The following is a 144179-nucleotide window of genomic DNA, read 5'->3' as shown; positions in this document are numbered from 1 at the left end:
GTGGAATTCAGGAACAAGAATTCCAGAACCAAGGTGGGATGATATGTCTTGAACTGTTAAACCTCTACTTCTTCGGTATTCCGCCCCCTTTAGATGCCATGGCGATCGTATAGATGGATTCAGATGGATCCAGTGCAGCAACACAATTTCATGCTTTCGTTACAAGACTTGTTGGGGTGTTGCAGTGAGAACGATATTATTCACTATATGGTGGATAGGACCATGCCAGGAGGGATCCTCAAGAACTAGAAAGAGAGTTCCAACGTAAGAAGAGAACACTTATAGGTTTAAATAGCATTCACACGGATGCAGTCATAGATACCGTAAACAACTATCCCCAACTATCGCATCTGAGAAGCGTTAACTGCCACAACAAACCCGAGTTGTTTTGGTTCAAGTACGCTCTGAATGGTAAAGGATCGATGCAAGGATCGAGTACACCAAACAAGGATCGATGGCACCATGAAAAACACCTGACCAGCATGCGGAACCGGTCCGCAACACACTCTGTCCCTTTTCAATTTCCCAGCAAAACCTACTCAACTAACTGCAGTAGCTTTGTGGTTACATCCCATCGAAACAGTCACATTCCTAGAACTGGAGATAGGCCCCGAGCCAGATTAGGCAGGAAAAGAACATACGAAAATATAAAATACTGTTACTACAACAACATCAAGGATCATTTAAGTATATTCTGAGTTCAGTTGCAACAATATATGGACCGTGTTAAAGAAAGCCCAATGATGAGAATATTTTAACCACTTTCACACAAACTATGGCAATACTCTTTTTCTCTACTACCCTACAACACTCTCCCACAAAAACTAATCAAATTGTGTGTTTGTTTATTTGGACAATCAGTCGGTAAAGTCAGAGTTTAGTTTCAATTTGTGTATATCCCTTGCTGTTATAGTTGTTGTTGTAGTCGGTGTCGCGCTTGTTTTTTTTGGTTTTCGGAAACTATTCAACTTAACCGATGCGCAATAATGTCGCATTGTCGACATCACTGTTGTTGCTGTCTTCACTTGAGTATGGCAACGTTTGGCTTGGTTTATGGCCTGCCCAGTTTGACTTAAGATTATTTCAATTTTAGCGATGGGTTCACTTAATTTAAACAACATGCAAAATATGTTCGAATGTCCATTTTCATTGTGTGCGCTCCACGATCAAGTGTAGAGTGTGTACGATTGTTTGTTGCTAACACTGCTGCTGTTGTTGTTGTTGATGATGTTGCTCTTGCTGTTTGTGCTATAGCAATTGCTGGCTAGATGTCATTGCGAAGCAAACACACATATTTTGTGTCGTCTACTAAGTGTTCATATAGCACTTGCTTTACAACCATATTTGGTTAAAATTCAAATGGCATTAACACGTTTCCGTATTGCCATGTAATGACGTTACAACTTGTAGGGAAGATGTTTTATTTGTGAAATAACGAGGTGAGATATGAGTGGATTGGAAAAAAAAGAAAAATTAAAAAAGTTTAACAGTTCGGTAATAGATTTCCCTCAGATGGAAGAACTCCACAAAATCTGCTATATATGCGTGTGTCTTCATGTATGAAGGTTACGTTGTCTATCGACTAAGACACCTTCCGGTCCATTATGATCATCCAAAAGAGCATAGGAAGTATAGGGTTATAGCACCTTTATGATAAAAAGGTGGAGAAAACAATGGAAGAAAAAGAGAGGGTATAAAGTATTTATATAAATATGTGTATAGTCGAAAGTTACGAGGGTTAATAAGTTTGTGATGGTTGGCAATCCGTCGGAGATGCAGTTTGCGTACAAAGGTGGCGCCGTCCCAGGTTTTTAAAATACCTGATGATATTATTGTTGGCTGGTGCATAACTCTCGAACGAAGCAACCGATCGGGTCCAAAATTTGGCATTCTGAATAGTTTGTCCAAACTTAGTTTAAGTTCGAAGATGGGCCATATCGGTCCACTCCTTCGGGTACTTCCCCCACAAAAGTTCAACAATTTTCGCTAAAATTGTGCGCACAAGAACTCTCGAAGGCAGTAACCGATTTGATCCATACTTTGACATCGTAATATTTCTACGAGACACAGATATATGTCAACTCCTTCGGATACCTCCTACACCAAATTTCTGAAGAGTGCAGGACCTCCTCTAGAATCGTCTTCATTTATCTTGCAACAGGTGGCAGTCAAGGCCCCTAATACGATGGTACAAGTTTTTTCAGTGGCAAGTCCATACTTCTTGAGAAAGTGACCCGGAAACTGTAAATCACCCCTACAGCCAGCATGTGTAGTGGCTGGTGCGCACTACAACTCACGAACCAAATACTGCGTTGGTCCACACTTTCCGTATCGTAATATTTCTTAGAATATTGAATGAAATTGGAATATAGTGCTTAAAGGTACTTCTTCCGGTACCTCCCCCACAAAAGTTCGAAAAATATTCACTAAAATGCTAAGCGCAATATCTCATAAATGAGCAACCGATTTGGTCCAAACTTTGAATGAAATTCGCAGATGGTGCCTATAGGTCCACTCTTTCCGGTACCTCCCCCACAAAATTTCGAATATATTCGCTAAAATGATAATCACAATATCTCATAAACGAAACAACCGATTTGCTCCAAATTTGGATCTCCAAATATTAGGTCCAAACTTAGGGGTCGATTTTGCATTACCACTAAACTTGAGCTGCGTTGTCAATTGTCAGCACAACTGAGATGAAATGTTGTATTATTGGTTCAACCCAACTGGGTTGTCGATAAACGTGTTATCGATCAGTGTTTTTTCAAACTTGTGAACTCTATTAAATCCAAAAGGCACAATTCGCCAAAAAAACTATTTTAAAATGATAAGTTCAGTGGAATTATTTTTTGATGATTAAGAAAATGTGCAGGACATGACATCTATTAGAAGAAATTTGAGGGGACAAGTCGAATCCATTGGAATTGCCATCTGCACTGTAAGTTTAAGCTCATGTTGGAAAGATCTGTATAATCAGTAAATTATTTTAGGTTTAATGCGCATTTTCGATTGAGAAGGATGCCGTAGATTACATTGTGGAAACGTTAAAGGTTGACTTCAAAGTAAGTTAGAGATCAACAGCGTTGAGATTTTTTGCGGAGGGAAGTTTCCAAACGTCCCATGACAATGATTACAACAATTGCATGGCTCAGTCTACATTGTCGGACGTATTGAAGAAAGTTGTCCACTTGATAGAGGACAAATTGTGCCAAAATTATTGGCTCATTTTGAAATTGTCGGAGGAGGAAAAAAGACAAAACAAAAATCATTTTTATTCAAAAACGAATTTCCCTGGTGTTGTCGGCTGTATATATGGAACCCATGTGCACATTGGATTTGCACTCAATTTATCAATAAATATTTCAAACTCTTGTTTTATTGCTATTTTCACCATATTTTTGATACACAAAATTAATTAATCATGCAAATAATCAACAATTGTTAAGAAAATGTTTTTTTTTCTTTCAATTTTACTTCTTGTTTCTTCGAAAATATTCACTGCAACTTAAAATAACTGGTTGCTGAAAAATAGCCGGTTCGTCAACTGAGATTCGCAACTCCAGTTAAAGGTTGCCATACATAAAGTAATTTTGACAACTGACAACTCCACTCAACGATAATTGCTATCGACAATCGACCCCTTAGTTTATGTTCAAAAGTGGGTCTTATCGGTATATACCTTAGGGTACCACTCACTAAGCTCAAATCAAATCAAATTTCATTTGATAGGAAAATGGACAATTAAAAGCATAACGATATGAAGGCTTTTCGGCGTAGTAGGTCGGCAGCAATAAAAATCCCAACCTGGGATTTTGGCATTTGAACAAGTAAGAAAGTATTAGTAGGCGGTGCTGTCAGCAAAATACCCTTAGCCACTGACAAAAAAAAAAAAAACAAACACAATAATTATGCGGCATATAAAATATTATGATATTATATCAATAGGTTGCTTCCAAATACGTGGAATCTGTAGGTACCGTATTGTGTGGCTATACTAAATCACTGACATATAATAATAATTGTTCCACAAACATCCCAGGCGGGACAGGGGAGACTTCTCTCATTTCAATGAGTGCACTCCGATTCATATTAACTCAAAGATATGGGACATTAGAGTGGGGCGATTTGAACACCATCACGGGCGCCTGATTCTTGGGATTGTGCAGAGCAAAAAAGTCAACTAGACCATATGTCTACGGTGAAAATCGAGCCCACGGATTTTGACTTGAAGTTTTTTTCAAGGTATTTCGGATATTTTGGCATATAACAACCAAACCACTGATATTTTCGATCCAACACAAAGACAACAGTTGTAGCCAAGACAATAATAAAGAACTCTCTAGTACATCGCAAAAGCATTGAAACGCTCCTTCAGGCAGTTATGGCCTCGAGAAGGTGCACATTTTTCGGAAAATATCGATAAATGACACTGTGCTACAAAATGGGACTCAAATTCATTGGTTGGAAAATCTGTGTTGGAGATGAAAGCCCTTGGTGGGTGTACTAAGAACCCAAAAGGAAATTTTCACCAATAGTCAAGTTTCCGAGATATCGCGTGATTAATGGTTAAATTTTGGCCCCTTAATTTGCGAGAAAATAGCTTTATATCTCTATTAAGCATTATTGTAGCTTCATTTTGAGATTACATGTCAAATGGTGAATCTTTTTGTAGAATATTTCATCCCTCTAACTCAATTCCTTCCATGTCCTTTTCGTCCTTTATTTTTTGAACCGTAGTAAAAGTACCACAAGACGAGATTTTACAGCATCCAAATATTCTACAAAAATGTTGTTCAGAAGATTTTAGGTACGGTTCTCATTGATGACCAATCGATATTTTCCCGTTTTCATTGTCCTTTTTGACATTTGCCCGTATTTTGTTGAGAAAACTGTGTTTTTTATGTATATTCGGTATTGGTCTGTGGTGCATCTTAAATACTTACCATAAATAGCTCTTGTAATGACGAACACGTTAATAACAAATTTTATTGAAGGATAGATCCGGGTATCTAAATTTTTGAACCGGATATTCTGATATCAAAACCGATTTTCTCAACAAAATACGGGCAAATGGCAAAAAGGACCATGAAAACGAGGAAATATCGACTGGTCATCAATGAGAACCGTACCTAAAATCTTCTGAACAACATTTTTGTAGAATATTTGGATGCTGTAAAATCTCGTCTTGTGGTACTTTTACTACGGTTCAAAAAATAAAGGACGAAAAGGACATGGAAGGAATTGAGTTAGAGGGATGAAATATTCTACAAAAAGATTCACCATTTGACATGTAATCTCAAAATGAAGCTACAATAAAGCTTAATAGAGATATAAAGCTATTTTCTCGCAAATTAAGGGGTCAAAATTTAACCATTAATCACGCGATATCTCGGAAACTTGACAATTGGTGAAAATTTCCTTTTGGGTTCTTAGTACACCCACCAAGGGCTTTCATCTCCAACAGAGATTTTCCACCCACTGAATTTGAGTCCCATTTTGTAGCACAATGTCATTTATCGATATTTTCCGAAAAATGTGCACCTTCTCGAGGCCATAACTGCCTGAAGGAACGTTCCAATGATTTTGCGATGTACTAGAGAGTTCTTTATTATTGTCTTGGCTACAATTGTTGTCTTCGTGTTGGATCGAAAATATCAGTGGTTTGGTTGTTATATGCCAAAATATCCGAAAATCCTTGAAAAAAAACTTCAAGTCAAAATCCGGGGGCTCGATTTTCAACGTAGACATATGGTCTAGTTGACTTTTTTGCTCAGTACAATCCCAAGAATCAGAAACTCCAGGCGCCCGATAACACTTTTTTCCTTCCATACAAATCGCCCCGGCCCACACTGGTCGAAACCACTGATCTAGCGGCGCGAAAGTCAAAAATCGAACTATAAAATTGCGAAATATTTTCCATTGTATCGATTACAGACACTTTGCAGACAAAGATTTTGTTTTTTCATTTTTGTTGTTATAAATATTCACTCAGTTATTCACTATCAAATACAAGAGTTTTTGCTGCATCAGATTTAAAAAAACTGTTGCAATAAATTTAACTTCATTTTTGTTTAAATGTTAAATAAATTCGTAATGAAACTGGACAAGATTTATTTTTTATTAATAGCAGAGGGTGTGATTTAAGTTATAAAAATTAGTTTGGGGTCTGGAGCTACTTAGTTATATAGCAATAAATTTTCAAAAAATTAAATTTTTTAGTGCTTTTATGGGTTGTACGCGCTTGTTCCATAGAGTGCATCTTTTAAACTAAGCCGAACTTAGGTTCGATTATTTTTTGGGAAATTAAATTGGACTCTCTGGATACTGAATAAGCACATTAGGGCTGCAAATATTTGCAAATCTTCTGATGACGGCACTTTTAAAATAAGGGGTTTTGCATGAATTTCATACAAATTTAGCTGTGCATTTGTATGGGAGCTATATCAAAATATGGACCTATCTTGAGAAATGTTTGCAAGGAGGAGTTCTACCACCGGAGACACTATAATACCATATTATAGATAAATATGTTAATAAATAAGGGATAACAAATAAAAATTCAACGAATCGGGGTACCATTAAAGAGGCTACATCGAAACATAAATCCGTATTGAAAATGTTTTGTAAGAAGATTTTATACGCAGTGAGAACACGGAATGCCAAATTACAGCCAAGTCGGTTTAAAAATGCGGTCATGATTTTCAAAATAACTTAAATCGGGAGGTACGGTTACATGGGGGCTATATCAAAACGTGCACCTATGTCCATAATTTTTGGTGAAAATATTTTGTGACCACTAGGAACCCTAAGTACCAAATAACAGTTAATTTGCTACGAAATTGTGACTTAAATCCTCAAAATACCTAAAATCTTAAGGTACCGTTATATGGGGGCTATACCAAAACATCAGCCGATATTGTTCATATTTGGCCCATTATTACCCACAGGTATAAGCTGAGTTTGTGCCAAATTTCAGTGACGTATCTCAATTCGTTTGCAAGTTATTAATTTCGCGCCGCTGGATCAGTTCTTTCGACCACCGTGCGGCCTATTGGGACATACTGTTTATCGCCAAGTCCGAACGGCATGTTTAAGAGACCACTTGTAGAGAAGTTGTACTAGGCTGAAATACTCAGAAAATGTCGCCAACATTACTGAGGGGTATTTTGCCACCGTTGAAAAGTATTTGATGTTGATTGGCATGGGAATCGATTTTTTAATTGCCCCCCAATAACGCCTGAAAAGGTGCTTTATAGCTTTGTTTGACGATATTGTTTCATCATTTTGAGATGACATGTTTTCAGTTAAATAGAATAAGGAATCTTTTGTAGAATATTTTGACCTTATAGCTCAGTTCCTTCCAAGTCCGTTTTGTTCTTGAACTGAAAAAAAAACAAGACGGGATCTTCTACATGAAATAATTCTACAAAAATGTGCCTTCGAGAATTTTATATAGGTTCCAAAAAATCGATATTGTCACGATTTCATTGTTCTTTATCAGTTTTACCCGATCCTTTCTCACAAAATCCGTATGTTTATGTATATCGGTACATTTCTTTAAGTTATTACTAGACAGCGGAAAATTTATTCAAATTTATGCAATTTCTTATCCATCAAATATTTCAATAATAGGTACAAAAATGTGTGTACAATTTTTCTGTTAAAAATTCTCTTCAGACAAGTCAATAAAATAAAGAAATATATAACCACAGCCACAACCTTCAAAATACCGGAAATCGGGAGATACCGTTCTATATGGGCTATCTGAAGACGTGGACCTATACCGACCAATTTCAGATGGATTATTTTATACCCTCAAGGAAGACTAAGTACCAAATTTCAGACATTTCGGAGGGATACTGAGGCCGCAATCATAAAAATACCGGAAATCGGGAGGTACCGTTGTATGGGGGCTATATGAAGACGTGAACCTATACCGACAAATTTCAGATGGATTGTTTTAGCGACAAATTTCAACTGGAAGGTTTTTACCCCCAGTGAGGCCACAAGCATCAAAATACCGGAAATCGGGAGGTACCGTCGTATGGGGGCTATATGAAGACGTGGACCTATACCGACAAAGTTTTATACCCTCAAAGAGAGACTTAATACCAAATTTCGTTCATTTCGGTGGGATATTAAGGCCACAACCTTCAAAATACCGAATATAAAATTTCAGAAATTTCGGTGGGATGTCCTTGAATATGGTTTTGCATATGCTGATTTTATGCAACCGATTTGGTCCAAACTTTAGACGAAATTCGTTTCAGACAATTTGGAGTTGATTTAGCCATGTCCGTCTGTCTGTCTGTCTGGATGGTGCACACGATAACTCTCGAACGGATCAACCGATTCGAACAAAATTTTGAGTATAGTAATATTTTGTCAAAACTTAGGTTAATTTCGAAGATGGTTCATATCGGTCCACTCCTTCGGGTACCTCCCCCACAAAAGTTCAAAATTTTTCTGTAAAATGGTGTGAACGATAACTCTCGAAGGGAGCAATCGATTTGGTCCAAACTTAGCACATCGTATTATTCCTTTTAGGTATAGATCTGGTTCGAATATGGGCTATATCGGTCTACTCCTTCGGGTACCTCCCACACAAAATTGGGATAAAGTGAAGTTTAGGAGCTCCTCTCGGATCGGTTCGAAATTTTTAGTAGTTCGACTCTCACGACCTTCGTTTTCTGACGAGTGGCTCTTAATCGAAATACAAAGATTTAGTTTGATCGATGCACTCTTGCCGTGATTATTCACATCGAAAGTTGCGAAGATCAATCGGACGAAAATGTTTACAAGCAAATTCCGATTTTTTTAAAGTGATTTTTTCAAGTCACTGTAAACAACACAACACATGGTCGTACTTCGAACTGTCCTGAGTACGTTAGGATAAGAAGTTTCAAACTTTCAAAAAAAAAAAAAAAAAAATCAAATGGCGCCTGGCAACATACGTTGTTGCGTAGGCCAGATAGTTTTCGTGCAGCCCTAGTACAATCTGATACATGGCTGGATGAAGTAGTACGATGTGCAAAGTTTGGTCCATTCAGAAACTCCCTGTGAGAATTATCTTGCGGATTTGACATTTTGGTTGCTGGGTTTCTTAGAGTTTTTAGACCATTTTCTCAGAAAGTATGGACTTGCGCTCGAAAAAAGTTGTGCCCTCGTAAAAGGGGGTCGCAAGGACAACGTTAGGAAACAAATTTCGAAACGATGTGAGAGTTGCTGTTTAACTTCACTTTTTCCAAATTTGGTGTGGAAGGTACCTGAAGGACAGAACCTGATCTATATCTGGTAGGAATAGTACGAGAGTTATCGTATACACGATTTTGCAGAAAAATGTTGAACCTTTATTGTGGTGTGCCCAAAGGAGTGGACCAATATGAACCATCTTCGAACTTAAACTAAGTTTAGGCAAAATATTACGGAAGCCAAAAATTGGTTCAAATCGGTTGGTCCGTTCGAGAGTTACCGTGTGCACTGGCATGCCAGAAAGACATACAGACGGTCAAGGCTTAAACGACTCCAAATTGTCTGAAACAAATTTCGTCCAAACAATCTTGGGATCTAAAACCGTTTCTTCGATGAGGCTAAAAAATAAAAAATAACACCTTACCTAGATCACCCTCGTTGATAAGGACATGTGACAACACTGTGTTATTGCTGTTACGGATTCACGGTGGATCAATACAACATGTATCTGCGGCGGTCTGCTGTGCTTTTGTTTCGTTTGGCATTTGCACGCATTTGTGTGATCACTTGTAAATTGTGCGGCAAGTTGTTAATTCGTGGCAACGTGTGATGCTGATGGGTTGTTGTGGTGCTGCTGGAGGTTCGTTCAGTTGTTGGTGTTGTCAACTTCTTGGCCAAGGCTTAAATTTGTCAAACGAATAGTGTTTGTTTGGTTTATATCCCGAATTGTGTGACTGTGTGTGTGTTTGTGATTGTTTTTCTACGTATCGGTTAGCGGGTGCTTCATCTTCATCTCAAAAAGTGTTTTACTGCAACAACACAGAATTTAGAGACAGCAATTTGTTGCTGACTTTTTTTGCGTTACGAATGTCCACACCATGATCAGTGGCAGCAATAGTTTTGCTACTAACCTGTCGTAATTCTTGGCTTTTAATTTGTTTTTGGCTTTTTAAGCGGCTAATACTACTGTTGTTGTTGGTTTTTTGTTGCGGTCTTCGTAGTTTTTTTTCTCTTCCTTGAAGCACTATTTTTGTTGTTTATCTTTCTAAAGGAGGGCTAAATTTAACTTTGCGTGTTGCTGCAACAAATGCCTGATTCCTTGATGCACTCACTGATGTGTGGTAAGTGTGCTGATGATGATAGCCGTTGTTGTGGTCGTGGTGTTGGTAGAATAAATGGTTTCGTTATAGGCCATAAGCCGGTGATGATGTTGGGTCTTTTTACCTTTGTGTTGCTGTTGAGTTAATTTCATGTTGTTGCCTGTTGCCAGCTACGTTATATTTCGTTCAGTTTTAAGCTGTGTTTTAAGCCTAAATTATTAACCTCTAGTCCTTTAACAAATGTTCCGCAATTATTGTGTTAAGCTCATTAGCGGTATTTTCTGTAAGGTTTTTTTTTCGCTGGCATGCACCGAACTTGATGGTGCATGGACGGCACTTTTTTTTCTCAATTTGACTTTAGGCCACGATTTCTTCTTTGTTGTTACACCATTTTCGAAGTTATATCTTTGTGAAGAGTGGGGTTTTAATGTTTTTGTTTTACTAATTTGTACATTTGTCAGATAATAAATGTTTAGTGGAAAGTGTTGTTGTTATTGTGGCTGCGATTGTTGTGCTATAATACACGTATGAATGTTGTGGTGTTTTGTGGTTGTTATCGAAAGAAGTGTTAGCATATCCATAATTTGTTGTCCTCGAATCCTTATGTAGTTATTTCGTTCGTGTCGTTTCTTTTCGCCTTGGTAAGGTGTAAAATTGTGTATCTCCATAATTTGGAACATGTTCGTTTTTTCCCAGTATTTGAACGTGTCGCAGCGTTTCAAAAGCTCAATAAAGAAAGTCATAAATGTAAATTGTTTTCGCTTGAATTGGCAAGAAAAAATATTAATCGGTGATTTACATGTGTGTAGACACTGTTAAGTATGTAAGACTAATTGAAATCTGTACACAGTGACACACACATAGTAAGTATACTGGGTCAGAGGAGATGGTATACTTAAAACTATATATACATACTCCAATGTAAATAAGTCAAAAGAATCCCACAGGGACAAGGAAAGACTTCTCTCATGTCAATGGCAACAGAACGAATCTATTTCTATACCCGACACCATAGTATGGAGGGTATATTAAGTTTGTTTTTCCGTTTGTAATGATGTTAAACTAATCAGTTGCTACCCTATATATACTAATACTATTACTATGAAGTATAAACACTCTTGACCAGGATAAAATTCTGCCCCTCTGTCCCTCTGTTGTAATCACTTAAACAATAATTGAGCTAGAACGCAACATTTTTGCACCAGAGTGTATTTTTTCCATAGGCAGGTCAAGTTCGAAGATGGGCTTTATCGGCCCACGTTTTGGTAAAGCCCCCATATAACGGTTCTTCCCGATATTTGGTATTTTGAGGATCTTAGCTACAATTTTGAGGCGGAACCAGCTGTAATTTGAAGTTCCCAGTAGTCAGAAAACTTTTCAAACAAAAATTGTCAACAAAGGTTTATGTTTTGGTATAGCGCCCATATAACGGTACCCCCGATTTTCGGTATTTTCAGAATCTTAGCTGCATTTTTTGACCAGTGGTGACAAAACTTCTCCACCAAAAATTTTCAAAATAGGTCCATGTTTTGGTAAAGCCTCCACATAACGTTACATCCCGATTTTCGGTTTTATGCGGGTTTTAGTTATATTTTTTGACAGAACTGCCCGTAATTTGACATTTTGAAGTTCCACGCAGTCACGAAACTTCTCCATTTGAAGTTCAACGCGGTCACGAAACTTCTCCATAAAAATTTCCCAACATAGATCCATATTTTGATATAGTCCCCAAATAAATCTACAGTTCGATTGAAGACATTTTAGATACATTTTCTTACCTTTTATGCATTTGGGGTATCCGTAATCGAAAAACTTCGAAAAAGTGTAAAATTTGTGGACAGGAAAGGAAACTAGCTTTTCCATTTTAGTTCAGAATGTTTTATGGTGGAGGGTATAAAAAGTACGGCAGGTCTGAACCTAACTATTTTTACTTGTTTTTTTTAATAATATGGAACTTATGCTTGTCTCGAGATGTGGTGTCTACTAAAAATTTCAGAAGTAACTTCTTTCGCAAATTTTTTTAACTTTATAAAATCAAAAAATACAAAATTAGAATAATACAATTTTTATTTTTATCCCCAATTTTTCTACGTTTTTTTGCAAGTAATATGAATATTAAACTCCAACCTTCACGACATAGGCCTAATTTTATTTCTCACGAAGTCTGGATGCTTTTGTGATTTTTATACCCTAAACCACTATATGAAAATGGTATTGTATGATTGTTTTGGTAAAAATTCATGTAACACCGAGAAATATTCGTCGGAGACCCCCAATGTGGTATACTCGTACCAATCTTCATATCTCGACGAGTTAAAGCGATTTTGAGATGTGTGTCCGTCCGTCCGTCTGTCCATTATAAATTGTAATGAAACTCCAGGCCGCAATTATGGACCGATCGTCACGAAATTTAAATGGAGGTCGGGTTCATACCAGAATAGACACCTATTGTTATTGGTGATTATAATGAAATATTTATCGGGTGAAATGGACCAAAAACTTAATTTTTATCAATTGTGTTGCGTCTCTGTAGGCCCGCCTCGAAATTTTAAATAACGTAAGATTATATGACAAAGAAGAAGCTTGCAAATTGAGATGATGATCAGATAATATTTAATATATCAGATAATATTTAAATAGACCTCAACTTTTGTATGAAAATTGTGAAAAATGTTAATATACAGCTTATATCTTTATTCCTGAAAGACACATTCCGGGTAAGTAAGCTATACTGGGAAATGGAACTCTTGACCTTTCTATTGATGCCAATTGTGTTGGTGTACATGGTCAGATAACAGAGTTACAGCCTAATATATCCAGTTACTTGTTTGTAGTGTAACACGCTAGAGATCGCAATTGTAGCGCAATAGTCACGAAATTTTTGCACGAGGTAAGAGCGTAGGTGGAAGAAGAAAAATTTTATTTTTCGTCCATATTTGAATTCCTGGAGGGCATATACCGCCAAAGTAGCCTATACATGGAAGAAGAACTACTGACTTTTCCCCTGATGCAAATTGCAATAATATGTCTGCTAGATAACGGGCCTTCTTCCTAATATATGTTGGGTTCTGTGTAGAGAACCACATTTTCCTTCCTATCATGTTAGGGAAAGTCCAGTGTTTGCATTATTGCAAATGCGTATTAATTGTCTGATTGGATTTTTTTATACATATATTGCAGCATGGGATCGTTTCGCCACCTTTTTTGTTCAAAATGTTTTTCATGTTAAAGTTTCTTTGAAGTATTAATTTTGGTGAAGGCAAAGGCAACCAATTTTAACCAACCCATTTTAATAAAATCTATAAAAAAAACGTGTGTACACTCACAACCAATTTTTGGGATAAATCGGATAAAGCTTCCATACCGCTTAACGTTTTAAAACTCTGTTTCCGCAAAAAAAAAGGCGAGTGGTGTGTCGGTTTCCACAGAAAACGCAAATTAATCCGCGATATTTTCAAAAAGATTTTTAGCTTTTTTTAATTTTTGCAGCAGCCGTTTCCACATTTCTAGTGGATGGATTTTCACGATCTAGGATTTATATGATCCGGAACTAAAATATAGCGGGGTAGCAGCACACTCAAAAGAATATTGCAAATATTGTACCCAAAAATTGGTTTTTAGAAAAAATATTCCACTAAATATTGGTTATGGCAGTATATTACTGTGATGCTGTGTGGACTACATAGTCAATATACATACAGATTATACGTAATCGCGAGTACTTTAATCCTATTATTGGTTGTTTGAAATACGTCCCAGTTAAAAAAAAAACACCTAAAATCGAAATATCGGCATCATTAAAAGGTGGATGCAGTGTAAATTTTGAAAAGTGATACTTTAGAAGTTTAATCTTCACTTCGTATTTTTCTACTTTTACTTTGGACAGATGTCCGTCATTTGAATGGTTTAACCAGCTTCACGTGTTTTTCCTATTTTCATTAAATTACGCGGTCATAACTTCCACGCATTTGTTAGTTTGTCAAATTACTGAGTTTTGTTCAAAAACACTTAATTTGATCTTGCAATACACGCAGAAAAATTTATGTTAGAAATAGGTTTGGATCCAAACAAATATATGTTTGGGGCCGGTTGCAAACAAATATATGTTTGGATCCAAACATAATATGTTTAGGTCCAAACAAATATATGTTTGCAACATTTTGTAACATATCTAACTTTGATATGTTTGGGTAAAACATATTTTTTATGTTAGAAAATTTTTTGATGGGTGAAGAGAGGATGTTTGTCAACGAGAGTAAAAACAGTGCTCTCGCGGGCTGTGGAATGCTGTTTTATAATCAAGAGTTGTGTGTATTGTATAATAGAAGACGTAGAAGCGAAGAAGGGGGCTTTGGTGGTGTATGCGACAAACTCTTGTGTTTCTTGTTTTGTTGTTGTTAACCAACTTAGCAGGCGACGAAGAAAAGAATTATATTTTTTTTTCTTCAGTGTTTTAGTTGCCTTTGTAGAGTCAAGACGGTAAAGTGAGTGAATATAAATCAGTGTTTTGTGTTTTCTTAAATAAATTGTGCTTTTTAGTAAATTAAATGCCCAATACATTTTATAATTGAATCGGAAAGTTGAATGGAATTATTTTATTGGACAAGAAAGAAATCGCATTTAATATTGGTAATTACATACATATTTATTTATGTATATTTGAAATATGGCATATCCATATTTATTTATTCATTACATAATCATTTGATTCTAGATGCAGATTCCCCGCAGATGATTTCAACTATGAGGACAGCTTGTTTTATTTCAAAACTAAGGAGAAGCGTTCAACTACGTTTCTATATATTTTTCCTTTTTAAAAGTGTGACTATTTACAAATTATTTCAATCAGTTTTTCTTTTATTGAAGTGTGTTATGTATTTCTTTGGAATTTTGTATGTACCTACATATGTGTTTTGTTGTTATTTTGTCTTTCAATAAAAACCCACAACATTTGTGTGTATACTATAGAGATAGCAGTGAGTTCTTACTGGGAGCAAGTGAGCACACATTTTAAAGTTTTTTACATTGAATTTACGCTCCCTTGCTCTCAGTAAGCGCCCACTGGTGCATGTGTTTTGTTTTTTTTTGTGCCTTTTGGGTTTGTATTTTTTTGCACCCAAACATATAAAATGTTGGCACCCAAACATAAAATTGTTTCCACCCAAACATATCTTTGTTTGCACCCAAACATATATATCTTTGCACCCAAACATAAATATCTTTGCACCCAAACATATATATGGTTGCACCCAAACATGTATTTGTTTCCACCCAAACATATATTTGTTTGCAGACCCAAACATATATTATGTTTGGGAACTGTTGCAAACATATATATGTTTGCTGCAAATATGTTTGGGACATATGTTAGAGAGGCCGTTTTTTTTGCGTGTAGTTATAGTTACTTGTAAACTACAATAGTTCGCGTATAATAATAGTGCAGACCTTGCCTTCAGGGAAGCCAATTTTTTTGTCTTTGACTCATATATAAGTTATATCATAATGATATAACCCTGAAAAGCACAAAACCGTGTGCATTACCAAACATAAGTATAGCATAAGTGCACAATTTTTGGAAGATAGATCTTCAATAATTTCACAATTTTCCATTTGACAATTTTTATATAGCATTTATAGCGTTCAATAAATTAGAGGAGTGTCATTGTAACTGGGAATAATTTTATTCCAAATTTTCCAGTTTTTAAAAATTTATTAGAAATGTATGAAATTTTAAATTGTTGCACAAATATTTTCTGGCCAGACAACATCAATTTTCAAACCCCCCAGTAATGTTGGCCATGTAAAATTCTCTACAAGTGGTATCGTAGGACATGCCGTTCATACTCGTCCATATCGTTGAACCAATATGAATCGGAGTGCACTCATTGATGTGAGAGAAGAGAACTCGTTCCATAAAGGAATTTTGATTTGTTGAAAGCTAATTCTCAGGGGCAGTGGTGCAGGGTATCAGATGGAGGTCACGCTCATATAAATTCATGGGCGATTCAGGTAAAAAATTAATGCCAAATCATTTTCAACCATGATTATTGAACCCATCGAACATTTTGCTGGGTATTTATATTTAGGATATATACTAAATATCACTACGACAAAAACTATTATTTAGGAACAACGTTACATATCGAATTTTTTATGTAACAGCTTTGTAAAACACATTCTGATCTTCAAACATTATTAGGTCTCTGCGTGAATCTGTTGATTGCCGATTTTTGCTCAAATATCGATTACTTGCCAGTGTGGCCGCCGCGGGGCAGCTATTACCACTTTAGGGCTATGTGGAAGTATGGATACATATGGTATCGATTTTGGTAGCATTTACACTGATTATCACAATTCTATAATTTATTCATGTTCACAAGTTTACCATCAACATGTCGTAAACATGTACTACGTAAACTGTAACTGTAATCAAGTATGTGCCTTTAAGTCTTTTGTTTTAATTAGTATTATGTAGTATTATATGCATATATCTATACAGTATACCAAAAAACTGCTGCACAAAATCTATTGAGAGTATGTATTCTTTGTTTTCATATTTCATTTTTGTTTGATATTTTTCACAATCCCTTTATCCGCGATGACAATTTGTATTTCGATACATTATATTATTATGCCAAATTTATTCAACAATATTAGACCACACACCTAGTTAATAACCTGCAGGCTAAATTTGCTTGGTGTTTAGTTGGAACACTTCCATATAATTTGTTCAAATAAATCAATTTCATTCATTCGCCATACAGAAAAAAACTCATTAAATGTAAAACCGAGAACAAATCAAAATTTTGCACTTTATAAACGGATATGATTTCGTTTTTAATAAATTCATAAACTGTTCTAAATACGTAAATTAATATTCAAATTAATTCAAGTGTTTAAGTGTTTGTTTAATATATAATTTACATGATCAAAATATGAATACAATAGCAAATACCTATTAGGGATGTCAATAGAGAAAAATAAAGAGAGGAATAAAGGAATTCCAAAAAATAAGTCTTTTATTTGAGCTGTTAAAGAAACCTTGAGAGAATATGAATATTGTTTGAAAACGGAATTCGAGAAGAACTTCATTGATGTCTCGAATGAGCAGATAAATTACTCCTATATTACATGTTGTTGTGTTCCATATCGTCAACCCTAACTAAAATAAAAACAACTTAAGCAAATAAATAATAACAGCAATAAATATGATTATACTAAAATATCATGACAGATTTTATAACAACTCTTTAATATGTAAAATGTGAAAAACCATGAGAACTCTTTAATGGCCACATTTAATAATATTTGCAAAAAATCCAAAACAATGGTCTGCTTTAGGTCAGATTATTGTGGAAGCCATACATGCTGGCACATAATCAACGGATATATGGCTAGAACAAAAGTTTTGATACGACTAAAATCATTTCAAAGCATATCAATATTCATTATTAAAATGTAAATTTAGTGCTTTGTAGTTCGTATGTTTACAGCAACAATAGAATTTTTTTCTTCATGTCCCCAAAAGCAATTAAAAACAACAAAATACACCCACAACATAAAATAATGCGCCACGATGTTGTCACTTGAATTATTCTACTAACGAACTTTGATTTTCGTTTTAACCCAAAGCATTAAAATCAACAAATCAAACGAATCAATTGTTAAATTAAATAAACAAAGTTTGTACTGCAGTAAAGTGCCCTACAGTAATGAAGTGATCGCAACGATATGACTAAGTGATTAATGGAGTTAATATATAGATACGCATGTATATTTGCTGGCAATATACGAGTAGGAACCATCTATAAAAACAAAGCCATTTTTACAATGTTTTATTTAACTCTAGTAACTTATTTTTAACAGAGTTGCAGTTAACCAATCGAACTTTGCACACTTTTCAGATTTGGATGACAATACATGAAACCCAAAACCCATAAAGCGGTACCCGATTTCAGTATTTTGAGGCTTTTATCTGAATTTTAGATCGAATTAGCTGTAACTTGGCATTTGGAGTTCCCAATGGTACAGAAACTTCCTCAGCAAAAATTATGGACATAGGTCCAGGTTTTGATATAGCCTCCATATAGCGGTACCACCCGATTTCAAGTATTTTGAAGTTTTTATCTACATTTTCGGCCTAAATTGGCTGTAATTTGGTTATGGGATTCCATTGAAGATGGGAAAGGGGAAGTTCGGTGGAGCTGTTCCGAGGTTCGGCAGAGGTTGTTCCGAGGTTCAGTTAAGGATGTTCGGAGGTTCGGTGGAGGTTGATCTTAGGCTCGGAGGAGGTTGTTCGAAGTTTCGGAATAGTAAAATATATTTACTAAAAATTAATAATAAAAAAAATTTCTAAAAAATAAATTACAGTGTTTTATTTATAAGTGCACTAAAAACTAGATAATAATTTTTTTCTTAGACTCAATAAGTTTATTGTTCTTCTGGATGGGATCTCTCAAATAAAACGCTTGCATTAAAATCAAAAATGGTGACAAAACAAGTAAAAAAGTATCTGTCGGATTTGCCGACAGAGATATACCCCCAACCTGTGTGAATTGAAACGTCCATCTATTGACAATATCGAAACTTCGGATTACGGATTTTGTAGCCAATTTTAAAATTGCCGACAAAAAAGTATATTGAGCTTATTATTTCACGGGTGGTTAAGCCGATCTTCAGGCGTATTGAATGTTGTTTTTGTGGCAGACGAAGGCAAAAAAAAATATTCAATGTATATAATAGGTCTAATAAGCTCAACTCGAAAGAAAATTAATTAAAAATCACTATAAATGACCTTAGCCTTAATAAGGCAAAAAATAAAAAATTATTTCAGCATGAGCCAGGCTGGGATCGAACATGGGTCTCCGACAACTGAGTGTCAATGTTGCCGGCGTCTTAGCGTTCTGAGCCACCATCAACTTGTCAAAACTTTAGTAGACAATAATTGATGATCAAAAATCTTCTGATATAGGAGAACAATTATTAATGACGTAGGAATAAAACTTACCATAGTATTTGTGAACATTGAAAAATGGGATTACCAAGCAGGACTATAGGAAAAGTTTGGATTTTCAATTAAATAAATAAATAAAATAAACAAAAACAACATTCAATACGCCTGAAGATCGGCTTAACCACCCGTGATACGTAGCGTAATGGTTGAATGCGTGGGACTTCGGTAGACTCCTAATTTTTTAATGTATATAATAGGTCTAATAAGCTCTACTCGAAAGAGAATTAATTAAAAATCACTATAAATGACCTTCGCCTTAATAAAAATAAAAAAATAATTTCAGCATGAGCCAGGCTGGGATTCGAACCTGGGTCTCCGACAACTGAGTGTCAAGGTTTGCCGGCGTCTTAGCGTTCTGAGCCACTATCAACTTGTCAAAACCTTAGTAGACAATAATTGATGATCAAAAATCTTCTGATATAGGAGAACAATTTCTAATGACGTAGGAATAAAACTTACCATAGTATTTGTGAACATTGAAAAATGGGATTACCAAGCAGGACTATAGGACAAGTTTGGAGTTTCAATTAACTGACATCATTTCGCATATGCATTTATCTAATGAAGTGCGATATATATACTAGTTCCCAAGCTTTGCCTTCGTCTGCCACAAAAACAACATTCAATACGCCTGAATATCAGCTTAACCACCCGTGAAACGTAGCGTAATGGTTGAATGCGTGGGACTTCGGTAGACTACTAATTTTCAATGTATATAATAGGTCTAATAAGCTCAACTCGAAAGAGAATTAATTAAAAATGTTGAACTTTTGTGGGGGAGGTACCCTAAAGAGAAGACCGAATTCTGAAGTAATAAACTAAATTTGGACAAAATATTAATATATAAAGGGTTTGGACGGTTGCTCCATTCAGCAGATATAGCGCGTACTATTTTAGTGAAATTTTTTAAAATTTGGGTACCAATCTTCAATCTTAAACTTAGTTTGGACTAAATATTACGAAGCCCAATTTTTAGATGGAAACGGCTGATCCGTTTGAGAGTTATCGTACGCATAGTGCCATAGGGATTTTTACAGCTTTCGGGCTATTTTCTCAGGAAGTATGGAATTGCACCTGAACACTTGCACCGTCGTCATGTGGGCAGCGAATACAAGTTGTTACAACAAAGATAAAAAGCGATTCGAATGTAGGCTTAAAATTCATTTTTCCGAAATTTTGTGTGGGAGGTACATAAAGTAGTTGATATATATAGTTCATATTCAAGCCAGATCGATGTCTCGTAGAAATATTACGATGTGCAAAGTATGGACCAAATCCGTTACTACCTGCAAGAGTTATCGTGGGCACAAATTTTCCATCTTCGGGACTTAAAATAAGTTTAGACAAAATATTACAATGGCCAAATTTTAGACAGAATCGGCAGATTCGTTCGAGAGTTATCGTGCGATCCAATCACTAAACAATTTTGACGGTGAATAAAGTAATAAGCCGAAGCTTGTTTACGAGATTTGCTACCCGAACTAACAGGTGTATGATCCCCCTCCTCATTGCCAAGAAAATAGCACGATATTACTGTCATAGTGTTGAAAATTATTCAGCACGCTTTCTCCTCATTGCCAAGAAAATAGCACGATATTACTGTCATAGTGTTGAAAATTATTTCAGCACGCTTTCCTGCAACGATACGACGAGCATTTTCATTATTTTCATAAGTACTCGGAAAGTAAAATTAATGTTGTGACAAAAAATAGTCGCATTGGTTCTAACTCTTACTCCTTTTCACAGTCTCAATGAAACACATGCACGCCTAATACTACAATGAAAGTTTATACACCTTTCATTACGTTTATTTATAAAATAAATTGACCACTTTATTTTCCTTCTGTCCAGCGAAGCCAATGATTGAATCCAACTGACATAACTTGTCACGGCAGAGTACCGTATATGGAACGTTTATAAATTGTATTGAAATTTAAATTAATTTATAAAAATCAAGAACATGTCAAGAAGCTAATGTTTCATAATTTTCAAATGGCCTGGCGGACAGACCAACAGAAAGAGATAGAATACTTCAAGCACCTGACAGCATTTTCAAAAAGCGTTCACAACAACATACTTAAGTTCATACGCCCCTGTATGATGATGTTTGGCTAAATGCTGATTGTTTTTATTTTTTTTTCTTAATTGATCTATTCAAAAATATATACATACATATGTATGCTAATGTGTGTATGAAAATGAAGTACTTTACTTGCAGGTTCCATTTTCCAAACTGTTAAACTTCAACTTGTCATGTTAGTCAAGTTACACAAAGTACTGTTCTGTAATACCATTTTTTTCATGACAACATTATTCAGGTGTACAAATGTACATACATCGGAACATGTGTCGGTTGAAATTAGCAAAAGAAAAAAACTTTTTTCTATAAAAAAAACACTTAAAACAATTGAACATAAAGGCCGCAAAAAATATTGAACATACAACCATACATTTGTTTTGTCTGACTGACTCTATTGCTGTGTCTTGAAATAGGAAACTCACGCTCGCACTCTCGTAACCATTAGAAGCGTTATTATGACTAGAGATTGACAACAACCTGTTCTTTCAACAGCTATTATTATTTAAGACGGATTTTATAGAAATTTGTTACCCTCCACTGACAAGACAGCTTCACCACGAATTGTGGAGGTTTACTCATAAGCGATTTTATTACAAAAATTAAATAAGATTGGCATACGGGTGTTTCCATTGAGCAAAGTATATGAATGCAAGTTAGCTAAATTTGTCATAGACAGTGGTCATTTTCCTACCCACCTATTTATAATACAAATTTAATATGGAACGTTTTATAATTTTTCTAATTAATTCTTTGTTGATATGAGTTTCCTATGGTTGTCCCTTGTTATACCCTCCACCATATTATGGAGGGTATAATTAAAATTTGTAATTCCGTTTGTATATGTGTTCTTGATCAGGGTAAAATTCTAAGTCGTTCTAACCATGTCCGTCTGTACGTCCGTTCGTCCGACCGTCTGTTGAACTCAAAATGCAACTCGCAATTTTAAAGATAGAGCTTTGTATTTTGTTATAGAAGTTTTTATTACTCCTAGAATGTTTGGTATTGCAAATGGGCTATATCGGTCCACGTTTTGATATAGCTCCCAAAGAGCAGTACCACCCGATTTTCGGTATTTTGAAGGTTTTAGCCTAATTATCACACCGAAATGGTTGAAAGTTGGTACTTAGTCTTCTTTGGGGGTATGACACGTTTCCTCAGAAATTTGTCGGTATAGGTCCACGCCTTCATATAGCCCCAAAGAACGGTACCTCCCTATTTTCGGTATTTTGCAGATTTTGGCCACAATATTCTACCGAAAAGGCTCAAATTTGAAATTCTTAGCTTTGGGTATAAAACTTTCCCCTAGAAAATTTTCGGTACAGGTCCACGACTTAATATAGACCCCGATAGAACGGTACCTCCAGATTTTCATATTTTGAAGGTTGTGGCCACAATAACCCATCGAAATGGCTGAAATTTGGTATTAAGTGTCTGTCCAAATTTGTCTGTTGGGCGTAAACAATTTCCCCTAGAAATTTATCCGTACAGATTCACGCCTTAATATGGCCCCATCGAACGGTACATCCGCATTTGCGGTATTTTGAAGGATTTGAGCTCAATATTCCACCGAAATGGCTGAGATTTGGTATTTATTCTTCCTTGTGGATATAAAACTTTCCCCAAGAAATTTGTCGGTACAGGTTCACTCCTTATTATAGCCCCAATGGAACGGTACCTCCCGATTTTCTTTATTTTGAAGTTTATGGCTTTGATATGCCACCGAAATGGCTAAAATTTGGTATTTAGTGATTGTTGGGTTTATACAACTTTCCGCCTAAATTTGTCGGTGAAGGTCCACGCCTCCATATAGCCCCATATAGAACGGTACCTCCCAATATTCGGAATTTTGAAGGTTGTGGCCACAATAACGCTTTGAAATGGCTGAAATTTGGTATTTAGTGTCTGTTGGGAGTATACAATTTTCCCCTGGAAATTTATAGGTACAGGTTCACGATTTTCTGTATTTTGAAGGCATTGGCCTCAATATTCCACCCAAATGGCTGCAATTTGGTATTTAGTCTTCGTTGTGGGTATTCAACTTTCTCACTTTAATTTATCGGTGTAGATACGCGCATTCATATAGCAACTATAGAACGGTACCTCCCAATATTCGGTATTTTGAAGGTTTTAGCCTCATTATCACACCTAAATTAAAGATTTTGGGCTCAATATTCTACCGAAAAGGCTCAAATTTGGTATTTAGTCTTAGCTTTGGGTATAAAACTTTCCCCCAGAAATTTGTCGGTGAAGGTTCACGCCTTCATGAAGCCCGTATATAACGTAACCTCACAATTTTTGTAATCTAACGTTTGTGGCCCAACTACCCACCGAAATGGCTGAAATTTGGTATTTAGTCTACGTAATTCTAAAGGTTGTGACGTCAATATCCCACCGAAATGACTGAATTTTTTTATTTAGTCTTCCATAGGGCTATTAAGGATCCGTAGAGGTACACGTTTTCCTATTTCCCCATAGGAGCGTGCCTCTTGATTTTCGGTATTTTTAAGGTTTTAGGTACATTATCTCACCGAAATTTCGGAAATTTGGTATTTAGCCTTCTTTCCGCCAGAAATTTGTCGGTATAGATTGACGTTGTAATAAAGCCCCCCTAGAACGGTACCTCAAGAATTTCGGTATTTTGGAGGTTTGCCACATTTTTTTACCGAAATTGCAGAAATTTGGTATTTAGTCTTCATCATAAGCGAAAGGAAACTAAAGGTTCCATTTTAATTCAATACAACTCGTGTTGGAGGGTATAACGCCGTTTTTACTTCTTATCTCATACACACACCTTTTTCACATTGCTGGTGTCGATGATTATAAATGTCCGAGATTCTTTTGCACTCTAGGTAAGTTAGGAACCTATCTACCAAACCTAAAATGTTTGAAATATAGTGTGGTTTTTATATTCGAATTTCTTGTCAAGAGCTCAAATCATGGAAATACCCCCATACCAAACAAAATACATGTATGTAGACAGTATCCATAAATGATTGCAAGTTAATTATGGTGTTTCAATCGTATTTTTTAAGAGTCTTAAGAATGACTTGATTTGATTTTTATATTTAGTGTTGGATTCAGTTTCTAACGCCACCTTTCCATTGTTTTATAGTAATTTTATAAGCGTTTTTTGTTTGTTTCAATATACAGCAGTCACAGAGGGCGTTGCAGGCGTCACAAATCTTATGCGTGTTCTTATGATAAAATATAGTTGTTGTTGTTTGGTTTTTTTTTGCTATAAACAAAAAATACATAATTATCGAAAACATATTGCCATTAAAAGATCACTTGGTGTACTTTGTGCTGAGACATACAGACATCCAACAACCAAATTTAAGTGGTTTATCCATTCACAAAATTTAACGACATTATTTTGTCAATGAATAACAACAAGAGACACCAAATATGAGCGGCAAGCAACCTCTATCATTTTGAAACAGAAAATTGTTTTGGTAAATTGAAAGGCACGTTTTTTAATTAAATGATTACTATATTTTGTCAAAGGTTCGATTATTATTTAGATATGATGGCAAAAAGGGTTGTCGATGATTGAATTGATCAAATAGTAAATTCGTATTAGGAATAAATATTTTAAATTGGAATGATTTTGAAATAAATATATACAAGACTATGCCTATGGGTCTCCAATTCTTCGATATGTATGGTAACATAGGGCGGCTTCGCCACTGGGGCGGATACGCCATCGCCGATTTTCTTGAAAACTACAAGTACAAGAAAAATAGCCGTTAAAGAGAAAATTTTAAGCTTATCGAAGATCTATCACCTCCCAAATGTTGGCAGTTGAGTCATAGGTATGATAGCGGACGCACGTGGTTTTGTGTTTTCATGGTATTGGGAAAAATAATTATGTAGGTATGTTTTGTGATGTTCTTTATCTTTTATGATAATAAAAACATCCCAGCAAAATGTTTGCCTCCAAAGATGCAGTTAAATCATATGTAACAGTGATCTGGAAGTGCATCAAATTATGCATTTTTGCTCATGATTTTTACAAGAGCGTGACTACTGATGTACACCATTAGGAATTAATTTTAACTAACCCTTCGGCACTGCATTTTAACTATCCCTTTGGACTCGCATATCGTAGAATAGGATGCAGTCCAATTTGCAGCGAGAGCACTTGTTTTGATGCAGTGCTTTGGATTGAATTTAAGGTCACTCTCGAAATGTGTTTTTATGCAGTTCAAAGAAGCAATAAAAATGCAAGCCATTGCAAACTATCCCAAAATAATAAAAAGAATTTATTGTTTGTGCAAAACAAGAATAATAAGAACTTTATTGCATTAACACAGATTATGAAATTTCTTCATTTAATCCAATCGCAACTGAGTTTGTTTCGTCCGGGGTTCTTATATTGTCTTCCCATCACCAGTTGAGATTTCGACAAGTACTCCAATAGCACTTCATTAGCACTTCTCGTGAGTTACCGTAAAAATATTCCCAACTTTTGGTTGTCTTTTTTAATTTACAAATTTTAGAAATTGATGCACACTTTTTCTATCTTTGAAAAAAGTCTGTAGTTGTAGGTATCTACAAATTGGCTTGCTTGTTAGGGATCACTAAGCAACTGCTTGTAAAATATATCGAACGGAGTGCCTTTTTCACGACTCCCTTGAACTGCATCCGGATGCAATTAAAATGTGAGAAATGGATGCCAATCTTTGCCGAATTTTTGCTGCGAATAACATATGTGCGTTTTTGCGTGAAAATTAATTAATATAGAAGGATAACTCCAAACTACTCACAAAATACATTTGAAAAATATGTTTTTTCTTAAAAAATTTTTATAAATGTGCTCAATGTATTTTTTTGTTTTTGCTATAATATGCAAACAGCTAAACAGATTTGAATAGTTTTGATTTCTTTTCAATATTCGCGCTGAATTAAAAACGCCATAAATTTTCCGCACAAGAACCAAAATTAGTATCTCGAACAGATTTGAGAATGGGATTTTTTTAATCCATGCTCCAAAAATCTTTCATACAGCTTCAAAAATATTTTAAAATTTGTTTATGTATTTATTTCAAATATTTATTGTAATAAAAAATTACAATAAAATTATGTATAAAAATGGCAAAGCTATCGGCTAAAATTTAAATTTTTTTTGATGGAAAACTAAAAAAATTACTTTTCCTCATATGTATGTACATACATACATATACATCTTCCCAGCAAAAAAAGTGCTCCTAAAATCATGGGTTTTGTGAGGGATTTTTGGCAGTCGTAACTACTCTCAAACCCCCTTTCTTCCCCATTATTTTTACAAGGACATGTCGCATTTAGTTTGTAGTTATTTTGTGACCACTAGAATAACTAGTTATTCTGTGGCCACTAGAAGTTGAAAAGTAAGGTGAAAAAATTCTATTTTTAGAACAGTTGATGTAGAGAATTTGTTTTTAATTTCATCACACTTCTTACATTTATTTTACTTTATTTTATTTCCCTCTCTGGGCGAGTTGAACACACGAACCCTCTGATTTCTAGCCAAAGACACTACACACTATGCCACGGACACGAATATTAAGGTTTGCTTAAGAACTTAAATGTGCAGTACACATGTGCACCACGAACTGTTATTTTTTAATAAAAAAAAACTCGCGTGCTGACGGTGAGCGTTGAACACACAACCGTAGGATTTATAGTCGGACACACACTCACTGTGCCACCGTCGTCATTGCTTAGTGAGGAGTAAAGAAAGTAGGTTTACCTTGTAATTTTTTTAAGAAGTAACCCATTACTTTTCAGATTACTTGTAATGCGAAAAGAAGCTTGTTTACATTACTTTGTAAAGGGTTACGTAATGACTACCGCATCCAAATTTTTGTTGGGTTCTCATTGAAATTCAGCAGGTCTCCTCATTGATTTTTTTATAGAAGATCAATGTACCAGTAGAACTATTATAGTATGCGAGTTGGTCTTCTTATTAAAAACTTGTAGGAATTCTCAAAAAAAAAAAAAGACGCCATTTTTTCGCAATAGTGTTATTCCAAAAATGGTCTACACTAAAGGTTAAAATTTAATTAACTAACAATCGTTACGTCTCTTTGGAAAATATTTATAATATTTATTTCAGAAGTTTGACCTACGGCATAACTGTCCTTCCGGGTTCATCATATTACCTTCATCGACATTCATCGCCAAAAAGAATTTTTCACCCCCCAGCCTTTGATCTCCATATATGCGCGTACTGATATTTTTCCTTAAAAACGGTTTAAGAAAACGGTTTTTTTGTTCTAGAACTGCAACTAGCAAATTTTTCATAGGAGAGTTAATTTAATTTGATTGACAACTCTATAAGCCTTTTAATGGTATACATATAAGTTTAATCGGTTACTTAAAACCGGTTCAAAAATCGGTTTTAGTGTCGGAATATCCGGTTCAAAAACTGAGATAACCGGATCTATCCTCCAAGAAAATTTGTTGTTAACATGTTCATCAATACAAGAGCTATTTGTGGTAAATATTTCAGAAGTACCCCAGATGTCTACATAAGCAATAACCAATTGTTATGTCTACATACCTATACATAACCAATAACGAATATACAGAAAAACAAAACATAGTTTAATTCTGAACCAAGTCCGAATAAATGTCAAAAATGACAATGAAAACGGAACAAAATCGATTAGTTGTCAAAGAGAACCCTACCTAAAATCTTCTGAGCAATATTTTTGTAGAATATTTGGATGCTGAAAAATCGCATCTTGTGGTACTTTCACTACGGTTCAAGAAATAATGGACGAAAAGGACATGAAAGGCATCGAGTTATAAGAATGAAATGTTCTACAAAAAGATTCGCCAATCGATTTGACTGAAGACATGTCACCTCAAAACGATGCGACAACAACGCCAAACAGAGATATGGAGCTATTTTCCCAAGTATTATAGGGAAAAAATCAAAAACTTCATCGCGCGATATCTCAGAAACTTGACCTATGGCGAAAATTTCCTTTTGGGTTCTTAGTATACTCATCAAGGGCTTTCATCTCCAAATGAAATTTTCCACCCCCCAAAAATGCTGCTGCACAGTGTTATATACTCGTAGTGCGACGGATTCTCAATATGGTTTTATGTCTTTAATATATGTATGTTTCTTTGTTTACTAATAGATTTTTTATAAAATCAATACTTGTTCTGAGTTGAAGAGAAAGCAAAAACAAAAAAACAGGAGCAGTTAATATATTTTACGTGAAAGCTCCCCTTAGTTGGTATCCATCACGTCGTCCAAACATGTGCTTACTAACTAGTTTTATATTTTTCTCATAACTATTTTATTAAGAATTTAAATTTTTAATTTAATCGATTTAAAATGTCTTCATTGTTATCGACCATAAACTATTGCACGCTCTGACTGTTATTGCTATTGCTGTTGTTATTATTATTGTGATTACCACCGCTCAACATGAATTCAATTAACACTTGTCAGCAACTGTTTTTGTTATGTTTCTTATGGCTTCTCTTACCTATACTCCTCCTTCTCCTCTTGATCATTGCTGTTGGCTCAATAGTTTTTATGTGTGTGTGTCTATCACCTACCTTTTCTGTATGCCACAGATTGTCTGATGTGTCAGTTTGTCTGTCAGACCCAATGGCATATGTTATTATTTGTGTGAATACGATGCCCGATATGATCATCTTAGTTAATGTTATAGTTTATGAAATTTTATAGGACAACAAGAAGTCTCAATCACGTTTTTATTGTAACGAAAATAATACTAAATTTAAATATGTTAACTTTATTGAACACGACGTTGTTACAGTTGCATATGTACTTATGTATGTTAGCGATATATGAATAGACTTGAATTGGGCAATATTTTAAGAAAACATTGATGGATTATGAGATGATGTGGTTAAGTGGGGGGATTAAATTCGGGATAGTGGAGTAAGCGATATTTCGTAATTATCTTTTAGTGTATATTAGTACATTTCCTGAGGGTAGTTAACATACTTAGAGCATATTTTAACTAATACCCTAGACAGACGGCAGCGTCAATTTGCATTACGATCTGCATTTAATTTTACCCTGACAGACGACAGTTTCTGCATTTACGAAACAGCTGATTGCTGGTAAACAACTGTTTTGTGGTTGTTTGCAATGCAAATTTTGTCTCAGAGCATGAATATGCTCTCTCTCTTACATGAATATGGGGTCTATTTTACAGAATTGCCATATTGAAATACATAAATTCAGTTTGATTTTGTGCATTAAGAATGTGGATAATGCACGAATTAATTTGAATTAAGGCAGTTGATTAACTCCAAGGACCGCATTCACACGATAGTTGTTTATGACAGCTGCAACTGAATCTATGTGAATGTTATTCAACCTTACTTTATAGGGTTATTGATCTCTCTTGTGACATTCGACCTCCCTTTCTTGATCATGAAGATCCCTTCTGACATGTCTATGGATCCTATCCACTATATAGTGATGGGGATGGTTCTAACGGTAACACCCGAGCAAGTACTGCAATGAAAGCATGCCATTATATTGCTGTTCTGGAAGTATCGTTCTCTCCTCCACAGAAGACATGAGGAGACACCCTGTTGCAATTCTCAGGGCGACATTCTGACAGATTTGAATATTTTTCTATCGCGTTGCACTTATATTCGAATTGCTTGCCGATAACCCTATCGCGTTGAAATTCTGCTACCATTGACCATGACATTCGGACATTTCGCAGATTTATGGCGGATGTTTACCTCGCTGGAGTGTGTTTGGCAGTGTCAAAGGCTTTTTATAAGTCAAACGCCACCATCACTGTTCTGTCATACGGCATGCTCTGGCTCACTCCTTGATTAATACATTAAGATATGTGAAGCGGTGATTACTGAGCTGTCTGAAACTCAGCCAATTAGCTTTCCATGATTGACAAATGTGCGGCGTTCAGAGGTGAGGAAATTGATCGGTCTGGTGGTGGAGATAGTTATGAACAGATGGTCTGAACAAACTGAAATGACGGGTTGCCAGATGACGTCATTGTCAGACTAGGTGACACGATGGTTATGTCTGGCGAACTGTGGCACTCTCCGCTAATTCTGGTAGGGCCGTCCTCGTTGATCGTTCAAAACGTGGAGCTATCTATCTGCTATGTTAGCACTGTACCCCTCTGGTAGTTCCCGATGACCGAATGCTACAACTCATGATGAGGTTTGAAGTCCCCCAAGACCAGACGGTTAAGACCTTCCAAAATCTGGCTAATGTTGGGCATATAACCTGGAGTACATATATTTATCGGTGGGATGAATACGTTCAGCAACTCTACCTCCATATACGGTTCATTAGATCCAGGTTTAAACGAGATAGATCTGTATTAAACCGATTGTAGTATTAGAAAACTAATTCCCACCTCTAATTCTGGTGCGTTCCTTCTTCAGCACGTTTTAACCATTATAACGCCATGTTCAGGTTTCAGGACGACATTCTGACTGGTTTGAATATTTTTCATGGAGTTGCACTTATATTCGCGCACAAAATTGGTGAATCAAACAGAAGAGGTAGAATTTAAAAAGTAGCTGAGATACCACCCCACCTAGGGGAACTCCCTGTTACATTCTACGGGCCTTGGAATTCTTATTTCTGAGATTCGGCTAGCGCCCCCAAAACTTGTGCGATATGTAGTATGCTCAATATCCTCAAAAAGCCTGGCGTTCTTGGCAGTATCAAATGTTTTTGACTAATATGTGCTGAGATGGTTTCCACCGCTATTGTCGTGCAGTACTGCTTACGCAACCCATGCTGATGACAAGTGCAATTGAATCTGTACCCACCTTTAGGGAATGATAAAAGCTTTAAGGGTCTTTGCTACGGTCGCAAAAGCTAAGTCGGTCTGGCATCATTTCCATTCTTCAGTAGCGGCACCACCCACCCACCACCATTTTCCTGACTTTGGGCACGATATGCGTGAATAGCGACAGTTTCACCCTTACCATGGCGATTCCATCAGGACACAATGTCTTTTATGATTAATGTTCCTAATGGCATTCGCACCATCATCCATTGTAAATTAAGGTGCTTCGTCCTCGGCAGAAATAAATCTAATGTGATGTAGTACTCTTCTCTCCGCAGTTTCCCTCCTGGTGTGCTCAACAAACTGTCGATTAAAATAATTTGGTTTAACCGTTGTCCACAATTCACTTATTCAGACTCCAATCTTGCAACGCTGCATATGATTTACAAACTTGTCACTTATACTCACCGACCGACCTGTTAACTTCCAGTGTTAGCTCTGACGTCCTCTCTGCTACTCGAACATCAGAAAGGTTGAACTCTCTGAAACTAGGCCAAATAGTTTCCTCATGATTGAAAAAGTGCGGAGTTCGGAGGTGATAAAATCGGGGGTCTTCTGATGGAACCAAGAAATTTTGGGTTATTTAGCTACATCTCCTCAGGGAATTAGCTATAATTTGGTATTACCGGTTTCCAGTGGTCAGGCAAGAGAATGTGCCCGAACCTCTGTTAAAATTGTTGGACTTCGTTCTGACTCCTGAACATCTCGAGTTTCTCACGCTCTCGTTTTTTATTTTTCTGCTCTTCTTTAAAAGTACGATCTCTCCGCTACTGACTGCAAATGAAACTTGGCATTTAGTCTTTGTTGGGGGAAAATAAAATTATTTCATTGATCATACGTTCCTCCTCTCTTCTTTTCTCCGGATACCTCTCTCGAGGGCTATGGGTTTCTACTGATTGTAAAGTAGCCCTATATGCCACATTTTTCTCTTCGGCAGCAGCACGACATATGATGAGTTCCCTGGTGGAAGTCTCTGGTATCCATGTATGGATTTTGCGTCTGTTTGCATGGAGTGGACAATACTTTGCCACTGTGCTGTTATGTTATCTGGATGAAGATTGCTTTAATTCAGCAATTGGGCCAATAGAGTGGAATATGCTATGGATATCGGTTGTGATTGCAGCTTACCGATATCCAACTTCCGTATTGTGTCCGAGTTTATGTTTGCTCCTCGGTACGATCGTACATCCAACACTCTCGATTAATTTATCATAACGTGATCAATTTGTTTTCTGTACTGGAGACAGCCAGGATATCGAGATGCATAAGCCTGGTATTGCTAACTTCCATATTTTTTGACTGAATTTCGCGATCGTTTCCTGTATGGCAGTTATGTCGGCTCTGTATTTTTCAAGTACATCTGCCAATGCGTAGACTGCACCATCTCTATAAAGATTGCGAACATTCCAGGTGCAGATTCGCAGAGCATGGTCCTTAGATCGTTTTCGGGGGTCGTCAACATTAGAGGGGTCGTCAACTTTAGAGGGGTTTGCTTTTTTTTGCTTTGTTTTTTTCATAGTTTGCTTGTTTTTGGAGGTATGAGTTACTAGTCCAACGCCCTAGTTTTTATACCCTATACCACAATGTGGAAAAGGGTATTATAAGTTTGATTTGGTAAAAATTCATGTAACACCGCGAAATATTCGTCGGAGACCCCCAATGTGGTATACCAATCTTCATATCTCGACGAGATAAACCGATTTTGAGATGTGTGTCTGTCCGTCCGTCCGTCCGTCCGTCCGTCCGTCTGTCCATTATAAATTGTAAACACGCTCCAGGCCGCAATTATGAACCGATCGTCACGAAATTTTGTATGGAGGTCAGGTTCAGATCAGAATAGATCCCTATTCTTATTGGTGATGATCGAGAAATATTAAGCAGGTGAAATGGACCAAAAACAAAATTTTTATCCGATTTTGTAGCGGCTCTGTATGTCGCAATTATAGTCCGATCGCCTCGAAATTTTAAATAATGTAAGATTATATGACAAAGAAGAAGCTTGCAATTTGAGATGGTGATCGGATGATGTTTAGAGGGTTAAATGGACCACAACTTTTGTGTGAAAATTGTGAAAATTTTTAATATACCGGTAATATATTTATTCCTGGACCACACATTCCGCCCACATAAATAATATTTGGAAGGACAACTCTTGCCCTTTCAATTAATGACAATTATGTTGATTTATGTGGTCAGATAACAGAGTTACAGCCTAATATATCGAGTGTTTTGCTTGTAATGTAATCAAAAGCATACTAGAGGTCGCAATTACAGATCAATAGTCACGATATTTTGCACGAGGTAGGGGTTTAGGTCGAAGAAGATGCCTATAATTTTTGATGATGATCTGATATTATTTAGCGGGTGCAATGGACCATTACTTTTGTATGATAAATAAAAACATTTTATTTTTGGTCCATATTTGAATCCCTGGAGGCTATATACCGGCAAAGTCGCCTATATATGAAAAATTAACTACCGATCTTTCCTCTGATGAAAATTGCAATAATATGTGTGCTTGGTAAAGGACCTTCTACCTAAGATATAATGAGTTTTGTGAAGAGAACCACATCTTCCTCCCATGCTACAAATTTTCTCTATCATGACAGACAAATTCTCAGTTCTTACAAATTGCGTGGAACCCTATCAAATTACCTGCCCAATTGTTCAAAATTTAAGGATGTAGCAGAAACAACGCCCATTTTCAAATTTAAGAATATTTCTTAAAATGTACTGTATATAAATCTTCCACAAACATCCCAGTAGGGACAAGGGAGCCTTCTCTCATATTAATGAGAGCACCCCGATTAATATCAGCTCAATGATATGTAGACAGCGGAATTTTATGCAACACCTATTTTTGTAAAATTTGCATATTTTTGGCTTCTAATTAAATTCCAATCGAAATATATCACATATGCAAAAATATGCGAAATGCATAAATTATGCATATGCAAATATTATTTTTGCATATGGAAAATTTCTGTATTTCAATAATATATATATATTTCAATAATATCTTCGGCAATGTTTATGTGTACATTTTTTCTGTTTGAAATTCACTTCAGACAAGTCAATAAAATAGAGAAATCTGTAACCAGAGCCACAATCTTCAAAATGTCGAAAATGGGGGAGCTTTCGTTGTATGGGAGCTATATGAACGCTTAGACATATACCGACAAATTTCAGATGGAAAGTTTAATACCCCCAATGAAGACTTAATACCAAATTTTAGCCAATTCGGAGGGATATTGAGACCATAACCTTCAAAGTGCAGAAAATCGGTAGATTCTGGTTATGGGAGCTATATGAAGACGTGGACATATAACGACAAATTTCAGGTGGAAAGTTTTTTTACATCCAACGAAGACTGAATACAAAATGTCAGCCATTTCAGTTTGGTATTGAGGCCACAACCTTCAAAATACCGGATATCGGGAGGTACGGTTCTATGGGAGCTATATGAAGACCTGGACCTATACCGATAAATTTCAAGTCGAAAATTGTGATGAACGAATACTTAATACAAACTTTCAGCCAATTCGATGCGATATTTAGGACACAAAGTCTTGCATTAGGTTTAGCAAATATGTCAAAATATGCAAAAAACTAGGTCCAGACTAAATGTCCATTCTAAAATTACTTATTGGTGCCACCATAGTACAATTGTTTGCACACCCGCCTTGCACGCTGAATGTCGGGCGTTCGATTCCCGGCTAGCAAACATCACATTTCCAACGATGGCAAAATACCCCTGAGTAAAGTTGGCGACATTTTCTGAGTATTTCAACCATGTACAACTTCTCTACAGGTGGTGTTTTAAGACATGCCTTTCGGACTCGGCGATAAACAGTAGGCCCCATACTATTGCTGTAATATGAATCGTGGTACACGCCCTGTCCCTTCTGTGATGTTTGTGGAACAATTATTATATTGTTATTTAAACTTAATGTGATAAGGTTGCAGGCTCCAAAAATTTATTTCTTACAATGAGCTTATTTGTCCAAAAGAAACTTTGATTTGTTGAAAGCTAACTCGCAGGGTAGTGGTGTAGGGTATCGTATGGTCGGCCCTGTCCGACTATAGCCTTTGCTTACTTGTTAACGTTCTTTTCGTTGAACCCGCGGCACATGTTAGCTCGCTACCTTTAACGTATGTTACAGGCATCACCCCAGGTGACACAACGGGGAGGTCAGTGTCCACTTGAGATGAAGGAGGGCCAAGATAAATCCTGGACTTTGCCATATTAAAGCCGGTCAGGGCCGTTGCTTGGTGTCTTTCATACCCTACGTCACCCGCTAAACTACCTCACAATTTTTAAAGTTTTCATTTTTCACTGCTTTTTGCGATTTTAATTTTTATTCTCTAGAATAACAGCCAACCAAAGATCCGCTATAAAGAATTTACGATATGTTTTTACATTTCATGGAATTTGAGCATAACAATTGCATAACGTTACCGCCCTCATAATCATTCTTTGATTTAAATGTTTAAAATATATTCTTGGCATCATGCTATACCAACGAATGGACGAACGGGCGAATGAATGATCGATGGATATTCCAGTGAAATTCAAGCTAGACCACTTCAACTCCATCCATCCAATATCCACCATCCATATCCGTATATAAATCATATAAATGTTGCCATGGCAGAGATTTTTCTACACATTCCAGGCGATAAGAAAACTATTTCAGAACTTGTCACCGCAATATGTTAATGGGTGGTAAAATATACACATGCCAAAAAATTCTGCCATACCGACTGGCTTGCTTGCAGAACCATGGAGAGCCACATGTCACCACAGCGGCTGCAACCGCAGACAGTAAAACAGACAGACAAACATGTACTGCACCTTGCCACATTGACTAATGTTCTAATATCAAAATATTTTACTACTGTTCAAACGGCACATTGGCGTACTACTACTGCTGGCTTTAAGAACAGAAATCTTCGTGTTTTTTCGCTGGCTATGCGGCGACAAACTCGAAGCTTTCTGTGTGTATGAGATATCTATACCACCATTGACCACAACAACGAACACACTAAGTATTTAGTTTTGGAACAACAACATAAAATCTAGTGGCTGCCTAATATCAGGAAAATTTAAATAAAAACGTGACCATAAAGACCACATGAAAAGCGGAAAATGTTGGAACATTTGAGTAGTCTAAGAGCCATCATCGCTCCATCTTCATCATCATCGCAGTCATCTGAAATGTCCGCATTTGTGGAGAAGCCAGCGGTGGGTATATCGTAATACTGTCGTCTTTGCTGGACACTTGTGTCGGAGCTACCTGATATTATAATAGGCCATACGATTGCCCTCTGTTAGCCACTGATGTTAGTTTTGTTGTTGCAACACTCCTTAGCGGAGGAGTTGCAGTTGTTCTATGGCGGCGTTCGTTGGCCATTCGTTAATATGCTGTTGACATCCTGCTGAGCGTTTAAAAGTCTGTTTGATTTCGATTTGCGCGCTTTTAGCTTTTACGTCCAGCACGACGTTTGCTGTCTGTTCCACATTAACAGTCCATCTGAGTGAGTATGTGACTGCTGGGTGAATGAGTGACTGAAGTGTAACCGTATCATAGCATAGCAGACTAAATGGCCAGGTTAGTTCCAAACATTCGTTTGGTCGGTCGATCGGTCAATTCATATAAATATAGTTTCATCTAATGTTAACAATCTGCACTTGTGCCACTTGCTGTTGTGCCAAAATAGTTGCATCAGATTTTTTTTTAATTTTTTTTTGCCAATGGTATTCGGCAATACACTCAAAATTTGTCATATAAAAATTATTTTTATTATATTACAATTAAAATAATAATGGTTATGTACTTATATTTTAGAAATGTTGAAACAATGTTACACTGTACCCCAAAAATCAGTGAATCAAGAATATAAAATGAAAATAAGTACAGTGCCTTAAAATTCAGTAATGCACAGAAATGAATCGGCGACCCCTCGCAAACGTTTTAAGAGCCGTAATCGGCGAAAGTGCGGACGGAATATCCTGATTGCAAATAATACGCAGTTCAAGGTCGAATTTAGAGAAATGCGTTAGTAAAAGATTGTGGCATCTCATCACTATCATCAAATGAAGAACTAAATATCAACAGTTTTAGATATTTCGAAAGTTTTATTATCAGATTAACTCGCACGAATCTCCCACAGGAGTCTGAAACATATGTATCTTATGTATCTGGCATTCGGTTCTAGGTAATGACCAGAGGGGGTCAATGAAGACGCTCCTACTTGATGAAGCGGAGAAAGCCATAGTTCGTCAGACACAACCATCGTGTCACCTGGTCTGACAAATGACGTCACCTGGCAATTCGTTGATTGTCTTCTATCTCCCTATAACCGTATCCATCAGTAGACCGGCCGACTTCATTGCCTCTGAATGCTGCACTTTCAGCAATCATGGAAAAGATATTTGGCCTACTTTTACAGAGCTCACTACGACAACTTTATTTTGGTTGTTAACTTATCAAAAAATTTCGTTAATTACAGAAATTACACTGTGCAGCAGCATTTTTGGGGGTGGAAAATTCCATTTGGGGATGAAAGCCCTTGATTAGTATATTAAGAACCCAAAAGGAAAGTTTCGCCATAGGTCAAGTTTCTGAGATATCGCATGATGAACTTTTTGATTTGTCCCCTATAATACTTTCATTTGATTGACAACTCCATAAGCTTTGTAATGGTATGCATATAAACTTAATCGGTTACTTAAAACCGGTTCAAAAATCGGGTTTAATGTCGGAATATCCGGTTCAAAAATTGAGATAACCGGATATGTCCTCCATAAAAAGTTGATATTAACGAGTTCTTTATTACAGGAGCTTTTTTGGTAAATATTTCAAAAGCAATAACCAATTCTACATAAGCAATAACCAATTGGTAAGTCTACATAACAATAAACAACCAATATCGAATATACAGAAAAGAAAGAAAGTGAACCGTACCTTAAATCTTCTGAGCAACATTTTTGTAGAATATTTGGATGTTGAAAAATCTCATCTTGTGGTACTTCTTCAATAACCAATTGGTAAGTCTACATACCAATAAACAACCAAGAATGAAAGAGAACCGTACCTAAAATCTTCTGAGCAATATTTTTGTAGAATATTTGGATGTTGAAAAATCTCATCTTGTGGTACTTCTTCAACGGTTCAAGAAATAAAGGACGAAAAGGATATGAAAGGAATTGAGTTAGAACAATGAAATATTCTACAAAAAGATTCGCCAATCGATTTGGCTAAAGACATGTATTCTCAGAACGAAGCTAAAACAACGCCAAAGAGAGATATGAAGCTATTTTCTCATGTATTATATGGGGAAATCAATAAATTCATCACGTAAATGTTTTAAATTTTGACTGTTGTATAAAGGAAAAGTTGCTGTAAAAATTGTTTCAGCAACATTTAGTAAGTAAAAAGACACACCAAATAATAGGTTTGTCGTCGTACTTACTAAATGTTGCTGAAACACTTTTTTCAGCAACTTTTCCTTTATACAACTGTCAAAATTCGAAACATTTGTAATAATTATTACAAATTATCGGGCCAAACCTATAGCTCTGCGTGTTGCGTGTGCGTTCAAATTGAAATACATGTATTTTGTTTTTGTATTTTTGAACGCACACGCAACACGCAGAGCTATAGGTTTGGCCCATCGAGTATGCAGACAGGCATACTATTTCAACAACACGTTTTAATACCCCACACCACTATGTGGGGAGCGAATTATATGTTGGTTTTGGCCAGCACATCGAAATACACGGTGCGCCTTAACTAATTTTAAATGGAAGGTGCTTACACCTGGGAAGTTTTTGCAGATTCTGAAACTACAATGCTCATAGATGAGAAATATCAAGAAACAAAAAAAATCGCCGGAGGGATTTTCAAATAAATCGCGATTTAAGTTCGCATTTTTAGGGATTCTTTAGGTTTTTACGATTTTGCTTGGCAACCGCGAGTCCTATGTAAGTGTCGGTTGTAAGTTTGTATTTTGTGTTTCCAGAGGCTAAGAAACATTTCTACCATGTTGAAGGTTGTGGCCTCAATATTCCACCGAAATTGCTAAAATTAGGTGGTTAGTCTTCATTTGGGTTATAAAACATTCCATATGAAATTTGTCGGTATAGGTCTACGCCTTCATATTGCCGGTATTTTTGAAGGTTTTAGCTATACTATACTACCAAAAAAGTAAGTAAGTAATCTTGTAGAGAATTTTCACAGCTTCAACATTTTCTTTAGTCCCATTGTGATATGACTTGCGGTTTCCAAGCAAAATCTTGAACACTTAAGATAAAAACCTAAAAATTTGAACTGAACCTCTATATCTCAAAAATGGTAAAACCTACGAAAAATGGTAAAAGGCCAGTCTTGTAGAGATTTTTCACAGCTACAACATTTTCTTTAGACTCATTTCGATACGACTTGCGGTTTCCAAGCAAAATCGTGAAAACATAAAAACACCTAAAATGTGAATTTTGACCGCGATTTATTTCAAAATCCTTACAGCGATTTTTTCTCATCTTGAACATTGCTGTTTCAGAATTCAGAAAAACGTCTCCTGTGTAAGCGTTTTTCATTTCCACAGCTACAACATTTTTTTTAGGCCCACTTACATAGGACTCGCATTTGCCAAGCAAAATCGTGAAACCTAAAGAACCCCTAAAAATGTGAAATTAAATCGCGATTTATTTGAAAATCCCTCCGGCGATTTTTGTGTTTCTTGATATTTCTCATCTATGAGCATTGTAGTTTCAGAATCTGCAAAAACTTCCCAGGTGTAAGCACCTTCCATTTAAATTTGGTTAAGGCACACCGTGAATAATGATCGTAGACCTATACTTATATATGCTCGATGAGCTGAATCGATCTAGCAATGTGTGTCCGTCCATCCGTTCGTCTGTCCATCTAAACGTTGTAATCACGCTACTGGTCGCAATTTTGATCAGATCTTCGAAATTTTGTGGGTTGATGGGGGTCTCGGAGGGGAAGAAGCCTATTGATTTTGGTGATGGTCGGATAAAATTAACAGGTCAAAATGGGCAAAAAAGTTATAAGAAGAAAAAGTCGACGTTTTATTTCAAAGCGAATATCGCCGCTTCTATAAAGGGTATACAAAAAGTAGAACCTGACAAAGAAAGTAGAAAATATCACATTTACAACGATGTAAAGTAGTTTGTCGTAGGTCGTCAAACAACGAAGATATCACAATAGTCGCAAATAAATTAATGACTTTCCTAAAGCAAAGCCTAGCTAGAAACGTGGAAAATCCTACCTTTACAATGATGCAACGTAGGTTAGCGTAAGTGGTCAAACAAGGGAGATATCGCAATAGTCGGTAATGCATCCTATTTCTCTATTTTTTTGTAATCACGCTACAGGTCGCAATTTTGATCGGTGTCTCACGAAATTTTGGATGTTAATGGGATAATATTCAGGGGTCGGAATGGGCAAAAAAACTTATGTGGAGAAAACTCATAGTTTTATTCTTATGCGAGTATCTCCGCTTCTAGTAAGAATATAACAAAATGAAATCTCGTCAATGAAAGAAGAAAAAAATTTCCTTTACCTTGATGCAAAGTAGGTAAACGTAGGTGGTCAAAAAACGGATATATCACTATAGTCGACAATGCATCCAATTTTTCTATTTTTTTATAGTTTTTTTTTTAATCGGTTAATCACGAAATTTTGGGAGCTGATGCAGGTCTCATAGAGGAAGACAACTTTTGAGTTTGGTGATGGTCGGATAATATTCAGACGTAAAAATAGGCAAAATACTTATGTGGAGAAAAATCCAAAGTTTTATTCTTATCGGAATATCTCCGCTTCTAGAAAGGTATACCAAGAGGGAAGCTCATCAATGGAAGAAGAAAAGATAACCTCTACATTGATGCAAATTAGACGGCAATGCATCCCATTTTCCCATTTTTATACCCTCCACCATAGGATGGGGAGTATATTAAGTTTTTCATTCCGTTTGTAACTACTCGAAATGATCCTTGTAGGCCCGACAAACTATATATATTCTTGATCGGCTTGCAATTCTACATAGGTATAGCCCGTCCGTCTGTCCGTCTGTGGAAATCACTCTAGCGTCCGAACGGATTGAAGTAGGTGGATGAAATTTTGGTAAAATCTGTTATATGTATGTAGGACTTTTGGTATTGAAAGCGGTCTATGTAGGTCCACGTTTTCATATAGCCCCCATACAAAGTGACGCGTCGTCGTTTTAAGGAAATTTTAAGTAATTTGTCCCATTTGACCACCGAATTGGTTGTAATTTAGTATTTTGTGTCTCCAGACGCTAAACAATATTTCTACCAAATTTTGTTTATATAGGTCCACGTTTTGGTATAGACCCCATATATAGTACGCGACATTTTAAGATATTTTGAATGTATTAGTCCCATTTGACCACATAATCGGTTGTAACTTTGCATTTTGCGTTTCAAGAGGCTAAAAAATATATCTACGGTAAAATGTAGGTCCACGTTTTGGTATAGCCCGCATATAACGCCCCATATATAGTACGCGCCATTTTAAGATATTTTGAATGTGTTTGTCCCATTTGACCACAGAATCGGTTGTTAGTTTGTATTTTGTGTTTCCAGAGCCTATGAAACATTTCTACCATGTTGAAGGTTGTGGCCTCAATATTCCACCGAAATGGCTGAAATTTGGTGGTTAGTCTTCACCACCATTCACCACCACATTCCGTATGAAATTTGTCGGTATAGGTCTACGCCTTCATATAGCCCCCTTAGAACGGTACCACCCGATATTCGGTATTTTGAAGGTTGTGGCCTTAATATTCCACTGAAATGACTGAAATTTAGTGGTTAGTCTTCATTTGGGGTATAAAACATTCCATATGCAATTTGTCGGTATAGGTCACACGCCCTCATATAGTCCCCACAGGACGATATCTCCCAATTTTCGGTATTTTTGAAGGTTTTAGCTATACTATACTACCACAATGCCTGAAATTTGATATTTCGTCCTCTTTTGGGATGCAAAACTTTCTCCCAAAAATTTATCTGTATCGGTCCACGCTTTAACGAACACCCCATGAAACCCAATTTTCGGTGTTTTGAAGGGTTTAGCCTCATTATAACACCGATATGGCTAAAATTTGGTACATAGTCTTCGTTGTGCGTATAAAACTTTCCACCTGAAATTAGTCGGTATAGGTCAACGTCTTCATATAGCTCGCATAGAACGGCACCGCCCGATTTTCGGTATTTTGAAGGTTTTAGCCTCATTATTCCACCGAAGTGGCTGAAATTTGGTATTTAGTCTTTTTCGGGCTACAAAAATTTCTCTCAAAAATTTGCCGGTACAGGTTAACGTTTTGAAAGAACGGTACCTACCGATTATCGCTATTTTTAAATTTGTAGCCTCATTATTTCACCGAAGTAGCTGTAATTTGCTATTTAGTCTTTTTCTGGGCTACAAAAATTTCCCTCAGAAATTTGTCGGTATACGTGCATGTTTTGGGGGGTACCCCCATAGAACGGTATATCCCAATTTTTGGTATATTGAAGGTTTTAGCCTCATTATAATACGTAAATGGCTGCAAGATGGTACTTAGTCTTCGTTGAGGGTATACAACTTTCCACCTGAAATTTGTCGGTATAGGTCCATGTCTTCATATAGCCCCAATATAACTCGTTCTTCACCAAAATAGCTGATATTTGCTATTAAGTTTTGATAGAGGTATGAAACATTCCAGCCAAAATGTGCCGGTATAGGTCGACGTCCTCAAATACCCCCATAGGACCGTACCTTCCGATTTACGGTCCCAGCAAAATGTTCGATGCCAAAGATGCGATTCAAGAATGGGTGGAAGTGAAATGGAATGTCATTTTTTTAGCATCTTCACTCACTCTTTTTACAAGAGCGTGACCCCCAAAAGATGCAATTCATTTTCAGATCCTAAGCATGTCATCTTCACTAACTCGGTGGAATGGCATCTTCAACAATTCTTTGGCATGTCATCTTAAGTATTTCCCTAGAATAGCATTTTCGCTAATCTTTGGCATGTCATTTTAACCAACCCTTTGGCATGAATTTTTCACGTCTTGTTCGGAAAATGCTGTATTAAAATATGATTTTCATGGCTTTTTATACCCTATACCACAATGTGGAAAAGGGTATTATAAGTTTGTTTTGGTAAAAATTCATGTAACACCGCGAAATATTCGTCGGAGACCCCCAATGTGGTATACCAATCTTCATATCTCGACGAGATAAAGCGATTTTGAGATGTGTGTCTGTCCGTCCGTCCGTCCGTCCGTCCGTCTGTCCATTATAAATTGTAAACACGCTCCAGGCCGCAATTATGGACCGATCGTCACGAAATTTTGCATGGAGGTCGGTTTCAGATCAGAATAGATCCCTATTCTTATTGGTGATGATCGAGAAATATTAAGCGGGTGAAATGGACCAAAAACAAAATTTTTATCCGATTTTGTAGCGGCTCTGTATGTCGCAATTATAGTCCGATCGCCTCGAAATTTTAAATAATGTAAGATTATATGACAAAGAAGAAGCTTGCAATTTGAGATGGTGATCGCATGATGTTTAGAGGGTTAAATGGACCACAACTTTTGTGTGAAAATTGTGAAAATTTCTAATATACCGGTAATATCTTTATTCCTGGACCACACATTCCGCCCACATAAATAATATTTGGAAGGACAACTCTTGCCCTTTCAATTAATGCCAATTATGTTGATTTATGTGGTCAGATAACAGAGTTACAGCCTAATATATCGAGTGTTTTGCTTGTAATGTAATCAAAAGCATACTAGAGGTCGCAATTATAGATCAATAGTCACGAAATTTTGCACGAGGTAGTGGTTTTGGTCAAAGAAGATGCCTACAATTTTTGATGATGATCTGATATCATTTAGCGGGTGCAATGGACCATTACTTTTGTATAGTAAATAAAACATTTTATTTTTGGTCCATATTTTAATCCCTGGAGGCCATATACCGGCAAAGTCGCCTATATAAGAAAAATTAACTGCCGATATTTCCTCTGATGAAAATTGCAATAATATGTGTGCTTGGTAACGGATCTACTACCTAAGATATAATGAGTTTTGTGAAGAGAACCACATCTTCCCCCCATGCTACAAATTGTCTCTATCATGACAGGCAAATTGCCAGTCCTTACAAATAGCGTGGAACCCTTTCATATTACCTGTCCAATTGTCCAAAATTTAAAGATGCAACAGAAATTGCTAGACAACGCCAATTTTCAAATTTAAGAATTATTATAAAAATGTACTGTATATAATTGTTCCACAAACATCCCAGTAGGGGCAACTTTTTTATTAAAGACTGTGACCTCAGTAATCATATAGCACGTAGTAAGTCATTAATTAACAGTGTTTCTCAATATAATGAGTAGCGTCTTTTAAAGATTGACACAATTGACAGAATTAACTATTGCGCGCTATAACCGAAATAAGTATCCCGAACCGATTTGAGAATGGGAATTTTTTCTCAGTCCATGTACTCACAGGCAACTGTGGTGATGTTCTTTTCAACTTACAGAACTCGATCTGTTCTTAGTTGATAGGTGCTGATAGTTGTTTACAAATATTTTTGTTCTGATGTTTTTTTGGGAAAGCCGAAAAGTGAGTGTGATTCTCATTTATTTGAGAATGCTAGACACTTAAAGAGTTCGGGTTTTCGCTAAAAAAAGGGAGCATTCTCTCATATCAATGAGAGCACCCCGATTAATATCAGCTCAATGATATGTAGACAGCGGAATTTTATGCAACACCTATTTTAGTAAAATTTGCATATTTTTGGCTTCTAATTATATTCCAATCGAAATATATCACATATGCAAAAATATGCGAAATGTATAAATTATGCATATGCAAATATTATTTTTGCATATGGAAAATTTCTGTATTTCACATATTTTCGTATGCTACATATATTTCAATAATATCTTCTAAAATGTTTATGTGTACATTTTTCTGTTTGAAATTCACCTCAGACAAGTCAATAAAATAGAGAAATCTGTAACCAGAGCCACAATCTTCAAAATGTCGAAACTGGGGATCTTTCTTTGTATGGGAGCTATATGAACGCCTGGACCTATACCGACAAATTTCAAATGGAAAGTTTAATACCGCCAATGAAGACTTAATACCAAATTTTAGCCAATTCGGAGGGATATTGAGACCATAACCTTCAAAGTACAAAAAATCGGTAGGTTCTGGTTATGGGAGCTATATGAAGACGTGGATATATAACGACAAATTTCAGGTGGATTTTTTTTTTACCTCCAACGAAGACTGAATACAAAATGTCAGCCATTTCAGTTTGATATTGAGGCCACAACCTTCAAAATACCGGATATCGGGAGGTACGGTTCTATGGGAGCTATATGAAGACCTGGACCTATACCGATAAATTTCAGGTCGAAAATTGTGATGAACGAATACTTAATACAAACTTTCAGCCAATTCGATGGGATATTTAGGACACAAAGTCAAAATATGCAAAAAATTAGGCCCAGACTAAATGTCCGTTCTAAAATTACTTATTGGTGCCACCATGGTACAATTGTTTGCACACCTGCCTTGCACGCTGAAGGTCGGGCGTTCGATTCCCGGCCAGCAAACATCAAATTGCCAACGATGGCAAAATACACCTCAGTATAGTTGGCGACATTTTCTGAGTATTTCAACCATGTACAACTTCTCTACAGGTGGTGTTTTAAGATATGCCTTTCGGACTCGGCGATAAACAGTAGGCCCCATACTATTGCTTAATGTGATAGGGTTGCAGACTCCAAAAATTTATTTCTTGCAATGAGCTTATTTGTCCAAAAGAAACATTGATTTGCTGAAAGCTAACTCGCAGGGTAGTGGTGTAGGGTATCGTATTGTCGGCCCTGTCCGACTATAGCCTTTGCTTACTTGTTTATTTATTCAAAGCAATTTATGAAATAACTATAATTTAATTATCATCAAAATTATAATTGCAGTTTGTTGTGGTAACAGTAGTTTATATGTTCATTTTTCTGCTTAATGAATGTGGCTACATATTGAAGTTTGTTAGTAGATTTGATGCTGAGCAGATGTTTTGTGTAACGAAACCTTGACCTATAGAAATTTAGACGGCAGCACCATCCCGAGCGTATTGAGCCAAAAATACTCTGCTTTGTCCTGACAGCTGACGCTCCTCAGCTGAGATAAATGGTGGATATTCTACGAGGACCGCATGCAGACGATAGATAGTTGTTTATTGAATCTGCGACTGCAATCATGTGAATACTTCTTAAACCTGCTTGATAGGCTTGTTGATCCTGGTTCTGGTCCCATCGACCATGACATTCAACTCTATTGTTCTCAACTCTTCCGCCCTATTGGTGAACAAAGTGGCCGTAGATTTATTTGCTGATATTTGTATATTCCTCGCGTGGAAAAGGGTGGTAAGATCGGACAAAAATGAGTTCAGCCATTCACAAATGTCATCAGGGAAGGCACCTGACACCTCGGGCAACTCCAAGTTTCACTCTACGGGTCTCGGGCATCTTGATCCTAAATTCAACGCACGACAGGCGTCCAAACATATAATTTATTATTCAACGTTTCAAACTTGGCCGGAGCGTAGGCTGCTCGATGAACTCAAACAGCGTGGAGTGCTTGACAGTCTCAAAGGGTTACTATCACTGTTCTATCGCGCGGCTTACTTTGATTGAGTCCTCGACTAATATGTGTGGAGATGGCGTGCAGCGCAGTTGTTGTGCTGCTTGCGGATCCCATGTTATTGATCAGCAACTAGACAGTTATTTCTGATGCTGGGGAGGACTAAAGCCTCAAGGGCCTTTGCTACGGGCGACAAAAGCGAAATTGGTCAGCACGATTCACCTTTGCTGGCATCCTTGCTAGGCTTCAGTAGCTGGTATATTATCCAGACTTCGGGAACAATGTGTGTGGCTAGCGACAGGTTCAGAACTTTATTGAGATACTTGATATTCGGCCGTCCAGCTGTTGCAGTTTAAGCACCGCCGCCACTCGCAACATAGTATAATTCCTCCGCAACTGATTTATTGATTCATCTTACAAAAGTTGTTCAGTTCCCATCACCAGTACAGATTTCGACATGGACTCTAACTGCAAATTACTATTTCGTGAATTTTATTTTACGAACATTTTGGAAATGTACACTCTTTTGTTTTGTAGGGATTTACAAATCGACTTGTAGAGCAGGCAAGGAAACTTTTATAATACCAAAGATTGCAGTCCGACTCTATTTTCTGCTCAATGATTGGGACTTCCTAGCGTAATAAATCTCACATAGCTTTAATAAATCTTAGATAAGTAAAAGAAAATATATGAACATGTATATAAATAACAAGTAAGCAAAGGCTATAGTCAGACGCGGCCGACCATGTGATACCCTACACCACAACCTGTAGGAATTAGCTATGTGCAACCGCCTTGCACGCTGAATGTCCGGGTTCGATTCCCATCAAATTGTCAACGGTGGCAAAATACCCCCTTAGTAATGTTAGCGATATTTCCTGAGTATTTCAGCCATGAAAAACGTCTCAACAAGTGGCAATTTAGGATACGACGTTCGGACTCGGCGATAAAAACTAGGTCACATATCAATAACATAATATGAATCCATTTAATAAGAAAAGCCTCCCTTGTCTTTACTGGGATGTTTGTGGAAAATATATAAATTATACATTTCTAAAAAATATTCGAAAATTGGAAAATTCACATTGATTAGCCCCTCCTGCTACATCTTTAAATTGTCTTTGAATATCAGGTTTCTTTTTGAAATACACCTAAAATAAATATATATACCATGCTATTTGGTATATTTGATACTTGGGAGAATTGCAAGTTTATTGAAGATCTATCGTCCAAAATTGTGGACTTGTACCTCACATATGCTTCGAAAATAGTTCATTGTGGGCATATATTGTGATATCTAAAATATATTTTATACCGGTAGAAATAACTAACAATGAATAGAAATTCAAAAATTTTGCATGCAAACAAATTTATAAATCCCAAAATTATTCATATTCAATTATACAGCAAAGAAGATAGTATAAGTCAGCTGCGCTAACGGTAATATACCTTCAGCTTCTAAAAATATATTTATTTTGTAACACAAATTTGCTTTAAAATACGTGGAATCTGTAGGTATCGTAACATGGGGCTATACCAAATCAATTTTAGTAAGCTAAATTCTAAGTTTTGGAAATATTTGAGAATTATTTTTTCATATTTGTAATTTTAGTTGGAGCCGGCAGGGGTTTTTGGAACTTCTGGACTATTATCTCAGGAAGTATGACTTACCCCGGGAAGGGGACCAGAATAAGGACCGTAAAAAGAACCTTCTTCAAAAAAAAAGAAAATAATAATCAAATAGATCCGATACGGGTCCTCAAACTGCACTTTTCCCAAATTTTGTGTGGGAGGTACTCGAAGGACGGACCGATATAGTCCATATTCCGACCTGACACATGAATGGATGAAATAATAAGATGTGTAAAGTTTCAACCAATCAGAAAATCCCCTTGAGAGTTAACTTGCGGATTTGTGGCGCAAGTACAATCTGCTGAAAGAATTCAAAACGATTCGAGAGGACTCTTAAACTTCCCTTTTTGTGTGGGAGGTACCCTAAGGACCGATATAGTCTTATCCGATCTATATCTGGAAACAATTTTTCGAAAACAATTTTGAACTTTTTTGTGGGAGGTGTGGACCGACATAGCCTACATTCGAATTTAAACAAAGTTTGGGCAAAATATTACGTTGTATAAAATTTGTTTCTAATCGGTAGATCCGTTCGAGAGTCATCGTGCGCACCAGCCAGCTAGACAGTAAGAGGGACAGATGAACGGACAGCGCTAAATAGACTCCAAATTGTCTGAAACGAATTTCGTACAAATATACTTGGGGTCTAAAACCAATATTTCGATGAAACACATCTTTGGTCGTATTTTGTTTGTATCCCCTTTACCCTAAATCCTGAGGTATAAAGTAGGTGGCGAGGCGACCCCATGTTGCAATATTGTCATGATAGAGACAACTTGTAGCATGGGAGGAAATTGTGGTTCTATACACAAAACACATTATATATCAGGCAGTAGGTGCGTTATCTAGCAGACACATTATTGCAATTTGCATCAGGGGAAAGATCAGTAGTTATTTTTCCATATCGACACCTCCAAATAATAGTATGCTAAGTCTAAAAAGTGAGTTTTGCAGGAGAAGCTCTCAAAGTGTGGAAATTTTTTTGAACTTCAGTACTATGCTAAGTCAATATTTGTTTATAACTTCTGTTCGGATTGACCGATCATTACCAAAATTTGACAGAATTTAAGTTAAAGGACGTTCGACACCTCCAAATAATAGTTTGCTAATTCTGAACAGTGAGTTTTGCAGGACAAGCTCTAAAAGTTTGGAAATTTCTTTGACCTTCAGTACTATGCTAAGTAAATATTTGTTTATAACTTCTGTTCGGATTGTCCGATTATTACCAAAATTTGACAGAATTTAAGTTAAAGGAAGTTAAATATAAAAATGTAAAGAACTTGAAAACATGCTAACTCGACTTAGCATACTATTGTTTGGAGGCGTCGATATGTAGGCTACTTAGCCGGGATATGCCCTCCAGGAATGAAAATATGGACCAAAAATAAAATTTGTATATTTTTCATACAAAAGTAATGGTCTATGTCAACCGCTAAATAATATCAGATAATCATGCAAAATTATAGGCATCTTCTTCAACCTAAACTCTTACCTCGTGCAAAACTTCGTGACTATTGAGCTATATTTGCGACCTCTAGCGGCTTTATGATTACACTACAAACAAAAAACTGGATATATTAGGCTGTAACTCTGTTATCTGATCACGTACATCAACATAATTGACATCAATTGAAAGGTCAAGAGATCGTCTTCCAAATATAACTCACAAGTGGGGAAGGTGTCTTACAGGAACAAAGATATAAGCTGTTTATTACAATTTTTCACAATTTTCACACAAAAGTTGTGGTCCATTTAACCCTCTAAATATTATCTGATCGCCATCTCAAATTGCAAGCTTCTTCTTTGTCATATACTCTACCCTTATTTAAAATTTCGAGGCCGATCTATTATTGCGGCCTACCGAGCAACTACAAAATCGGATAAAAATTATGTTTTTGGTCCATTTCACCCGCTAAATATTTCGCGATCATCACCAATTAAAATAGCGATCTATTCTGATGTGAAACCGACCTCCATACCAAATTTCCTGACGATCGGTCCATAATTGCGGCCTGGAGTTTGATTACAATATATAATGGACAGACGGACGGACGGACACACATCTCAAAATCGCTTTATCTCGCCGAGATATGAAGATTGGTATACCACATTGGGGGTCTCCGACGAATATTTCGCGGTGTTACATGAATTTTTCCCAAAAAAACTTATAATACCCTTTCCACATAGTGGTGTAGGGTATAAAAACACAAAATTCATCTCTATTGGATCGATGGAATGGATCAAATGCTGATGAAAAGATCGGACCTATCACGACTTCCTTTGAATGGATTCAAATGTTGATGAAAAGATCGGATCTTTCACGACTTTATTTGAACCAATGCAAAAGATTCAGTGAAATCATGGCATCTCATGGAACCACTTCCATAAAATTTTGCTGGGGTATTTTGAAAGTTGTGGCCTCAATATACCACCGACATGACTGAAATTTAATATTTAAATTGCCATGGGTGTATTAAATGTTGCAGAAGAGAATTATCAGTATAAGCCTTTTTCTTCAAATAACCCACATAAAAGAGTACTTCCCGATTTTCGGTATTTAAAGGTTGTGTCATCAATATCCCACCGAAACGGATGAAATTAAATATTTAATCTCCGTTGGTGGTATTGTGGTATTGTTCCATGTTTTTATATACCCCCCATAGAAAGACCCCCCCCCCCCCCCAATTTTTGGTATTTTGAAAGTTTTACCCACAATATTCAATGGGAATAACTGAAATTTGGTATTTAGTCTTCGCTGGAGTTACGTAACTTTCCTCCAGAAATTTGAGATATACTATGTACTACTCCTGCAATAAAACAAAGAGTTTAGTACTTTCATAAACGAAATAAAACTAATTGTTCCCATTCGTGGTGGAGGGTATAAAAAGTTCGGCCCGGCCGAACATAACGCTTTTCTTACTTGTTTCTTTTTTATTATGTTCTAAGACATTTGATGTGAAGAAACAACTTCGTAATAGGGGAAGGCAGACGTTAATTTTTTCGAAAAGAAAAGGTTTAATTTTGATGGTTACGACGTTCACACATCTTTTGCTCATGGTATATGTACCAAAAAAAATATTTCTGATCCGTTATTACACAAAAAAGAACGTCTATGTTACTGTGCTTTTAATGTCAGATGTCCACGTTTGATTTGGATCTAAATCCAACATATCATATAGAACGAAATCACTCACATATTATGAAGGTTTCGTTAGCTTAAACTCATCAAGAAATAATTTATTGAAATGTTCCTCTATTCCCAATCATTTTTTAGGGAATTACTTCATCCGAAACCAATACTTCCTTACAATTTTATTTGAGTGCATATTCACTTTAAGTTTTCTTATTCTATTCTTGGCCAAAAATTGTGGTAGGTTTTCGTCCATATGTTTAGCAAAACGCCTTTAAAAAATGATGCTTTGATTTTTTGAACTCTGATATGATTTTTTTTTGCGCTGCCAACTTAGTAAACTTAACCTATAGATTGTATTTTTTGTTAAGTAGGTTTTGGGCTCCTGCCTACATATTTACTTACATGCACAGCCTGTACACACATGTGTGTAAGTTTGTAACATTCTTCCCGACTACTTCCAAATGCAGTATTACTCCCAAAGCCCAGATACGATATGCTAATTCAAAGTATTTTGATTTAATTTTTGGCCTTTTCTGTTACTCCGTTTCAATGACTAAACTAAGGTTTCAATTTTGTTGTTCTATAAGATCGACATACAAACCGACAGACAGACAAGCAGGCTGTGGACAGACAGCCAGTTAGATAGACATGCATGCAGAACAAAGTAAAAAAAAAAATAAACAAAAATCCTGCCAAAAGGCGCAGAGTTAAAAAACTGTTAAGATCTCATGTAAATTAAGCCCACGATCTTGGCTTTTTATTTTTTGGCTACAAGTTCAATGCAACAAATATTTGCATTTTGAATTTAGGTTCCCCGGCTGGCTACTACACCAGATCGGCCCAGCCAATACATATAGAGAAGACTTCATTAGATAATGCGAGTGGTTATTTAAAATGCCTTTGTCGATATCAGTTACTTCAATAAACGACGAACGAACGCTTCAATGTGAATGTTCTTAAATATTTTGGCAACAACAGCAGCAAAAATCGTTAGTTGTTTTTGTTGTTGTGTTCTGCATTTGGTTGTGTCTTCTAACAGTAGATTCTTGGTGGGGGAATTAGTTAATATGTAAAACAGTGATTGTAATCCATGTCAACTTCATAAATATTTATATAGAAAGAAAATTTTTATTTAGTAACCGTTTATCTTAATGGCTGGCTATGGCTTTAAAATGAGTAAGGGAATAAAGGAGGATAGCATTGTGGCATATACCTGGATATAAACTTGATGACAAAAACAACATTTTGTTACCAATACATTGCAATTCTGATAATAATAAAAATCCAATTTAAATCTAAAGAATTTAAAATAATTATAAGAAATATATTTTAGTGGTCTTTCGCAGAGATCCATACTTGTAGTTCATGTAATTCGCACACTATAAGTTCATAGTTAGTAAAAAAGTCACTCAGTCAGTAACAGATTGGTGATACATTACAGGATACACTTTAACTAACTGATTTTAATCAAAGTTCATATTTTTTAGGTTTTCACGATTTTGCTTGGAATCCGCAAGTCCTATTGAAATGGGACTAAAGAAAATGTTGTAGCAGTGAAAATTCTGTACAAGACTGGCTGATTGATATTTTCAAAGGTTTTGCCATTTTTGAGATATAGAGGTCAAACTTTCAGATTTTTTTCATAGGTCTTCAGCTTGAAAACTGCAAATCCTTCCAAAATGGGAATATGTTGTTGCTGTAAAAATCCGCTACAAGATCAGCTTTCGCAATTTTTTCCTAGATTGTACCGTTTTTGAGATATATAAGTTTAAGTTGGGAAATTGCATTCATGACATTGTTTTATAAGGAGGCAATTCAGTCAATCCATTGTCCTAATTTGAACTTATATATCTCAAGAACCGAAAAAACTACGAAGATATCAAAAAATCAGTCTTGTGGAGAATTTTCATAGCTACAAGATTTTCTCTACTCCAATTTCAATAGGACTTGCGGTTTCCAAGCAAAATCGTGAAAACCAAAAAACCCTCAAAAATGTCAACCTGAATCGCGATTTATTTAAAAAGCGCTCCGGCGATTTTTTTAGTTTTTTTCATTTTTCTCATCTATGAACATTGTAGTTTCAGAATCAGCAAAAACTTCCAAGGGGTAAGCACCTTCCATTTAAATTTAATTCAAGAGCACCGTGAAAATGTATGCATATATCAGTAACAGAATTTTACATTTATCCGTAGATGAATTTATAAGATTTATTTTTATTTTCGCGGAATATCTAAAAAATTAAAAACTCTTGAAGCAAATCTAAATTATACTACTTCAGAGTCCGTATAAACCTAAAAAATAAATTAAGAATATGTACAGAATCTAGACAACGCACAGTGGCCAAATTTCCGAATAACAATTGTATCAATTTACACTAAATACTGTCAAATATTGTTTGCAGATCCCACTGCGTGTAGTTATGAAAAAATAAACGCTTCTTGTTTAGTAAGTGGACATAAAAGCAGGTCAAAGTAACCCTAATTGGAAAAAAAATATTCTCGTAATTAAAGTTTTTTTTTATACCCTCCACCCTAGTATGGAGGGTATATTAAGTTTGTCATTCCGTTTGTAACACATCGAACTAATCATTTGCGACCCTATAAAGTATATATATTCTTGATCAGGATAAAAATCTAAGACGATTTAGCCATGTCCGTCTGTCCGTTCGTCTGTCCGTCTGTTGTAATCACTCTAGCGTCCGCAATAATTGAGATAGAGTGCTGAAATTTTGCACCCGAGGGTCTTTTTTCCATACGCAGGTCAAGTTCGAAGATGGGTTATATCGGTCCACTCTTTGGTAAAGCCCCCATATAACGGTACCTCCGGATTTGAGGTATTTTGACGTTCTTCCCCACATTTGCAGACCGAATTAGCTATAATTTGTCACTTAGGGTTCCTAGTGTTCAACAAACTTATATCCCAAAGGATATGGGCATAGGTCCATGTTTTGGTATGGCCCCCTTATAACCGAACCTCCCGATTTTCGGTATTCTGAGAATTTTAGCCACAATTTGTAACCGAACTCTCTGCAATTTGACATTTGAGGTTCTCAGTGGTCATGAAACAATCCGACCAAGCATCGTCAACATAGGTTCATGTTTTGGTATGGCCCCCATATAACGGTACCTCCCGATTTTCGGTATTTTGGGAATTTTATATACAGTTTTTAACCGGAATAGCTGTAATTTGACATTGGAAGTTCTCAGTGGTCATAAAACATCTCCAACGAAATATCGTCAACATAGGTCCATGTTTTGGTATAGCCCCCCATATATCGGTACCTCCCGATTTTCGGTATTTTGAGAATTTTAGCTACAATTTTTAACCGAACTAGCTGTAACTTGCCATTTAGGTTTCTCAGTGGTAATGAAACATCTCCACCAAACATCGTCATTATAGGTCCATGTTTTGGTATAGCCCCTATATAACGGTACCTCCAGAATTTCGGTATTTTGAAAATTTTAGCTACAGTTTTTAACCGAAATAGCTGTAATTTGACATTTGAAGTTCTCAGTGGTCATTAAACATCTCCAACGAAACATCGTCAACATAGGTCCATGTTTTGGTATAGCCCCCATATAATGGTATCTCCCGATTTTCGGTATTTTGAGAATTTTAGCTGCAATATTTAACCGAACCAGCTGTAATGATCGGTATTTTGAGAATTTTAGCTACAATTTTGTCTATTCAAAAATAATCGTCAATATAGGTCCATGTTTTGGTATATCCCCCCATACAACTGTACCTCCCGATTTTCTGGAATTTTCAGTGGTCACGAAATTTCTTCACTAAAATTCGTCAACATTGTTCCATTTTTGAGGGTCTACATTCTTTTGATGAAACTACCCTCAATTTGACTCTTGAAGTTCCCTGCAGCTACAAAACTGTTCCGCCAAAAAATTTAAAGATAGGTTGACTCTTTGATATAGCCCCGTAGGTGGTAACTTTCACCTAGCTGAACACATTTTTTTAGATTAGATTAGATAACACTGTGCAACAAAATGGAGGTAAAAGTCTGGGGCACGGAAAATTCCTCTTGGGGAAGAAAGGTCTTGGTGAGTATATTATGAACCCCGAAGGACAGATCCGCTGTGAATCGAACTTCCGCGTTATGGCGTGATGAAATTTTTGTTAGAGACCCTGTGGGCCATCAGGAATTAGCGTTATATCTTTGTTCACTGTTGTTTAAGTGCTCTACAAAAACAACAAACAAAGATATAATGCTAATTCATGATGGCTTACAGGTCTCTTACAAAAACTTCATCACGCCATAACGCGGAAGTTCGACTCACGGCGCATCTGTCCTTCGGGGTTTTTAATATGAACACACCAAGGGCTTTCATCTCCAAAAATAATTATATCTGCCCCAACATTTGTGTTCACAGTGTAATTTAAGCAATAGTGGGAGGCAGTATGAGTCTATCCATTGTCGAAAAGTTGTTACACCTAAAATTGTGAAAGGGCCATAATTATTCCATTTTAATTAAGACTATTTTATGGTGGAGGGTATAAAAAGTTCGGCCCGGCCGAACTTAACGACTTTTTACTTGTTTTTAATATTATAATATTTAAAATAAACAACGGGTACTTGTTGATTTTTACAAGGACAATTTTCACAATAAATGATGAAAATAGTTGTGAGTAAGATCAAATTGGGCTGTGTACCTAATTATTTCATAAAAAGGGAAGACTTTTGTACCAATTTCCATCGAAACATCCTGCACATATTTGCACTTTTCGTTTTTATGTGATATTTTGTCTTGCAGATATATACACATTTTCGTTGATTCAGAATGTCAGGGTAACTTCCCTGCGTTTCGGTAAAATTTAGAGTTTTGATGTATTCTAGGACCTATAGTAAAATTTAATGGCGAACAAATGTCTAGAATATTTTGATCTGATACGATCACATTTTATAGGAGATTTAAAAGATTTGTGGAAAAATGGACCAAAAAGACCCCTTTATGACTCACACGAGGGTTAATTTTTTAAGAAAAATATTCCTCGCATTCTTGTCAGTAAAGTTGCCAAAGACACTATATACCTTAAGTGCAAGGATTCCAAGTAATCTTAATTCAAATATTTCCAGAACTGTAGCAATGGCAGAATCTTGAAACACTATTTTAGTTTCTTGATTTTTTGGCAAAATCGATATTGATATTTCCTTGGTACGTAATGCAAATAGAGATTTCATTTCTTTAATGACCTATAGTAAAATTTAGCGGAGAACATTTTTGTCTTTGGCGCCATTCTTTTAAAATGATGTTTTGTATGGCAATTTTGCCAAAACTCACATGAAGAACGACCTTAACCTTAAAATTTGTTTTTAATTTTTCATATTTCTGGAGTTTAGTAAGATGTAGAGTTTTGGTGTATACTAAGACCTATAGTAAAAACTGATGGCGAACAAATTTGTAGAATATTTTCATCTAATAAGATCTCATTTCATACCCAGCAAAATGTTTGTAGCCAAAGAAGTAGTTAAATCATGAGTGCAAGTGATTTCGGACTACATCTTTTTACGTGAAAGAAGTCATGATTTTTACAAGGGCATGGTGCAGTGAGGATACTGTCTAATTTACTTCTTAAGCACACATTTTGCATTAGTTCTTTGTAGTGAATAAATCACAACAACATATGATTCAACTACTTCTTTGGCTACAAACAAAGATGTAGTTCGAAATCACTTTTATTATTTTTTGTATACAAATTACTTTTTATGGATGCAAACATATTGCTGTTATTATAATTAACAAGAAACAAATTATGTTCTTTGTCTTTTTAAGTTTTTTTTGCAAAATTTTGAAATTTCTAAAATGTGAAAAATTTATGAAATGGATTCAAATCGGACATTGTCAAAATGTGAAGAACGGACTGCATTTTTCATGACTCTGCGTGGACTGCTTCAAAAAAAGCTATTCAATCACTACTTCACAAGGAACAACTTCAAATAAATTTTGCTGGGGTAGGAGAAGGGGCCAAAGAGACCCCTTTAATGGCCGTCTGAGGGTTCAAAAATATGACAAATCAAACCAGCGAACCGAAAAACATAAGAACCCAAGGTTAGGTTTAAGTCCATTCATTTTTAGAGTTTTGACCAGGTTTTTCGTAAAATTGGCCACTGTGCAACGCGTAAAAAATATGAAACCAAAATTATAAACATTGCCTTTATAAATTGCATATTATAGCAACAACAAAAGAGAAAAAACGTATTGTTAAAATATTATTGGAAAAATATTTTTTGGTTCGATTAGAAAATATGGAAAAAATATTTCGGAGTTCTCCAACTATTTCGCTAAAATACCATACTGTAATAATTTATAAGGATATGAAATTAAGAATAATATTGAACCAAAATTTTCAAAGTTCATACTAGCGAACACTTCTTATTTAACAATGATGTAAACCTTGTTTGAGACTCATATTACTGATTAAATAATTTGCACTACTATTTTAGCATTGAAATGGCATTTTTCCAGTTTTTGCACAATAAATAGGTGATTATATATGTATGTTCAAAACAATGGGTCTATAATAATCGCATATATTTTTGGTATTATTTTCAAATTGGAGACCCTAAAACTCTAGAGTCTATTAGCATCATTCAATTCAGTGATATCACTTCAAACTAGTTAAATGGCAAAAAAGAGAATGCAATGGGAAAAGCTTAGAAATATCTTAAAATTTTAAAAAATAATGTTTTTTGTTTTCAAATATATATTTATTTCAGCACAGAGAATATAGCCAAAGCGCGTTGGATATTACAACTATAAAATTTCATATGAAATACACCCTTCCTGAAATAGTTTACTTAAACCCCACGACCAAAATTGTGTTAAACAGAAGTTCAAAACTACGGTTTAATTTGTTAACTTTCATTTTATTGAGTAATTTATTAGAAGATGAGATTAGATGAGAATTGATCCACGCGGAGGCAACGTTGAGACATCATGGCGTTCTCCACTTGAATTTTTTTTTGTATTGATAGGTAGAATTCAGGAGTTGTGAAAGTGATGGGAAAACACGCCGGGACACATGTCGTCTTTTTTTTTTGGTCTTCTATCACTCTGTTGTGTCAGAATATGCTAAACTGTCCATGACCCAAAAATTGCGCACAGTGTTATTATAGTTTCCACACGAGGGTCTGTTAATATACAAATCCTATTACCAAGACGTGGGTTTGATTTCTGGAGCTCAATCGTGGTATGTAAATGGGAGTGCCCGGACATAACTCCCAAAATGATTTTGGGCGTAATGTCCGTGGGAGTTATGTCAGGGCACCGTTAATGGGCAACTTCTGACTGCCAATGACGGTTCTGTTTGTATTAACATTCTGGCTTCCAAACCGTGTCTTTTAAATATACATATTATGGCGAAAAAAATCTGAATCTATTAAAAGAAAAATAATGCCGCCTAATCGTGTTTCTTTTAACTGACAAACTCTGGCGCATATGTTGGCGAACAAAGATTGGACTTTTCATACAGAAATTCGGGCGTCCAATCGTTGTTATTTTCATAAAGAAACCAATTGTAGTTTTTTTCCTAAATGCTCAATCCTGGATATTATCGTAAATAATTTGAGAAAGTTTATAGTGGTTTGATCATAGAGAACTAATGCTGAGCAATTGTTAGTCTATTCATCGTAAAACAATAGATAGTTTGTGAATGACAAATTCTGTCTCCCAATCGTGCATCTGTCCGTAGACCAATTTTGGCGTCTAATCGTAGGACTTCATTTAGGAGAATTCTGGTTTCTTATTGTGAATATTCTCCTAAATTGTTCAGAAAAAAGCAAAACTCTGGCAACCAGTCTTGAATTCTTAAAAAATTAAATTCTGGCGCACAATCCAAGATCTATACATGTGCAAAAACAAAAATTCTTAGGTCGTTTATAGAGTTCTTCTTTAACAAAAAATACATGAACACAATTATAACAAATCTGCAATTTGTATACCCTCAGTCTTAAGGCTAATGAGGTTATATACACACTTTCATACGACCAAATGTCCCCCAACGAAATAATGGTTTAAGGCCTCAAGTTTGTTTGGACGAAATCAGTTTCAGACAATTTGTGTGTGGCTGACTGCAGACAACGATAACTCTCGATTGGATCAGCCGATTCGCGCCCTCGTAATATTTTGTTCAAACGTAGATCAAGTTCGGGAACCCCCCACAAAAAATTTTAAACAATTTTCGAAATGTGCCGTTTAATACTTGCTCTTGAAACATTTTGATTTTTTAACAACGGGTTTCTCTCGTGGCACTACAATTTTTTCAGGGACAAGTCCATACTTCATGAGTAAATTGCCTAAAAGCTATAAAAACCCACTTCTGCCACCATATGGAGTGGCTGTTGCGCACGACAAATGTCGAGCCGGGTAAAGCGTTGGTCAAACTTTGTAATATTTCTGCGAGTCTTGGATGATGTTCGAAGATGGTCCACTCCATCCGACACCTTCCCACAAAAGTTCAAACCTTTTCGCTAAAATAGTACGCACGATATTTCTTGAATGTAACAATCGATTTGTTCCAAGCTTTAGATTTAGTCATATCGATGGGCTCCTTAGGGTAACTACCCCACAAAATTTCAACATCTTTCCTTAAGTGCAGTCTATTCGTGGATCCTTGGACATTTTTACACAAGGTACTCCTTGTGGTCCTGTTTAGAGCGATGCAGGCTATGGGTATATCCCTGTCGGCAAACCTGACTGATACTTTTTTTACTTGTTAAGATTTTGAAGAAGAAGAAACTGTTCCCGATCATTTTTTTTTTTGTCTTAGACAATAGACATTTTAGCAGATATAGTGCAAAATACAGCTTATTTTCTGACGGTTGTAGCTCTGAAACTTATTCGAGATAAGTCATTGCAGTAGAACAGAAATTATATCATGAAAAATGGTTGATTTGATATTTGGAAAGAGTTTGTACTTGTTATGACAGTCAAAATAGCTCATTACAAAAACGTGTTAAAAATACGAAATCATTTATTTATCCTATCGAAAATTTAAAAAACAGAAAATCACAAAAATTGTATTTCTAGATGTTGTTTCATGATGTTGTACTCATAATCCAAAGTATTGGACGTTTTATGCCACAAACGTTCAATAAATATTATATTGTTCTAAATTCTGTAACAATACAGTCAGTCCAAAATTACGATTATACGCTTCAAAACAACTTTACACTTGACATCAACTATGCAGAAAATTATTTTAGTTGTGTGTATCAGACTTAATGAAAAAGCTCAAAATAATTGTATTGAAAAATAGACTTCTTCAAAACTTTTTTTGCAAATTTTTTGTCGATTTTCGCGATTTTTTAGGTTTAATCCTTTTCTGCCAGGAGACCATTCCGAATTGGTGCAATTTGTCAAAATCAGTTCGGCGGTTCTTGAGTTATAAGCGTAGTAACTAACTTTTATATATATAGACTAGCTGACCCGGTCCGCGTTGCTGGCCCGTTGTTTGGGTTCTCCGTGTAAACTTTAGTTATCTATCCAGTATTGATACACCCATAATTAGGCATCCATCTAGAAACTTCATAATATAAATCAATGTTTTGACATAAATTCCATATAATGGTATCCCCCAAATTTAAGATATAAAATCTCTTTTATTATACCCTTCACCATCAATCGACAGTTTAAAGCACTTTGTGACCCACATATAATGGTCGGTGCACGTCAATTAAAATTGCTATATATTGGATTGTTGGTCTCGGTTGGGGTCGTAATTATTACTGCAAAGAATTGTTGGTATAGGTCCACGTTTTGATATAGCTCCCATAGAACGGTACCGTCTGATTTTCGCTATTTTTGAGGATTTAACATCATTATCACACCGAAATGGCTGAAATCTGGTATTAATATATTTTAAAGAGGAGAGCATAAATATTCGTATCGACCGAAAGACACGCCTTTTTATTTGCGCTCGGTATGTTACAGTAATAGGTTCACGTTTTGATATAGCTCCCATAAAACAGTACCTCCCGATTTTCGATAGTTCAGAGATATAGCCACTTTTCAGTATACGTCCTCGTTTTGATATAGCTCCCATAGAACGGTGGCGCCTGATTTTCGCTATTTTTGGTGGATTTAACCTCATTTAGGCCGATCGAGCGTAACGCTTTTTTTCTTCGCGCTCTATATGCAGCGAAATGTATGTTCCTTCGGGATATGTATGGCAACATTTATATAATTCATAAAAAAATACTTCTATAAATTGTAGTTGTTATTATCGCGATTTTGCTGTATTTAAAAAATTTATCTTTACCTAGCTATTCCAAGGACAGAAATCAATGCTCATGAAGTTTCACTTCCCACATTTTGAGATTTTATCCGTAATTATAATATTTTCAAAAATCGAACACGATCGCGGTATTCTGATTCCAATGATGATATTGTATTGTATATCAATAACTTTGTCTGATTTCCAATGGATCTTTCTGGAATTTCGATCTTGTGACATCTCAAGTTATCCGGATTTTACTGTATTCCAAAATGTGGAGTTGATCGCGCTGTCCCACTTATTGTTTAGTGTTCAGCGTTTATAGCGTTTTTTAGGCACGCTTACAAAATTATGTATATTATCTGAAATAATAAATGATTGCAAATTTTGTGATGACCGCGATATTTCACTTTTCGCGATATTTCACTTCCGCGAAGACCATTCAGGGTCAAGACAGTAATTACAGTAGTATTGCAAACAATCTGTAAACAATACGTTCAAAAATATCATGGACTTCAGATTTAGCCGTATTAAAATAGCTCACGACCGCGCTATCCCACTTGTTCAAGCTAGTGTTTATATCATTTTTGTGTCACGATTACTAAAATTATGTATATTAATTGAAATAATACATTTTTGAAAACTTTGTGATGACCGCGATCATTCAGGGAAAACAATCTGTAAACAATACGTTCAAAAATTTCAGATTTTCTTAAAAACATTGTGGGGGAGGACCACCGGTCACTACTCCTAGCCGTATAAAAACAGCTTACGACAGTTCTAATTAATTGAAATAATACATTTTTGAAAATTTTGGGATGACCGCGATTTTCACTTCCGCGACGACCATTCCGGGTCAAGACTGTAATTACCATAGCATTGCAAACAATTTGTAATTAATATATTAAAACGTATCTTGAATTTCGCGGTTTTCTTAAAAAAATTGTGGGGAGGACCACCGGTCACTACACTTAGCGGGATAAAAACAAAATTGATTACGACCTATTCTCAGACCTAAAAACTCCACATACAAAATTTCATAAGATTTCCCAATCGATTTTTCGGAATTTCTATATAGTGACATCTCAAGGCATCGGGATTTTACTGTATTCCAAAATATGGCGTTGACCGCGTTATCCCACATATTGAAGCCAGTGTTTTAGCGGTTTTGTAGTCACGCTTACTAAAATTAGGTATATTATCTGAAATAATAAATTTTTGAATAATATGGGATGACCGCGATACTTCACTTCCGCGACGACCATTCAAAAAAATATATAGCCTATTTTCACCACCGGTGTTCCCAGTACATTATCTGAAATTTTCAAGAAAATCTATGCAGCCGTTTTTGAGTCTATTCGGAACATACAAACATACAAACAAACAAACATACTAACATACACACATTGCCTTTTATATATTAGATAATGACTACGTCTGCCACACATGAATAAAACAATTCATTCGTAAATTCTTAGTCCTGCATTTGTCCTACAACACAATGTGTTGCGGACATTATGTTTGTTTGACAATGTACAAAATGCCATGTATATATGAACGAACGGCAGCAACAAGTCGCAATCATTAAAAAGAAATTCCGCGGAGATATAGTGCGCATATATATTGCTATAGGGTATAACATGGTATAGGGTGTCACTTTTGACCCCATCAACGTAAAATAGGTGGTCGGTCTTGTATACAAATGATGTCAATAATGTGGTTAATATGGTATAGAGTCAACATTTTCCTATATTGATCACAATTGCCAGCAATATATTGATCACATACCATCTGAAATTTAATTTAAAGTACACGCAATTTTTATATGTTGCCTGTATCCTAACCTGTATCTACTATTTTGCCAATATAATTTCACGTCTCTTGAAAAAGTATCCTTGTTTAAAAAAATGTATTCTTATCCGCTAAAAGATCATGCAAAAGTAGTGGAGTAGGGTATCAGATAGTCGGCCCCGTCCGACTATAGTCTTTTCTTACTTGTTTTAATTTAACTTACACCCTCCCCTATCAATAAAAAAAAGCTTTGCTTAGTTTTATTACTAATTTATTTAACAATTAAACAAATATGAATTCAGGTTTTTAGCAACAATTTTGTTAAAATCTGATGCATCAAAATTTCTTGCACTTGACAGTGAGTATTTACAATGGGCGTGAAGATAAAATCGATTTTAACTAGCGGAGACAAAAACCACATTGGTGGTGGTATAGCAGTATAACAGTTGAAAAACGATTTTGAAAAACGATTTTCATGGATATACGTATGTTTTAGAAGATTACTCAGAATACAAAAAAATAAGCACATGCATAGCACTAAGTATTTTATTGTGGATATTTTGAGAAAATTGGAAATTTTTGAAAAAAAAAAATATTATTACACGAGAAGATTAAACAACATGATTAAATGCCTTCATGTATGGGATGGACCTATTGAGGGGCCCTCTAGGAAAAATTTATGAACCCTGCGGATATATGGAGGGCACCGTTAAATAGGGTATTGAGAGCACTTTCAGACTATATTTATTTCAATACATGATGATTGTAGAAATTTTGAAATATTGACCGTTTATGAAAACACTATATTTGGGGGTGGACCTATTGAGGGGCCCTCTAGGAAAAATTTATGAACCCTGCGGATATATGGAGGGCACCGTTAAATAGGGTATTGAGAGCACTATAAGACTATATTTATTTCAATACATGATGATTGTAGAAATTTTGAAATATTGACCGTTTATGAAAACACTCTATATTTGGGGGTGGACCTATTGAGGGGCCCTCTAGGAAAAATTTATGAACCCTGCGGATATATGGAGGGCACCGTTAAATAGGGTATTGAGAGCACTTTAAGACTATATTTATTTCAATACATGATGATTGTAGAAATTTTGAAATATTGACCGTTTATGAAAACACTCTATATTTGGGGGTGGACCTATTGAGGGGCCCTCTAGGAAAAATTTATGAACCCTGCGGATATATGGAGGGCACCGTTAAATAGGGTATTGAGAGCACTTTCAGACTATATTTATTTCAATACATGATGATTGTAGAAATTTTGAAATATTGACCGCTTATGAAAAAACTCTTTATTTGTGGGTGGACCTATGGAGGGGCCCTCTAGGAAAAATTTATGAACCCTGCGGATATATGGAGGGCACCGTTAAATAGGGTATTGAGAGCACTTTCAGACTATATTTATTTCAATACATGATGATTGTAGAAATTTGAAATATTGACCGTTTATGAAAACACTCTATATTTGGGGGTGGACCTATTGAGGGGCCCTCTAGGAAATTTATGAGCCCTGCGGATATATGGAGGGCACCGTTAAATAGGGTATTGAGAGCACTTTCAGACTATATTTATTTCAATACATGATGATTGTAGAAATTTTGAAATATTGACCGTTTATGAAAACACTCTATATTTGTGGGTGGACCTATTGAGGGGCCCTCTAGGAAAAATTTATGAACCCTGCGGATATATGGAGGGCACCGTTATATAGGGTATTGAGAGCACTATACGACTATATTTATTTCAATACATGATGATTGTAGAAATTTTGAAATATTGACCGTTTATGAAAACACTCTATATTTGTGGGTGGACCTATTGAGGGGCCCTCTAGGAAAAAATTTATGAACCCCTGCGGATATATGGAGGGCACCGTTAAATAGGGTATTGAGAGCACTTTAAGACTATATTTATTTCAATACATGATGATTGTAGAAATTTTGAAATATTGACCGTTTATGAAAACACTCTATATTTGGGGGTGGACCTATTGAGGGGCCCTCTAGGAAAAATTTATGAACCCTGCGGATATATGGAGGGCACCATTAAATAGGGTATTGAGAGCACTTTAAGACTATATTTATTTCAGTACATGATGATTGTAGAAATTTTGAAATATTGACCGTTTATGAAAACACTCTATATTTGGGGGTGGACCTATTGAGGGGAAAATACAAATTCATTCTTCACATGGACTTAGGAAAAAAAGATAGATGTTTACTCCACACGATCCATAGTTGTGCATACGCAAGAAGAAAAAATTCCCCATCAGTGTCGCAGTTATCAGCGAGATATTGCAAAAGACGACATACGGTACAAGGGAGCTTCCAATTGGAGAGATTATAAATTATATAAAAGTTCGCAGCCATTAAAAGATGTGGGAAATAATCAGAACATCCTGTCACAAGCCGCGGCAAGAAAACTAAAGGCTGAGGAAATGAGAAAAAGTGATCGGGACAAGGACAATTTTTACGACCTAATTAAAATGCAGAGGGACAAAAATTGGGCCGAGTACATACAATATGCTTCAATGCAGGACATTTATCTGTTTACAAAAGAACAATTGAAAGTAACAAAGGTAAAAAGGTTGTTGAAGGTTGTTGTACAAGACATTAAGAAATATAAGTTTGATGATAATGTTATGTCATGTCTCAAAGAGCAATTTAGAATTGCAATAAATATAAGCAATCTACAACAGTTTAAAGTGTGGATTCAGAATATGTTCATACTGATATTAAGTCCGTCTTCATCCAACAAAGTGGAAGAAGCTTTACGGTCTCTTAATGCCATTGTACAAAGCTCTAATGAATTTGAGTACACAATCAAAAGTGATACTCCGAGTAGTGAATTTCCCAGTGTTGTAAAATATAATGAAAACTTGAATACTGAAACTTCCAAAGTGGAGAATTTGAATTCTAATATTTCTAATGTTGTCAACACAAAGTGTGAAAGTGAAATGTCGATTAATGAAAATGATATTTCTACCATTGACATAGTATCAACAAATACTCCATTTACCCAAAAAGGCCCATTGTGCATATACAAAAGAAGCCCTTTCTATAAAATCGCATTAAAAATGTTTTGCTCTCAATACCCTATTTAACGGTGCCCTCCATATATCCGCAGGGTTCATAAATTTTTCTAGAGGGTCCCTCAATAGGTCCACCCCCAAATATAGAGTGTTTTCATAAACGGTCAATATTTCAAAATTTCTACAATCATCATGTATTGAAATAAATATAGTCTTAAAGTGCTCTCAATACCCTATTTAACGGTGCCCTCCATATATCCGCAGGGTTCATAAATTTTTCCTAGAGGGCCCCTCAATAGGTCCACCCCCAAATATAGAGTGTTTTCATAAACGGTCAATATTTCAAAATTTCTACAATCATCATGTATTGAAATAAATATAGTCTTAAAGTGCTCTCAATACCCTATTTAATGGTGCCCTCCATATATCCGCAGGGTTCATAAATTTTTCCTAGAGGGCCCCTCAATAGGTCCACCCCCAAATATAGAGTGTTTTCATAAACGGTCAATATTTCAAAATTTCTACAATCATCATGTATTGAAATAAATATAGTCTTAAAGTGTTCTCAATACCCTATTTAATGGTGCCCTCCATATATCCGCAGGGTTCATAAATTTTTCCTAGAGGGCCCCTCAATAGGTCCACCCACAAATATAGAGTGTTTTCATAAACGGTCAATATTTCAAAATTTCTACAGTCATCACGTATTGAAATAAATATAGTCTGAAAGTGCTCTCAATACCCTATTTAACGGTGCCCTCCATATATCCGCAGGGCTCATAAATTTTTCCTAGAGGGCCCCTCAATAGGTCCACCCCCAAATATAGAGTGTTTTCATAAACGGTCAATATTTCAAAATTTCTACAATCATCATGTATTGAAATAAATATAGTCTGAAAGTGCTCTCAATACCCTATTTAACGGTGCCCTCCATATATCCGCAGGGTTCATAAATTTTTCCTAGAGGGCCCCTCAATAGGTCCACCCCCAAATATAGAGTGTTTTCATAAACGGTCAATATTTCAAAATTTCTACAATCATCATGTATTGAAATAAATATAGTCTTATAGTGCTCTCAATACCCTATTTAACGGTGCCCTCCATATATCCGCAGGGTTCATAAATATTTCCTAGAGGGCCCCTCAATAGGTCCACCCCCAAATATAGAGTGTTTTCATAAACGGTCAATATTTCAAAATTTCTACAATCATCATGTATTGAAATAAATATAGTCTTATAGTGCTCTCAATACCCTATTTAACGGTGCCCTCCATATATCCGCAGGGTTCATAAATTTTTCCTAGAGGGCCCCTCAATAGGTCCACCCCCAAATATAGAGTGTTTTCATAAACGGTCAATATTTCAAAATTTCTACAATCATCATGTATTGAAATAAATATAGTCTTATAGTGCTCTCAATACCCTATTTAACGGTGCCCTCCATATATCCGCAGGGTTCATAAATTTTTCCTAGAGGGCCCCTCAATAGGTCCACCCACAAATATAGAGTGTTTTCATAAACGGTCAATATTTCAAAATTTCTACAATCATCATGTATTGAAATAAATATAGTCTGAAAGTGCTCTCAATACCCTATTAAACGGTGCCCTCCATATATCCGCAGGGTTCATAGATTTTTCCTAGAGGGCCCCTCAATAGGTCCATCCCACACATGAAGGCATTTCATCATCGGTCCATTTTGTTTAACCTTCTCGTGTAATAATATTTTTTTTTTTCAAAAATTTCCAATTTTCTCAAAATTTCCACAATAAAATACTTAGTGCTATGCATGTGCTTATTTTTTTGTATTCTGACTAATCTTCTAAAACATACGTATATCCATGAAAATCGATTTTCAAAATCGTTTTTACAACTGTTATACGAATCTGTTATACAACTGTTATACTGTTATACCACCACCATTGTGGTTTTTGTCTCCGCTAGTTAAAATCGTTTTTATCTTCACGCCCATGTATTTACATCAACAAAAAAGTAAAAACGAAATTTTAGTCAGCAGAGTGTCTGTAATCGATACAATGGAAAACATTTCGTAATTTTATCCTTTGATTTTTTGAATTTCGCGCGCGAGTTCGTATTTACAACAACAAAAAAGTAAAAACTAAATTTTAGTCAGCAGAGTGTCTGTAATCGATACAATGGAAAACATTTCGCAAATTTATCCTTTGATTTTTTGACTTTCCCGCCGCTAGATCAATGGTTTCGACCAGTGTGCGCTGGTTTGAATCGATGTGTGAGAGCCCATACTGTCATTATGCAGAATGATTGTTTTCTCTTGTTCGTTTTTCGAACTTCTCAGGAGACTTCAGGCAAACAAATTTTAGTGTACCACTCGGAATTAACCGTGCTATATTTCTCAAGTCGTATAGTCGCCACACGGTCAGTTTTTCTGAAGAAACAGGCAACCTTTTGCTTCGAAGTGCTTCTTACATGAACAACTTTCGTTTGATTTGGCTCACTTTCGAAGACCCAAACGGCCGATGCCTTTATTTCAGGCTCCTAAGTATAGATCCTAGATTCGTCGTCTGTAACGATCTTATAAACGTCGTTTGAAGCACCGCGATCGATTTTTACGCTCAATTTCTTTGAACCAATTCACAGGAGCATTTTTTGAGCGATTGTCCAATTTTGCTGGATCTAACAAGAAAAATTCATTTTTGCGGCCAGGTTTTTGTGCAATATAAAATGTTAGTTAGTGGAAGAAATGCCCAAAAAAATTGTCAAATGGCACATGGCAATACGGGGTGTTGCCTAGGCCAGGTAGTTTTGTGCAGCCCTCGTACGTGCCTCAACGAAATAATGGTTTAGACCCAAAGTATGTTTGGACAAAATTCGTTTCAGACAATTTGGAGTTGATTAAGCCATGTCCGTCCGTCTGCATGTCCGTCAGTCTGGCTCGATTCTGGATTCGGTCCAAAATGTGGCTTTCGTAATATTTTGTCCAAACTTAGATTAAGTTTGAAGATGGGTTTTACCTCCCACGCCAAAGTTCGGAAATGTTCGAAAAATTTGTGCGCACGATAACTCTTGAAGGGAGTAACCGATTTGGTCCATACTTTGCAAATCGTGAAATGTCTACCAGACTTAGATGAGGTTCCAATATAGACTCAATCGGTCTACTACTTCGGGCACCTCCCACACAAAAATTCGGAATAGTTCAGTTTTGGATCTTCTCTCGAAGCGCTTTGGTTTTTGTTGTAAGAACTTGTATTCACCGCCCTGCTTACGACGGTACATTTTTCATTATGGGAAAGTCCATGAGAGTTGCAACAAATCCCTTTGGAACGGATCTGTCGATTCGGTCTAAAATTTGCCCTTCGTAATATTTTGTCCAAACATAGTTTAGGTTCGAAGCCCTATCGGTCCACTCCTTCAGGCACTTGTGCCACAAAAGTTCAACAATTTTCGGAAAACTTGTGCACACGATAACTCTGGAAGGGAGTATCCGATTTTGGTCCGTACTTTGAACATTGTAATATTTCTACGAGACATATATCAGGTGCGAATATGGACTACATATGTCAACTTCTTCGGGTACCTCCGTCACAAAATTTCGAAAAAATGCAGTTTAAGGACTTCTCTCGAATCACTTTTATCTTTGTTGTATTAACTTGCATTCGCTGCTGCCATTACGACGGTACAAGTTTTTTAGGGCGCAAATCCATACATCCTGAGAAAATATCCCCAATCCTATAAAAAACGCCTATGGATGCATATAAAGTGTCTGAATGAAGCGCACGATAACTCTCGAACGGATCAGCCTATTCGGTCCAAAACTTGGCTTTCGTAATATTTTTCCAAGCTTTGACCGCTACCATTTTATGGAGGCTATATCACAATGTGGACCTATGTTGACAATTTGTGGTGTAAACATGTTGAGACCACTGGTAACCTCATATGTTTTTTGGTGGAGAAGTTTCGAAACTGCAAGGAACCCCAAATGTCAAACCCCCAAAATACCGAAAATCGAGAAGTACCGTTATATGTGGGCAATATCAAGAAATTAATCCATGTTGACAATTTTTTGGTAGTGAATTTTTGTGACAACTGGGAACCTCAAATGACAAATAACAGGTAGTTCTGTCAAAAAATGTACCTTAAATCCTCAAAATACCCAAAATCGTGGCTGCAGAGAACTACAAATGTCAAATTACGGGTAGTTCAGTAAAAACTCTGCAAATACCGAAAATCGGAAGGAAGCGTTAGTCCCCATATTTTGAGTATGTTGAGAAATTTAGCTTAATTTTTTACTGGAATAGCGGAAATTTGTCATTTGAGGTTCCAAGTAAACATTAACCTATCGTCGGCGTATGGAAACTTAAGCATGACACCGACGCTATGTCAAATTACAGCTAGTTTGGTCGAAAAGTGTAGCTAAAATCAAAATACCCAAAATAGAGTACTACCGTTAAATGTGAGCTATACCAAAACATGAACCTATGTTGACAATTTTTGGATTCAGTCGATAGCTTTTATTGCTAGTGCTATTATAATGTTCTTTATTATATTTACAGTTGTAATAAATATTTTTCAATCAATAAATAATATATAAATATTTTTTTGGTGACGAAGTTGCGTGACTACAAAGAAAAGTAAATCGTCTGCTACGCACGAAAAGGTCGTAAGTCTATTTTTAGACATTTTTCAGAAGCAGGAAAAACATTCCACCGCTTTCTGCATTACAGACAAGCATTATTCTTTATTCTGCTTCAATAGCTGTACTTTGTTTGATCAAATTCCGTGGCGTTTGGGAGATAATTGGATGCCTTTGAACTTACGACCTTTTCCTTGTACAGTTTTGTATTTTTGCTGGGACTTACGACCTTTTCCTTCAATTTACGGATTTTTTAAAATAAAATATTTATACTTTACTCAACAATGCGGGAACGGTATTATACGTTAGTTTTGTCCAATATTCACGTAACATCGCGAAGTATTCGTCACAGATCCCCCTTGCCATTTTGCATATCTCGACGAGATAAAGCGATCGTACTACGTGTGTCCGTCCGTCCATTAAAAATTGTAATAAAACTCCAGGACTAAATTATGGAGCGATCGTTACGAAATTTTGTAGATAGGCCGATTTCCGCCTGAAGATACCCCATTAGATGTTGGTGGTGATCGTAAGAGGTGAAATAGAGCAAAACCAAAATTTTTAACCTGTAGGTCGCAATAATATTCCAATCGGAACATGATGATCAGATAATAATTAGCGGGTTTAATGGACCAAAACTTTTGAGTGAAAAATGGTAATTTCTTTAATATGATTTATATATCTTCATTCCTGGAAGAAACTTTCCACCCACCTAACTTATATTTGGAAGAGAAACTATTGGTCTTTCCATTGATGCAAAATATATTGATGTACATGTCAGATAACAGATTTTCAGCCAAATATATACCGGAATCCTGAGTTTTAATTGTTGGTATTGTAACAATTATCACGCTAGAGAGCGCTTTTAAAGTGCAATATCTACTTACCCTACACCACTATGTGGAAAGGGTATTATAAGTTTGTTTTGGCAAAAATTCCTGTAACACCGCGAAATATTCGTCGGAGACCCCAATGTGGTATACCAATCTTCATATCTCGACCGGCCGTCTGTCCGTTATAAATTGTAATCAAACTCCAGGCCGCAATTATGGACAGATCGTCACGAAATTTTGTATGAAGGTATGATGATCGTGAAATATTTAGCGGGTGAACTGGACCAAAAACATAATTTTTAACCAATTTTGTAGCGGCTCTGTAGGTCACAATAATTGTCCGAGTATATGACAAAGAAGAAGCTTGCAAATTGAGATGATTATCAGATAATATTTAGAGGGTTAAATGGACCACAACTTTTGTGTCAAAATTGTGAAAATTTTTAATATACAGCTTAAATCTTTATTTCTGAAAGACACATTTCGCCCATGTGAGTTATATTTGGAATACGATCTCTCGACCTTTTCATTGATGCCAATTATGTTGATGTACGACGTCAGATAACAGAGCTACAGCCTAATATATACAGTTACTAGCTGACCCGGCTCCGCGTTGCTGGCCCGCCGTTTTGGATTTCCGTGTAAGCCTTAGTATCTATCTACAATTTACCTTTTAATACTGATACCTCTAGATTTTCGAACCGAATTGATGATAAATCGAAGATTTTGTATAACCCTCATGCAATGGTATCTCCAGATGTAAAATAGAAAATTACTTTAACGATGAAGGATATAATTAACGTTATGATTCTGTTTGTAACACATGGGAATATTTTTCGGAGAACCTATAAAGCATATATTCGTGATCAACATAAATAAGTCGATAAAACTATGTCCGTCTTTCTATTGAAATCAAGACACAGCTCGCGATATGTAACTTACGGAAGTTTCTTAAAAGTATAATGTTTGGTATTGAAATTTGGTTATCTCAGTCTACATTTTGATATAGCCACCCATAGAACTGACCGCCCGATTTTCGGTATTTTCAAGGTTTTAGTCCCATTATCCTACCGAAATGATAGAGCTACCCTTGAACGGTACCTCCCGAGTTTCGATTTTTTGGATGTTTTATTCTCATTATTCCCCCGAAATGGCTACAATTTGGTATTTTGTCTTCAGTGTGTGTATAAAACATAGAACATTCGCTATAGGTCCAGGTTTTGTAAATAGTCTTCAAACCTCTCGGTCTTCGGTATTTTCAAGTTTATAGCCACATTATTCAGACGAAATGGCTATAATTGGTACTTAGTATCCCTTGGGGGTATAAAACATTTCTGCAGAGAATTATCGGCATAAGTCAACGTTCTAATACAGCTACTACGAGTATAGGAAGGTGGTTATAAAAGTTCGGGCCGGTCGAACTTAAAATCGTTTTTACTTGTAGTTAACAAAGTCCTGTGTCATTGAACACGTTATTATTTTACACTCCTAAACATGAAAACATCACTAATCTTCTATATTTATAAAATTGAAATTTGTTTGTACGTTTGTTGGTTTGTTTGTTTGTTTGTTTGTGCCTTATAGACTCGAAAACCGCTGAACAGATCTTACTGAAATTTTTAGGGTACATTGTTGCATGGCCTGGAATGAAAATAGGCTATATCTTTTTTGAAATTTTGCGTTGATCTGGAGATATAGCATTAAAACCGGAGGTACCTCCAAAAAATTTAGATTTTGTATGCAAATATCTTTAGAACTATTAAAGATACAATCTCAAAATTTTGTATGGGTGACGGCATTTGATGTAGAAATAAATTTACCAAATTATATTCAAATCGGTTCAGATTTGGATATAGCTCCCACATACATATACTTTCAGCCGATTTCCTTATTTTATATACCAAACATGCTGTTTATGTCCAATTTCAATGAAATTTGGAATGTGTGACGGAACTTGGTCTGGAAATAAACGTGCCAAATTTTATCAAAATCGGTTCAGATTTGGATATAGCTCCCATACACATATATTTTCGGCCGACTTTCTTATTTTATGCACCAAACACGCTATATATGTCCAATTTCGCTGAAATTTAGAATGTGTCATGGATATTGGCCTAGAAATATATGTGCCAATTTATATCGAAATCGGTTCAGATTTGGATATAGCTCCTATATATATTTTCGGACAATTTTGTGTATTTGATGCATCAAACAAACTATATGTGTTCAATGTCGCTGAAATTTGGCATGTCTGACGGAATTTGTTTTAAAAATAAATGTGCCAAATTATATCGAGAGATTCCATCATGAGAAAGAATATATTTATTGAGGCTAAGCGACAAATTATTTCCTAGTTTTAAGTGCATTTCTAAAAAAACACTGAAACTTAATTTTTTAAATTATATTTTATTTTTAACATTAACTTTTTAGTAAATACATTTTTTTGACCACTGAGGAAGAAAATTATAGTCAATTTAGGCCGAAAATTTAGATAAAAATTTTAAAAATACCTGAAAACGTGTAGTTCCGTTATATAAAGGCTATACCAAAGCCTGGCCTTATATCCATAATTTTGTTGGGAAAGTTTCTGTACCATTAGGGACTACAAATGCCAAGTTACAGCCAATTCAGGCTAAAAATGAAGATAAAATCCTTAAAACACTTGAAATCATTATCAAAACCTGGACCTATGTCAACAATTTTTATTGGATAAGTTGCTGTACCATTTGCGACTCCAAATGCCAAGTAACAGCCCATTCGGCCTCAAAATGAAGATAAAATCATCATAATACTTGAAATCGGGTGGAACCGCTATAAGGGGGCTATACCAAAACCTGGACCTATGTTCACAATTTTTGGTGGGAAAAGTCTGTATCATTGAAATGCCAAATGACAGCTAATTTGGGCAAAAATTAAGATAAACCCCTCAAAATACCTGAAATCGGATGGTACCGCTGTATGAAAAATTGGGCCCATATTCATGTATTGTCATCAAAATCTGAAAAGTGTGCAAAGTTTCAGTTCGATTGGTCAACTGCAACTGTGTCAAAATTGAGTTACCAGATTTGAAATGCAATTTAAATAAAACACCGTTAAACATCGTAAAAATGGTAAAAATGGGCCCATATTGGATTTGGTTTTATATTCACGTATTGTCATCCAAATCTGAAAAGTGTGCAAAGTTTCGGTTCGACTGGTCAACAGCAACTTTGTGGATAATGAGTTACTAGATTTGAAAAGCAAGTTAAATAAAACACCGTAAAAACACTGTAAAATGGACCAATCTTTGTTTTAATTTCATTTTCATGTATTGTCATTCAAATCTGAAAAGTGTGCAAAGTTTTAGTCCGAACTGTGTCAAAATTGAGTAGCCAGATTTGAAATGCAATTTAAAACACTATTAAAATGGACCAATATTGGTTTTGATTCCATGTATTGTCATCTAAATCTGAAAAGTGTGCAAAGTTTCAGTTCGATTGGTCAACTGCAACTGAGTTAAAAATGAGTTACCAGATTTGAGCTAAACGGACACCAAAGCAAGTTAAATAAAACACTGTAAAAAATAAAAAAATGAATTTTACAAATGTTGCAATATGCGAGGTACATACATCATCACTAGACATCGGATTTTGCATATTTGCATATTTTTTAATATTGAAGATACGAAGATTCTGATTGGACCAAAATTCGTTTCAAAGAAATCTAAATTCAATGGCAGGGTCATATTTCGTATTTATTTTGCATATTTGCATATTTTGCATATGCACAAAATATGCAAAAAATATGCAAAATATGCAAAAAATATGCAAAATATGCAAAAAATATGCAAAATATGCAAAAAATATGCAAAATATGCAAAAAATATGCAAAATATGCAAAAGATATGCAGAATATGCAAAAAATATGCAAAATATGCAAACATATTTTGGCCGAAAATCGTCATAAAATTCGTAAAATTGTCATTTAAAGTTGGAAAAACCATCAAAAAGTACATAACAGTGTTCTAAACTAAGACTGTTGACCGTATAACGTCGATTTTTCAGCAGATTAATTTGTTATTGAGACCATTTACGACAGTGTGGTGTAGGGTATAAAAATATGGTATCGTAATACCATTTTTTTTATTATTAAACTATGTAAAAATATAAAATTTGATAAAATATCAAACGTTTTATGTAAAATTCAATATTTTCTTTTTTGTAGAATCTAAATTTAATTTGTATTATTGGGCTGGTTTTAACTCAAAGGACCAAATCGATCTCGGAGTTTTTAGCCAGGGAGCCGCCTAAACCTTTTAGTATTGTTACATTTTAAGATTGCCAAAGTTTGAGCACAATTCAAATATGTTAACACGTGGTACTGGGGCCTCAAAGTTATGAAAATCTATTTTTTTTTTTGCTATTTGGCGACTTCGACGGCCCATATATGTGGAACGGTTAAAGCTACTTGCCCGTATTACGCATTTAATTAAAAGCTATTCTGTTCTTAACATTTCTTGCTGAACAACAAAGTACGTAAGTGTTACTGAATTCGAGACAATAAACCCAATGTCCGGAAAAAGGCCTTAGGGCAAAAATGGAGTCTATTAAAAAAAACAACTTTTTTCTTCCTATATTATCAAATTTTTGCGAATGAAAACGAATATATTTTACTTTATTTGAAAATGTTGCCAATTAGGTCGAAGATCTATTTTAATATTAATTTAAATTAATTTCTCGTTGGAGTCGAGCTTAATGACCGATGATGTTTGCAAGTGAAAAAGGAAAGCCGAAGATTCGAACCACCATTATGTGACATGTTTCGCCTTTTGTAGAGACTCATCCGTGGAATGGCATCGCTATCCATCAAGCATTTCCTTTTTCAAATTCAATTTTGTTTTTACAAAGATGGACATTTGTACATTCATTGTATGGCTTCAATGACAAACGCTTACATTTTGTTCATACATATTTTTAATTTACTTATGCCCGTAATTTCAACGTCGCGTTTGGTAATTTCTACATGCCATTTACCGAGGCTGTGTAATTTTGAAATCATGTGGTAATATTGGTGATTTTTCATTCATGATTTCGCAAAATTATTGCCACTTAGAAGTGTTTTACATTTTTTAACACATTGGCAACGATTAACCAGGTAAAATCCTTGGTGTAAGTAACACGGCCGTTTTTGACTCGGTAACGTTACCTATGCGTTGAAATTATAAAATGTTGCTTACACGGGAGATATGTATCTGTGAACTCATAGATAACTACGCGTTGAAATTACGGGCATTAAGGGACTGACATAACGACGAATTAAACGATTCTTTTATCGCACATTAAGTCGATAATTTGTAGACAATTGACGTGCCCCACGGTTTTATTTTAGTCTAGTCTATGCATATGTTTATAATTCCCACGACTGTATCTATTTTATTATTTTTTGGTTTTTAGTACATTTATCTTAAACATTGCAATGTATGTTTAACATAAAACCGTTTAACTTAAAAAGTTTTTTTCTTACCTATTTTTATTTTCTAGTTTTTAGTTTTTATTTCGCATTCTGTTTAATTCGTTTAGTGCTTCATTATTGCAAGGTTTCTTGCCCGTTAGTTTATTGCAGTCCAACTCCTCTATACGTAGTCCCTGCAAAGATCTTACTCTACTAAGAGCCACGTAGGCTTGACCTTCTTCAAACAGTTTCGCACCTAAGTATACGACTGCGTGATCCACAGTGCTGCCCTGCATTTTATGTATAGTAGAAGCCCATGATAGTATTAAAGGCAACACGCATCTGTGTGTATCGCTCCCGTTGTTTTGTTAACCTGGCTTCATATTCTTCAGGCGTTTCTGACGCTATCATCTGCGTGTATCGCTGACGTTGCTTTTTTAACCTGGCCTCATATTGCTCAGGTGTTTTTGACGCTAATTGTTCCCGTCGTTTCTGTAATCGACTATTTCTATCACCTTCACTTTCTTTAGCTCGTTTTGCTTTATACTTTTCTTTCGCTTTTTGAAACCTTCGTTTACGTTGTGTTGCAGTTTCTGTTTTATTTGTGTTTGCATTTTTTATATATTTTTTACCATTTTGTTCCCACGAGTAATGGACATTTAAACGGTCGACCCCCCCCCCCCCCCCCCCCCCCCAGAGGTCCAATAAAGGGCAAGGCTATGTACAACAAGATGCGCCTGACGACATATCATTTTTATCCACCCTAATGCCATACAGTTCTCGGCACGTTTTAACCTTTCACCTTAACTTGGGTGGTGTACCGCTAACGACGTATCATTTTTAGCCACCCTAACGTCACACAGTCCTCAACACGATAAAAAATCTTGACTTGGGTGGTGGATTCAGGCTGGATTAATCAGATACCTAAATTACAGATTCAATTTCTAAATTCAAATCTTAATTATACGCCATTTAGTGGCTGCGCCCATCTTAAATATTGAGTGCACTGTATTCTTCTTGTCAAGCCCTTTTATTTGATACCCATATTGGTGGGATTGATAAAAAATTGTTATCAGCCATTTGGTAGCGGCGGCCATCTAAGATTTCAATTTTGCATAGTAAATTGTATTCTACTTGTAGAGACCTTTCATTTGATACCCATGTTGATGGGATTGATAAAACCTACGTTATCCGCCATTTTGTAGAGGCCGCCATCTTGGATTTTAATTTTATATAGTACATTGTATTCTACTGGTTGAGCACTTTCATTTGATACCCATATTGATGGGATTGATAAAACCTACGTTATCCGCCATTTTGTAGCGGCCGCCATCTTGGATTTCAACTTTTTATAGTATATTGTATTCTGCTTGTTGAGCCCTTTCATTTGATACCCATATTGATAGGTTTGATAAAACCTACGTTATCCGCCATTTTGTAGCGGCCGCCATCTTGGATTTCAATTTTTATAGTATATTGTATTCTGCTTGTTTAGCCCTTTCATTTGATACCCATATTGATGGGATTGATAAAACCTACGTTATCCGCCATTTTGTAGAGGCCGCCATCTTGGATTTAAATTTTTTATAGTATATTGTATTCTGCTTGTTGAGCCCTTTCATTTGATACCCATATTGATGGGATTGAGAAAACCTACGTTATCGCCATTTTGTAGCGGCCGCCATCTTGGATTTCAGTTTTTTTTAGTGTATTGTATTCTGCTTGTTGAGCCCTTTCATTTGATACCCATATTGATGGGATTGATAAAACCTACGTTATCCGCCATTTTGTAGCGTCCGCCATCTTGGATTTCAATTTTTTATAGTGTATTGTATTCTGCTTGTTGAGCCCTTTCATTTGATACCCATATTGATGGGATTGATAAAACCTACGTTATCCGCCATTTTTGTAGCGGCGGCCATCTTGAATTTATAATGATAACACTGCTCAACAAAATTGAAAAAGTTGAATGTTTCAGACGAAGTTGCAGTTGTTTCTAGATGAAATCGGCGGGTTATTTTCAAATCCGGTCCCGGGTTTTCTCCATCAGCTCTTGTTTTTGAGATATACCTCAAAATCGGTTTTTACGAGTTTTACCTAGACTTTCTTTATTTTCGGATACAAACAATATTTTTTGTGGGTTTTTCGACATATATTTATTAAGGAGATGTTGTACGCTCGATACAAATCGTTTTTGAAATAATTATGGTGAGTATATATCAAAAACAAGTAAGCAAAAGTTATAGTCGGACGGGGCCGACCATGTGATACCCTACACCACTACCCCCGGAAATTAACAAATAAACTTATTTTAAGATATAACTTTGTGGATTCTGTCATCTTATCACATCAAGCTTAAATAATAATATAATAATTGTTCCCAAACATCCCGTAAGGTACAAAGGAGACTTCGCTCATATCAATGAGTGCACCTCGATTGATATTTCCTGATATGGGGACCTACAGTTTATCGCCGAGTTGGAACGACGTGCCCTAAGCCACGTAGAAAAGTTTTACATGACTCAGAAAATGTCGCCAACATTACTGAGGGGTATTTTCCCACCGTTGAAAATTTGAAGTTACCTGGCCGGGGAATCGATCAACGGTGGCAAAATGCCCCTTAGTAATGTTGACGACATTTCTTGAGTATTTCAGCCATGAAAAACTTCTCTACAAGTGGTGTCTTATAAATCCCAAAATTATACGCCCGGAGGAGGTTAGTGGGTGCCTTCACATTCACCAAAATTAATATTTAACAAGTAAAAAAGCCGGGCCGAACTTTTCATACCCTCCACCATAAAATATTCATTCCTGTCCCCAACTTTAAGTGAGTACGTTAAAATGTCAGATAATGTACATAAAATGCTTCATTCGGGAGGCCCTTTTTATGGTGCCTATATCTAACTGTTGACAATTTTTGGTGGGCTAGAAATTGGGAGGTACTGTTATATAGGGGTTATAATAAAACATGGGTCTTTTTTGAGAGTTTTTGATGGGAGCCTTTAATGTCAAATAACTCCTAATTCGGTTAAAAAATTTAGCTAGAATCCTCAAAATATCGAAAATCGGTACATAACGTGGGAACTTCAAATGTCATTAACAGCTAGTTCGGAGGTATCTGGGCTATACGAAAATATGAACTTAAATGAACAATTTTTGTTGCAGAATTTTTGTTGACTTTTAAATTTCAAATTACAGAAAGTTCGTCCAAAAATAAAGCTAAGGTACGGAAAATCGGGAGGTTTGTTTTGGGGCTATACAAAAACATGGACCTACGTTCGGTTAAACATTTTAAGTAAAATGCTCAAAGTACCGAAAATCGGGAAGTATCGTTATATTGGGGCTATTCCAAAACATGGACCTATGTCCACTAGTTATATGAATTTATTGACATTTAAGAACCCTAAATGTCAATTGATAGCTAAATCGGCCTGAAAATGTAGATAAAAAACGTCAAAAATGTCGTAAATCGGGGGTACCGTTATATGGGGGCTATACCAACACGTGGACCTAGGTACACAACTTTTGTTATATAAGTTTATTGACACTTAAGAACCCTAAATGTCAAATTATAGCTAAATCGGTCTGAAAATGTAGCTAAAACCGTCAAAATACCGTAATCGGGGGTACCGTTATATGGGAGCTATACCAAAACGTGGACCTATGTCCACAACTTTTGTTATATAAGTTTATTGACATTTAAGAACCCTTAATGTCAAATTATAGCTACATCGGTCTGAAAATGTAGCTAAAAACGTTATATGGGGCTATACCAAAACGTGGACCTATGTCCTCAAATTTTGTTATATAAGTTTATTGACACTTAAGAAACCTAAATGTCAAATTATAGCCAAATCGGTCTGAAAATGTTGCTAAAACCGTCAAAATACCGTAAATCGGGGGGTACCGTTATATGGGGGCTATACCAAAACGTGGACCTATGTCCACAACTTTTGTTATATAAGTTTATTGACACTTAGGAACACTAAATGTCAAATTATAGCTACATCGGTCTGAAAATGTAGCTAAAAACGTAAAAATACCGCAAATCGGGGGGTACCGTTATATGGGGGCTATACCAAAACGTGGACCTATGTCCGCAACTTCTAATATATAAGTTTATTAACACTTAAGAATCCTAAATGTCAAATTATAGCTACATCGGTCTGATAATGTAGCTAAAAAAGTCAAAATACCGTATATCGGGGGGTACCGTTATATGGGGGCTATACCAAAACGTGGACCTATGTCCACAACTTTTGTTATATAAGTTTATTGATACTTAAGAACCCTAAATGTTAAATTATAGCTAAATCGGTTTGAAAATGTAGCTAAAAACGTCAAAATACCGTAAATCGGGGGGTACCGTTATATGGGGGCTATACCAAAACGTGGACCGATATAGCCCATCATCGAACTTGACCTGCCTGCAAACAAAAGACGCATTTTCCCAAAATTTCAGCGTCCTATCTCCATTTTTGTGGATGCTAGAGTGATTACCACAGACGGACGGACGGACGGACGGACGTGCTCAGATCGACTTAGAATTTTACCCTGATCAAGAATATATATACTTTATAGGGTCGCAAATGAGTATTTCAATGCGTTACAAACGGAAAAACAAACTTAATATACCCTCCATACTATGGTGGAGGGTATAAAAACAAAAAAAAATTCCCGTGGCGACACCGAGTATATTTTGAAACAAGTAAAAAAGCATTAAGTTCGGCCGGGCCGAACTTTTCATACCCTCCACCATAAAATATTCATTCCTGTCCCCAACTTAAAGTGAGTACGTTAAAATGTCAGATAATGTACATAAAATGCTTCATTCGAGAGGTCCTTTTTTATGGTGCCTATATCTAACTGTTGACAATTTTTGGTGGGCTAGAAATTGGGAGGTACTGTTATATAGGGGTTATAATAAAACATGGGCCTATGTTGACTGTTTTTGATGGGAGCCTTTAATGTCAAATAGCTCCTAATTCGGTTAAAAAATTAGCTAGAATCCTCAAAATATCGAAAATCGGTACATAACGTGGGAACATCAAATGTCATTAACAGCTAGTTCGGAGGTATCTGGGCTATACGAAAATATGAACTTAAATGAACAAATTACAGAAAGTTCGTCCAAAAAATAAAGCTAAGGTACGGAAAATCGGGAGGTTTGTTTTGTGGCTATACAAAAACATGGACCTACGTTCGGTTAAACATTTTAAGTAAAATCCTCAAAGTACCGAAAATCGGGAAGTATCGTTATATTGGGGCTATGTTGAAAATTGTTGATGCAGATGTGTGGTGACCACTACAACCTTCAAATGTCAAATTACAGTTAGTTCTGTTAAAAATTGTAGCTAAAATTGGCAAATTACTGAAAATTGGGAGGTACCGTTACATGGGAGCTATATCCGAACATGGACCTATGTTGACAATTTTTGATGGAGAGGTGTTGTGACCACTAAGAACTTCAAATGTCAAATTGCTGCTAGTTCGGTTTTATATTGTAGGTAAAATCATCAAATTACTGAAAATCGGAAGAACCCTAAATGTCAATTGATAGCTAAATCGGTCTGAAAATTTAGATAAAAAACGTCAAAATGCCGTAAATCGGGGGTACCGTTATATGGGGGCTATACCAAAAACGTGGAGCTATGTCCACAACTTTTGTTGTATATGTTTATTGATACTTAAGAACCCTAAATGTCAAATAATAGCTAAATCGGTCTGAAAATGTAGCTAAAACCGTCAAAATACCGTAAATCGGGGGTACCGTTATATGGGGGCTATATCAAAACGTGGACCTATGTCCACAACTTTTGTTACATAAGTTTATTGACATTTAAGAACCCTAAACGTCAAATTATAGCTACATTGGTCTGAAAATGCAGCTAAAAACGTCAAAAATACCTTATAACGGGGGCTACCGTTATATGGGGGCTATACCAAAACGTGGACCTATGTCCACAAATTAAGTTATATAAGTTTACTGACACTTAAGAACCCTAAATGTCAAATTATAGCTAAATCGGTCTGAAAATGTAGCTACCAAACGTCAAAATACCGTAAATCGGGGGGTACCGTTATATGGGGGCTATACCAAAACGTGGACCTATGTCCACAAGTTTTGTTAAATAAGTTTAATGACACTTAAGAACCCCAAATGTCAAAATATAGCTACATCGGTCTGAAAATGTAGCTAAAACCTTCAAAATACCGTAAATCGGGGGTACCGTTATATGGGGGCTATACCAAAACGTGGACCTATGTCCACAACTTCTAATATATAAGTTTATCAACACTTAAGAACCCTAAATGTCAAATTATAGCTACATCGGTCTGATAATGTAGCTAAAAACGTCAAAATACCGTATATCGGGTGGTACCGTTATATGGAGGCTATACCAAAACGTGGACCTATGTCCACAACTTTTGTTATACAAGTTTATTGATACTTAAGAACCCTAAATGTCAAATTATAGCTAAATCGGTCTAAAAATATAGCTAAAAACGTCAAAATACCGCAAATCGGGGGGTACCGTTATATGGGGGCTATACCAAACGTGGACCTATGTCCACAACTTTTGTTATATAAGTTTATTGATACTTAAGAACCCTAAATGTCAAATTATAGCCAAATCGGTCTGAAAATGTAGCTAAAAACGTCAAAATACCGTAAATCGGGGGGTACCGTTATATGGGGGCTATACCAAAACGTGGACCGATATAGCCCATCATCGAACTTGACCTGACTGCAAACAAAAGACGCATTTTCCCAAAATTTCAGCGTCCTATCTCCATTTTTGTGGATGCTAGAGTGATTACCACAGACGGACGGACGGACGGACGGACGGACGTGCTCAGATCGACTTAGAATTTTACCCTGATCAAGAATATATATACTTTATAGGGTCGCAAATGAGTATTTCAATGCGTTACAAACGGAAAAACAAACTTAATATACCCTCCATACTATGGTGGAGGGTATAAAAAGGTGGCGATGAAGACATGAAAAGTGGTATAGACAAAGTAATGGCAGATTTTTACAGTGGGTAGAGAAACTAATTTTCTTAATAAAAAGTTAAAATTTTTAGTAACTTTCCTTTTGTTGAAAAGGTGCGATATGTATAAAAAATCCAGTTGGACAATTAATACGCTTGGGCTCCACGTAATCTGCAATAATTAACAAACTGGGAATTTCTCTGTCATGATAGAGACAATATATAGCATGGTAGGAAAATGTGGTTCTCTACAGAAAACTCATTTTATATTAGGCAGTAGCCCCGTTATCTACCAAACTCATTATTGCAATTTGTATCAGTGGAAAGGTCAGTCGTTCTTTTTTCATATGTAGGCTACTTTGGCGGTATATGCCCTAGAGAAATTAAAATATGGACCAACTATAAAATGTTTAAATGTTTCATACAAAAGTAATGGTCCATTTCACCCGCTAAATAATAGCAGATCATCATACAACATTTTAGGCATCTTCTTCTACCTAAACTCTTACCTCGTGCAAAATTTCGTGATTATTGAGCTATAATTGCGACCTCTAGCGTGTTATCTTATCGTGTACACCACCACAATTCAAATCAATAGAAAGGTCAAGAGTTCCTCTTCCAAGTATAGCTTACTTTCCCGAATGTCTCTTCCAGGAAAAAAGATATAAGCTGTATATTAAAAATTTTCACAATTTTCACACAAAAGTTGTGGTCCATTTAACCCTCAAAATATTATGTGATCGCCATCTCAAATTGCAAGCTTCTTCTTTGTCATATACTCTTACCTTATGTACAATTTCGAGGCGATCGGACTATTATTGCGACCTACAGAGCAGTTACAAAATCGGATAAAAATTATGTTTTGGTCCATTTCACCCCGCTAAATATTTCACCATCATCACCAATTAAATAGCGATCTATTCTGATGTGAAACCGATCTCCATACCAAATTTCGTGACGATCGGTCCATAACTGTGGCCTGGAGTTTGATTACAATTTATAATGGACAGACGGACACACGGACGGACGGACGGACACACATCTCAAAATCGATTTATCTTGCCGAGATATGAAGATTGGTATACCACATTGGGGGTCTCCGACGAATATTTCGCGGTGTTACATGAATTTTTACCAAAACAAACTTATAACACCCTTTCCACATAGTGGTGTAGGGTATAAATATAGAAAATATACGACGGACCTTGTAAAAATTGCATATTTTGAGTACTTTAAGCTGTAATTACGTCATCAGGGGAAGTCATATGATCTTCATATGGTACTCCGGGATATGCTTGGGGTGTTTACTATACAATCCAGTATTCAAATGTATAATATAAAGTTCATAGCGTCCATGATTCCGCCATAACCTAAAAACCATCATGAAGAATGCCATTGAAAAGTAAATGGTCTATGTGGTAATGATATCACTGGTAAATGATTTCCCTTTAGCAGTCTTCATGGCGATTTTTAGGTTATGGCCGAATCACGGGCGCTATAAACTTTATATTATATATTTGAATACTGGACTATATAGTAGACACCCTAAGCATATCCGCATTGCCATATGAAGATCCTATGACTTCCCCCGATGACGTAATTACAGCTTAAAGTACTCAAAATATGCAATTTTTACAAGGTTCGTCGTATATTTTCTATATTTTTTGATATATACTCACCATAACTATTTCAAAAACGATTTGTATCGAGCGTACAACATCTCCTTAATAAATATATGTCGAAAAACCCACAAAAAATATTTGTTTGTATCCGAAAATAAAGAAAGTCTAGGTAAAACTCGTAAAAACCGATTTTGAGGTATATCTCAAAAACAAGAGCTGATGGAGAAAACCCGGGACCGGATTTGAAAATAACCCGCCGATTTCATCTAGAAACAACTGCAACTTCGTCTGAAACATTCAACTTTTTCAATTTTGTTGAGCAGTGTTATCATTATAAATTCAAGATGGCCGCCGCTACAAAATGGCGGATAACGTAGGTTTTATCAATCCCATCAATATGGGTATCAAATGAAAGGGCTCAACAAGCAGAATACAATACACTATAAAAAATTGAAATCCAACATAGCCCCAATATAACGATACTTCCCGATTTTCGGTACTTTGAGGATTTTACTTAAAATGTTTAACCGAACGTAGGTCCATGTTTTTGTATAGCCACAAAACAAACCTCCCGATTTTCCGTACCTTAGCTTTATTTTTTGGACGAACTTTCTGTAATTTGTTCATTTAAGTTCATATTTTCGTATAGCCCAGATACCTCCGAACTAGCTGTTAATGACATTTGATGTTCCCACGTTATGTACCGATTTTCGATATTTTGAGGATTCTAGCTAAATTTTTTAACCGAATTAGGAGCTATTTGACATTAAAGGCTCCCATCAAAAACAGTCAACATAGGCCCATGTTTTATTATAACCCCTATATAACAGTACCTCCCAATTTCTAGCCCACCAAAAATTGTCAACAGTTAGATATAGGCACCATAAAAAAGGACCTCTCGAATGAAGCATTTTATGTACATTATCTGACATTTTAACGTACTCACTTTAAGTTGGGGACAGGAATGAATATTTTATGGTGGAGGGTATGAAAAGTTCGGCCCGGCCGAACTTAATGCTTTTTTACTTGTTTCAAAATATACTCGGTGTCGCCACGGGAATTTTTTTTTGTTTTTATACCCTCCACCATACTATGGAGGGTATATTAAGTTTGTTTTTCCGTTTGTAACGCATTGAAATACTCATTTGCGACCCTATAAAGTATATATATTCTTGATCAGGGTAAAATTCTAAGTCGATCTGAGCACGTCCGTCCGTCCGTCCGTCCGTCTGTGGTAATCACTCTAGCATCCACAAAAATGGAGATAGGACGCTGAAATTTTGGGAAAATGCGTCTTTTGTTTGCAGGCAGGTCAAGTTCGATGATGGGCTATATCGGTCCACGTTTTGGTATAGCCCCCATATAACGGTACCCCCCGATTTACGGTATTTTGACGTTTTTAGCTACATTTTCAAACCGATTTAGCTATAATTTAACATTTAGGGTTCTTAAGTATCAATAAACTTATATAACAAAACATAGGTCCACGTTTTGGTATAGCCCCCATATAACGGTACCCCCCGATATACGGTATTTTGACTTTTTTAGCTACATTATCAGACCGATGTAGCTATAATTTGACATTTAGGATTCTTAAGTGTTAATAAACTTATATATTAGAAGTTGCGGACATAGGTCCACGTTTTGGTATAGCCCCCATATAACGGTACCCCCCGATTTGCGGTATTTTTACGTTTTTAGCTACATTTTCAGACCGATGTAGCTATAATTTGACATTTAGTGTTCCTAAGTGTCAATAAACTTATATAACAAAAGTTGTGGACATAGGTCCACGTTTTGGTATAGCCCCCATATAACGGTACCCCCCGATTTACGGTATTTTGACGGTTTTAGCAACATTTTCAGACCGATTTGGCTATAATTTGACATTTAGGGTTCTTAAGTGTCAGTAAACATATATAACAAAACTTGTGGACATAGGTCCACGTTTTGGTATAGCCCCCATATAACGGTACCCCCCGATTTACGGTATTTTGACGGTTTTAGCTACATTTTCAGACCGACTTAGCTATATTTTGACATTTAGCGTTCTTAAGTGCCATTAAACTTATTTAACATAACTTGTGGACATAGGTCCACGTTTTGGTATAGCCCCCATATAACGGTACCCCCCGATTTGCGGTATTTTGACGTTTGTAGCTACATTTTCAGACCGATTTAGCTATAATTTGACATTTAGGTTTCTTAAGTGTCAATAAACTTATATAACAAAATTTGAGGACATAGGTCCACGTTTTGGTATAGCCCCATATAACGTTTTTAGCTACATTTTCAGACCGATGTAGCTATAATTTGACATTAAGGGTTCTTAAATGTCAATAAACTTATATAACAAAAGTTGTGGACATAGGTCCACGTTTTGGTATAGCTCCCATATAACGGTACCCCCGATTTACGGTATTTTGACGGTTTTAGCTACATTTTCAGACCGATTTAGCTATAATTTGACATTTAGGGTTCTTAAGTGTCAATAAACTTATATAACAAAAGTTGTGGACCTAGGTCCACGTGTTGGTATAGCCCCCATATAACGGTACCCCCGATTTACGACATTTTGACGTTTTTATCTACATTTTCAGGCCGATTTAGCTATCAATTGACATTTAGGGTTCTTAAATGTCAATAAATTCATATAACTAGTGGACATAGGTCCATGTTTTGGAATAGCCCCAATATAACGATACTTCCCGATTTTCGGTACTTTGAGCATTTTACTTAAAATGTTTAACCGAACGTAGGTCCATGTTTTTGTATAGCCCCAAAACAAACCTCCCGATTTTCCGTACCTTAGCTTTATTTTTGGACGAACTTTCTGTAATTTGAAATTTAAAAGTCAACAAAAATTCTGCAACAAAAATTGTTCATTTAAGTTCATATTTTCGTATAGCCCAGATACCTCCGAACTAGCTGTTAATGACATTTGAAGTTCCCACGTTATGTACCGATTTTCGATATTTTGAGGATTCTAGCTAAATTTTTTAACCGAATTAGGAGTTATTTGACATTAAAGGCTCCCATCAAAAACTCTCAAAAAAGACCCATGTTTTATTATAACCCCTATATAACAGTACCTCCCAATTTCTAGCCCACCAAAAATTGTCAACAGTTAGATATAGGCACCATAAAAAGGGCCTCCCGAATGAAGCATTTTATGTACATTATCTGACATTTTAACGTACTCACTTAAAGTTGGGGACAGGAATGAATATTTTATGGTGGAGGGTATGAAAAGTTCGGCCCGGCTTTTTTACTTGTTAAATATTAATTTTGGTGAATGTGAAGGCACCCACTAACCTCCTCCGGGCGTATAATTTTGGGATTTATAAGACACCACTTGTAGAGAAGTTTTTCATGGCTGAAATACTCAAGAAATGTCGTCAACATTACTAAGGGGCATTTTGCCACCGTTGATCGATTCCCCGGCCAGGTAACTTCAAATTTTCAACGGTGGGAAAATACCCCTCAGTAATGTTGGCGACATTTTCTGAGTCATGTAAAACTTTTCTACGTGGCTTAGGGCACGTCGTTCCAACTCGGCGATAAACTGTAGGTCCCCATATCAGGAAATATCAATCGAGGTGCACTCATTGATATGAGCGAAGTCTCCTTTGTACCTTACGGGATGTTTGGGAACAATTATTATATTATTATTTAAGCTTGATGTGATAAGATGACAGAATCCACAAAGTTATATCTTAAAATAAGTTTATTTGTTAATTTCCGGGGGTAGTGGTGTAGGGTATCACATGGTCGGCCCCGTCCGACTATAACCTTTGCTTACTTGTTTTTGATATATACTCACCATAATTATTTCAAAAACGATTTGTATCGAGCGTACAACATCTCCTTAATAAATATATGTCGAAAAACCCACAAAAAATATTTGTTTGTATCCGAAAATAACGAAAGTCTGGGTAAAACTCGTAAAAACCGATTTTGAGCTATATCTCAAAAACAAGAGCTGATGGAGAAAAACCGGGACCGGATTTGAAAATAACTCGCGGATTTCATCTAGAAACAACCGCAACTTCGGTTGAAACAAAAGTCGTGTTGACCAGTGTAATGAATAAACATAATTGTATTGTCACCAAAATCCAAAGTGTATACAAAATTTCAGATTAATCGGTTGACAGGAAGAGGGTGAAATTTGAATTACTAAATTTGACCCAAGAATAAATAATAATAAATAAAACAAACGGGGTAAGCTAAATAAAACCATTTAAAAACTATTAGACTATGCAAAGTTTGATGAAATATCCATTCGACACTTATTTACTAAATAATATAACGTCTAGGAGTAACGTCTTTTTAATTAACAGATTTGTAGTAATCATTACTTGATAGGTGTTCCAAAGACATTTTTTTATGCAGAAAAATTAAACATTAAGAACACACATTAATGTACGACAAGCAATTCTATTAATCCTATATCACGTTTCAAGTAATACCAAGAGAGCAAAACCCAATTTTCTAATTCACATTTGTTGTAATTGAAAAATAATATATTTTTTCAGTATATTATTGTTTGTCAAGCTATGATGACCTCAACTAATGCACTTGTCTTCTAAATTATGCATCATTAAAGAATTTGTCATTGTTTTGCTTGTATTCGTCGTGCTATGAATATATTTTCCCAACTATGGAATATTAAAAAAAAAACAGAATTGAGGAAAAGTCATCATGCATCACATCATCCGACATATGTATACTAACAGTGCTCCTCAAAATGTAATAAAAATTCAAGAGACATTATTCACATTATTCAATTTTTGTTAATAATTGAAACTTAAATCATAATTTCAAATTCATTGTCGTGATGAGGAACTGATTGTCAATAATAATTTATCCTCCATTACGTTTGAAATTATATCGTCTGCATTTAGTTATCTGTTGGTTGGATTCGAATATAAATGACAATGTCGAAAATCTAAAGACCATAACAGGAATACATACATATGTACATAGATAAGTGATGTTGACAATAGAATTGGAGATATTCTACGCTAAACTATGGAGAAGTTAAGCAGTGACTTCTAATACTGTTGGAAAAATATTACAGTTTAGTTCCTTTGCCCACCGATAAATCAAACTATATGACATTACGAAGAACTTGTTGTCATGTGTATATCCTTCACTTTTGAATGTTGGGTATAGTTAGTATATTGTTATGTTCGTAAAATGTATTCAGTTCAAACGAATTTAGTGATTTGATTGAAAGGAATTTGAGTCACGTATGTAAAAAATAAAATAAATATTTCTCTGGATCATCGCCAATAACAAAATCTCGTCTTGTATGTCCGATTTCATTAAGTGCATGTATGAAGTGTATAAAATATTCGTCACAACCGAACTAAACACTTCAGAAAGTTCAATTCAAAGCTATTAAATTGGAAAAAATATGAATTTATTCCACCCACCCATTTTCATTTTGTTATTTTCTGTATGCATCAATATCAATTGAATTGATCATTGCTGCCTAATACTGAATAGAATGCTTGTCATCTACTGCAAGATGTTTTTGACGACTATGCAACGGCTAGAGAACATAAAAATCATTGATGATGCCTTTGTCGTAGATGAGATAGGTTTTCTTTTTGTATTCTCTTGATCAAATGGTAATTTATGCCATTTCACGTATTGCACTGCAAGTGACACTTGCAACTGATTATTTGGAAAAAAATATTATTTATAAATTATTTAATATATTGTCATTATTCATCATTGAAATATTATTCTTATGAATAGTTGTTCTATCTCCTAATTTATAGGGGGCAATGCAATGATAGACACAGTTAATAAATAGGAGTTAATAAAATAAGATATCAGTAGAACTACAGACATACTTACTTATATGGAACGTTAGGAAGGCGAATTAGAAAATTGATCTTTGCTCCTTTGGTATAAAGGAGACCCTATAAAGTACGAGGGCAGTTCGGAAACTTCTTAGCCTAGCACAAAAAGCGCAGTATAAACAGAAAAAAGTTAAGTTAAGTTTTCGAAACTTTCATCACTGTTATGAACACATGTTAAATTTTGTTTCGATCTGGCAACTCCTTCATATAGAAGCAGGTGTTCAAAAAAGACACATCCGCAATTTTTTTACAATGGAACAATTAGAAATGCGTGCTGTCATTAAATATTTACATAAAAAAGGTTTATCGGGACAAGCAATTCATAATGATATGGTGGATGTGTTAGGCGAAAGTGCTCCTTCATATGCAACAGTAAAAAATTGGGTTGTTGAATTTAAACGTGGTCGTACAAGCATTGAAGATGAACCACGTAGTGGACGTCCAAAAACAACAACAACAACAACAACAGAAATTGTAGCCCAAGTGCGTGATATGGTATTAAATGATCGACGAATAAAAGTGCGTGAAATTGCTAATATCATGGGCATCTCAAATGATCGAGTCCATTTAATTTTGCATGAAGAACTACAGATGAGAAAGCTTTCTGCAAGATGGGTGCCGCATTTGTTAACAGTCGATCAAAAACGCATAAGAATGAAGATTTCTCAAGCTTGTTTGGATCGTTTTAATCGAAATAAAATGGATTTTAAGCGTCGTTTCATAACTGTTGATGAGACATGGATCCTCCAGAGACAAAAGAACAATCCAATCAATGGACTGAAGCTAGAGGAAGTGCCACAAAGAAGGCAAAAACAATTCAATCGGCTGGTAAGTTTACGGCAACGGTTTTTTGGGACTTCAAAGCAGGGTTTCGGAGTCGAGGTATTTTTGGCTCGACTCCGACTCCAGACGAGTTTTTTTCACGACTCCGGCTCCGACTCCGACTCCGGGTCGACTCCGAGAGTGAATTCCTATACCACTAAAAATGAATAAAATGTGCACACATTTTTAACTTTTTCCTATATTTTGGCCTATATAGGCTAATGTGTCACTTTTTCCTTACATATTCACTAGAAAGGGCATTCGTTCGAATACATTCGAACATATCAATATTGTCTCTACCGAATCTTACATTGAAAATAGCAAATTTAGGAAGTTTTTTTTTTTTTTTTTGAAAATGTTGCCTTTTTAGGCGAAGATCATTTTTAGTATTAATTTTTAATTAATTTCTCGTTGAAAATCGAGCTTAATGGTCAATAATGCATCTGAAAAAGAAAAGCCGACGACTCGAAAGTTTTTGTCGAATTTCCTTTTTTTTTGCACGAGTTTATTTTGGACGGAATTCTTCCGCGTGAGAAAATCTTTAAGCTTTCAAAATACATATGTGAAAATGAAGGGGCAATACAAATCATAAGGACTACATGCAATAAAAATTATAAGCAATTCAAACTGGATGTAACCCAACATTTTAGTGCGCTTAGCCTTGAAAGGAGACCCCTAGTTGTAAATCTCAATAAAAGCCATTTTTCATGATTTTTTCCGAGAAAACTACGCTACGCGCTGCCAACCACCTCTACCTCGAAAACTGATAAGCCAATTGTCATATATTTTGGTGGCCGATTTCGAGAAAAACACAGTTTATTTGCTGCATACAAAATATGCAGTAAGACTTCTGACGAAAGAGCTTAAAGGTCCAATCTTAATTTTATTGTCATAGAACTTTACTTTTGTTTGCAAAAATGTAAGGAATCATTTGGATCAACAAAATAGGCATGAATAGACTACACTTCAGAGGATAGTAAATATCCTGTGAATTGTCCTTTAAATTAGTATAAAATACCGTTTGCATATATGTTTTTATAATGGTTTTTTAATTAAATAATGATTTAAAAAAATTGTTCTTGTTCAAATTTAATCTTATGTTTCTATAACGTGGAAAAAATTTTGCCCGGAGTCGGAGTCGAGTTATTTTTTCCGACTCAGACTCCGACTCCGACTCCAGCAAAATTGCTCGACTCCGACTCGTAGACTCCGACTCCGACTCCGAAACCCTGCTTCAAAGGTATTTTATTGATTGACTATCTGCAATAGGGTAAAACAATAAATTCAGAGTACTATTGCAACCTTTTGGATCAATTAAATGTAGAAATTCGAGAAAGACGTCCTGGCTTACAACACAAAAAAATAATTTTTCATCAAGACAACGCACCAGCGCACAATGGCTAAAATCAACGAATTAAAGTACGAGTTGCTTGACCACCCACCTTATTCTCCTGATTTAGCTCCCAGTGACTTTTACTTGTTTCCAAATCTAAAAGAATTTCTTGCATTTTACCTCAAATGAAGAATTGCTAGAAAAGCGTTGGACTAAGTGTATTCAAGTTTCAGGAGATTATATTGAAAAATAAAAAAATTTTTGAAAAACTAACTATTCTCTTTCATTGATAGGCTAAGAAGTTTCCGAACCGCCCTCGTATATATGGTATAATGTGGCGGCTTCGCCCCTGGGGCGCCTACACCAGCGCCGATTTTCTCGAAAACTGTAAGTGCCAGAAAAAATCTTTAAGGAGAAAATTGTGAGTTTAACGAAGATCTTTTTCATTTCCTAAAAGTTGGCATTTGCGTCATAAATATAATTGCGGATGCACGCGGTTTTTTTGTTTATTTATTAATTAACAATTATACTTACAGTAACTATAAGGTAATTACAAATGCGGTAATTGCAAAAGGTGGTCAAAAAAAAAGAGATATCACAATATGTAGTCGGTAATGCATCCTTTTTTCCATTTTTTGTGTAATCACACAACAGGTCGGAATTTTGATCGGATCCTCACGAAATGCGTTTGCTTTTCAACAAAATTGACCTGTATTAATGAAGACATTCAGAGAAAAGGTGCTAAGCTATCCCAATTTTAATATTTTGAATTTTACCAGTCAAAAGCTTATGCACAGGATATCACATAGTCGGCCCCGACCCGAATATAGCTTTGGCTCACTTGTTTCATTATTCCAATGAAAGTTCCTTATTAATGGAATGATACTTTTTTATTACTTCAATAAAGCAGTTAGAAGTTCCAATTCTATTATTACTATGAAACTGTCACATCACAGGGTCATTACATGAAAATTATTTTATGAAACTTCTTCATTAATGGTATGAAGTTTTACGTTGGTTCAAAATCAATGGCAAATTTCATTTACACAACGTGTTTTTCTTTCAATGTAAAAGACAACTACTGTAGAATAGAAATCCCTAATATATTCATATTTTGCCTGCCCCCATCGTTGGGGAAACGGTGTCGATATGAAAACATTTTGAACAAAAACGTGACGAAAACGGCCCATGTTATCATATATTAGGGTTATTACTTCTTTACAACCTCGTATCTTTGTATCATATTTTGATGAGTTTTTACCTATGATTAGATAAAATTTTAATTATAAGGTGATTCGAGAAAAATGCTAGCGCACAAAATCATTTAGAAATTTTTCTATAAGAGCCTTTTCGACAAACTTTTGAGGTCACTATAAGCAGATATAAAACTGCAAACATGTAAGGGAGGGCTATAGTTTCTCCGGAATTTCTTTTCTATGATTTCGACATATTTTAGGCGTTCCGTCATACATAAGGTGATGTACATGTACATATGTTAGTACAAGAGATATAGCGCATTCATACACCATCATTACTAGAAACGTTAGATGTTATTGTCTTTATTTTATAATAAACAGATAGACCGGTTTGACTATATATACATGTTTTATCAACAATTAAAATTTATATTAGAAAAATATCAAATGATATTTGGAAATAGTTTTCGGTGATTCTTATCGAATCGTCTAATGAAAAACATCAAATATTTCGTGTTATTACATTACTTTTGACCATAGGTAGAACAAAAACTACAAGACCCCGTACCCCCGTAAATTGTGGGAATTTCTCTATCATGGTTTGAGAAATTCTCTATCATGATTGCGACATGTATTATGGAAGCTAAATGTGGTTCTTTACAAACAAATCAAAACAATAGCTTCGTTCCCGTACATTTAAATAGTAGTAAATAGTACAAGTACATTACACTGATGTAATTTGGAGGAGTCACGAGTTGGTTTTCAAGTTTCGTTTTCGTAATTTGTCGGAATATCTCACACATAAATTATTATATGTAACGAAAATTATATGTGCATATTTTTCTCACAAAAGTTATGATCAATTTCAACCGCTAAATACTAAGCGATCATTAGCCAAAATTTTTAACGTTTGGCTGGAGCAAAACTCTTACCTCGTTCAAAACGGTGCCAGGATTAGACTATAACTTCGTCCTCTAGCCTGAGTATAGTTACACTACACACAATTAAAACGGTGAGGTCCCTGTATATACTAGGCTATAAGTCTTTTACCTGACCTCGTATATCGACATAATTGGCATCAATGGAATGGTCAAGAGTTCGTCTTCCAAATATAACTCACGTGGGCGAAATATATCTTCCAGGAATAATGGTATAACATACATATATACGGTATTATAAGTTTCTTTTGCCCAATATTCATGTAACAACGCGAAATATTCGTCGCAGACCCCCTTTGCATTTTTCATATATCGATGAGATAAAGCGATCAAACTATGTGTGTCCGTCCGTTCATTAAAAATTGTAATAAAAACTCCAGGCCTCAATTATGTACCGATTCACACGAAATGTTGTGGGGAGCTCAAGTTCCGACTAGAAGAGACTCTATTAGTTGTTGGTGATGATCGCACTGGGGAAATGGACCAAAAACAAAATTCTTCTCCGATTGTATAGCTGTCCTGTAAGCCGCAAAAATAATTCGATGTGGCCAAAATTTTAGGAAAGGTTTGAGTTTTAGACAAAGAAGGAGCTTGCAATTTAACATGATGATCAGATAATAATTAGCGGGTTTAATGGACCAAACTTTTGAGTGAAAATTGGTATTTTTAATGTGATAACTATATCTTTATTCCTGGAAGGCACGTCCCAACCACTTAACATATATTTAAAAAATGAATTCTAAGCTTTTCCATTGATGCCAATTATATTGATGTAATTGGTCAGATAACATAGTGCCAGCCTAATTTATAAAGGGATCCACAGTTTTAATTGTTAGTAATGTAACCATAATCACGCTAGAGGACAGATTTATAGTTCAATATCGACAACATTTCCCACGAAGGAAGATGCTAATAATTGTGGAAAATAATCGAATAGTACTTGGCGGGTGAAAATGAACATATGGTGCTAAAAATAATTTTTGGTGTATATTTCAATTTATAATTTAGGACATATTTCGGTAAAGTAGTTCAAACAAGTATGAAAGCGTTAAGTTCGCCCGGACCGAACTTTTTATACCCTCCACCATCTACTGATGCTAGTCACTTTATGGCTTATATACGGCTTGTTTGTTTCAACGAAAGAAAAAATAATACAAACACGTGGTCAAAAGTAGAATTTGACTGACAGGACAAAACCCTGCTACGGTTTTCGTAGTATCAATATGTACTTTCAAAAAATGCATACTAGAAGTTGTTTGCATTTTCAGTGTTGCATAGTGATATTTAACTATTGGAGATATAGTTAATGTCTTATTCAGGAAAACTGGTTCCTCGACGGAGCCCAATTTCGTTTTCCTAGTGAGAAGACATAATTCTGTTTTTTCCGGGTTAACATTAAGACCTCTTGGTCTAGCCCAGTTGAAAGCTATATTTAGAGCCTCTTCGGCTCTCCTGCAAAGTAGATTTGTGTTCTTTCCCCTTAGAAGTATTATAACGTCGTCTGCATAACAGACTGGTTCAAATCCTTCCTTGGTTAAGGACCTTAGTAGACTATTTATGGTAGTGACCCACAGAAGCGGCGATAAAATCCGCTCCTGTGGCGTTCCCTGCCCTACTTTGTCTCTTCTTGCTACGTCATGTAGCGCGCAGCTTATCCATCTGTTCCTTAGCATGTCGTCTATCCAGTTCCTCAGCGTTCTGTCTACACGAAATTCGTCTAAGGAGTGGATCAGAGTTTCCGTGCTAACGTTGTTGAAAGCACCTTCTATGTCGATGCAAACTGCGAGTGTGTACATCTTCATTTCGAAGGTCCTCTCTATGTGGTGTATTACCTCATGTAATGCGGTTTCCACTGATCTACCTTTCACGTATGCATGTTGTTTATATTTCAACATGTCGTTGGGGATTTTGCTCTTGATCATGGTATCGACTGTCCGTTCCATTGTCTTGAGTAAAAAAGATGTTAAACATATCGGGCGATAAGATTTTGGTACTGCGTAACTTGCCTTACCTGGTTTGGGTATAAAAACCACCCGTGCCTCCTGCCAGGCTATGGGAGTATACGCAAATTTTAAGCACGCGTTGAAAATTTTGGCCAACTTGGGCGAAATGTAGTCCACTTCCCTTTGAAGTAAGGCCGGGAAGATCTGGTCAGGTCCTGCTGCTTTGTTTGGTGAGAAGCTCATTATGGCTTGCTTAACCATAGAGCTGTCTATTTTTGGTACTTCTTCTGATGTGTGGACGTTTTCCGTCAAAAGCACTGTTTGGGCCGCAGTGCTTGAAGAAAAGTGTGTTCTCATCAGAAGGCCTAAGGTTTCCTCGCTTGTTTCCATCTTCCTTCCCATTTCATCAACCATTAGCTCGGCTTGTGTATGGGTTTTGGATAGAAACTTTTTAATTTTTGATACGTCGTTTACGCTATCTACCTGTTCGCAGAAAAGTTTCCAGGAGTTGCGTTTGGCGTTCCTTGCCAGTTTGTTGTATTCTTTTAGTTTTGATTTGTAGTTGTCCCAGAATACAGTTAATTTTTTTCGTTTTGCCCTATTGTAAAGTGTACGGACCTCTTTGCCTTTGTTACGAATTTCCCTGTAATCCAGGGTTTTTCGTAGGCAGACTTCCTTTCTCGTAGGGGACAACTATCCTCGAAAGACTTTACCAGGGCTTCGGCTAATTTGTTGACTTTACTGTCAATGTCCTTTTTTACTTAGGCATTCCTCATCTTCTCCTTGCCCTAGTCTGTACCTTAATTTAATTCGGGTTTGGCGGTGGCCTTGATATTTTGAACCTAATATACCTGTGGTCAGAGAAGGAGTGGTCATCTTAGACCCTCCAGTTATGTACCTCAAATAATCTAGAAGGGCTTGACCACTTATGTTAGTGTTAGTACTACCCCACGAAATGTGGTGTGAGTTAGCATCGCTACCTACTAGTACTTCGTTACCTGTTTGCTTGATTTTCCTCGCCAGCTGCTGCAATTCCGACGTAGGTGGTAATGTCGGGGAGTCGAACGGTATGTATATAGACGCTAGGTATATATTACCATTCCCTTGCTTCAATACCGTGGCGTCCGACGATGACAACTCTGGAGAGAAAAGTAAGCATAAATTTGTATGGACTATAATACAGGTCCTCGGGCGGGTACCTGTACTAGCGTAGAAAAGTTGATAATTTATAAGGTTCAATCCAGAGACCTTGTTCTTCACTGTCCAAGGTTCCTGGATTAGACCTATATGTATATTACCTTTGTTCATTTTGTCCATCAGCGCATGAGTTGCCGTTTCGCTCCGATGGAGGTTGATCTGGATGACCTCAATCATTGGTCGTCCAGTAGACGGTTTTCTTGGGAGGCGCTGATGGGTTCGTTTCCCTCTCTGTCTTCGCTCGGTAGGTTTTTCTCCCGGCTAGGTGTTTGGGCATCTTCCTCCTCTCCGACTCTTGCCCTCCCAGTCTTGAAGGTGACTGCGTTGCAGGTATAGAACGCCCTTCCCTTCGTCTTTGAGAGACTGGCTAGTGAGAGGTCGTCAATTCCCACCACAAGGAGAGTGCCATCTTCTTTCTCCTCCCTGTGGAAGACTTCCCACCTCTTCACTTCCAAAGTCTCATTTTGTTTTTCAAAGACTTCGAGCATGCGCTCTGTCTCCAACTTGCAGCCATAACCTTTTACGAAGACTGCCGCTCTAGTCAGGTGAGGTACGTTCTCCTTCCTCACCAGCTTCAATTTACCGCCTTACCAGGGTGTGGTTACTCCACTTATAACCTCCTCGAGAGCGGTCGGTTTTGCTTTTGGGCCCAAGTAGAACCACAGGAGGTCCCCCTTGAGCTCGCTGCTAATTATGTTTATTGGGCCACTTCTCAGGATGTGATCCAATATTTTGTCGCCGACCCTCTACTGGCGTCGATCACTGCATAGCACTGTTCGTCCCTGTAGTACTTCCTGGCTACCTTGGAGTAAGAAGTTGGCGGCTCCGCTCCGACCATCTTCCTCTTCTGGAAGGTCTTGGACTTCTTAATTGAGTCACCGGGTCTTCCAGAAGATTCTGCAATCGCACTCACACCCTTCATGTCAGAGCTCACTTCTTCGCCCTCCTTCGAAGGGTTCTTTGGGCAGTCTCCTTCGTGTGAGTTTTGAATTGGTTTGCTCGGGGCATTCGAGTGTGGGAAGCTCTTTTTCTTCTTAATCGGCTTAGCGGTGTTCTGTTCCTCGGGAGATCTAGTCCTCTTCGCCGCTTCCGAGGAAGTGGAGGGAGTATCATTGGTCTCCTTTGGAGCATCCCGTTGTTTTTTGTTAAGCCGCGCCTGGTTCTTCTTATACCTTCGTCTTTGAGCCCCAGTCCACCGCACTTTATTTGTTGTAATTTTTGCGATGTTATCGATTATTTCTTCTACCATCTTTTGGGCCTCCTCTTTATTTGGGGTTTTCACGACGGTAGTATTGTTTTTGCTGTTGCTGTCGGATTCGAAGTCAGGGTCGCTCCCATACTCTGATGGTTGGGTCAAGTTTAATCTATCCCAAGGCTTCCCTGTCTCCTCCTCCATTTTACCATTAGGTTGTGTATAGTTCTATATAGTTGCCATTATAAAATTACTTTACGAATTGATTTAGGAAAACCATAGGTATTTTCGTTTTCCATGGACGCAAGCAAAACCGAATTGGTGCACCAGAACCCCTGCATTTTTTGCCGAAATTTGTAGCACAGTGCTATTTTCAGTGAGTCAAGGTGGAGCGAACTTTTGTCATAATGATCGTTTGCCACAAAAAATTGAGGATTTGATAAATATTGATCGGAACTTTCTTCTTTGAAATTAAAAAGAATGTGTGTGACACTTCTGGGATGTTAGTGGGATTAGTTATTAACACGGTCTCTATAGAATAAAAGACATAATGCACTTTTAGGTTTGTGTGTTAAACATACTAACCAAGGCTTATATTTTCAAAAGAGAAACGAGGTAAAGGACTTTAAACCCAAACGAAAAATCATAATTTTTATTTTATAAGTCATAGCAATTGTACATAAATATAGTTAACCTTTTTCTTCCAGTATTTCTTTTATAACTTCCTCATTACATTGCTGCAGTCACTAAAAACGCTGTAAAATGCAAATTGTGTAACCATTTTGTTCACACACATTCGGACCATTAAATAGATCATAAAATATATGAGATTTAATGATAACAAACGATATCGATTTTTTGTTATAATTTTTTTTTTATTTAATAATCATTTATTACCATGAAAGAGATTAGAAGAAAAATCCCAATTATACAAAACAAACTACACTACGGTTTGATGGGGATTTAGTTTACGATATGGCCATTAAAAATGCGTTCAACCGAAATCGTAAAAACCAATATCAGTAATCAACTAACCGACAAAAAAAGTAATTAAATTTAAATGTTTAATCATAATATTTAACAATGAATGGAACACACAGACGCACTCACTGACAATGCACTGAGTCACATTCTCACACGCGCACCGCAGTTCGATAACTTTTTAGTGGTGATCGGTTAATAATTATGCAAATTATTTGATTGAGATCAAATAAAGACAAAACAGCAGTCTTGTAGTCATATAATCTCACCCAGACAGTGTTGGATGATCAACAGAATCATCAATGGATGCTGGTTGGTAGAGATTACCTGCACTGTTGTTATATTTAAATCAAAGTAGGCCTCCACCCCAACTTTATTGTGTATTTTATTTCGAGAGGGGAAAATCTCTTTGATACCAAATTTCGAGGAGTGACATTATTAATTTATTAAATTTATTTTAATTGCTGCTGTTTATGGGCATTGAATATCAACTTGACTGTTTGATATAAGCCGACGCAACACCGATTCTGCCACTACCAATATCACCTCCACCACTCCACCACCACTGCTCACTGGCTGGCCACTGTTGCTTTTTATCTTTTCGGAGAAACTTGTTGTTAACTCTGCGTGTGAGGTGCTTTGTAATACTACTGGTGGTTTCTGTATAACTTCCACTACTACTGCTGCTGGTGCTATTGCTCCTGTAACATTTCATAGTTTAGTGTTGCGGCTGCTGTAATAAAATTTACATCAAAATTTATGTATCTGTATCAAACTGCCAAACACTCATTCCTTCATCACTGATAGCTTCCACCACACACATACACGATGCAGCAACATAGTGGTCAGTTTTGATTAGGATTTCCTTACTGATTGGAGCAACAACAACATTTCGAATGTCTGCATTCGAAATTATTTTATTATAATTTAAATGTTGGGCATGCGGTAGTTTGATTTTCTTTTGATTAGCGGCATTTAAAGTCTAAATTATAAGTTCGTTTAGTTAGACAGTCTAAGGTGTATAATGTGGTAATTTTTCTTTCAGCCTATGTTATAATTAAATTGGCCACCATCGTAGTGGGAAAAATATTGAAGAAATGGGAGAGGAGTATTTGTTATTTTTTTGTTGATAACACTGTACAACACAAAAAATAATTACAAGATAATTCGGTCAGATTATGAAAAAGGACCGAAAAAAGAAGACGTTTTGAAAGTTTACATCGGGAAGTAACCTAAATAGGCGTGGCAAGTTCCGCCCATTTCTACAGGTTTTGACATATTCCATATCAGCTTCCTTGGAATCCTTGCATTTTAGGTATAAAGTGTCTTTGGCAATATTACTGATAAAAAAGCGGATTATCTTTTTATGAAAAAAATAAACCCTCATGCGAGTCACTAAACGGGTCTTTGTGGCCCCTTCTTTCAAAAACGTTTAAAAACTACTTTAAAATGTGATCGTATCAGGTCAAAATATTCTACAAAATTATTTGTCATAAAATTTTACTATTGGTCCCCCAATTACACCAAAACTCTACCCTACACCACACAGTGGTAAGGGGTATTATGTCTTTGTGCATTTGTATGTAACATACAAAAGGAAACGAAATAGACCCATAGTTCCTTTTGGGGACATACATATAATCACTTTCTGAGTCGATTTATGCATGTCCGTCCGTCTGTCCGTCTGTCCATGTATTTTTGTTCGCAATGTACAGGTCGCATTTTTTGTCCGATTCAGCTGAAAATTGGGGACTACAACTTTTTTAGCCATAGGAAGAACTTTGGTGAGATCGGTTCAGATTTGGAAATAGCTCCCATATATATTTTCGCCCGATTTCATGTATTTGCTGCTGGAAATCGGTTCAGATTTGGATATAGCACTCATATATATTTTCGGCCGATTTCGCGTATTTGCTGCTCCAAACACGCTATCTAAGTCCGATTTCAATGATTTTTGGAATGTTTGACTGAATTCGGCCTGGAAATAAATGTGCCAAATTATATCAAAATCGGTTAAGATCTGGATATAGCTCCGATTTATATTTTACATATTCACAGTGGTGTAGGGTATCATATAGTCGGCCCCGCCCGACTTTGATCCTTTCCTTACTGGTTAAGTTTTGTCCCACAAAACTTCATTCTAGATAGAAGACGTGAAAGACAAAAATATTCTCCATCAAATTTCAATATGTCACAGAATAATTGAAATATGTATTTACAATATATACCAAGGAAGTATATACCTCAAGTTTGATAACAAAACACCAAATATTTTTTGAATAAATTTGTTTTGTTCTTTTTTCGAGTTTATGCATGAAAGTAACATAAAATGTAATTTTAGACGAAAGGTGTTAAAAGAAGAAATATTCTACACAAAATTTCACTGTAAGTCCCAGAACAAACTAGATATCTAAGTAAATCACTTTGTTAAGAAAACTACGTTACAAAGTTATATATTAAAGGTAGAAATTATTTGTTAAACTTTTAGACTCTTAATTAAAACTTGTTTCATACTGAGCCAACTCGTATGTTAGATATATTCATCAATATATTATCAATATTTTCCCTATACATATATATTCACCATAGATATTACAAAAACAGTTTGGATCGAGCACATATAATCTTCTGAAAGAACTTATTATGAAAACAAGTGAGCCAAGGCTATAGTCGGGTCGGGGCCGACTATGTGATACCCTACACCACTACCCCTGTTCATAAGCTTTTGACTAATAAAATTCAAAATATTAAATTGGGATAGCTTAGCGCCTTTGCTCTGAATGTCTTCATTAACACAGGTCAATTTTTTTGAAACGCATTTAAGTGCATCATCAGTACAACCCAAATAAAAAATGGAAAAGTGAGATGTATGCCAACCATCAATAGGCTTCTTTCTCTGTTAGACCCCCATCAACCCCCAACATTTCGTGAGGATCCGATCAAAATTTCGAAGTGTGATTGCACAAAAATGGAAAAAGGGATGCATTACAGACTATTGCGATATCTCGGTTGTTTGACCACCTATGACAACCTACTTTACATCGTTGTAAAGGTGATATTTTCTTCTTTCCTTGCCAGGTTTTGCTTTCGATATACAGTAGGTAGATATTAACTTTGAACTAAAACGTTGGTCTTTTTTCCAAATATTTTTTTCACATTCCGATCCCTGAATAATATCCGACCATTATCAAAAATGAAAAGGTTTTTTCCTCTGTATGACCCCCAATAACACCCAAAAGTTCGTGACGATCCAATTAAAATTGCGACCTGTTGCGTGATTTCCAAAAAAGTGGAAAAATGGGATGTATTACCGACTATTGCGATATCTCCGTTATTTGGATACCTACGCAAACCTGCTTTACATCATTGTAATGATGGGATTTTTTACTTTCATTGTCAGGCTTTGATTTTGGAAGGTCCCGAACCAAAGCTGTGATATTCGTCATTATTATTAAAATCGCAAAAATGAAAAGTTGTGTTCTATTAACGGCTATTGCGATATATTCGTTGTTTGATCACCTACGAGAACCTACTTTACATCATTAGAAAGGCGATATTTTCTACTTTCATGGCCAGGTTCTGCTTTTGGTATACCCCATATTGAACCTGAGATATTCGGTTAGGAAAAAAACGTTGTCTTTTTCTCCAAATAAGTTTTTTGCCCAGTACGATCCCTAAATATTATCCGACCATCACCAAAATCAATAGAACCAAAGGAAGGTCCCGAACCAAAGCTGTGATATTCGTCATTATTATTAAAATCGCAAAAATGAAAAGTTGTGTTCTATTAACGGCTATTGCGATATATTCGTTGTTTGATCACCTACGAGAACCTACTTTACATCATTAGAAAGGCGATATTTTCTACTTTCATGGCCAGGTTCTGCTTTTGGTATACCCCATATTGAACCTGAGATATTCGGTTAGGAAAAAAACGTTGTCTTTTTCTCCAAATAAGTTTTTTGCCCAGTACGATCCCTAAATATTATCCGATCATCACCAAAATCAATAGACTTCTTCATCTGTGTGACCCCCATTAACCCTCAAAATTTCGTGACGATCCGATCAAAAATGTGACCTGTAGCGTGATTTCCAAAAAAGTTGAAAAATGGGATGTATTACCGACTATTGCGATATCTCCGTTATTTGGTTACCTACGCCAACCTAGTTAACATCATTGTAAAGATGGGATCTTCTCCTTTCATAGCCAGTCTTTGCTTTTGGAAAGTCCCCAACCAAAGCTGTGATATTCGTCATTATAATTAAAATCGCAAAAATGAAAATTTGGGTTTTATTTGCGACTATTGTGATATCTTCGTTGTTTGATCACGTACGAGAACCTACTTTACATCATTAGAAAGGTGATATTTTCTTCTTTTATTGTCAGGTTTTGCTTTTGGTATACCCCGTATAGAAGCTGAGATATTCGCTTTGGAAAAAAACGTTGTCTTTTTATCCACATAAGTTTTTTTCCCATTCCGACCCCTAAATATTATCCGACCATCACCAATAGGCTTCTTCCCCTCCGGGACCCCCATCAACACCCAAAATTTCGTGACGATCCGATCAAAATTGCGACCTGTAGCGTGATTACAAGGTTTAGATGGACAGACGGACAGACGGACGGACGGACTGACGAACGGATACACATAGCCAGATCGACTCAGCTCGTCGAGACATTCATTTTGGTATATATAAGTATGGGTCTACGACCATTATTTCGATGCGTTACAAACTTTTTGGCCAAAACCAACTTATAATACCCTCCCCACATAGTGGTGTAGGGTATAAACATTAATAAAATATATTTTGTGACCGCAGATAAGGAAAATGTGAATAAAAACGGTAAAATATAGTCCTAAATCATATATAAAAAGCGAAAGCTTCTGGAGATGTTAAATATTATAGCTACAAATTTGTTTTGTTCAGAGACTCATAATGAAATTTGATTTAGAACATTTTTTTTTGACACAATCCCCAAAAAGTGAAATATTTTAGGAGATTTTGACTCAGTATGAAATAAATTTTAATTTTTAATCTAAAAGTTTAACAAATATTTTTCTACCTTTAATATCTAATTTTGTAACGTCATTTTCTTAACAAAGTAATTTACCTTCTTTGTTCTGCGGACCCGGAGTTCCGCCTGCAGGATCGTGTTATGATCCGGCAGACGGAGGGAGATTTCCGTTTCCGGTTCCATTATATAAAGACCCAGTCCGGTTCTCCCCCCTAGTAGAGCCCCATCCGTAAACCCACAGCTTACAGCGGGAATCTGTGCTAGAGCTCCCCCGATCCACATGTCTCTGTCAGGTATTGACACTTCACACAAGGCTACTTCACTAGTTTCAGGTATACGGTCCGATACTACCTGATTTATAGATTCACCCGTTGTGACCTTTAATATGTTTTGTTGGTATGTTTGGTGGCTCTTTTCGATCCACTCGCTCATCGACTTTAGCCTTACAGCTGCGATGGCTGCCTCATACCTTACCTGAATATCTATTGGGTGTACAAACAAAATTGTTTCTAGAGCCCTAGTCGGTGTGGTCCTCATTGCTCAGCTAATGCTTAGGCAGCATGTTCTTTGGACCTTTTGCAATATTTCCACATTGCATTTTTTGTCCATGGCTGTCCACCATACCACAGACGCGTACGTTAGAATTGGTCTAATTACGCTTCTGTATAGCCAGTGTATCATCCCAGGATTGAACCCCCATTTTGAGCCTATCGCCCTTCTGCAGGTTGACCAACATATTTGGGCCTTGTTAGCCCTTTCTTGTATATGGTCTTTCCATTTAAGTTTCCTATCCAGAATTACTCCTAGATATTTAACTGTACAGGAGATATTTATTGTCTTATCTAGAAAAACTGGTTCCTCGTAGTGTCCCATTTTCGTTTTTCTAGTGAATAGACATAATTCTGTTTTTTCCGGGTTGACGTTCAGACCTCTCGGCCTGGCCCAGTTAAAAGCAATTTTTAGAGCCGTTTCTGCTCTTCGACAGAGTTGATTTGGATTCTTTCCCCTCAGAAGTATTATAACGTCGCCTGCGTAGCAGACTGGGTCAAATCCTTCTTCGGTTAGGGTCCTCAAGAGACTGTTTATGGTGGTAACCCACAACAGAGGTGAAAGTATCCCTCCCTGTGGCGTTCCTTGTCCAACTTTGTCTCTTATTTTCACGTCGTATAGCCCGCAGCTTATCCATCTATTCCTTAGCATGTGGTTTATCCAGTTCCTTAAGGCCCTGTCTACCTAAAAATCGTCTAAGGAGTGGATAAGTGTCTCGGTGCTTACGTTATTGAAAGCGCCTTCGATGTCGATGCATACAGCAAGTGTGTACATTTTCATTTCGAAGGTTCTTTCTATGTGGTGTACTACCTCATGCAATGCGGTTTCCACTGATCTGCCTTTAACGAATGCATGTTGTTTGAATTTAAGCATATCGTTGGGGATCTTACTCTTTGTCATGGTGTCGACTGTCCGTTCCATTGTTTTGAGTAAGAATGAAGTTAAACTTATCGGTCGATAAGATTTTGGTGTTGCATAACTTGCCTTGCCAGGTTTGGGTATAAAGACTACCCTTGCCTCCTGCCAGGCTATAGGAGTGTATGCAAATTTTAAGCATGCATTGAAGATCCCGACCACTTTGGACGCAATAAAGTCCACTTCCCTCTGTAGTAAAGCCGGGAAGATCTGATCTGGTCCAGCTGCTTTATATGGTGAAAAGCTTAAAATGGCTTGTTGGACCATTAAGCTGTCGATCTTTGGTGCCTCTTCCGATGAGTTAATACATTCCGTCGATGCCTCAGTGTTAACCATGGTATTCTGCGGGAAGTGCGTTTTCATCAGAAGGCCTAGAGTTTCTTCTGCTGTTTCAATCCTTTTTCCATTTCCATCGACCAATTGCTCGGTCTGTGTATGGGTTTTAGATAGAAACTTTTTAATCTTTGAAACGTCATTTACACTATCCACCTGTTCGCAGAAAAGCTTCCAGGAGTTTCGTTTGGCGTTTCTTGTTATTTTGTTGTATTCCTTTAATTTTGCCTGATAGTTGTCCCAGAATACAGCTGCTTTTTTACGTTTGGCCCTATTATAAAGTCTGCGGACCTCCTTGCCTTTATTTCGAATTTCCCCTGTCATCCAGGGTTTTTCGTAGGCGGATTTCCTCTCTCGAAGGGGACAACTTTCCTCGAAAGACTTTACTAGTGCCTCAGTTAACTTTAGGACATCTCTCTCTATGTCCTCCTTACTTAGGCATTCCTCATCAGGTTGCCCAAGTCTTTCTTTTACTCGTTTTCCGAACTTTGTCCAATTTGTTTTGGATTTGTTTCGGAAGGTTATCGGGTTAGGCGATGGCCTAGCTATTTTAAATCTAATATACTTATGGTCTGAGAAGGAGTTTTCCTCCAGGACCCTCCACTCGTGTACCTCGTTTATTAAATTTTCTGAACATATCGTTATATCTAGTACTTCCTCCCTAATTCTATTAACAAAGGTTGGCGTATTCCCGGTGTTAAGTGTAATCAGGTCGTTAGTATTTAAGTAATCTATAAGGGCTTGACCCCTTTTGTTAATGTTAGTACTACCCCACGAGATGTGGTGAGAGTTAGCATCGCTACCTACTAGTACTTCGTTACCTGTTTGCTTTATCCTTCTCACCAGTTGCTGCAATTCCGACGAAGGTGGTATAATGATGCTAGGTATATGTTACCATTCCCCTGCTTCAATACTGTGACGTCCGACGATGACAACTCTGGAGAAAAAAGAAAGCATAAGTTTTTGTGGCATATAATGCAGGTCCTCGGTCGTGATCCCGTAATTGCCTTAAAAAAGTTGATAATTTATATGGTTATGTCCAGAAACCTTGTTTTTTATGGTCCAAGGTTCTTGGATTAAACCAATATGTATATTACCTTTTGTTATTTTGTCCATCAGGGCTAGTGTTGCCGTTTCGCTCCGATGGAGGTTGATCTGGATGACCTCGATCATTGGTCCTCCAGTAGGTTGGCTTCTTGGGAGTCGCTAATATCGTCTGCTCCTCCCTCCTGTAAGCCTTTTGGTAAGTTGACCTCTTGGGTGTTTGGTTTGGCAATCTCCTCCTCACCAACTCTTGCCTTTCCAATTTTAAAGAAGACCGAGTTCGAGACGAAGAATGCCTTGCCCTTGTTTTTGACGAGCCCGGCTAGCGAAAGGTCGTCGATCCCCATCACAAGGAGAGTGTCGTTTTCCTTCTCCTCCCTGTGGTAGACCTCCCATCTTTCCACCTTTAGGGCCTCGTTTTGTACGCCAAAGACCTCGAGCATGCGCTCCGTCTCGAGCTTGCAGCCATACCCCTTGATGTACACCGATGCTTTGGTTAGATGAGGAATTTCGTCTTTCCTCACCAGTTTTAGTCTGCCACCTTCCCATGGAGTTGCTATACTGCTGACTACCTCCCCGAGAGCTGCAGAGTTTGCGTGTGAGTCCAGGTGGTACAATAGGAGGTCCCCCCTTGGCTCACAGCAGTTTATTTTTATTGGGACTCGTCCTTTCAGGATTTGTTCCAATATTTTATCGTTGATCGATTTTTCGATCTCCGATAAGTACTCTTTGTGTAGCCTTCCACATCCTTTACTAGTATCGATTACTGCGTAGCACAGCTCGTCCTTGTAGTATCTCTTGGCTACCTTGGCGTAAGTCGGTGGCGGCTCCGTTCCGGTTTCAGCGTCCATCTTCCTCTTCTGCGTGGAGGTAGGCTTCTTTACTGAGTCCTTGGCCACCACAGAAGATTCCGATGTCGCGCTCACCTTCTTTTTGTCAGAACTCGCCTCTTCAGTATCATTTGAAGGATACTTTTGGCAGTCTCCTTGGCTTTTGTCCTGACGAGGTTTGTCCTGGGCAATTGAAGGTGGAAAGCTCTTTTTCTTCTTACTGGGTTTTGGCACGTTCTGCTCCTCAGGAGACCTTGTCCTCTTCGCCGCTTCCGAAGAAGTGGAGGGACTGTCTGTGGTAACCTTTGAAGCAGCCAGCTGTTGTTCCTTCTTTTGTTTAGCCTGGTTCCTCTTATATTTCTTCCTTTGGGCCCCAGACCACTGCACTCTTTTCGTCGTGAGCTTAGCGATGCTCTCGCTTACTTCCTCTACCATCTTGTGGACTTCCTCTTTCATGGGATTTTCCACAACGGTGGTGTTTGTTTTGCCGCAGCTATCGGATTCGGAATCAGGGTCGTTACCATCATCAGATAGTTGGGTCAAGTTAATCCTCCCCCTGTGCTCCCCTTTATCCTCCTCCGTTTTTACACTAGGTTGTGTGCTTGTAGCATTACCTTCGACCACAGATGCCAAGGCACCCACATCTATGGGAGATTGCTCACGATCGCATGATATCGACGGGGTGTGACTCGTAGGCAGATCATTGGTCCCCGCCGGCACTGGGTTTATTAGGCCCTGCACCGTAACTTTTTCTTCCTTTTTTCCTTCCATATTTGTTTTTTGTTTTAGGGGAACACCCCCATAGTCAGTTTTTTGTCCGCGGGAAACTCAAGGTTTCTAGAGGTGGATAATCCCACCCCTCTGCCCCAGACCCACCATGCAATAGGTATTGGACAGAGTGGTACGACCATCCTCCTCCCCCTATCCGCCGGTGGGGACGCGCCCGGTAGGAGAACTAACAAACTCCCGCGGGTATATTGAAGTTTGTTGGAGAATATTTTTGTCTTTGACGTCTTCTATCTAGAATGAAGTTTTGTGGGACAAAACTTAAAAAACTCAGATAAAGTACAACATTAACCCTAAAACGTGATTTTACTTTTGGCAGGTACCTGGTGTTAAGGTACGATTTAGAGTTTTGGTGTATTCAAAACCTGTAGAAATGGGCGGAACTTGCCACGCCTATTTGGGTAACTTCCCGACGTAAACTTTCAAAACGCCGATACACGTGTCTTCTTTTTTCGGTCTACTTTCATAATCTGTGCGGGGTTTCTTGTAATTTTTAAAAAAAGTTTAATTTTGTTGTACTGTATTATAAGAAACATGCTGAGAGGAAAATAATAACTGAAGTGCCGAAGAAATCTACAAAGGATAAGAAAATATTATTGTAAATAGTATTAAGAATGAGCTATATTCATTTGACAGACCGACTATCCGAGGGTCTAATAGGCCAATCATTGGTTTAATTGATTTCATTTGACAGACCACACAGAGTTGTCTAAGAGTCCTGGCCTTCGTTAAAATAGGTGAAAATTGGCAGAAAAACGCTGTGTTTTAAATTTTTCTTCGTTATAGAGAAGTTCGTTATAGAAACGTTCGACTGTATATGGTACCATTGATTTGTTGAATTTTTTTGTTATCCCATATGCACTAGCGGTCATCTGAATAGGTTTGAATTTTTTTTCTTTTATATGTTAAGGCATCGTCTGATGTGTTCGTATAACAGATCCATACTATTTACTTTTTGAGAGTCCTATACTATGCCAACATTCCCAAGAAAAACTTGAAGGTGTTGCCATATTTTCGGAAAATATCCCAATTATAATAAAAAATGTACAAAAAAGCGTCCAATTTTTGCGATCATCAGAATAGGTTTGAATCAAATAAAATTGAAAAATTGTACTACCCATGCAAATATTGCGCAGTTTTTTGGTTTAGTTTAGTAAAATAGAACATTCTGATAAATCCTACAACAAATTTGACCCGCTTTATTTGGAACGTGGGTTCAATTCTCAACATGGAAAGTTACCAAGAACTTTCAGATAAAATCATGAAATATTCAAACAAAAACGGTTTTATAAACTTGCTTTAAATTACTTTTTGATTTCGTTAGATCTCTTCTGAGCTTCGAAAATTGTCTGAAAGCAAATACCAAGTGTAGCCATATTATTAGGATCGATAAATTAGAAAGGTCATTGAAAATAGTTGGTATTTTAGCTCAAGTTTAATTTTTTAACTATCCTTGCAGTACAAACTTAAGTATTATCATGCTCACAACTCCACCATAGTTGATCACATGTATCATAAATGTTCGAAAATAGGTCTGGAAGAATGTTTCTTCGACGACAATAAAGTAGAAAATTGTAATTGAATTTAACTCAAAGGGGCATGATATAGTGCTGTATAACCTCAGTATAACCTCTCAAAAAGTAAATAGTATGGATCTGTTATACGAACACATCAGACGATACCTAAACATATAAGAAGAAAAAAATTCAAACCTATACAGATGACCGCTAGTGTATATTAACCGAATTAGTTATAACTTTGTATTTTGATGCAAAAAAATTTAAAAATAGGTCCATCTTAAACAGGCAGTGCAGTTATGCGGGGGCTATACCAAAACGTATTTATTGATCTGTGCTTTTCCATTGACTAACTGTTTCTAGCTTTTCGAAAAATGATTTTCTGCTCATTTTTCTGATAGTACTGTGAAAAATAGGTTTTTATTTTTGATCATCAGGATAGAACAATAATTTTATTTTCGCGAGTTGTTGAGATACTAACGCCGAATTTTCTTTCAGTCGATAAAGCAGGGCTTTCCAATAATTTTTCACCAAAGAAAACCTATAAAAAATTCGGCGGACACCTAAATAACAGCGGTAAAGGGCTTAAATTGACAGATAATTGAAACAACTAGGAATATCAGTAGGAGTCACGCAAATATGTCATATTTCTTCACAATAAGATATAATATGACACAGACAACCTCGACGTATGCAATCGAGTGCTTCGGATACTGATGATGGCTATATCACACCATATGCTTTTTCACATGTATGACATCAGCTGGTCTGCATATTAGTATACCCAATGTGACAACATACATGTGAAAAGGCATATGGTGTGATATAGCCATAAGATGGAATATTTTCAAAAATATTATGACAACCTTGATGTTTTGTTCAATAGAAGGACTTTTCACGACCAAGTCTGCCGTTTAAAGATTTGAAGAAATGCTCCACATCCAGAGGAAGATAATCTTATATGAAAACTTCCGTTTTTTTAATACACTGAGGGAAATCCTAGCACATTTTAACAGCAAAATACAAATTTAAAACATCAAGAGCTTAAGCTGGTCCATTTATATTAGAAAATTGTACAGTTAAGAACAGTCGCGAACACCGAAATAAGAACACATATAAAATTCAAAGTCCAAAGGGTATGTTCAGTTTCAAAAATGTGCTAAGATTTCCCTCAGTGTATTAAAAAAACGGACGTTTTCATATCAGATTATCTTCCTCTGAATGTGGAGCATAATGACAGACTTGGTCGCGAAAACGGAAGTTTTCATATCAGATTATCTTCTCTGAATGTGGAGCATAACGGCAGACTTGATCGCGAAAAGTAATTTTCTTGAAGACCCCGGTCCGCGTTGCTGGCCCGTTGTAATGAGTTTTAATGAAAACTTTTTATGGATTTTATACTTGACAATTCAAGAATTGGCATTTTCTACCTCACTTCTTCGGTCTATTTTCAATCCGAGGAGGATTTTAAATGTATCTACAGATACGGACGGACGGACACACATCGCTATACCGCTATATAATATTGGGTGTCTACAACGAATATTTCGAGGTGTAATTTTTAGCAAAACAAACTTATAATACACTTCCCACATTGTGGAGTAGGGTATTAAGGAGTTATCACTATTTGTGCTGGTCAAAAAAACTCAATTTTCATAATTTTTTTTTCTAAGAAAACTGCCAACAGTTTTAGGTAAATCTTTAATTCCTATGAAGGAGCACATCTTAAACTACCTTTAGAATATTTCTTGTTGAAAAATTTTGCACAGTTTTGTGGTAAATGGCTACATGCGAAACCCATCTTTTGTAAAAGCGCTTTGCGGTGCCAACGCTTGCTCGAAAACGAATGGGACGATCTTTATATATTTTGGTGCGGGTTTTAAGAACCTAATAATATTGTCTTTAAGCGAGACAGAATTTTCAAAAATCTATTTTAACAAAAATAGTGTCGTGTAATATCAAAACTTCGATTTTAACGAAAAAAAATTGACCGATTGTTGCAAAAAAAAAAAAAATAGGCCAATAAAATTTTTTAAAAAAAATCTGTTTGGCTTAATGACAAGGTTTTAATGTATTTAATAAGCTCACCAAAATATACGAAGATCTGTCTATCCGTTTTCGAGCTATCGTTGGCACCGACTTCAAAAATGACATTTCAAATAAAACGCGTTTTAAGTTTTTATTTCGGTTTACATGAATAAAAAATTTATTTTTGTTAAAATTACAAGGAGTCATCTATTCCTGGTCCATACAGGAGCTCTTCCGCTGACGATGCATCTTGTAAAATGGAAATTTGGTGTTGCCTTGGCAATATTCATCCTTCACGAGTGCACTCGGTCTGTCTGCCAGTGCAATTCGTGCTTGGTCGATTTTTTAGCATATTCGTGTGCGTTTTTTCCACAGCTCACTCCCATCGAGCTCAAATAAAATAACATTGATTTTGTACCTTCGTTAGAAAGACCAATCGCAATGTAGGCTGCTAACTTTACAACGAGTGCTCCACTTGAAAGGGTTTTGGGACAAATTTTCCAAATAAGTTGAATGAAGCTTTCGTTGCTATTTTGATTGAAGCCGTTCAGAATCGTTTTTTCCTGGTCAAAATTCTGTAACTTTTGAACGGATAGAGACATTTTCATAGTTCTAATTTTTTGTTAGGCGGATATCACATTCAGCTTTCAGACGAATTATAATCGGTCAATTACGGTCTGGTAGTTGCAGAGAAATTCAAGGTCAAAGTTAAACTTTTGAGTCTTTTAACCATTTTTCATCAAAATATGAGTTTTTTTTATGGTTTTTATTATTATTATTACAGTGTTTTATTTAACTTGCTTTGGTGTGTGTTTAGTTCAAATCTGGTAACTCGTTTTAAACACGGTTGCAGTTGACCAATCGAACTAAAACTTTCCACAATTTTCAGATTTGGATGACCATACACGAATATGAAATCAAAACCATTATTGGTCCATTTGTACACTATTTTACAGTGTTTTATCTAATTTGCTTTTCAAATTTGGTAACCATGAAATCAAAACCAATATTGGTCCATTCTTACAGTGTTTTTACGGTGTCTAACTCAACCCCCTTTTCAAATCTGGTAACTGATTTTTAAAACGGTTGCAGTTAACCAATCGAAGTAAAACTTTGCACACTTTTCAGATTTAGATGACAATACGTGAATATGAAACCAAAATCAATATCGGTTCCTTTTTTTCTTATAGCCCCCATATAACAGTACCAGCCGATTTCCGGTATTTTGCTTTTCAAATCTGGCAACTCATTTTTCACACAGCTGCAGTTGATCAATCGAACTAAAGCTCTGCAAACTTTTCAGATTTGGATGACAATACATGAATATAAATTCGAAACCAATATTGGTCCATTTTTACAGTGTTGTAAAGTGTTCAATTTTACATGCTTTTCAAATCTGGTAACTCATTTTTAACACAGTTGTAATTGACCAAGCGAACTAAAACTTTGCACACTTTTCAGATATGGATGACAATACATGAATATGAAATTAAAACAAAGATTGGTCCATTTTAAAGTGTTTTAACGGTGTTTTATTTAACTTGCATTTGAAATCTTGTAACTAATTTTCCACACAGTTGTATTTGACCAATCGAACTAAAACTTTGTACACTTTTCAGATTTGGATGACAATACATGAATATGAAACCAAAACCAATATGGGTCCATTTTTTCCTGTAGCTCCCATCCAGCGGTATTTTATCGTCATTTTAAGCCCGTATTGGCTGTTTTTTGACAGCCAGGGTTTCCAATGGTACAGAAACGTACCCATTAAAAATTGTGGACATAGGTCCAGGTTTTGGTATAGCCCCCATATAGCGGTACGGCCCGATTTCAAGTGTTTTAAGGATTTTATCTTCATTTTTAGGCCGAATTGGCTGTAACATGGCATCTGGAGTCCCCAATGGTACAGAAACTTATTTTATTTAGAAATCCACTTAAAACTAGAAAAAAAATTGTCGCTTAGCCTCAATAAATATATACTTTCTTATGATGCAATCTCTCAAATAAAACGCTTGGATTTAAATTACAAATGGTGGCAAAATTAGACGGCAAGCGTTTTATTTGAGAGATTGCATCATGAGAAAGTATATATTTATTGAGGCTAAGCGACAAATTATTTTCTAGTTTTAAGTGCATTTCTAAATAAAGTACTGAAACTTAATTTTTTTTTAAATTATTTTTTATATCTTCCTATGTATGAAAGATGGTTAAACACCAACAAATAAATAATAAAATTACCAAAAAACTAAAAAAATCGAAAAAAAAATTACAAAAAAATTTTAATTTTTTAAAAAATTCAAAAAATACTCCTTGGGTTTTCATAAAACTTATATAACTCGTATAAAAACTCATGACTCAAAAAAAAGAATGTTAATTTGTGTCAAAAAGCTGTAATTCATATGAAAACCGTATATAAACACACATTTTTTTCAATAAATTGAAAAAAGTGTTAAACGGACGGAACGGGTACAAAAGTATATATGGGCTGAAAGAGGAGACTCTCGGGCATCTTTCTGTGAAAACAGAGCTTTGTTCCATGTTGTTTCACAAAAGTTCTAGTCCACTAAATTTGGAATTTCATAAAATTTAGTACCTAAGCAACAACAACATGTTGTGTAAACGCTACGATAATTTAATAAAATTATTTTTAAAGCACACAATCCTACCTACCTTACAAAAAAACAATGAACAAAATACCGGTTATAGTTTCCGAGAAATAGCTACGTCTTTCTCCAGAAATTTGCAAAAATCACGTATTTCCCAAAAATCCTTAGTTTCAATATGTTTACTATCGAATCCTATATAGAAATAAAATATCTTTGACAAAACAAAATTTTGATTTTTGGCCAGGAAAATCGATTCCTAAACCATTGTGCGACGCATCTTTCGAGTAAACACTCTTTACTTAGATCGTTGTATATAGGTCTAATAGCATCCAAAACATTTGATGGAAGTGGTATGCAATCGTGTATGAAAGCCTCTTTTCTTGCCAGTTTTGCTCCGGTTGACTTGAATTGTTTGCGGCGCACTCTATACTACATGTACTTCAAAATAAGCCAAAACATTTTTTTTAGATATTTTTAAATTGACAAATAGGGATAACCTCTTAAAACAAGGCATTTTTTAAACTATGCCGATTCCAAAATTATTATGAAAAATATGAAAGCTTTCGTGGAATACAAATATTTTCCCCAATCACTCGCAAAAGGTGTTTATGTTAAAATGTTCCTTTAAAAATTAGGTCATGAAAAAAAAAAAACTGATGTTATCCCAATTTATTATCTCTAACAAGATACCTACATATATTTAACTTTGGCAATTTTAAAAGATTTTAGTTACCACTTTTTTCTTATTTTTCACCAATATATGATGTGAGAACTTTTTCTTAGCATCAGCATCATCACTTAACATCAATTTAACTATTTGTAAATGTGAGAAACTTCTTGGAAGAACTGAGGGAATAAGTACTTTACACTTCCATTCAATGTAGTCAACCTCCCCCTTCCAATTAAACAGTCAGCAAGAAAACAAATGGCTAGATAAGTAGAAACCATCATAATACTCATGGTACACATGGTGCCAAATGTCGATATGCCTGTTGGTGGTGGCAGTGGCAGCGGTGGATGCAACAAACTATCTCCTTTCAGTGTGGTAATCATCTATTGATAGTTAACAATATCTTCTGCTAAAATTTATGGACTGTCTTGATACCGCTCAACTACCGCTATTTTAAACTCTATATCACGTCAGAAGCTAAAGAAGTAGAAATCGCGAAAAAAGCGACTAGGCAAAGCGAACTTTTGTTCTTAGAGAACGAACATAAGTGCCAGTTTATTTCTTACAGCGCCATCATAAAAATTCAATTGTGTCAGCAGCACCAACTTATGCTGCTATCCATTTGGCTCCTGTTAGGATCAAGATGTGGAGAGATGAAATACCAGGAGATTATGTTTGCCGTAAACCACATTGCAATTGAAAACAGGTAGCAATTCGCCAAGTATTACCTTTTATTATTTATTAATAACATTATTTATTGTTTCATGGTGTTCATGTGAATTGCTTTTATTGAATTAAATGAATTTATGAGCGATCTACCTACCACCAGACAATGATTGTGGTAACAATGCAAAAAAAAAGAGTGCAGCATCAACCCAGTAAAATTATATGTATGATGCTCAAAATTTTGTTGACATTTCATTAATATAATGAAGCTCGATTCCAACGAGAAATTAATTAAAAAAATTAATATTAAAAATTATCTTCGCTTAAAAAAGTCAAAATTTTCAAATAAATATCGAAATCTAATTTTAATGAGATTATGCATTTCAATAAATGTGAATTAATGGAATTTCAAAGAATCAGTCAGACCAAACTCTAAGGCTTCGTGTGTTTAATTACTAAGTTCCCATTTCCACTAATACTATTTTATCGAATGTTGGTGGGCATGGTCATCACTACCACCCACTCCACCTACTTATCTGACCTCGAAGATTGTGCTGGGCAACAATAGCAACTGTTGCATAGATGACAGCAACGTCATGATGCAAAACAATTACTGTTCCAAGCCAGATTCGGTTAAAGAACCATTTGTACAATGGACATAATAGCATGCACAGTGGTTTCCAGAATTTGAATAAGTCAATGCGGTACCAAAAATGGAAAAAATCTAGAAATAAGGAAGTAGTGTGTAAATATCGGACAAGTCAACGGTTTTTTATCCTTGATAACACGTGCAAACGAGGTATATTAATATTCCCGAGTAAACAAGTAAGAATAGAGTTAAGTTCGTCCGGATCGAACTTTTTACAGCCTATGCCATGAGTTGTATTGAAGCAATATTGAAGTAGTAGTTTCCTACCAGTTATGAAAGTACTAAGTTCTTCCGACAAGCAAAGGCTTATTCCAAGAAGAAGTGGATTATGGTAATTGAAGAAAATCTATATAAATAACAAGTGAGCAAAGGCTATAGTCGGGATGGGGCCGACCATGTGATACCCTACACCACTACACCTGTGCATAAGCTTTTCACTGCTAAACATTTCTTTTAGGGAATATAATCCGACTACCTCCAAAAATAATATGCGTCTTTCTCTCTGGGACCCCCATAAGCACCCAAAATTTCGTGACCATCCGATCAAAATTACGACCTGTAGCTTGATTGCAAACAATGGAAGAATTCGATGCATTATCGACTATTGTGGTATCTCCCTTGTTTGACCACCTTCGCCACCAATGTAAAGGTAATATTTTCTTCTTCCATTTACAGGCCTTGCCGTTGGAATACCACTACTAGAAGCCGATATATTCACAAAGAATAAAACTTTGATTTTGTCTCCAAATGAGTTTTTCCCCATTCCGACCCCTAAATATTATCCGACTATCACCAAAGTCAATAGGCTTCTTCCTGTGTGGAGCCCCCATCTACCCCCAAAATTTCGTCACCACCCGATCAAAAATCCAATTTGTAGCGTGATTACAAAAAATGGAAAAATTGGGTTTATTACTGAATTTTGCAATATTTCGGCTTGCTCATTTACGCCAATATACTTTGCATCAATATAAACGCGATCTTTTCTTCTTCCATTGACGGGTATTCCTTTTGGAATACTCCAACCAGAAGCGGAGATATTCGCATAAGAAAAAAACGTTGACTTTCCTCCACATAAGCTTTTCGCTTATTCCGACTCCTGAATATTATCCGACCATCACCAAACTAAATAGGCTTCTTGCTCTGTGGGACCCGCATCCACTCCCAAAAAATTCGTGACGATCTGATCAAAATTGCGACCTGTAGCGTGACTACAAGCAGATCAGAAAATGGGATGCATTACCGACTATTGCGATATCTCTGTTGTTTGAGCAGCTACGACAACCTACTTTACATCGTTGTAAAGGTGATATTTTCTACTTTCCTTGCCAGGTTCTGCTTTTGATATACCTCTTAAAAAACAGAGATATTGGCTTTGAAATAAAACGTAGACCTTTTCTCTAAATAAGTTTTTGCCCATTCCGACCCCTGAATATTATCCGACCATCATTAAAATCAGTAGGCTTCTTCCTCTGTGGGACACCCATTAACCCCCAAAATTTCGTGACGATCCGATCAAAATTGCGACCTGTAGCGTGATTACAAAAAAATCGGAAAATGGAATGCATTATCGACTATTGCCATATCTCTGCTATTTGACCACCTACGACAACCAACTTTACATCGTTGTAAAGGTGATATTTTCTACTTTCCTTGCTTGGCTTTGCTTTAGATATACATCTAAAAGAAACAGAGATATTGGCTTTGAAATAAAACGTTGACCTTTCTCCAAATAAGTGTTTTGCCCATTCCGACCACTGAATATTATCCGACCATCAGCAAAATCAATAGGCTTCTTTCTCTTTGGGACCCCCAATAATCCCCAAAATTTCGTGACGATCCGATCAAAATTGCGACCTGTAGCGTGATTACAAAAATATCGGAAAATGGGATGCATTATCGACTATTGCCATATCTCTGCTATTTGACCCACTACGACAACCTACTTTACATCGTTGTAAAGGTGATATTTTGTAGTTTCCTTACCTAGTTTTGCTTTTGATATACCTCTTAAAGAAACAGAGATATTGGCTTTGAAATAAAACGTTGACCTTTCTCCAAATAAGTGTTTGCCCATTCCGACCCCTAAATATTATCCGACCATCACCAAAATCAATAGGCTTCTTCATCTGTGAGACCCCCAATAACCCTCAAATTTTCATGACGATCCGATCAAAATTGCGACCTGTAGCGTGATTTCCAAAAAATAGAAAGATGGGATGTATTACCGACTATTGCGATATCTCCGTCATTTGGTTACCTACGCCCACCTAGGTTGCATCATTGTAAAGACGGGATCTTCTAGTTTCATAGTCAGGCTTTGCTTTTGGAAATTTTACAACTAAAGCTGTGATATTCGTCAATATAATTAAAATCGCAAAAATGAAAATTGGGGTATTATTTGTTACTATTGTGATATCTTCGTTGTTTGATCACCTACGAGCACCTGCTTTACATCATTAGAAAGGTGATATTTTCTACTTTAATTGTCAGGCTTTGCTTTTGGTATACCCCATACAGAAGCTGAGATATTCGCTTTGGAAAAAACGTTGTCTTTTTATCCACCTAAGTTTTTTGCCCTTTCCGACCCCTAAATATTATCCGACCATCACCAAAATCAATAGGCTTCTTCCCCTCCGGGACCCCCATCAACATGCAAAATTTCGTGACGATCCGATCAAAATTGCGACCTGTAGCGTGATTACAAGGTTTAGATGGACAGACGGACAGACGGACGGACTGACGGACGGACACACATAGCCAGATCGACTCAGCTCGTCGAGACATTTATTTTGGTATATATAAGTATGGGTCTACGACCATTATTTCGATGCGTTACAAACTTTTTGGCCAAAACCAACTTATAATACCCTCCCCACATAGTGGTGTAGGGTATAAAAATCAAATTATCCGATTTGGATAATTTCTTTTTTTGAAATGTTCCCCGGAACCCAACTTAGGTTTTCATGCAAAATTTGGCCACGCCCACTTTTACGCCCACTTTTTTCAATTTTTATTTTGTTTGTACAAAAACTACTGAACTGATTTTCCTGAAATTGTCATGGAATGTACATGGATGACCCCCAATGAGAATATGCTACAAATTTTGTTTCGGAGAGGGCGAGGTACTTCCCCTATAACCTATTTTAAAAAACCACATGTCCTGGTGGACATACACATAAACCATGAAGTAGGCCTGTAGTGCGCTCTAGTCTAAGTTTTTTGAAGAAGGGGACTCTACTTTAAATTAATTAAGGAACTCTGTTCCCTTAACAAAATCCCGTAATTGTTTTAGGTCGTCTACAATTACCTGATTAAGATCTGGTATTGTGTCGTTCCCTAAAAACTGGGATCTGATGTTTGGGAAAGCGGGGCATTGGCAGAGAAAATGCTCCAATGTTTCATCATCCTCTCCGCATGCCCTGCATACGCTGTTGTCTGCACAATTAATTTTTTGCAGATGAGCTTGTAAACCCAGGTGACCTGTAAGAACACCTGTAAGTCTACTCAACTCTGCTTTACCTAGCAGTAATAGGTTTTTTGTTTTTTTCCTCATTTGGGTCTCTCCATAGGATTTTTGTGGTTTTCCCTAATTCCTCTCTATTCCATAAGGATAAGTGGGCATTTTTTGCTAAATTTTTTAACTCTAGCCGAGACGCATTTAGTGGCTTTGTGTTCGCCAAGTTTACGGTTGCTTATTCCCTTCCCTTTTTTGCCAGAGAATTTGCAATCTCATTACCTCTATTCCCCGCATGTCCCGGTACCCATATTATACGCACCGTGCCATGCTGAGTATAACTGTTGATCGAATTTATACAATCCAAGACTGTTTGTGATTTTACTGCCTTGGATCTTATTGCTTTGATTGCAGTTTTACTGTCCGTAAGGACGTTTACAGTAGTTGGCCTCGTGTTGGCATTAAGCCAGTTCAGACACTCTGTGATCGTTCGGATCTCCGCTTAATGGACCGTGTTGTGATCCGGCAAACGAAGAGATATTTCGGTCTCTGGTTCTTCAATAAAGAGACCCAGTCCCGTTCTCAGTGCTAGAGCCGTCTGTGTAACAACAGTTTCCAGTCGGCATTTGTGCTAGATTTCCGCCGATCCACGAGTCTCTGTCTGGAATTAATGTCTCGCATGAGGCAGCTACAAATGTTTCAGGTATACGGTCCGATACAATATTATCCATTGACTCTCCCGTTGTTACCTGTAGAATGTTTTGATGGTATGTTACGTGGTCCTTACTAATCCACTCGTCCATCGCTTTAAGTCGAATAGCTGCGACAGCCGCTTCATACCTTATCTGGATTTCTATTTTGTGTATATATGGAATAGTTTCTAATGCAATCGTTGATGTTGTCCTCATTGCGCCGCTTACACTTAGACAGCACATTCGTTGGACTTTCTGTAGTATTTTAATATTACACTTTTTATCCATAGCTGTCCACCAGACTACTGAAGCGTATGTTAGAATAGGTCTAACTACGCTTTTGTATAGCCAGTGTGTCATCTTAGGATTAAGAGCCCACTTGGCGCCTTTAGCCCTTCTACATCTATGAGCTTTATTGGCTCTTTCTTAATATGGTCTTTCCATTTAAGTTTCCTATCCAGAATTACTCCCAGATATTTGACTTTATTGGAAATATTGATCGTCTTGTTTAGGAAAACTGCTTCTTCAAAGTGTCCCAGTTTTGTTTTCCTAGTAAACAGACATATTTCCGTTTTTTCCGGGTTTACATTAAGACCTCTTGGTCTAGCCCAGTTGTACCCTAGTTTTAGGGCTGATTCAGCTCTTCTGCATAGCAAGTTTGGATTCTTACCCCTCAGAAGTATTATAACGTCGTCTGCATAACAGACTGGGTCAAATCCCTCATCGGTTAAAGTCCTTAATATGCTATTTATGGTAGTGACCCAAAATCTCCCCCTGTGGCGTACCCTGACCAACTTTGTCCTTTATTTTTACGTCAAGTAGCCCGCAGCTTATCCATCTATTCCTTCACCTGAAACTTATCTAAGGATTGGATAAGGGTTTCGGTGCTGACGTTGTTGAAAGCACCCTCGATATCAATGCATCGATATCAATGCATACCTGTCGAAGGTTCTCTCGATGTGGTGTACAACCTCATGTAATGCGGTTTCCACTGATCTACCTTTAACGTATGCATGTTGTTTGTATTTAAGCATATCGTTTGGAATCTTGCTCTTAATCATGGTGTCGACTATTCGTTCCATGGTTTTAAGCAGGAAGGATGTTAGGCTTATCGGACGATAAGACTTAGGAATTGCGTAACTTGCCTTCCCAGGTTTGGGGATAAATACTACCCTCGCCTCCTGCCAGGCTTTAGGGGTATACGCAAGTTTTAAGCATGCGTTAAAAATTCCAGATAGTTTGGGCGCAATGAAGTCCATCTCTTTCTGGAGCAAGGCCGGAAATATCTCATCCGGCCCGCTGCTTTGAAGGGTTTGAAGCTCTTGATGGCATCCTTTACCATCGCTTCATCAATTGTTGGTGCTTCCTCTGTAACACATTCCCTCATTACCGGCACCCCTGCGTGCGTCGCAGTGTTCGGCGGGAAATGTGTATTCATCAAAAGCCCCAGCGTGTCCTCGATTGTTTCCATCTTATTTCCCATATCACTCACCATGATCTCGGTTTGTGTATGGGTTTTCGATAGAAACTTTTTTATTTTGGATACATCATTTACGTTGTCTACCTGTTCACAAAAAAGTTTCCAGGAATTGCGCTTTGCTGTTCTGATCATTTTGTTGTATTCTTTAAGTTTTGTGTGATAGTTGTCCCAGAATACAGCTAATTTCTTTCGTCGAGCTCTGTTGTAAAGCCTTCGGACCTCTTTGCCTTTGTTACGAATTTCTCCTGTCATCCAGGGTTTTTCGTAGGCAGATTTCCTCTCTCGAAGGGGACAACTTTCTTCGAATGACTTTACTAAGACCTCCGTTATAATGTTGACATTTCTGTCTATATCTTCCGTGCTTAGGCATTCATATCTATCGTGCCCTAGCCTGTCTTTTATTAGTTTCCCAAATTTTATCCAATTGGTTTTGAATTTATTTCGGAAACTTATAGGTTTCGGCGGTGGCCGTGTTAGTTCAAATCTTATATAACGATGATCCGAGAAGGAGTGCTCTTCCGAGACCCTGCAATTCTGCACCTCGTTTATAAGATTTTCGGAACATATTGTTATATCTAATACCTCTTCCCTAATCTTGTTAACAAAGGTGGCTTTATTACCTATGTTTGGGAATTAGTTTGCGAGACAATTGTGGTTGTGTCTCCAACCTTACCCACTTTTTTAGAACCCAAAGACTTGACCACGCCCACTTTTTAGAATATCCACAAAACTACTGAACCGATTTTCATGAAATTTTCAGGAAATTTACTGGGATGGCCTCCGGTGGGACTAGGATGCGTATTTTCTTGAATTTCGAAGGGGGCGGGGCACTTCCCTTTGCCACATTTAAACAAGTAAGAACGGCGTTTATTTCGGCCAGGCCGAACTTGCTGTACCCTCCACCACGAGTTGTATTGAAGTAAAATGGAACAATTAGTTTCCTTTCGTTTATGAAGAAGACCATGGGGGCTATATAAAGGCGTGGACCTATACCGACAAAGTTCTGGGAGAAAGTTGTATACGCCCACAAAGACTAAGTACTAAATTTCAGCCATTTCGGTGTAAACATGAGGCTAAAACCTTCAAAATACCGAAAATCGGGAGGTACCGTTCTATGGGGGCTATACGAAGGTGTGGATCTATACCGACAAATTTCACATGAAATGTTTAGTACAGCGAAGAAAGGTCAAATACCAAATTTCAGTCATTTCGGTGGATTATTGGTACAACAACCTTGAAAAATACCGTAAATGGGGTGATACCGTTCTATGGGGGCTATATGAAGGCGTGGACATATACCGACAAATTTCTCCAACGAAGACTATGTAACAAATTTCCGCCATTTCGGTGTAAACATGAGGATAAGACCTTTAAAATACCGAAAATCAGGAGGTACCGTTCTAGGTGGCTATATCAAAACGTGGACCGATATAGCCCATCCTAGGAGTAATTGAAACTTCTATATCAAATTACAAAGCTCTATCTTAAAAATTGCGAGCTGGACGGACGGAAATAGTTATATGGACATAGAATTTTACCCTGATCAAGAATATATATGCTTTATAGGGTCTACTATGAATATTTCGATGTGTTACAAACGGAATGACAAATTTAATTATACCCTCCATATAATGTATTGTAACAACTTGTATTCACTGCCCCCCATACGATGGTATAAATTTCATCAGGGGCAAGTCCACACTTCCAGAGAAAATGGCCCGAAAGTTGCAAAAAACCCGTTTGAAACCGTGTGTAGTGGTTGGAGGGCAAGATAACTCTCGAACGGATTAACCGGTTTGGTCCAAAATTTGGCCTTCGTAATATTTTGGCCAAACATCGTTTAAGTTCGAAGATAAGCCATATCGGTCCACTCCTTTAGGTACCTCCCCCATAAAAGTTCAAACATGTTCGGAAAAATTATTCGCACGATAACCCGTGAAGGAGCGACCGATTTGGTCCACACTTTCCACATCCTAATATACCACTAGATATTGATCAGGTTCGAATATGGGACATTTTTGTCCACTTTTTCGGGTATCACATAAAATTTCGAATAAGTTCACTTTAAGACCTGCTCTCGAATCACTTTTATTTTTGTTGAAGCAACTTGCAACGCTGCATCCTTTACGACGGTAAAAGTTTTTCAGGGCAAATCCATACGTCTTGAGAAAACAGACAATCAATTTGGTCCAAACTTGGGATCTCTTAATATTTAGTCCAAATCTAGTTTAATTTAACTTCTAACTTAAAAGGCATGTTGAAATGTTCAAAAATGGCCACAAAATTCTGAAAAGACCCTAAATACATTCGATCTCTCCTTAGATAAAAGTTTCAATTCACATAGGCTGAGGGTATATCTCTGTCGCCAAAGTCGACTGATACTTTTTTACTTGTTTCAATTTTCCTTTCATTTTAACTCAACTCATGTCCGATACATTAAAAATTTACGGATTAATCTTCTTCTTAGGGTCCCAAAGACCCGACCACGCCTGTTTTTATTAAATGTTATATCTCCAATACTACTGTATCTATTTCCATCAAATTTGCAGCAAAAGCTCAATGTTTGCCGTTGTTATGTATATTTGATGGATTTCGGAGGTGGTGGGGTACCTCCCCCACGCCTTTCTATTAAACGCTATATGTCTAAGTTAAACTTATGATTATATCGGTTTCAGCAATGGGGTTACCCTAGGTACATATTTGCAGCCAATCTACCGGACCACGTGCACTTTTTTAAATATTTTATATCTTGAAAACTGATGACAACGCCCACTCTTTTCAAAACATTATTTTTCCAAAACTACTGAGCCTAATTTCATGCAATTTTCAGAAAATGTTCAGGAATATCCCGTGGTCCAAAATGCTATATATTTGTATACGAATTTCGGGAGCCTATTGTTTTATAATCGCTATATTTGCTAAACTTACGAGTGCATTGGATTGCAAATTAATTTTTGAGACAACAGGTGTTGCGCCCCCGATCAAGAAAAACGATATTGTTTAAGTTAGAAAGTCTCTATTGGTATTTTCACTACAAATCTCCAGGGAGCCTTTGTTCGCCTAGCTCGGATCGCAGAGAGGCTCCCTTCCTTAAGTGTTCTCTACAAACCCTCTGAGAAACTATGTTCGCTTACGGCGGACCGTAGGGTGATATTTCCAATCATTGCCCTACAAATCTTCTCAGAGACTATGTTCGCTCAGTGCGGATCGTAGAGAGTACTCTCTTGGTAGTGGAATTTCTCTGCAATTTCTCCCTGGAACTATATTCGCTCAGTTCGGATCGTAGTGAGAACTTTCCAATAAGCAGTGATTGCCACAGCCTTGATTCACTTTCGGCTTATACACAAACACTTATAAGTCATCTCTTCACCAGTACGGAAGTACTTCCCGGTTTACTCGCGAATTGTAACGCGTCTCACCCACACCAGGTAAAGTCATCAGCACTTTTCGCCTAATAAATCACCCTACACACCATTATTGTTATTATACAAACTAAAAACCTTTGTGTTTTATTTTCCTCTCCTCTTTTATTTATCGGTAACACTCTGGTTTGTATCACCATTCTCATCTCCACCTTTCTGAGCTACACCTAAACAGATATATTACAAATTCCCTTAAATAGTGAGGTTGAACCTCCATCGGACATGAAAAACTAAAACATTTAAGTCTCAATAAGCGGGAGAATTCGACTTAACCATTTTTTTAACTTTTATAATTATATCGCTTTAGAATAACGACAGGAGATATGGACGATAATAAATCCTAAACAGCATCAATGGGGGAAACAATCCGACAGTCCTTAAGAGAAAAGAAAGACTACAGACAAAATCTGTTGATTAATTTAAAATCTTCCTCGGTTTGACAATGGACCGAAGAAGTGAGGTAGAAATACCTATTTTTGAATTGTCAAGCATAAAGTCCATAAAAAGTTACATTTTTAATTAATTCAATTTCATTATGATGCCTTTCAGAATACAAAATACAGTCGAACTATGTTAATGTTTATTGTGAAACTTTAACAAGACATTGTGTCAAATCAGTAATATGCATCAACATCATATTAGAAGTAACCCAGCAAAATAAATTGGAAGTAGTGCAATGTGGACTAGTTCTTTCACGGCATGTTTTTATGCAGTTCAAACGGAGTCGTGAAAAAGGCACTCCATTCCTCACATTTTAACCGCATTTGGATGCAATCCAAAGAATCACATCCATTTGCCACATTTTAACAACATCCGGAGGCAGTTCAACGGAGTCGTGAAAAAGGCACTCCAATTCCTCACAATTTAACAGCATCCGGATGCAGTGCAAACGGAGTCGTGAAAAAGGCACTCCGTTCGCTACATTTTAATAGCAGTTGTTAGAGATCCCTACATGTACATAAATCAGTTTGTACATCTCTACAGGAAGCGGTATACCTTCTACAAAAAGAGATAAGCGTGTTAACATTTCCAAACATTTGTTAATACAAACTAAATAATATTTAATTTGTGAACATTTTTCCGGTAACTCACGAGAAGAACATTTCCCAATGGAGTGCTGTTGGAGTACATGTCGAAATCTTAACTGGTGATGGGAAGACAATATCAAACCCATTTAGCAGATGAAGCAAAAGCACTTAAGTTTGGATTAAATGAAAAGAGGAGGAAACACACATGTTTGCGATTGAATGCAATAGAGAATTTTCATAATTTGTGTTAATTTAATAAAGTTATTAATATTTTTGTTTTACACAAAAAATAAATGCATTTTATTTTGTTATTCAAAACACGTGCTCTGGACTGCCTCCTATTCTACCACAAAGGGTCAGTTAAAATGCAATGCCAAAGGGTCAGTTAAAATGCGGTGCCAAAGGTTCAGTTAAAATGCGGTGCCAAAGGTTCAGTTAAAATGCAATGCCAAAGGGTCAGTTAAAATGCGGTGCAATGGAGTGCCTCTTTCCGGGGTCACTCCCTTGTAAAAATCATGAGTGAAAATGCATAATTTGATGCACTTCCAAATCACTTGTACATATCATTTAACAAATCATTTGGAGGCAAACGTTTCGCTGGGTAATAATAGAGAAAATTGTGTTTATCATTTGTTTTTTTTTCTTTAAATTTGGAAGATAATGAAACAGACCAAGATGGAAAAGTTTCTCTGAAGCTGATATGGAAATCGGTTCAGAAGTTTTGGAGATATAACATAATTAAAATAGGCATGGTCGGGCCTTTAGGTTCCAAATTAGTACCTAGGTTGGGCGACACAACCACCATTGCAAATTCATTTTGAAACCGATACGTTCGGAAGATTTACAAAAATTGCTTTTTTAAAAAATAGGGCCTTGTGGAGGTACCCCTCCGAAATTCAACAAAATATTTTACCTATTTTCACCACTGGTCATCCCTATACCTTCACTGAAGTTTTCAAGAAAAGCGGTTAAGTAGTTTTGGGTATATCACATATTAAGAAAAGTGAGCGTGGTCAGGCTCCAAATGAGTACTTAGGGTCGGAGAAACAGGCACCATTAACTGGCAAATAAATTTTCTCACCAATACGTTCGTCAGTTTTGCTAAAATAGCGTTCTTAAAAAATAGGACGTAGGATATGTACCCCGCCCCCTCCGAAATTCAACAAATTATATAACCTTTTTCACCACGGGACCTCCCTGTACATTCTCTGAAATTTCTGGGAAATCGGTTTAGTAGTTTTGGATATATAACGTATTTAAAAAGTGAGCGTGTTATAATAGCGTTTTTAAAAATAGGCATAGAGGTGATTCCCCGCCTTTCCGAAATTCAACAAAATATATGAATAAAGGTCAAAATTTTTTATTATTCCATTTGAAAACAATTTAAATTTGTTTTTGAAGCTACATGAAAGATTTTTGGTACATGGATTGAGAAAAAATTCCCATTCTCAAATCTGTTCGAGATACTAATTTTGGTTATTGCGCGCAAAAGTTATGGCGGTTTCAATTCTAATTAAAAGAAAAAATCGTATAAAAACGCTATTCATTATATTGAGAAACAGTGTTAATTTATGGCTTCCTACATACTACGTGTTTACTGATGTCCCATAACTTTAGTGAAAAAGTAGTAAGTTTTCGCGGAAATTAATAAAGAATTCAAAAAAATTGCTGGCTTGCAACTTGTTTTAATAAAATGTAAGCTGTTTATGCATCGGAAAAATATTTTAAAAATATGTACGTAATCTAAACATGGTGAAGATTCAAATGAAACCAAAAATATACAAATCTGTTTAGCGGTTTGCATATTATAGGAAAAACAAAAGAATATATTGAGGGAATTTATAAAATTTTTGAAAGAGAAAGTATTTTTATACCCTCTACCACAATGTTGAAAAAAGGCATTATAAGTTTGTTTTGGTAAAAATTCATGTAACACCGCGAAATATTCGTCAGAGACCACCAGTGTGGTATACCAATCTTCATATCTCGACGAGATAAAGCGATTTTGAGATGTGTGTCTGTCCGTCCGTCCGTCTGTCCATTATAAATTGTAAACACGCTCCAGGCCGCAATTATGGACCGATCGTCACGAAATTTTGTATGGAGGTCGGGTTCAGATCAGAATAGATCCATATTCTTATTGAAAATTTTTAATATACAGCTTATATCTTAATTCCTGGAAGTGACATTCCGGACAAGTGAGATATACTTGAAAGTGGAACGCTTGACCTTTCAATTGATGCCAATTATGTTGGTGTACATGATCAGATAACAGAGTTACAGCCTAATATATTCCGTTATTTTTTGTAGTGTAATAATAAACTCGCTAGAAGTCGCAATTATACATCAACTAGCTGACCCGGTCCGCGTTGCTGGCCCGTTGTTGGGTTCTCCGTGTAAACTTTTGTTATCTACCCAGCATTGATACCGCCATAATTAGGCATCCCTCTAGAAACTTCATAATATAAATCAATGTTTTGACATAAATTCCATGTAATGGTATCCCCCAAATTTAAGATATAAAATCTCTTTTATTATACCCATCACCATAAATTGACAGTTTAAAGCACTTTGTGACCCACATATAATGATCGGTGTACGTCAATTAACAATGCTATATATTGGATTGTTGGTCTCGGTTGGGGTCGTAATTATTACTGCAGAGAATTGTCAGTATAGGTCCACGTTTTGATATAGCTCCCATAGAACGGTACCGGCTGATTTTCGCTATTTTTGAGGATTTAACATCATTATCACACCGAAATGGCTAAAATTTGGTTTTAATGTAATATAAAGAGGAGAGCATAAATATTCGTATCGACCGAAAGACACGCCTTTTTATTTGCGCTCGGTATGCAACAGTTATAGGTTCACGTTTTAATATAGCTCCCATAAAGCAGTACCTCCCGATTTTCGATAGTTTGGAGATATAGTCACTTTTGGGGGTCGTAAACAGTCTTGCAGAGAATTTTCAGTATACGTCCTCGTTTTGATATAGCTCCCATAGAAGGGTGGCGCCTGATTTTCGCTATTTTTTGTGGATTTAACCTCTGGATAGTGACATCTCAAGTAATCGGGATTTTACTGTATTCCAAAATGTGGATTTGATCGCGCTTTCCCACTTATTGTTTAGTGTTCAGCGTTTATAGCATTTTTAGGCACGCAAAATTATGTATATTATCTGAAATAATAAATGTTTGAACATTTTGTGATGACCGCGATATTTCACTTCCGCGAAGACCATTCAGGGTCAAGACGGTAATTGCAGTAGAATTGCAAACAATCTGTAAACAATAGCTTCAAAAATATCATGGACTTAAAAAAAATTGAAGGAGAACCTCCGGTCACTACACTTAGCCATATTAAAATAGCTCACGACCGCGCTATCCCACTTGTACAAGCTAGTGTTCATATCATTTTTGTGTCACGCTTACTAAAATTATGTATTTTAATTGAAATAATACATTTTTGAAAACTTTGTGATGACCGCGATCATTCAGGGAAAACAATCTGCAAACAATACGTTCAAAAATATCAAAGATTTCTGATTTTCATAAAAACATTGTGGGGGAGGACAACCGGTCACTATTCTTAGCCGCATAAAAACAGCCTACGACAGTTCTAATTAATTGATGTAATACACTTTGGAAAATTTTGGGATGACCGCGATATTTCACTTCCGGGACGACCATTCAGGGTCAAGACTGTAATTACCATAGCATTGCAAACAATTTGTAAACAATATATTAAAACGTATCTTGAATTTCGGTTTTTTTTTTTTTTAAAAAAATGTGGGGAGGACCACCGGTCACTACACTTAGCGGGATAAAAAAATAGATTACGACCTATTCTCAGACCTAAAAATTCCACATACAAAATTTCATAAGATTTCCCAATCGATTTTTCGGAATTTCTATATAGTGACATCTAAAGTTATCGGGATTTTACTGTATTCCAAAATATGGCGTTGACCGCGTTATCCCACATATTGAAGTCAGTGTTATAGCGGTTTTGTAGACACGCTTACTAAAATTAGGTATATTATCTGAAATAATAAATTTTTGAATAATTTGGGATGACCGCTATATTTCACTTCCGCGACGACCATTCAAAAAAATATATAGCCTATTTTCACCACCGGTGTTCCCAGTACATTATCTGAAATTTTCAAGAAAATCTATTCAGCCGTTTTTAAGTCTATTCGGAACATACAAACATACAAACAAACAAACATACTAACATACACACATTGCCTTTTATATATTAGAAAAGAAGATGAATATTATAACAAAAATGTTAAAATAATACCAGTGGCCAAATCTAGTAACATTTTTTCTATAAAATGCCCCTTCAAATAATTTTACCCACAAAACACTGTGTGCAGGGATTAAAGCCCACAAAAACACTGAGACATAGCTGATGAAAATCAACGATGTAATGCTCCCACAATTTTTTATTATGTTGGAAGTTCAATACGTGTCGATTTGGCAGTTGTTGCTTCTGTTGTTTGTTATGTTAAATCTTTACTAATACTAAGTTTTATTTTTTTCACCATTCTTTCATTTGTTATAACACCAAGCATTCATATCTCAGTGCTTCTACGTACATAAAAACATACATACATACGTAGACAAATATATAGGATTTATTTGCAATATACCACCACCGTGGCGGCCATTCATTCGGTGGCGGTATTTTTTCACTTTAGACCACAAAGTGCAAAACACCAAGCAGCAGTAGTTCAAAGTGATGTCTGTAACTGACTTACGGTTAGGTGCCAAACAAAGGCCATTGGGTCTTTAAGAAGTGCAATTGCAGTAGTCAGACTTTTTTATGGCTATGATGGCGGTGGTGGTGTTTAACAGCGGCATCAATGCTTCACAAAGGGAAACAGTAGAAATTTCGCAAACCTAAAAAAGAAAACTACAAAAAAGTTTTTTTTTTTTTTTAATTTCTTACCTAAATATTATTATAGAATAATGATGGTCATAAATATTATTACCTTCATGTGTTATGAAATATTGTTAAACTTGAATCTTTTGTATGTTTTGGGTCATCGAAATGGGTCCCTTCGTATTGTCTCATGTGTGTGTGTGTGAGTGCTTGAAAGAAATTTGTTAGCGTAATTTAATGTTTAAGTATTGTATGAATTGCAATGCAAGTAGGAGCCAATACATTTGTGGTGTTAAGTAATAACCTGGGCTTAGAGATTTATGAGCTTTTTTTAATATAAGAAACATTGTATCTGCTTATGACAAACTCATCCTAATATGGTATTTATACATACACATATGTAAAACATTGCTTCCATTTGAAATTCGATAGTGCAACAAACAACAACATAAGAAAGAGGCGCAAAGAACAATTGTGCTCATCTGAAACTTTTATAATAATTTCTAATTAAGTTTTATATTACCCAACCTGTTGAGTGGAGTTCGTATTAACTACAAAACAGTTAGAATTACACACCATATCCACATTATCTTAACAAATGTTTCTTCTGATATTTCAGAGATCAACCTTATCGCATAACTCAATTTTATGCTACAAAGAAGATGTGAGCGCGTGTATTTTTTTATGTCCGCTTGAAAAAAATTAGCCACAAAAAACGGACACTTAGAAATCAAATCAAAGAAGACTGACAGTTAGAGAGTTGTATTTTGAAAAGTAGCGGCATACCTTTTGATGTCATCATCGTTTGTGAAGAGGCGCCATTTAATATGGACATCGTCGTATTTTTCATAAAAAATAGCAAGCCACTGATACAGTATGACTATATGAGAACAAACAAATAAGAACGGCGATAGGTTCGGCCGTGCCGAAATTTTTATATCCTACACGCTAACTAAAGAATATCACTTTTGTTAAAACAAGGTTTAACACCAATGCGGCGCTATAGTAGTACCTTTTGATCTCAGAAGTCGCAATACCTCGTACCCCAATTTTCTGTAAACGTGTTTTATACCGAATTTCAGTAATTTCGGTAAGAAAATGTGGCTAAAGCCTTTAAAATTCCGAAAATCGGGAGGTAACGTTCTGTAGGTCCTATATAAATGTGGACCTATACCGAAAATTCTCTGCAGGAATGTTGTATATGCCCAACAAAGTCTATGTACCGAATTTTACACATTTATGTAGGATAATGTGACTAAATCTTTGAAAATACCGAAAATCGGGCGGTACCTTTTATGGGAGCTATATCGAAACGTGGACCTATACTGACATGTTAAACTTGTTAAAACTTTCGAAATACCGAAAATCGGGTGGTACTTTCTAGGGGGGGCTATAGTACAAGGTAGACCTATACTGACAAACGTTTGAACGTTTTGTGGACCCAATGAACATCAAACACCAAATTTATCCATTTCGATAAGATATTATGGCTAAACCCTTCAAAATATCGATGGATGTACGGAAGCGTTATATTAGCATAGAATTTTATGCTGATTAAGAAAATATATATCGGAGACCCTATACTCCGACGAATATTTTGATGTGCTACAAAAGGAATGACAAAGTTAGTTATACCTTTCATATTATTGAGGAGTGCATAAGAAAATGAAGCCGGCGGTACCGTTATATGGGACCATACCCAAACGTGGACCCATGTCCGCAATTTTTTGTGGGGAAGGTTTTAGTCACTTGATATCCAAATACCTTAAATCGGGCGTAAACCTATATCCAGAATGTTGGAGGCGATTTTGTTATCACTACAAACCCTAAATATTAAATTACTCTCAATTTAGGCCGAATATGTAGATAATAACTTCTTTCAAAATACCTGAAATCCGGGGGTTCAGTTATATGGGGGCTATACCGAAATAAACATAGGTCTAGTGTAACATTTTTGGTGGTGAAATGTTTTTTTTTTTTTTTTTTTTTATTTGAAAATTTTGCCTATTAGGCGAAGGTCATTTTTTATTATTATTTTTTTAATTAATTTCTCGTTAGAGACGAGCTTACTGACCAAGATGCTTTTTGAAAAAGGAAAGCCGACGATACGAACCCACACAATCACCACTGTGTGACATGCATGTTTCGCCTTATGTCACACAGTGGTGATTGTGTGGGTTCGTATCGTCGGCTTTCCTTTTTCAAAAAGCATCTTGTGTCCTTGAAAAACACATGGAAAAAAGTGTTGTCACGGCGTGTTAGTGTTCAGAACCAAACTCATAACTTTCAAAGGCTACGCTAAGCGTTTGTCATGAAAGCCATACAAAGATTTGAACAAAAAATTCAACTTTGTAAAAAAAACAACTTGCATTTGAAAGAGGAAATAAGTTAGAGGATAGCGAAGCCGCCCACAGTCGATGTGTCTGAGGAGCCTTCCTAAACCAAAGGCGAAACATGCATGTCACACAGTGGTGATTGTGTGGGTTCGTATCGTCGGCTTTCCTTTTTCAAAAAGCATCTTGGTCAGTAAGCTCGTCTCTAACGAGAAATTAATTAAAAAAAAATAATAAAAAATGACCTTCGCCTAATAGGCAAAATTTTCAAATAAAAATAAAAATCAGCTTGAGCCAGGCTGGGGTTCGAACCTCCGGATTTTCGGTATTTTGAGCATTTTAGCTAAAATTTTTAACCGAACTACCTGTAATTTGCCATTTGAGGTTCTCAGTGGTCATGAAATATCTCCACCAAACATTGTCAACATAGGTCCATGTTTTGGTATAGCCCCCATATAACGGTACTTCCCGATTTTCGGTATTTTGAGAATTTTAGCCACAATTTGTAACCGAACTATCTGCAATTTGATATTTGAAGTTCTCAGTTGTCAATAAACATCTCCACCAAACATCGTCAACATAGGTCCATGTTTTGGTATGGCCCCCTTATAACCGTACCTCCCGATTTTCGGTATTTTGTGCATTTTAGTTAAAAATTTTAACCGAACTAGCTGTAATTCGACATTTGAGGTTCTCAGTGGTCATAAAACATCTCCACGAAACATCGTCAACATAGGTCCATGTTTTGCTATAGCCCCCATATATCGGTACCTCCCGATTTTCGGTATTTTGAGAATTTTAGCTACAATTTTTAACCGAACTAGCTGTAATTTGCCATTTGAGGTTCTCAGTGGTCATGAAACATCTCCACCAAACATCGTCAACATAGGTCCATGTTTTGGTATAGCCCCCATATGACGGTACCTCCCGATTTTCGATATTTTGAGAATTTTAGCTACAGTTTTTAACCGAAATAGCTGTAAGTTGACATTTGAAGTTCTCAGTGGTCATAAAACATGTCCAACGAAACATCATTAACATAGGTCCATGTTTTGGTATAGCTCCCATATAACGGTATCTCCCGATTTTCGGTATTTTGAGAATTTTAGCTGCAATTTTTAACCGTACTAGCTGTAATGATCGGTATTTTGAGAATTTTAGCTACAATTTTGTCTATTAAAAAAAATCGTCAATATAGGTCCATGTTTTGGTATATCTCCCCACATAACTGTACCTCCCGATTTTCGGGAATTTTCAGTGGTCACGAACTTTCTTCACTAAAATACGTCAACATGGGTCCATTTTTGTGGGTCTACATTGTTTTGATGAAACTACCCTCAATATGACTCTTGAAGTTCCCTGCAGCTATAAAACTTTTCCGCCAAAAAATTTAAAGATAGGGTGACTTTTTGATATAGTCCCGTAGGTGGTACCGTTCACCTAGCTGAACACATTTTTTAGATTAGATTAGATAAACTGTGCAACAAAACGGAGGTGAAAGTCTGGGGCACGGAAAATTATTCTTGGGGAAGAAAGGCCTTGGTGAGTATATTATGAACCCCGAAGGACAGATACGCCGTGAGTCGAACTTCCGCGTTATGGTGTGATGAAATTTTTGTTAGAGACCCTGTGGGTCATCAGGAATTAGCGTTATATCTTTGTTCACTGTTGCGTAAGTGCTCTACAAAAACAACAAACAAAGATATAATGCTAATTTATGATGGCTTACATAACGCGGAAGTTCGACTCACGGCGCATCTGTCCTTCGGGGTTTTTAATATACACACACCAAGGGCTTTCACCTCCAAAAGGAATTATCTCTGCCCCAACATTTGTGTTAACAGTGTAATTTAAGCAATAGTGGGAGACAGTAGGAGTTTATCCATTGTCGAAAAGTTGTTCCACCTAAAATTGTAAAAGGACCCTAATTATTCCATTTTAATTAAGACTATTTTATGGTGGAGGGTATAAAAAGTTCGCCCGGCCGAACTTATCGACTTTTTACTTGTTTTTACTGCTTCCAACCTAAAATTCCAAATGTTACGGGGGCTGCCCGATAACTTTCTGGTTTTACAATGAAAACGCGAATATTTATTATCAATAATAGTTTTATTTTGTTTTTTTTTAAGAAGTCTTCTTCTTCTTCGTCTTGTTACACATTTTAATGCGCTCAAACCGGTTTTTGAACGCATCAACTGCACCTTCTGGCGACGAAAATCGTTGACCATGCCTTTTTACCCTGATGTGCGGTGTGTACGGCGGATGACCCATCAGTTCGTTTCAGGTCAACAAGGCGGTTACGGTTTCCGGCCAAAAAGGCGCTGGTCATGGTGCACAATGACTCGTCATCTCTAGCTCGTTTTACAAATTTCTCAGGAGGCTTTAGCCAAACAAATTGTAGCGTACCACTCAAAATTAACCGTCCTACGTTCATCAAGCCGTATAGTAGCCACATGGTCATTAAACCCGAAAAAGCAGGCGACCATTGGCTTCAAAGTGCTTCTTTCTTTCTTTGGATTTGGCTCGCCTTCTAAGACCACCACGGTCGATTCTGTTTTGTTTCGGGCTCATACTCATAGATTCAAGATTAGTTTTTTAAATTTTGTCAATAAAATGTTTTGCTTTATATTAGTGTGATATATATATATATATATATATATATATATATATATATATGTATACCAATTGTTTAAGTAATTTTTCGCCAGAAGATTATTATCTAAACACGAAAGAGGATTTGAGATATGCAATGGTTAAAATAATCGTATTATTCAGTATTATACACTAATGCTGGAACAATAATTGCAAAACCATCTCCAAAATCAAAAAATGAAGCAGTACTTATGATGGTTAAGATAAATCTTAATAAATAAAAATCAAATGTCATTCGTTGGTAAGTGCATCGGTTGAGAACGGCTGGACCGATTTGGATAACTTTTTTTTGAAATGTTTGTTATAACCTAATTTAGGTTTTTATGTTCAATTTCAATTTTTTCTACAAAAACTTCTGAACCGATTTTCGTGAAATTGTTAGGGAATGTACAGGGATGGTTTTGGGTGTAAATAGGCTACATATTTTCTTAAATTTCGGAGGGGGCGGGGTACCTCCACTATACCCTATTTTTTAAGATTGTTATATCTTTATAAATTATAATCAAATCTCTTTCGTTGGTAATTACATAATTTGGATCTTTTTTTTGTGAAATATTAGTCATAACACAACTTAGGCTTTTATGGAAAGAAAATTTGATCACGCCCACTTTTAAACCCAATTTTTAAAATATGTTATACCTACAAAACTACTGAACATCCACGGTTTGAACTTTTACGAATTAATCTAGAATCTAGTTACTTTTTTCAGGGCCTAAATACCCGACCACACCTACTTTTTAAATATGTTATATCTCCAAAACTACTAAACCGATTTCCATGAAATTTGCAGAAAATGCTCAAGGTTTGTGGTGATAATAGCTTTGTTCCTTTACTTTTTTAATGCTAAAAGTGGGCTTTCAAAATTGCTCACAATTGCTCTCTCATAACCAGTTTTACCAGAAAAATAAAGGAACGAAAAAATTGTGGATCTGGTAGCAATGCCAAAAATAAACATACAAATTTACTTTTCTTATTTTATTCCACAGTTTTTTTTGTTTTGTTCGCCTTTTTTCTGCTTTTGTTCATTATTTTCTTCATTGTCAAATAATCGACAAACAAATGTCGAAAAATCAGTTCTACAATTTTTTACCCGAAGAAATGTATCTGGTAGCCTGTGGAAGAAGAGAAAGGCATTATTCCTCTCTCTCCTCTCCCTCTCTCTTAAAAATTGATTCCAGTTTTACCACGTTTTGGGGTTAAGGAACGCTTTGTAGGTTAAAAACGGTAACAAATGGTAAATATGGTAACTTGAGGTAGGTAAAGGAACAGAACTAATAAATATTTTATGAATTTCGCAGTAGGTTTGGTACCTTCCCCATTATTCCTCTCTCTCCTCTCCCTCTCTCTTAAAAATTGATTTCAGTTTTACCACTTTTTGGGGTTAAGGAACGCTTTGTATGTTAAAAATGGTAACAAATGGTAAATATGGTAACTTGAGGTAGGTAAAGGAACAGAACTAATGAATATTTTATGAATTTCGCAGTAGGTTTGGTACCTTCCCCACGCATTCCTTTAAACGCTATATGTATATGCCAAACTTATGATTATATCAATTCCAGCTTTAATTTTGGTAGACAATGGGGTTGTGTCTCCGGCCATAGGTAAATATTTGGAGCAAAAATACCGGACTACGCCCACTTCTTTAAATATGTTATATCTTGAGAACTGATGACCACGCCAACTCTTCTCAATACATTATTTTTCCAAAACTACTGAACCGAATTTCATGAAATTTTCCGAAAATGTTCAGGAATGACCCGTGGTACAAAATGCTATATACAGTCGAAATCGGTTATAACGTCGTCGTTTATAACGTCATATCGCTTATAACGACCAAATCCAAAAGTCCCCAATTTCTGCCCTTTATATTCCACACAAATAAATATCGCTTATAACGTCGTCGCTTATAACGTCATATCGGTTGTAACTTCGGTTTTTTGTGAAATATTTCAATTTTGCTATCGGTTATAACGTCGAACTATAAGACGAAAAAAAATGTCTCTCAGTATTTTGTTGTATGTATATTTTTTCAAACTCAAATCACAGCAAAATACCATACATATGCGCAACATGTTCGAAGATTGGGTTGTTAAACAGAATTACGACTCACATGGGGGCGCTATCAAGCTTGAAATTTTGCCACCCAATGTCACATGCCACATGCCATGGGCCAAAGTGTAATAAAATCATTAAAATCACATTGCTGGAATCGGAAAATATCCACTCTCCTGGCTAGAAGAGAAAAGGATCAAAGTACGAAATTAAATGTGTTGGATCCAGTGTTGCCGAATTTGACGATTTATCGTCATTTTGACGATTTTTTGGCTCAAAATAGCAAAATGACGACTTGACGATTTTACCCCTCTAAATGACGATTTTTAGACTAAATAACTTCAATCCCAATAATGCCTATGCCTAAAATCTGACTATGAATACGTTTACATGATTCGATTTAATCTTGATTAAAACTATTTTTTAAAGTACATTGAATAAAAACTTTAATACTTACAACAATACACTCTGATACGTTGAAAATGTCTCTCATCAAAATAACCCCAAGTATGTTTGGACGAAATCCATTTCAGACAATTTGGAGTCGAATTAGCCATGTCGGTCAGTCTGTCTGGTGGGAGCGCACGATAACACTCGAACTGATCAACTGATTTGGTCCAAAATTTGGTTCTCGTAATATTTTGTCAGGTACCTCCAACACAAAATTTAAAATTTTTTTCCAAACGTGCAAAATTGAAAAAAAAATACTGGCCTATTTTAAAGTATAAGTATCACAGAATATGTGGTAAAATTTTCCCGTGATCGGAATAAAATTGACTGAGATATGAGTGTTGGAAGCGAAAAATCATTGTGATTTTAATGTAACATGCTGTTAAGTGGTGGCTTCCACTTGTAAATTTCAGAAAATTGAAAAAGTTTTACAGGCCTATTTTAAAATAGTATCATAGTATATGTGGTAAAATCGATCAAGTCGATCGGAATAAAATTGACCGAGATATGAGTGTTGGAACGGAAAAATATCATTGCGATTCGTATGTAACATGAAAACTAAAAACGAGTTTTTCTCGAAATAACATTTTGAAAACTGTGCCCACTCTAGCTCAAAAACTAATAAACCGATTGTCATATAATTTTGTAGGCTTATCAAGGACTTCAAAGACTAGTCCTTCATCGATCGATTTTATTTTTAAAACAATTTTTGCCCGTTTTTTTTTACCAAAAACTCAGCTTTTTAAGCAAAAAATTAAAAAAAAACATATACTAAGCAGTTTTCATATTTTTCTTGGAAAAAATCATGAAAAATGGATTTAAATAATAAATGTTATCGGAGAATAGTCATACTGACTGAGAATTATCCTGTAAAATTCCTACTGCCATCAACTATGACTCTTAATGGAAATGGAAAAATCTTAAACTTTATTTCGAATAGTTTTCACAATACTCATTACAACAGTAATGTTTTGGAAAAACAACTGAGGGTACATCTCTGACTGTTAAGGCGACTGATACTTTTATACTTGTTTTTTAAAAGCTCAGTTCCCGAACTTTTTTAATGGTAAAAGTTTCAAAAGAGGGAACTATCCAAGATGAGTTTGACATAAACATTTTTAAAACTGGAACAAATGCCAAAGTCGTTTCTAAAGAGAATAGTATTTAGATCCATTTTTGTTTAAGGAGAAGCCGGCAAACATATTAAAATTTTTTGCTCGTTCAAATTGGTATAAAACACTTTTAAACCTTTAAAACTTTTCGCAACTTTTTGTAGAACGAAAACGCATTTTTAGGAAAATGTGCAAAAATGGTTAACATTTTAAAAACTTTTTAGTTCTGGAACACAATATAATACATATTTTACTGTTATTGCTGAACTATAACAACACAATAATAATTTGTCCCCTTTTTCCTCAGATAGAATTTTTATTAAATATCTTGAAAAACATTAATTAAAAAAACTTCAGCTCCCTACTTCTAAGGAAAACAAAGTAATTTTTTGTAAAAATGTAGCAAATTCTTTACAATTTTTGTAACATTTAAAATTTTGACGATTGTTGACGATTTTTCGTGTTGGGCTGACGATTTGACGTTTTTTTTTGACGAATTTCGACAAAATGTAGTCGGCAACGCTGGTTGGATCCCGTGTTATTGTTAGATGGAGCGTGAAAACATGTAACAATGTTTGCATTGCTAATTATTTCCATCATGCGCGATTGTCAATGGTCCTTTAAACGATTCTGAAGACATTTATCTTCACTCTAAGTTGTCATCGATGACAACGTTTTCACATCTGACACGTATATTGGCGACATAATATTGGAAGATGAAGGGTATTCTAACGAAGAAATTGAGGATTTTGGTCGGTCCCATTGAGTGACGTTATAAGCGATTTCGACTGCTTTTTTTGATGAATTTCAGGGGAATGTTGTTTTATAATCGCTATATTTGCTAAAGTTATGAATGCATCGGCTTGCAAATTAATTTTCGAGAAAACGGTGGTTGCGCCCCCGATCAAATGTTCTTTCTTGGTGCCTGAAGTCCCGATCATGACCAGGTTTTAAGTATGTTATATCTCCGGGCCACGGAATTTTATGGGTGTTACGTGGAAGCCGAGCTGAAGGCTACCGGACGGGTCACAGGTTGCGGATAGTGAAAAACCTTCAGATATGAAGGTTAGCTGCGAATAAGTGAAACACAAATAAGCAGTCCCGGACAATCAGCGGGTGGTAACACTGACAAGACGAGTAGATGCCGTCTTACATTAGCATCTCCAATAACCCACGTAACGTCTGTTCTCCATCTTAGGAGCGGTTACGAGCGAACGTCGGTCTTGAAGCAAGCGGTCCGCTATATAAATGTGATTGATAAGGTGAGACTGGATGCCTGAAGATTACGAAATC

This window comes from Musca autumnalis, unplaced genomic scaffold (genome assembly GCF_047663935.1).
Source record: "Musca autumnalis isolate F117 unplaced genomic scaffold, ASM4766393v1 scaffold_2, whole genome shotgun sequence".
In the NCBI taxonomy this organism is placed as follows: domain Eukaryota; kingdom Metazoa; phylum Arthropoda; class Insecta; order Diptera; family Muscidae; genus Musca; species Musca autumnalis.
This window is presented reverse-complemented; position numbering follows the sequence as displayed.